Source organism: Parambassis ranga, chromosome 14 (assembly GCF_900634625.1).
Source record: "Parambassis ranga chromosome 14, fParRan2.1, whole genome shotgun sequence".
Classification (NCBI taxonomy): domain Eukaryota; kingdom Metazoa; phylum Chordata; class Actinopteri; family Ambassidae; genus Parambassis; species Parambassis ranga.
The window spans coordinates 7,542,668-7,686,846 of NC_041034.1; the positions used below are offsets into that span (position 1 = coordinate 7,542,668).

Below are 144,179 nucleotides of genomic sequence, written 5' to 3' on the forward strand. Positions count from 1 at the left end.
CAGACATAGAGCTAAGAGAGCTAACCACTCCTAAATAATCCACTTTGTCCTGCTTAAGGTGAATATTGAAGCATTTTGTCGCACCTGTGTTGTAATTCTGAGCTGACATCAGAGGTAAGTTACAGAGCTGAACTGACCCCTGGGTAAATGTCCGACCCACCATGGTGGAAACAGTTAACACACCTCTGACTGAGCCTGAGGCAGCACACAGATTCATTTGAATTATGTGATTTACCACTTCCAATCACAGACATGCACTTGAAATTAGAAGTCAGTGAGTGAGCTGCTGAGTGCGCACATACATGCTGCCTGTTCTCATTCTCTTCATCCTCTCTGTCCTATCTACCTCCACTTCACCTCCATCAGCAGGACAGTCCCTCCTTATGAACCTGTTAAAGGGGACGTGTTTCTTGCCAATGCTCACTCAGAGATCAGGCTTTAGAGGCAACTTTTTATTGTAAATTATAATACACAAATAAAACTGAATTGACTTGATTAAAAAGTGATGACACCAACCAGAGCCGTTGGCCCTCAGGAGCCCGACCCCTAAATTGTACCTTGCTTGTATACAAGTAACCCTTTTCTAACCCATAGTTTATTGTGTTATGCTAGAATAAATTATATTAGAATAATAATAAATAAAAAATAAATAATGTTGTGTTGTTTACTTACCAAAACCTTTACCTGACTACAGTAACTATCATATTCAATTTTTAAAAACTACATTTTCCTTAAGATAAGAGCTATTAAACTGATCTGACACAAGTCACACATTGAATGTAAAACTGCCTGAAACACAATTCAAGGAATTGCTCTTTACTTCAGCTCTGATCTCACATTTACAGTCTTTTTTGCAGAACTATTGCTCAGTAATTTGTCACACTCTTGGTACTTGGATAAGTGATAATCCTACTGTAATGCTTGTTGCCAACTCTGTTTAAATCCCACAATAATATGGTACTTGTTGGAGACATGAATCAGCTCCAGTCCTCCCAAACATTTTAAACCATGCTCCGGTGTTTCCTGCAGAATCTTTTTCCTGGCAGCGTCAGAAACAGCGTTTCAGGCCATGTTCTGTTTCAGCCGTTACACATTAAGTGTGGATTAGATGAAGAATGCCATCTCTTCCAAAAATGTGGCGAAATGACTTGATTGGGGTGAATGGAGGTCTTCCTGTGTGTGCTGTTACAACTTCATAGTGGCAATAATTTGAACTGGGAAGCAGCAACAAATGAGTTCCTTTATAAGGATCTCAGATTATTCCCAGATTAGGTCTTTAAGAAAGTGTTTTTAGGAATCAGAATATCCACTTAGGCGAGTTTGATCTACTTTGATCAGATTTTAACAGCAAAAACTACAAAAATAAAATATATTAATTAGAACAATAATAATGTTTTTTTTTATATAAACAATGATAATGGTCTCCAGTCAGCAGAAGTCATGTAGCGACTTCCTCTGCTTATATGAATGTATGGGGTCTTGTTAATTCTTTTTTCAGACGCGTTTATCATTCACATGGATTTACAGTTACATACTGTGTGTGCTGTGTTATAACCCACATATAGCATCTACAGCTGCATAAACACATGCTATATCCATGATTTATTTTTACTGGGATTTGGTGAGACCTGAATGTGTGCCTATAATAAACCAAAGACTTTTTAACTAAGGAGCTTTCAGCGCCCTCAGACCGAATGAAGTCACCACCAGAACTAAAACAATGCTGCCCTCTTGTGGCAGATTTTGTCATTGAAGAAAAGACGCCTGAGTGATTTACTAATGTAAACACACATGTGAACTAATTAGCAACAGATTTATGGATGAGTAATGATAAGCACAGTAAATCGAAAATACTATTTATTTATTATTATCATTATAATACAGAATTATGTCATACATTTAATACAATATGTATTACTTTAAGGTAACTTTTTACTTATTTGCTGCATATTGCACATCTTTTGAATACAATTAAATGTTATTATATTAAACATTTATTAATATTTTTACAACAATAAGAAATAACTTTTATCATTAAACTACTGGAAGCTGCAGCTGGACAGACAGGTGTATTTAGTCCTGCACTGCTTCCTTCCTTTCTCCTTTAACCAGAATTAAACAGTTCACTTCAGGGCCCGGCCCAAGGTATATGCGAAATATGCAATCGCTTAGGGCCCCGAAGAGCACCAAAAGTTCATGATAACATATATATTTTAAAAAATAACATCGATTGATACAAACGAGATGGTATGGTAATGATAGTGGATATGTTACACACACATTGCAGCTTATAGGTTGACGAAGCATCAGATGCTGAGGTGGTGGTATGAAATTTTTGCTTAGGGCCCCATAAAGGCTTGGGCCGGCCCTGGCTCACTCATTTCACATTTGGTGTTTACAAGCATTTAGTTCTCCTTTGCCTTAACTTACATAAGCTCACATAAACAATATCATAGTTATATTTAATGTGGTAACAAGACTAACAATCAAACAGCCAGTCTGCTTGTGACATTTATCATGCTGTAGATTGTTTGTTCAAGTTTGAATTCCACATCCGCTTTCTTTTTTCTTTTTTTTTATTGCTTTGTTGGTTTCCTTTGTGCCAGACGTGATCAACCATAAAACTATTCTTGTGTAAAAGCTGTCCGACAGCAGTGGTATTTCAAACCAGGGTTCAAAGTGAACACCCATTTGTCAAAGCCGACGTACGCTGAGGCCTCACTTCGCTTTCTGTCTGCAGTGAGAGGGAGTTTATCATATAAGGAGGATACGAGTTGGAATACTCTGATCTCTGTAGAACATCGTCATTGTGTGTTTGCCTCGAGCTTTAAGACATGTTGCCTGCAGACCTTGGCAGGAAAAAGATGGCCTTCTGACCCTGCTGGGTGTCTGGTCCTGCTTTGGTCTGTCCGGTCCTCTTTAAGGCAACATACCAGTTATACTTCTGTGAGCGATACGTGTTGTAGTGGTTCTCTTCATACTTCTCCAGGAAGTAGCACTCATCATTCAGTGCTTGCTGAGGCAAGAAAATGAAGGGAGGGTAAAAGTGATAAAAGTGCCTGAATGTACTTGCTTAGCTTATGTTGCTAATGTGTTGTTTTATATGGCCCAATGGCAAGTTATTAACTAAGGGTAATTATTGAGTTATGTCACAAGAAAAAAGCTCTTATGAAAGAGGAACAATGGCTGGCAACATTCTCACAAAACACTCACTGATCCGTAGAGGCGTCCATTTTTGTTCATAGCCAGGTACTGTCCTGTCGTCTCACCTTTGATGACCACAACACCTACACTCACAGCCTTCAGTCTCAGGATGTCTGCAACACACACACGGCAGCACTGCTGCATGGTATCACTTTTGTTGCCATTGTGAGCACAGGATAAAGTTACTTTAACACAGTGTGAACACAGTCTGAACCTTTGCTCAGCATTTATTTTTTTTCTGGGAAAAATGAATCACTTGAGCAGCTTTACCAGAACTGCTGCATGTAACCGTTACACAAGAGGATTTGTTATTCATCATAGTTTTAGAAAATTCCTCATTCATGAATGAATCCAGGTTCAAACCTCTTCTCCTCCTTTGTTTGAATCTTTTTAACAGCCAGTATATGTCATTTCTTTTCTCTAATACAAGAGTTTCACGTTTCTTTTTCTTACCATAGGGGTCATTTTCTTGCCTTCCACCCTTCACACTTCCATCTGGTAAGATCCTCAGGTGATACCCTCCATTCTGACTGTAGAGCCTGGTCAGTGTCCTCTGCTCCTGCTTGGACAGGTCCAGAGAGGCTGGTCCGAGCGGCAGCACTGTAACGTCTCCCTCAGACATCCCACAGAGGCTCTGAGACACGGACGAAGCAGCCTGCGTCTGTAACAACAGGAGAGATCCAGCACTGTGTTCACCGCTCATGACACCTGGACTGTGTCTGAGACACAAAAATAGGAAGGAGGAGGACAACGCCGCCTTCATTTTTATCATTGCAGGAAATTCTCTCCACCCCTGCCTCCACCTCTGTCTGTATCTCCCTTTCTCTTTTTTTCATGAAGTTATAAAACCACCCAGGGATCAGTTCTGGACAGAGGCCAGGGAGAGCAGCTACATGACTGAGCATGTTCTCTTATTGAACATCACTTTGATCCTTACTCGGTGAAAATAATACCCAGATGGCAGTGATGTAACGTTGCACATGAAATCAGTGCAAGGCTAAAGCAAACAACGTGTGGGCAACAACATGCTGCAAGAGTCTGACCCACAGGAGGTAACTGTTGAACACATAGCACAGCGATCCACCAGTCAAACAGTGGAGCCCTTCTCCTCACACCGTCAAACAAATCACCAGCAGCTATACCCTTAAGATCTTAAGAAAGCATCCTGCCAGCCCGGTCCACTGCAGACTACTTCCTCAACCGCTTATCCAAAAAAAACAAACAAAAAAAAGCCACAATGTCAGTTCAGTCTGCAACAACCTTGAAGGGTAGAGATCCCAAAGCAGCAGCTAACTTTCACGAAGTCAGACAGACAACCAGTGACAGACCCAGCCAGCAGTGGTACTGTAACAACTCTGGTCTTTGTTGTCATTTGAACCCAGAGGTGTAGCTGCAATGATAGAGCCAAGCGGGACCACATCTGGAACATCTTGAGTACAGGGGAGACAAGAATGCAAGGCTGATCCAATCACCCAGCCTGTTTTTTTTCTTTGTTTGTTTGTTTTCCTAAGAAGCAGACCTCTGGAGGAGGATTACGGGATATGGCTGGCTTTGAGGTGACCTTCGGACGGAGAGGCAGGTGGGAATGACGTCAAAAGTACAAACAAGGATGGAGTCAGAGTGCGGATGTGTGGGAGGTGACACTGGACCTGTGTGTATGTTTGGATAGACATCAAACAGACGTAAGGATTCGCTACCTTTGACCCTGATAAATTGCTGCTTTAGGCTACTCATCACTTTCCAGTGTTGTGTGTAATGTATCTGTTTAGTATTATTTGTGTTATTTTTTTAGTATTCCAAAAAGTAAGACAGGTTCCCTTTACTGCCCTTTACTGTGTGTGAATTAGGTCTAATGGGTCAGTCACCTACCTGTGAGCAGGTCATGTGACAGTGCTCCTGATGAGCCAGCATGTCCTTCTTGCCACCTCTTCTTCTTCTTCTTCTTCTTCTTCTTCTTTCTTACACCAATCTTCACCTCTCCTCTCTACCAGAGCAATGTCTGGACTTTAGGAGCCTAAGTATGTATTTGTACTCCTCCCTACCCCTCACCCACCCTCTCCCTCACCCCTCACCAGCTTCGTCACAAGACTCATTTTAACAGGCCAGTGTCAGGACTAAAATTACCACCCTAAACTACAGAGCAAGAAAGAAAAGCTGAGACAGAGTGACGCAAGTGTCCAGGCCATGGGAACCAGCTGGACATGCTGCCTGTCTGACTGAGCACTGATACATTCTTTGTTAGCGGTGTCCTCCTGGAAACACTGGTGAGCAACACAATATAAACATTTATGAAAGAAAAACAAAGAGAATGGCCGCAATTAATCTTACATAATGAAACCCGAGCCAGGTTTCTGCTTAGGTGCTTTTCCCTCAGGACGGTTAGATCACATTACCCAAGACCTGCTTTACATTCCACAGAATGCTTAGTCAGCAGAAACAAAAATATAGACAATCAATCAACAAATATAGTCTGTACAGGCAGAGTAATATGAGGCAGGAGAGCAGGGGAGCATTGATTTCTGATACAATTAATCATTTTTTAAGTGTCAGTGTCTCGCCCAGTTTCCAGCTTTGTAACAATTCCTTAAAAAAAACTTCTTAAAAAAGACTTCAACAAACCCTTGGAGTCACTATAGCTCTTAGAGGAGGATTTTTAATTCATCATGTTGCAGAGACACATTAAAAGCATTTCTCATCAGGCCTTCTGAATGCACTCCCTAAAAAATTCAGATATGTGCTGAGGGGTGTTGACATTTCTCAAAATGGTGGTAATGGCTTCTTAGAACAGTGCGGTGGATATTTTTGCACACTTTCACTGTCTGTCTCACACCAGCATGACAATAAACAGCAGCGTTGTGCCGGCTGGTGAATTATTCACAATGGTTGCCTGGTCTCTGTCTCCTTTTAATGGACGCTCTCCTCTCCTCTCCCCTCCACTCCTCTCCTCTCCTCACCTCAGGATACCAGGAGATGGCAGTATAACACAACAGGTGCTACACACAGTGTTAAATCTTTCTTGGTGTAGCAGTGTAGAGATAGGCAGTGTAAAGTAGTTTATTTAATTATTATATTATATTAGCATAACCTCATTGGTCTTGACAGGACTCTGTTAGATGGGGATGCAATAGACGTAATTATTGGCAGGGAAGGAAATCTAATTAACAGCTTCTTGATGTTCATAAAACAGCTGGTGAGATCTAACACTGGTGCTGATATTGATAACGACCACCATCTTTAAATACATTCACTGATGCTACTGTGAGTAACAATAATTATCGTAAATTAAAAGCTAATTAAAGAATGACACTTTTATTTTGAAAATACAGAGTGCATGTTAGAGTTGAACATCATTTAAAACCCGCTCATCAGGCACTACTTAGCTATGTATAATTTTTTATTTATTTCCATTCTCATTTTATTTGTCTCTCTCTGTGCTGTGTTGACTTCATTGTCTACAAACTACAGTCTGTTTTTTTTAATGAGCCTCCTGCATTTTTAGAATTTACACACAAACAACAGGCAACTTCCTGTAAATGGCTGTCTGTGTACAGCACATGGTGGCAGATGGAAAAATGAGCAAGCGAGCAGATGCTGTGCTCTGCTTTGGCAGAGGAAGTAGCACTTCTAAATGTGAACGGTTTTGACAGAAGAACCACAAACTGCAAGTGTCAGTGACATAGGCCTACATGCAATAGCCACTATAGGCCCCTCACATCCCACAGTAACAGCATTAGAACAACAATCTTTATTTATTTATTTATTTATTTCATGTACTGTAAAATCTACTATGAGAAAGGCATTATCTATAGATTATATTCTGGAGTCCATTTGTCAACATCAACACAATGTTGGCCGACAGAGGGCGCCACAGATGATGGAGGCGGTGGAGGCTTTAATCCAAGGCAGAGTCAGCTCCACAGAAATTCCCCGCTCTGTAGAAATGACATCAGCGTCTCCTTACACCAACCAGGCTCCAGAACCGCTGCATGCAAAGATCGTCTATGACTGAGAGGATGCCATGCTGAATATTTTAATACAGGCTGACCTGCAAAGCATCAGCATACATCGCTCTTGTCTTGAACTTTTGTGACCTCTTTAAATGTCTTTAGAAAATAAAATGAATATGAATAGTTACAGGGTATATTTGGACCCTTTTACTATTTAAATGCATTTTTTAATGGCACTTTTGCAGAATGGGGACTTGAACATCAACATAAATTGTGGTTATACAACCTTTAGAATGTAAATACCACTGCATCTGTATTGTGACTAAACAGATCATTTGTATAAATGGTAAACATTTGCTGTTTATAGGACGAGTTTCATTTTTCATATTTTATCGGAGACTAAACTCAATATGTTTGGTGTTATGTTCCTCTTAATATTGGCAGATACATAGCTGTTGTTTCAAGGTGGTACATGGTTAACACAAGGTCCTCCTGAGGACTATGATCAGTGAAAAGTACAAAAAACTGTCCCCAGAAAGAGATTGATAACTGGATTTAAATAACATTTATTAACAATTGCTGACAGGTTTATATGCCAAACAAGCTGCATATTGCCTCTAACCATGGGGCTCTAGGAATCTGTGTTGATCTGTCCACAACTGTAAGATAAAACTTGGTATTTGGTCAAGCTAACCATTAGCTAGAAAGCCAGTAGTTAGGGTGACTAAATGAGCGAAAATATATCATCGTTTATAGAAAACCGTCAGAGTGAGTCTTCTTTACTTTTTTCTTATCTTTTCGCTGGTGTCTCTTACTACACTCCCGCCTCCAAAGAGGCAGCTCTTCTGTCCTGCCCTCTGATTGGTCCACGCAGACGTCAATCAGAGGATTATCCCGTGTCGGGGTAGGTTGATTACGTTCTGCGGGGCTGAGCTGAGCGGGGCTGGGGCGCAAAAGCATTGCATTTTAAACCGCCCTGGGAAGACACCGCGTTTACGAGGCGAGTTTTGTTGTGTTTTTGTTCGGCGGCTGCCTCCCTCCTTCCCGCCTCGCCCCCGTTTGGACTCTGTCCGCTCCAGAATGAGTCTGTCGAGAGGAATGCAGCACCGGCTTACCTGAGCAAGTGGACACCTTTTTCTCCCTCACTCTGCTCTGACTTTTTACATCATTGCTGTCAGATTCGCTGCCCCGCTGGAAGACACAAGGAGGACTTGTGGCAACTTTAGCTTTTTAAAAAAACATACCAGAAGCGTGTGATGTGGGCAGCCATCTCTTGGATTCACCTCCGCCCCGTTGTTTACATGTTGTAAATTGGATTTTCCACCATTTCCAGCCGCAGCACAGGTCTTCTCTCTCTCTCTCTTCATTTTGTTCCTCCTTCCTCCTCCTCCTCTTCCTCCTCCTTCTTCTCCTGCTGGTCGGAGATTCTTTTATTTTTTATTTTTTGCCGAGCAGAAAGATGGGACTACCTGCCCTGGAGTTCAGTGACTGCTACCTGGACAGCCCGCAGTTCAGAGATAGGCTCAAGTCTCACGAACTGGAGCTGGATAAAACCAACAAGTTCATCAAGGAGCTTATTAAAGATGGCAAGGCGCTGATCCAGGCTTTGAAAAGTAAGTGTGTGTGTGTTAGTGTGTGTGTGTGAGAGAGAAATACCTGCCACTCAGTAAGTCCAACTTTGATTGAAGTCATGAGGACACCTCACACTCTGCTGTGTGTTACTGATAAGACATAACAGAGGCTGAATTGGGGCTGTTGTCCTCTCAAACTGTCAGCACATCTGTTCCCATCAGCTTGCATTATAAGGCATTTAGAGGGAGTGTGAACTGTGTGTTTCACCCACGCTGATGGTGAGTGCTGGCAAAGTGTTTGATAAAAGGTTGAACCACTATGTAGCTTTTTCTCTCCCTCTCCTGGTGGTTAATAAGGCGAGTCAGGGTGTGTAAAGCCATCAGTTTTACACTTTGTTGTGTCTGTCTGCATAAATACACCTGGATGAGTGGGTACATGCACTTTTTGGGGACCAATCCACAAGCAGTGTCTGCACTAAATTTTAAAAAAAGTGATGTGCACAAAGAGGTCAAGGCTTTACAGTTTAATGGAGAAATTCCCAGCAGTTCCCCTCTGACCGAGTACTTAGCCCTTGACAGCTGGGTGGGGAAACCCACTGACAGACCTAGACTCAGGGTGGACGTTAGCGCAACAAACACAGTAACCAAATCAGAAGCACACAGCTGTGCAGAGAGATGCTGAGGCCTGTAGCAGGATGACTGAAGGATGGGTCATCTAAAGCTAACCCAAAGTATTGGCTTCAATAATAAAGAAAGTGTAGCACAGATGCCCCAAAACTTGGCTAATCCAATGAATAGGACAAGCTCAGTAGATTGTACATCCTGTTTGTGGTGTATTATTCATACAGCTCATATTTGAATATGAGCTGTGTGAATAATCTTGGAAAATCCGCAGCAGATCAGCTTTCCAGTTAATTTTCCTACTGTACCTTTAAAGGCAAACCAGGTCAGCTCTCTGTCAACACAATGGTTCAGTCAGCTGATATGAAGACAATTCTGCTTTTGTCCATTACTGAGATGTAGAAATCAAACAACATGACCTGATTTACAGAGGCAGGGATGAGAGTCATTTTATTGTAGTAGCAGCCTGGCAACAGCCAGTCAGCAAATTTTTTGTTGTTGTTGATCTCTTTATACCTGTACTACACACCACTGTGTGCTTTCTGCTCTGATAAATCAACTTTCTCGGCTGTTGCTCTATAAATTTAGTGTGAAGCATCTTTCCTCACACCTCCATCTGCTAAATTTTTATAGCTTTGAGGGAGATATGTGTGACTATTCCTGGGAAGCCCCTAAAGTTACGTTTGGTGCTATTTGCCTTCTGTCATCTTTCACTTGTGCTGCAACGGTTACATGTGTGACCACGGAAAGACAAAATAGGACATCGGTTATCACACGCAGTTCTGTTTAAAAGTTGAACATCTGTTGCCATGCTTGTATGATGGCACTGGTGTCTTGTTTTTTTTTTAACAACTCTTGTTTTAAGGTGCCTTTGCAATATTGTAAATCAGAGAAATGCTCTGAGAGGGCATATACCAACATTCTTGGAATGCTGTGGTCTGTTATTTCTAAAGAGCAGACTGTTGCTATGTATAACAGCCCGTTGCTATGGACACGGTTCTAATCACAATGGTGGATCATGTCACTCTGCTACTGGTGATAATAACCATTTACTGTGCTGGTTGGGTAGCAAAGCTAGTTGCCTCTGAACTGTATGAATCTGTGATTGGTTTAATTTTTAGTTTCTCTTCTCATGCAAGCGTATTTTTTTCTTTTTTCTTTTTTGGACATCACAGTCATTTTTTAAGTTTTTGTCACACAGTTGTAGTCGCCACTCTTGCAAATTTACAGCAGCGCCATCCTGTTTGTGGGTGTCAGACTGGTTTATGTAGCAATTACACATGTAGACACATTCAAACCAAAGCCTGTACACACGCACAGACACACAACCTCTGCTGCAGTATGGAGTCTGTAAACCACAAGGTCTCTCATGAAGAAGTACTTTTGAAACATACACAAACTAAGATGGCAGATGTAGAGATGCACAAACAGAAACACACACACACATGCCTGTGTGTGTGTTTTTTGTGTTAGCCAGATGTCATTTAAGGGCAGACCTAGCTTGTTATTACAGCAGCTGAAGAAATGTTTGGTTCTTTGCTCCACCTCTAACATGACATGGCTCAATCAGCCAAACAAACCCTAATTACCAGCTCGGCATTCACCGGTGCTGTAAGGACAACAGAACGCCACATTTAGAACATTTATATAGACAACCACGCATGACGTTGCAATGTTTTCATACTGAAAGTGTGTCGCTTGGCTCGACACGGATGTTTGTTTCGGCGTCTTCACATGTTTTTTCTTGCGGTATAATCTCAAATGGAAGTGGGCTTAAATCATCATGTAACTTTTCTAAACTTGTTTTAATGGTGTAACACTTAGATTTAATTCAACATACCGTAGTTGGTGACACTATGTTTTGTTGATCTCAGTGGTCTTGAAGTCTTTGTAGATGTGACACACTGTCTACACAAGCCTGATTTATAGTTATAATTGAATATTGGAAATACTCCATAACTCATTAAATGTGTTGCTGAGAAGAACAGCAAAGAAGGAACACAATTTCACATTTTTCACATTGCCATGGTGAGGCTCTTTCCACAACAGCTGTCATTAATCCTCACTGTGTATTTATAGGGCCTCTACCACTTATTCATCACATGAACCTGTGAACCATCATTTGCCAGGGCCAAATCATTACTAAATGTAAGAAAGATGATTCATGATTTATGGTTTTTCCTTAGAAAGAAGGAAATGTTTATGTAAACCATTAAAAAAAATTACTTTTAAAATACTAGTTTTTTTACATTTGTGACAAGTGTTAATGAGGCATGTATTCACTGTACTGTATGTGCAGGTTATAGCATCATCTCAACCTCCTGATGAGATGATGCTACCAGATGGAGGATTAACATGTGAGGACACATACTGATCCCTCATACTGTCCTATAGAGACAAAGAAGCCCATGGTGGTTGACCTAAGAGCATTATATGTTTTATTTTGTAAACTAAGCTGCCATCTCAACTTGACTGACCACTTTGTACCAGAGTGGTTGTTTACCGTTATATTTTAACGTGTTGACTGTAAAAGCACCCATCTTGCTCAGGCATGTGTTGCTCTGTTGCATCCTGTCTGTTACTGGTTAAAAACTACTCTCCTCCTTTTAGCACCATCTTGATAATGGCCTTGTTTTAGGCATTTACTTTGACTTTAAATCAACATTTTAACTGCCCCTAGCAACCTCACAAACATGCTGCTAACTGTGAACTGCTGTGTTTAACGTCTGAGAAGAAGTTGAAATTGGAATTCCCTGTGATGGACCAAGCACTGTTGCAAAGCACATCTGCCCCTTTCACCTTCTGCCTTTCCTGTAGCCACCCACTATGCTGTTGGTGAGTAACAAGTAGGCTAATGGCAGTCATTCAGTGGCTGAACTGTCAACCACACTGATAGATGGGGGTCATACACACACACACAAACACACACCACACCATAACTAATTCTGATGGCTGCGGAAGACCCTCTTTTTAAAGACCCAAAGAAGAGTATGAGCCGTGGGGCAGAGAAGGAGAGAAAGAAGGGGAAGAGGGGGTTGTCATTGTATTTCAGTGTTTCAAAGATGACATGGCTCTTATTTTGTTACATTTTCTATAGAGGAGGCTGCAATGTAGGTTGAGGAAGCAGAAAGATGGAAAAGGAAGAATTGTCTGAAAAGTCATTCGCCTGCACTTAGGAACAAAGATGAGAGGGTGTGTCTGTGTGCATCTTTTTGTGTGCAGTTACACTCTAGATATGCAGACTTTACATCGTGTGTGTGTGTACATTTCTTGCTTAAGGTGTGTGTGTGTTGCCGCTGCAGTATGGCACAGTGGGGGTTGGGGGTCTTCCTCTGTCTGTGACGTAGCATGGAGGAGAAGGAAATTAGGGCATGACTGAGCCCAGCTCTTCTGCTATTGTTGCCTTGCTTTTGTCACGCAGACTGTCTGACACACACTCAAAAAACACCCAGACATGCATGCATTTACCGTCACACTGGCTCAAAATTTCACCAATTTCTTTAAGAAAAACGGAAGGAGCACCAACACCCACATGTATAATATGCAACATCTTGACACATTTGTCTTTGTTGTGTAACTGCTCATTTGTTGCAAAATGCTGGACTCAACAGCATAAAAAGCATTTTTATTTTGATATTTTATGGGCTGCATTCAACTGCGGTAAAGCCAATCATCGCAGTCATGTTATTATATGATATTTATATATAACAAGCTGCCTCTAACATTGGACTTTAAAGGTTTTTAAAAAATGTGCTTCTAAGCTAATGATTTTCTGCATAAATAGCATGTGTGTATATATAGATTTATAGCTAGCATAGCAGAAAAAAGAAGTACAAGTCCAGCCATCATGCCCCTTGATCTATTGAATCTTTGATGTGGAGTATTGGACTCCAGCTGGACTGAGGCTGGTAAATATTTTAGCTTGGGGGGGACTGATTTAGTTACACTGCATGGCAGTCACACAATGGCTCATGACGTCCTTGTATGTCTCATGATGGTATAGAATGTGTTTTTGTATACGTATAGAATCCAGTTGATGCATGCACACGTGTTTCTTTTTTTCTTTGCAGCATGCAACATCTTGAGAAGTTGCACTTATAGGTTGCTTTCATTGTGTCTTTGTTTTGAGCAGCACACTAGATACATGTTTGAGGAAATGCTGAATGATTTACTGGATTAGAAATGTGTTCCAGGAACTGAAAGAAGAACTGAAAAAGAACAGGTTTTTTTTTCATGCCATAATTTAAAACACGCAATCTTATCATTTTAAAACAGAAGAAGGAAGTAGGAGTCTACCATACACACCACTATATTTAAATAAGTATCTTTAGTCTTTAACCATAGCATCACCTCCTCACCGTCCAAACACTTACAGTTAGCAGTGTCTGTGGTGTGCCTTTGCAGAGGTTTACATATAAATATATGCATCCTGTATGTGCAGACGACTCATTTGCTCTGCTGCAATGTGAACTGTGCTGTATATGGGCCATAATGTTGATTACTTCTTGTAAAAGCTTAGGCCCATAAAACACTTACTGTAGAGATGCTTCATGAGAGGAAATGCTGCCGTATCATTAGTTTAAAAAAAACAATAAGCGACTGTGTTTATACTCAGGCCTATGAATCCAGCTGTGAGATACTGTCACTTGCTGTCCAATGTAAACCAACTTGTGTCAAGAATGTTCTTGAATTGGGCTTCAGGTTCTTGATGGTGCTGCAGCTGTCTGCCTCTCTTAAACATACAAAGCATTCTGACAAACCTGACAAAATGTGATTTGTTATATGAAAGTTGATACTTTAAAAGTAAAAGGCTACACTTTTATTTGATCACTGTACTCTGAACATTATAAAACACCAAAAAACCACAGAGCCGTAAGAGAGGAGTGGAAACTGAACTCTGAGGAATGCTCGTTTACTCTTCACACACAGCTACCTGATCGCTGCTGTTCGCTCATAAAAGAGACACACATTTCACAGCTGTCTAAAAACTGGCTTTTACTGCAGGTGGTTATGGAAGCAAATTGTTTAATTGCAACTGTTGATTAAGGGCGGTGAATTGGCATCCCTGATGCTGCAGCTCGATGCTGACTTGGTTCAAGTTTAAGGCCACGTCTTCATCTTGACAATTATTTACACTTGATCCGAAGCTACTAATAAGAAATAGAAATAAGTGTTTCCATCCATTAGTGTCTGGCTGAACTCTTTTTACTGAGGATTTGTGCAAAGCAAAACTTCAGGAAGTGGCCTTGTTTTGTTCTGAAATATATATATTTTTTCTTTTTAAACTTGATTCCACGTAGAAAGGGTAAATTACGATGTGGTACATCTGTGTCTCTGGATTTGTGTTTATGCTGTAGCTCCTTTTTTACTGTCCATAAAATGTAGCAGGACGTGCATGGAGCATTTAACAAAGCTTGGGTGACGATTTGTGTAATTACAAGAAAAACTAGGTCCTTTAAAATGACCAGTTAATTATTGAATGCCATTATAGGTGCCATTAAAGGTGCCCTTGGAATTCTGTAGAAAAACAAAATGTCTACAGTGAAATATATGTAATCAGAATCAGAAATATTTTATTAATCCCAGAGGGAAAATGTTTTCCTTTAAACCTGTGTGAGCAAATCTTCACCTAAAGGCTCTCATTTATTCCTTAGCCTGCAGTGTCGAGCAGTCTGATCTAAATTTAGGACGCATGCGATAATGAGACAGAAACTCTCAGTCTGTGGTGGAGAAAAGGTGTGACTCTAAGTCGATACTCTTTAACAATAAAACCTTGAGCCACAGCGGAGCTAGCTGCCCAGACTTGCAACAGGTGTCACGTTCAGCAGGAAAATGTTAACTCTTCTGTTAAATGCTCCCACACAAACATATACACACACGCTGACACGTGTTGTTGATAAAACAGATAATTTCCTTCCACATAAGCTCCTGAAATGAGTCGGAAGCTTCTCTTTTTAGTGAACTGTGAAACAGATTGTAATGTGGAAGTGCGCAGAAGAGATGACAATGTGGGTTTCAGTTTAAATCCTCTTTTCAGGCAGATGTGTCCAGTTTAGCGTCCAATAGCCACTTGACATTATGTTGGGGATTATGTAACCAAGCACAATACTCATGTATCGTACTTTTCAATCATCATTTTTTTTTTCTAAAAATGCCTGCAGTCTGCAGACTTTCCACATGTAGCCTCTTAGTTTTGTGAGAAATAAGTCGAGTTCTGTAATCAACAAGAGAGATCTGTAGAATTTAACTGCAACAACAAGGTTCCCACTCAAGACAGCAACTTTCTGTGACCTCGTTACACACAATCAGTGTTTTATTTACACATAAGTGAGTGATCCGTGTGAAAATACTGTTAAAGTGCACACGTTTCACAGGGTGTTACTTATCAAGAAGCTTTAGAACCTTGATGCCTTACTTACTGGCAGATATTGTGCCTTTTTCTCTTTGTCACCTTTATCAACTTGAGCTCCTGGCAGTGTGTGAATACAGACACTGTAGTGGCTTTATCACTGTTTTTTGATAAAGGAATTGAAATGTAATATTTGAAACAGTAAAAATATGAAGTTTAGTGTCAACATGCAGTCTTTGCGGCTTATGCTGGCATCAGATAAGTCATCAAGTATTTTTAGGCTCTTGTTTTCAGTCTGACTGGCATTCAGGGAGAGAGTTGACCTTCCAAAATGATGATTTTGCTTTCTGCTTTCTCATCCTCTTCCTCTTCCACTTGCATCCCCTTTGTCTTTCCTCCAAGCTACGGATGTTGCTCATTTTATTCTAAACATTTTAATCGCATCCTCCCTCACCTTTTTTTCTCCTCCTCCTGTTCCGCCTTATTTCCTTTTGTCGGGCTGATGTGGAAATGCCTGTTGCCTTCGTTCCTCCCTCCAGCATCTCTCTTTCCTCTGTCTGCAGTAACTCTGTTTTGCGTTATTAAAATGGGATAAGTGCTTGCAGAGAAACCTGACTTGGCGAATCAGCAAAGGAGTGTGCATTAAATGAGGTGCAGGAGGCTCTAACTCTCTCCATTACTCCTATTGTTTCTTTTTGGACTGCTGCAGACATGACCGCTTATAAAGCATTTCTCCAGAGGCTGCGTTATTTTTATAAGAACGAGACACAAGCGAACCCCCACTGTGGTGAAGTAATCGCACTGGGCATCAGTCCGAAGCAAACACAGTAGGCTAGTGTAATGCTGCGATTGGGTTGGTTGATATCTTTGTAACAAATATTGAAAAATTCACGTCAGGAGTTGGCTCTCATTCACATATTCTCACAAACTCTCACAGGTTGAGTGCGTGAGAGCCACCAGGCGAGGTATTTTGGTCTTTTTTGGGTTCAGGTTTCAAATCACCAATGCTGTGATTAGTGGAGTACCCACTGCACCTCCTGAGCTCCAATCCCTTGTTCTGTGTCTGCAATGAATGTAAATTGCTTTGAAAAAGAAACGGATGCACTGAATTATTGAACACAGAGCAGTGACCTGAGCCGAGGCATGGCCTTTCTGTAACTCAGCAGTTTTAGACTTGCGGGCAGAAAGATGGAGACTGTGCCATAGAAATAAAGCAAGTTGTAGACTTGGAATAAGACCTATTTAGCTGTAAAAGGGATTTACTTTTTTGTGGTGGCACAAATATATGCAATGTTACTGTAAGGAGCCCAAGGGTTCAGGTTTCATGGCAGTCAGATGAATCCAACATGGTTGTGTGACCTACTGTATGTGCATCTTTATTGTAGTCTCAGTATTGATCAGTCACGTTTGAGTGGTCTGTGCAGAGAAGTGTCCTTTCCTGTTGGCAGACAAGCTATCAAACAACGCTGTTGCAGTGCAGCATCTCAGATTGCTTGTAAGACTGACCAATAGACAGAATGGGCAGCCTTGACCTGGCTATCCAAAAAGTTACCGTCTACACCTGAAGTCCTGACAAAGTGATTAGATAAAAGACAACGGGTTTCCAGATTACACAACAACCAATTATCATGATTATGTTTCTCTGGTACCAAGTTTTTTTTTTTTTTAATTAGGTTCTTGGCTGGATTCTTGTGTTGTCACAATAGTTGGACTGCTCTCATTAGAGCCGTTTTAGAATTTCATGTTACAGCCAACATACAATGCCAAATGAAGGTATTGTTACCAAAGGAAAGACAGGGCTTTGTAAACACCAAACTGCAGCTAAAACTGTGGTAAATATCGCACCTACAGTTGTTGTTGACAACCTAAATTTGTGTCTCTGCATTTATACCTAAAAAATGCTGATATTTTGATGTCCATCTCTACATCTATTTACTTTTTAATAACAATATTTCAGGTTCACATTGGTTGCATCATCCAGGACATGCATCCTGGACTTGTTTGTAGGAGTGTCTGTTGGTGGAAGGAAGCATGCTGTTGCTTAACTTCCACCACCTATTCCCAGCTTTAAAGTTTTGTTTTTTTTAATAAGTGATTTTATGTATTGTCTTACTTTCCCACTCTAACCCTATGATGGCGTTGAGGTCTGCAGCATGCGTTCACTGAGTGGGAGTGTAGGAGAGACATGCAGGGGGTGGGCTGAGGGGAAAAGCTTGTCTCCATTGTTGCCCAGAGCCAACCCAAACAAACCGCAATCCACTGGCACGGGTAAGCGAAGAAGTGTGCGTGTCTGTGTTCAGCTCCCGTCTGTTTTGTCCCGCCTGCTCCAAAAATAACCCCCTGCTAAGAATATATAATCCCCAGGTTACCACCATGCTCTCTTCCCTGTCTTGCGCTTTATCACACCTTCACACATTTGATATACATACTCTCTGACACACACACACACACATTAATACAGGGTGAATGGGGAGGGTGCCTTCTGGTGTAAAGCCAGCCAGGCTTAGTAGGGGTAATCTGTGTCACTTTGCCTCGGCTGGTTCCTGTATCTCTAGCCTGCGCCTGAGGACTGGAACTCTAATGTTGATTGTTTCTGTTATTTGTTTAAATCCTATATTTTAGTCAGCTTTTTGGTCATGCCCATGTTCCATATTGTAACACTGTGGCACTGATGCAACACAGGGTCAGGAGGTCAAGATTAATACTTGAATGCAGGAGAGTTAGTGTGGTGTAGGTGGAAGAGGATTGAGTTTGGCAGGCAGGGATTTATGTCCATCTCTGTGGGAGACTATTGCAAACACAGCCAGTTTTTTGGGGGTAGTTTGTGGTTAATGCTTGTGGCAGAAGGATGGGACCAAAGGAGCCAAATCAGTTTTTTTTGTGTTCAGATTATTTTAATGTTTTTTTAGAGTGCAACTTGTCCAACAGGGAAAAGAAAGAATCTTTTCTTTTTTAACTTTCACATAAAGAGATGTGCAGTGTGCTTGTTTTCAGGTCATGTTTAAGCTTTTTTTTTTTCCAAAGGCCTGAACACGGAATATTTTTCCATCTCTGTGCAAGAAGAGATTTATGGAAGCCTTTTGCATGGGCCAAAAAAAAAGATCAAAGGTTTTTCATTCATTCTGCACAGTTATTTGAGGTGGTGAGCACATGAGGTGTGGATGTTTAATATAAAATGACTGTCTTTGCCCAATCTTCAGGTGGGCGATATGAAAGGAGCCATTAAGGCAATCGTATAAAAATAAATCAGAAGAACATACAAGTGTGAACTATTCACTCTTTACCATGCATGTAGCAAATCTGCACAGATGCGACTACCACAGAATTTTTTGAATTTTGAATTTGTGAATTGAAACCTTTATTACGTGACTTGTGATTATGGATCGTTCTTTAGCAATTAAAAGCTTTCTTAGGTTTCTTTGTATGTCAGCGCTTTATTGGATCATTGAGCTCATTAACTGATGTCTGTCTCCAGTCTCATTAAACATAAATATGACAGTAATATGACTTTATTTGGCATTTGTAATGTGATTTCGTCTGTGCACCTTTTTGCAATGTTAGTGTTTAAACCAAAACTTTATGATCCTGTGTGACCTTAAGAGAAGGAAATTTTGTTTTATGTTTTATTATTGGATGTTCTGTTTTGTAAAAGCGTGTAGTTTTTATGCTAACATAAACTCCTATTGCCATCCAACAGGCACTTATTTCATATTACATTGGACTTTTCACAGACAAAATTGTCCTCTGCTCTGAATTTAGCTCCTTATATAACCTGAAACAATCTTTCCAAAAGTGATTGCCTTTGTTGTGGCTTCTTTGCAAACAGGAAAACGAGGCCAAACAAGACTGACAAAAAATAAATAGGCAGAAGAAGAGAAAACATCCAAAGTATTCATACGAGAACATAATTTAAACATTCCCATTAAATGATGCTGAAGTTGCATCTGGCAAAAACAAATTGAAGCTGTCACGTTGAAAAGTGGAAATCAAAAGCCGACCACATTAACACTGTTGAGCATCATATGGCGATAAAAGCTAATTTTCTGGTGCGGAACCTAAACACAATAACCACAATAATGTAAAGCTCATTTGTTTGCTTGTGTGCTTTTTTCCCCCACAAAGTCAGTTTCCCCATCTACTGTCAACAGACCATCACATGTTGGACTTTATATGTGATCACCAGATAGTTGGGATTGTTCCAGTTTCTTTAAGTGATGATTGATTAGACAGTTCTAACCAAATGTACAACATGACAAATGTTTAACTGAGTGGAGTTCCCCTCTCAGCTCATTTGTAAACAGTCCTCTGTCTTATTGTTGAGAATCATTTCACAGTGACACTGAAGACTGACCCTCATTTAACACACTCTGAATTCTTTTTATGCACATTTGATGGAAATGTTTGTGGTTTCATAATTATAATTGTAATATAATCAGATTGCACTGCAAATAACTTATCTGTGAATACCTTGTAGATAATTAGTGTTACTGAAGTGTTAAATGCTTGAGCTGTCATGTTAGTTTGAAATATAGTACAACATCTTCACTGGGTGAAGTTCCGTTTTTTCACTGTGGTCTGTGGTCCGCAGCAACACACTCAGAAATTTAGTTCTTCAAAATTATAAATAGTGTTTATTCATCGAAGCGATAGGACTGATGCGCAATGTCCGATCACATGATCTCTGTTCACAAAATGCAGTTAATTTTGGAATGCACTCACATATCATTCAGTGGCCATTAATACTTACCAGGCAGTGTTCTTTTAACATGATAATTGTAATAGTAGACATTTGCAGAAAAATGTACTTTAAAGTTAGACTTCCTGTTTTGTTTTCTCATTCTGTTTGAGTGCATAAGCATAGTGGCGTTTCTGTTTGTTTTTGAACCTCTAACCTCATCTTGTTGTGCCTGTCTCTGTGTCACATTGACCTCAGAGGAAAAAGTTAAGCTGACAAGTCACTCAGCTGCACATCCCCCAGGCTACTGTGATCCATCCTGACAGAAAGAGAGACCCAGCATGAAGAGCGGAAGAGAGAGGGAGTAACAATAACAATAGACTGTAACACACTAAGAGGACAGAACATGTAGTCTGCCTTTATCTCTGCTATTATCTGCATGCACTGTATTAGCCATTGAAAACAAAAAGAGGCAGTGTGTGGGTGAGTGGTTGGATGGTAATAAAGTGTATGTTGGGAGCCTTTAGGGCTTCTTTCTCTCTTCTACTTGGTGAGGGAGAATAGGAAGGATGGGTAGGTTTGGATGTTTTCTATAATGTTGTATGGAAACCAGTTAATATAAGGCAAATTTAGAGACCTTTTTAAATACAAATCTCCTGCTTTATAAAACAGGAGATAATGCAGTTTAGGTTATATGTATAGTTAAAGTGGACCAAATTGTGCAGTCTTGAAATGGTTCAAGTGAGCTCAGCTCATCGGCCTTGCTTTACTGTGAGATAGCATGGCAAAGACACAAAGTGTTAACGTATGGTGAAGAATATGAAACCACAGGAGGGTATTCTTGCATGTAAACACCACTGAGACTCATATAATGAGGTAATTATATGGCAACAGTGGTATGTTAAGTGCTGTGTGTGTGCACTTTAAAGCAGAAAGCTCAACTGCATGCTGCCGTCACACTCTCTCCATCCTGAGAGATCACAGCTGCCCCCTCAGTTTTGCTTCATGTACAGTAAGTGAGACAAAGTAACACAACATCTAGCGTCACAATCGTGACTTGGCTCTCGCTCTTTCTGAACCTCACAGCAGCTTGCCCAGGGCTGCAGCAGGTGTCAAAGACAGCTTGCTCACACGCGCATGTGTACCCACAGCAGCATGAAGTCTAGCATGCTGAGACGCTCACACCAGGCTTTAGCTTGCCTTGCAGCTAAGGTCATAGAGTATACTGCAAATTTGCAAATGACAAATCAGTTCGCAAATGCACACGCAAATGCAGATCAAATGAATGCTCAAGGGGTCAAATTCAACACTTAAATCGTTGTAAATTTAAATGGATTGCTCTGATAACCTAATAACATTAAGGCAGGAAAGGAGCAAACAGGGGAATGAAGGATTAATGAGGGGAAGAAGCAGAGAAGAGAGGCGGGAGAGATTATAGCTTGGAGGTACTTGGTCTGCACAGGATTTGGCTTGCTAAAGGTTATGAGGTTTCAGTGCTGTGATGCTTGTGGGGGTCAGATGGGGGTTGGGTGCTGGTGGGAAACATTCTAGGGCTCATTCATGAGGCCAAAGGAATATTAATTTAAATGCATATTTCTCTGCCTCTAGGGAAAGAGGAAGAGGGAGAAAGAATGAGCCAGAGCGGGTGAAGGGCTTAGAGGTAGACTATAGCAGCTCGGCTCCACGTCCAGTAAAAAGATCAAAGAGTAATTTCTTTTTCATTTCTCCTCACATATTCCCTTTGAAGTTAGATTTCTCTGAATATGTCATAAAAGGCACTTAGATCCAAAGAGGAGGGCAGGTTGGTGAATGTCAGGCAGCACTGGATAGAAAATAAGATGACTTCTCTGTGCCTGCTCAGTGGGTAACTGGTCTTTGGCCAAGTTAAGAGATTGCCATGTGGTGGTCATTCAGACTGTATGTATTCATTGACCTGAAAATACAAGATGTGCAAAGAAACTAGTCTAATTGTGCAGGTATTTATGACTCAAGGTTTCATTTGGTTTTTAATTTATGTTTTTTAATAAATACAAAGTAATATTCATTTATTATACAAGACTTTTTTAAAACATTGATTGCATGTGTTAGGGAAGAAACAAGAAAATCCCAGACATATTTAATGATTTGCTCATTTTTGCTGTTTAAATGGCACTCGGATGTTTGTGTGCAGCCTTGAACAACAACCGTTTGAACCATTCAGGACGGTGAGAGCCGATGAGACTGTGGTTAAAGTTGGCTTGTAAGAGAGGATGACACGGACAGATGGTTCATCCTATGGTTTGCCAAGTATTTTTTGAAAGTGTCTGCCCTTTTCCACTAACAAGTTTTCCAAGAAGGACTGAGCAGATGGTTCTGTGTAACAAACCATCTGGCACAGCAGGTTAGGTTTTCACTTGCTGTACAAGTTGTAACTGTCAATAACTTATTTAATGTAACTGACTGCAAGAAACCCATTGGTTTACAGATGACTTATTTAACAGTGAAAAGCACCAGTTTGTTCAGTGGTAATGAGGTCATATATGATAGACTCTTTGACACAGCATCACATGAGATATTTCCTGTCCTATAATGTTACACAATGTTCCCATGTTAGTGTTTGAGTCCAAGTTTTCTGGCTGGAAAACAGTCTGGATGGAGAACCCGTTTCCTCTTCCTCTTCTTGTTTCAAACTTCCCAGAGCTATGACAAAGAAGGTGTAGTGTGTAAGCACTGTAAGCCTGGGAAAACATTTTTATCATAATACTAGTCTGGGTGTGATTTTTTTTTTCAATATTGATAAGTCTGGAAATTGTTTCTCTAAGATTGCTAAGAGTGTGATGATGACAGGAAGCAGATATGTCATGCCATGCAGTATAAATCTAGATCTGACCACATGACCTTCCCCAGTAAGTGAAACCTGGCCTTATCTCCCGGTGAAGATTTTCTACTTATTTAAAATGTACAGTTGATGTTTGGTTTAAACTGATTTTATTTTCTGCTTCCCACATTGACATGCAGGCCTGCTGTTTCAGAGCAGCAAACTTAGGTTTTATGACCTGGAGCCGCGTTGTAAATTCCTGAATTCACTGCCAATTTTCACTATTTTACAAGACTTTTATATTTTGGAATAAAAAAAAAAAATAAAAAAAAAAAAAATAAAAAAGTAGGGCGGGACATCCAGTAGCTTACCTGCAACAGATGGCAGTAACAAACATACAGACGTTTTTCATGTTTCCTCATGATTTTCACCGTTTTTGTCATAATCCTTTTCTCTATCTCATAAGAGTTAATGGAATGAGGTCAAGGAGGATTTTGGCCAAGCCTGAGACAGATTGCTGATTTATTTCCTGGTTAATGTCACACCGAGTCTTTGCTTAGAGCTGCTGTCCCCGTGTTCTCTCAGACAGAGAACACTGGCATTCATACAGACATCATCAATGCACTCAGCACTGGCACTCAGGCATCATGCTGGCAGCTGATTCACCTGTATTTTATCCAAGTATTCAGTTGTAAGTGAGTTTGGCATCCATACAAGGCAAGTTGCCAAGGTGTGGAGTTGGCATCTAAAGGAGGCTCTATTAGCCATGTAATGTGTTTAAGACTGGCAGATCAGATTTAATGGCTAAAAAGGTTTTAATTCTGCTTATTTAGAGCAAATCAATTATATGACACTAATTTCTCCTGATTACGTCCTGTGATTTTAGCAGATTTTAGACTATTATTAAAATGGAATGGTCAGATTTTGACCTTGTCCAAGCTTTGTAGTAACAGTACCTTCAGCTGAAGTGACTTAACAAGGTCAGGGAGCATTGTAGACAGTGTTTAGCGTTATGTTTGTGTTGCTGTCTGGAACAGAGGTCAGGTTTGTGTCAGGCGTAGGGGAGGAAGTGGACAAAGGCTATTTGGAGACTGGCACTAATCTGGTTAGTGTGGTTTCCACCCTCTCTTCTTTCTCCTATCATCCACTGCTGTGGTACTGGTCAGAGGTCCAATATATAATGTACGCTTCTGCATGGACATTTAGTGAAACAATGTCACATTAGAAGCCGCCACAGGCATTGTGATGAGAATGTTTTTTTGGCCAAAGCTTATGGAAAAATGTGTGAAAGATTTCCTCAGTGTTGTTGTGTTGATTTATATGATTTATTCACAAACTCTTGGCGCACTGATAAAGTCTAAGTGTTCTTTTTCCAATGTTTGTGTTGGAATGGCATTTAGTTTGTCTTGTACCAGCGATGACTTGAAGTGGGACAACAAAGTCTCTCAGGCAGCTCAGTGCAACTACAACAAACCACAACAGAAGGAATAGTACTCCATCATCCTCTGGCTTGTGTCCTTCTCTGTGTCGCTCACCTTGTCTGTATGAGGGCTGTCTTTTTTTTTCGTCCTCCGTCAGCATGTTTTTGTCACTTTGTGTCTGTATCTTTGTGTGTTTCTGTCATCCCATGCGCTCAGTGTGAGCTCTGTGTGAAGGGGAGGTCATATATTACATTTCCTGTTTTGAAGAGCATACTTTGGCTCAGAGTAAGTTATGGTTGTCATATCAGGGAATGCCATTAGATGAGATGTAGAACTCCACCATCTTTTTTAAGTAGGGTTTGCAAAGCAAAGCTTGAATAACCAACAGTCAAAAAGACTTTAGATGATGTGGAGATTAGCTGTAAATCATGTAAGAATATAATAATCTACTTTAAATCTGCCACCTCAAAAATGTGCAGATTGTCTTCTGATATGCTAAATCTGTTTCACATCAGGCCCAAAGAGATTCAAACCCACTGAGCTGACCGAGTTGTTGGACACCTGTTTGGTGACAGTGACCAGCCCATAGGCAGGTATCTCTTTGCTCAAGTGTTTTTTCCTCCTGTTGCTTGTTTCAGCCTGTTTCGACATCATGAGTGTGGCTCCAGGGGCAATGATACCGGGGACACACAGATACTTGTGGCATCTCAGTTCAAAAGAATGTTTTAAAACTGGCTGAAAACTTGGTGTTTTCCTTTAAATTACGAGGTTAGGTTTTAGCCAGAGCAGGGCATTTCTGGCCCTGTGTCCTCCACTCAGATTCCAAGTCCAGATTGTCCCACATTCCTGCTGTGGATTTTTCCAGCGGCAGCCGACAGTCTGCAGGATGATTTCACCCCACAGATGCTCTTTTTAAAAACGAGAGAGAGAGAGAGGAAAACCTCCCTGGTTGTCTCTGTTCGCTGTGTCAGCAGCAGGCGTGGCTGTGCCAAAAACAGAGTGGGAGACTGAAATAAAGAGTGTGTCAGTGAGGCAGTGAGTGGGGTAGAGTGTTATTTTAAAAAAGCGAGAGAGGCTGATGGGGAACAAACAAAAGCAACATCATAAGATGGAAAGAGAAAAATAAAGATGAAAGGTTAAAAGAGATACTGTACAGAGACCTAAAACAGGGAGACACACACAAATACTGAACTTTTTGCTCCTCGTGGTCTGGCTCCCTTTGTGCCTGTTGCTAGGATACGATAGCTATGCAGCCTGGGACAAGAGGAGGGAGAACAAGGGTGAAAGCCTCAATGATGTACAGTGTCTCCCACCCCCTTTCACTCAAAGACAGTTTCCAGCTATTAGAATGAATCATAGAGTCTGATGTGAATTTATCCACAGATACTGGAAAGTGGTTGGAAAGTTTCATTGACTATGTGAAGACACAGATTGAATGGACAGATTTTTTTTGGTAACATTTTTCCTTAAGTCTAACATCATGTATTTTTGTTGCAGTTCAAGTACGATTCCAAAGCACATGAATAATGGTGGTCATGTTACAAAGCACCCCCACAACCTTATAGGAAGGTGCTAATTTGACACACTTGAAAGTTGCCTGGATGCACCCCAAAACTGTACACTCTGTATCAGAAGATGCTCACCAGCTAGGATTGGGCACAAAAAAGTTTTTATTATAGATATAAATTCATAGTAAAACTAAATATTTTAGACTTCTTTTACTTTAACATGCCTGTATTTTTATTCCTCTTCCTCTCTGACTCCTTCATCTAGCCAGAACCAGTTCATGTTTCCTTTTCTTACAGCTGTTTCTCAGCTCAGTTCCCTCCTTCCCTCACTAAAACTATATGACTTTCTTCCTCTTGCTTCTCTCTGTTTCCCCCAACCCTTCCTGCCCCCCACACTCCACCACCAAGCTCTCAGTTCATTCTAGTCAGGACTTTGTTTGTCATTGTTAGGTTCTTTTTGTTCCCAGGCTTTATTTAGCCATTGTTGATCACTGTGTTGGCCTCTGACCACCATTCAACCAGTTTCTGACGAGTAAGGTACTATTATGGGGCAAAGAAAAGCCAGCATAAACTAGCATGGCTCTACATTGACTTTTACAATCTCTGTGAGATTTACAGGATTTCTTAAAGATGATTTCATCTTTTTTCACTCTCTCTTGCTCCTTCTTTGAATTCCTTTCATGGGATTCCTCCTCAGGAAGGGCAGTTTAACACTCATTAAACAGGAATGAAGATGCAAGTAGGGTGTGTACGATGTGTGTGTGTTGTTGGGGAAAATGAAAAGGATCTCACTGCCCTTGGCTAATTACAGTGAACTTTTTACAATACACACACAAACACTTGTCCCCTCACTGCACTGACACATTCACATGTGATGAAAGCCATCTGCTGAGATAGACAAAGGGAGTGTTTTCAGTGTGTGTGTGTCGGCTTCATCTGCTTTGTCAACCCCAGTGCTGTGTCATGTGTTGGCCCATGTTTTCTTTTATAAATGGTTCCAAATGCTGGCTGGAGAGTGCCCCTGTAGTTCCTGTGTGTGTGTGTGTGTTTACTGCCATGACTCCCCTGTATGGAACGGAGCTTCATCTAAGCTTTGTGGCGTTTATGGTTCATAGAGCTGCTGTTGGCAAACACACAAAGGATTTCACAACATTATTGTGGTAAATACTAAAATAAAGGTTCCCAATTCACACATGTAGAGATCAGTGTTTTGGATATGTGAACACAACATATCTGTCACAATGTTACTGATTATGGGATTAATAATAAAGTGACCTATCTTTACAGCAAGTTTCATTTACTGTTTTAAAATGTGGAAAAATATTATAAACCAGTGTCAAATTTAAGTACTAAATTGTAGCTTCAATATTACCTCATTTCCTGCTTCAATGCATTCTGTGGTTGTGAGCATGTTAAAAATAAAATTGACAGTGAATGGCTGGTGTTGGGGGGGCTGGTGGGGGGTATGACTGAGGTTTTGGACCTCAGGTCTGTGTGTCAGCCTGTAGTTAAACCACCAGCAGGAATATTTATACAAGTGGCGGCAATTAGTGTGTGATTGAGAGGCATGTAGGAGCTCTGTGTGTGTGTGTGTGTGTGAGAGAGAGTGAGTATTTTTTAACATTTTGCCTGCTGAAACAGCTATAGCTGATGTGGTGAAGAAAGTTTTGAGCGGCCCTGGAGGGTACACATGTTGTCACAGTGCTGCAGGCAAAAGATGGGGTGAACACATTGTAAAACCTCATCCCCCTTTCAATAGGTACTATGCAGATAGTAAATGTACTAGAATCATTTTTTATAAAGTAATTTATATAATTTTATTGGCTATAAATGTTAAGCTGGAGAAAAAGAAGGACCAAAAAACTGCAACTTGACTGGTAGTCGGAGGCATGCAGTTAAAAAAGAGGTAATTATAATTGATTATGTGTCAATCAATACAGCCATTCAGTGCTTTTGAAAGGCATTGACTGTTTTGATTCCAGACTGAAACATCCAAAAAGCTGTGGAATGGATAACCGTGACATTTTATGTAGCCAATCATAATCTCTTTAGGATGATTTCTAGGACTCAGACCTTTCCTCGCCTTGAGTTAAATGTCTTGGCGACTATTTGATGGACATTTTGGTGCAAGCATTCAAATTCGCATTAAGATGACATCTTGTGACTTAAAGCCAGATGTTCCCATGCTCCTCAGCTGTAGTGACAGGACAAGAATGCATGTGTGCAGAGGTCTTTTGTGTGAGGAACTCACCATGGCCTGGAGGTTGTTTCAAGCATCTTGGCAGCAGCTTGTCCTGATGACATATTTACTGTACAAGCAGCCAGCTTCGCCCTTGGAAGGTGATGAGATAAAATATAACTCTGAACTGTTTTTCCCTCTTTCTCTCCCCATTTCTGCGCCAATCTCTGGCTTGTTCTTTCGATCTCTGAAGTGACGTTATTGTTGTTGCATCCAACTCAAACTTACACAGTGTTGAAGGGGTCTTGGATTTGATTTCTTTTGTGCCATAACAAAACATTAAAATTGACTCTCTTGTTCATACTCGGTTAAAATAAGCACAGACCAAACGTTTATCAGGCCAACCATAAAATCAACACCATTCATGCCATAATGTCGTAATAAGTGAAGAGGCTGAATTTGGTTCCACTGTGATTAATGATCCACCTTTAACCTCTAAACATTAACCCACTTTACACAGCCTGCAGGGACAGTATGACAAGGTATTAGGTGGTGTACACTTAATATTACTGGACAGCGGTTAGATTTTTTCTACTGTTCTCCAGCTGTGTTGTTGGATCACATTACAGGCAGATGATGGAATGTAAATCCGGGTAACAGGATCTACATTCATGGCCAGATTTGACCTCAATCACCCATATACACTCAGAGAGTGATGAGCTAGTTTAGGTTGCACGTCAGTGTGCATTTATTCGGTCAGCTTTCCTGTACAGCTGACAGGGCAGAATGGATAGACGAAAGGTGACTTTTGACCTCTGCCTCCCCCCAACCTGCACTCACCATGGTAACGCCTGAAAGAAGCCATCTCCTTTTCCTCGCCCTTTTCTCCCTCTCTCTCACACACTTTCCCTGCTTCCGTGGCTTATTGTTGCCATGAAAGTTGTGTTTCCTCTCTGCCAAATGTCAACCTGACCTTGCGTTCCGTGTGCAGGAAAGACTGCCCATGTTACCAAGGTTTATGCTCAGCATTTGATGATGACTCTGGAATTTCTTTTTCTCTTAAAAGGTGTTTGTGAGCTAGTTTAAATATACCATTTTTTTTAGAACATTGATCATTCTACCCTATATTTCCTCAGCACCTTACGTGAAACTAACTCCTCCCCCTAAAATGTTATAATTCTCATCTCCAGAAAGGAAGTGATGCAGACAGTGTGACAGTATAAACAGATTTATGTCTACATAAGTACACTGAAGTAAACACATATGGTCACATGTTGTAACTAGCCATACAAAAATATCAAGCATGGGAACATGATGTAGAGCTGGTTGTGGACAGTTTTGGCAGCTGTATACGACAATGTTCACATTTACTGTAGTTACCCCTCAGTTGGAGCATTCATTGACAAGAAAAACCCAATTTCAGCAGAACTAAATATGTTTTTGAGTCTTAAAACTGGCCCAGATAACAACTTATAAGAACTGTTACATAAGGGCACTGGCTTTCTTGGACTGATTTTTACAGTCATTCGCACTAATGAGTTGAGTTCATAAATTCCTCGCCTGGCTGCTAGGTCATGTAAAGAATTAGATGAGGAGACTGAAATATGTCTTTGTTTCTGCAGATGAATATCCTTGTCCCACTTGATGAATAGGGTTTCTATTCACATGCTTATGGAACAAAGCTACTGCAGAGTTCAAGCTACTGCTGAATATCCTGTTGATATCACACAGGCCCATTCTTTTGACTGTGTCTGTGTGTGTTTGTGAGTTAACACACATAGCAGCCGTTGTAGTGCCGCTGCATGGTTGTGGTCAATTACAGATTCTTTCTGTGCAGCATACAGTGCAGAATGTATGTGTGCCTGTGTGCCATTTTGTTTTGAGTAAGATGCCTCATGCCTAAATGTCACTGTTAAACTGCAGACTGAGCATGTGACAGGTCATCATTTTTCATTGTTGTCAGTGCACGTTGACTGAGCATTGTTGTAGGCACAGCTAATATAAACAGGAATGCAGCTTAGCAAGGACCAGAGCTCTATCAATTTAAGGCACATTTTATACATTTACATTGTTTTTTGTGTGTCTCCGTTGGTTAGCGTCATGAGCTCAGAAGGAAATGAAGGGGAGGACGATGGCAGGAATTCTGTCATAAGTGTGAGAGAATGGGGGAATGGGGGCAGAGAGGCAAGTGTCAACAGGGTCACTTATTTTTAGTCGTCACTTTCCTCCGCTATCCTTCCTGCCTGGACACACACACACAGAGCAGCAGAGCATCATCTTAGAGTCCTTCATCTGGAAGCTCCCAACAATGTCGCTATTTATTTTTCAGCTGCTATTCTGGTATAGCATATTCAAAATATTCCACATGCTTTCCCTCTATTGGTTGATTTTTATCTTATTAACAACAGACCTACGCAGCAGTACCGATGATGGAGCACTGCTGTGGCGGAGGGGGCAACATGAGACAGCATTCGGTCCTGTGTGGGGATTTATTTGCTAGGGCTGTGTATTTAAATGGATAAATGCTAAGTTAAAAGTTGCCAATGTAATTTGTAGCACATGGTTACTTTTTGGTTTAGATTCACTATTTAATCTCAAATGACACGCTTGACCCTATGTGACACTTTAGACCTTTGCTTACAGTGTTATCTGTTGGACAAATAACCCTGAACCTGTTTATATATACCATAAATGGTAAGGCATCACCACTGGCTACAAGAGTGTGTAGGCCTTTCCTTACTGTATAATAATGTGCTTGTTGTTTGCGTGTGATTCCTCTTTTGTTTTGTAGTAATTTGTGTTGGCAAGATTGTACAGAATCATATCGGCCAACAATATGGTTTTGATTTTAAAAAATGTTTTGAGTGAGCCGAGAGCCCTGCTTTAGGCTTGTGTGTGAGTGCATACACACACGCACACAAATGTATGAATGTACATGTGTGCTGCCAGCATCTATCAAGAAACATGTCAGTAGGGAGTGCTATTACACACATGATGTATCTTTACATAGGAGCCAGAAAACAATTACGTTACCTCATCACGCTGTTTGCCAAAATTTACAATGAGACGTTCTTCAAGGGTAAGTAAGCTAAACACAAATGCGTGCATGAGGGTTTGAAAGACAGAAAATCACAGTCATCAGGGATACACGTACTGTAAACAGTAAATGTTTTTGTGGCATGTTAATACATTCTGGACTTATAATTTCATTAGCACCACTGAAAGACATGGCAAAATAATTTCAGTAAAAAACATACTGTGGTGAACAATCAGAACAAAAACACATCTGGTATGAAAAAGCAGTTGAGTGTCCACACTGTTAAATAGGCACCAGAAATGGATGAAATAATGTTCAGACAAAGGTGCAAATAATGATACAATAAAGTAAATGTGATAAAGGTGAGACAGGCCTGTTTAACTCTGATATGCAGAGATACTTAGATGATATGAAAGTGTGAGTCCTTTCAAAATATAACTACTTACATCATATTAATGCAAAATTGACCCTAACCCTAACCCTTAAAGCAGAAGTTATTTAAAGCTTTAAAGGCCTAAAAGTCTGCAGACAGATGTTGTCACAGTCAATACGTCTTTGTTGCTCTGTCATAACGGCTTCAGTAGATCATAAAGGAGGAACACATGTTTTATGTATGCAATGTAATATTATAAGCTGGAAAAACGTTTAACATTTTACAATATAACCTGATACTAACCTGGTATACAGTAATACTATACTGTATAAATGTGTATCTGAGGCCCTTCTGACCCTTTGCTCTGCGGTTGGTTTTGGTGTTTATAGAGCAGTAGACGTAGAGTATGGCTGGAGCCAGAGTCAAGAAATTATCTACGACGGACACGTTTCACTCTCAAGGTGCTGAGAGGAACTGTCAGAGAGAGAGACAGGAAAGACAAAATGTAGCAGTCAGAAGAAAGAAGAAGGAAGAGACTAGGAGGCCAAAAATAAGTGAACAGAGACATGAGGGTGAGGGTGCAGAAAGAGATATAGCTTTGTGAAGCTTAGTGGACACATGGTGTGACATCACCACTGCCAGCACTGGATTTGATTCCCACTGAGGCCACACATGCTGAAAATAATCCACTCCTGCTACCAGACAGAAGTAATGTAAAACTAAAGGAATAAAAGAGAAACAGGTGTCATCATATACTGTCGATATACCTGAATTATTGTGCGTCACCCAGTTTATATTGCCGCTGTTTATAAAGGCGATTGATAGTATATAAGAATTTGCTGTCTTATAGCACAACTACGACAACATGCAGGGTTTAACTAGAAGATGAGTATTTGTTTTAATACTGGATGCTGACTGGCACTGTAAAACCACAGTTTATCCTTCAAGGTTGGAGTGTGGTCTCATACTTTAGTTATTTTGATGAGACATAGCAACTGTGACTCATTGCTCACTGACATCCTACAATGCTCTTCTGAGTCAGTCCCAAGAGAGAAAGTCGTGTGTGTGTGTGTGCCACTTAGTGTGATTTTCTGGCAGCACATGCAGGAGCTGCTAGGCCTGTGTTTCATTTCTTTGACTGGCAAGCTGCACAGATCTGCATAGAAGACCTGTGGTATTTACATGAACATGGCCAATTACTCTCTGTCTGTCTTTTCTCTCTACAGTCCCTGTCCTTTTGCTGACTCCCATCTGTCTTACACTGTCTACTCTTTTTCTTCTGCGTCCTTTGTTGGACATGTTGTCTTTCTATTTCTTCCCCCTCTGTAAAAGCAAAGGAAAGGTTACCATACTTTTGATGGTCCTAGAAGGTCTCATTGTCAGTGGTAGGAATGCATACATGATCATGGTTGCTCTGATTATATATGGTTTCTAAAAAACATATCTCTTTTTGTGTCTTCCTCCTTATCCTTCCTCTCTCTCATCTCATGTTAGAGCCTGACCTAGGCCAGCCCAGCAACAGGAAATGTAGTAATGAAGGTGACCCTGCCTTGAGTTTAAATGTAAGGGAAGCCAAACTTGCTGTGAGTGTCTGTCTCCTAGGAGCTCTTAGCGCCTCATGTATTATTTGAAAGGCCTTCAGCTGTCCAAGGCTTTTCACTCGCTTCGCTTGGCTAATGTGACTTCAGTTTTTAGACTTTGCACACATGCACACACACAAACTTAAACAATTGTAAGCTTTAAAACTGTCCTAAGTAGAAAAATCACTGTAACTAATGGCTTTCTCCCCCCTCTTTTCCTTTCTTTCAGGTCTTTCAACGGCTAAGAGAAAGTTTGCTGACTCTCTCAATGAGTTTAAATTCCAGTGTATCGGAGACGCTGAGACGGATGATGAGATATGCATAGGTGAGTGTACTGATGAGAAATTCAATACAGTCAGTGTACCAGAAGAAGAGAGCCCCTAAATAGATAGGAGATAATGCTGTGTCATCTATATTGACTGAAATAGATCAATGATTCAAAGGCTGGCTTGATGCTACACAGGAAGGCAATAAGCGTTAGATTTTGTATGCCAGCCAAGTGGCCACCTCAGAGGCTGAAAAGCCAACATATCCCTCATAGGCCTACTGGAGGCTGGCCTCAAAAACAAAAATCACACAACACAGGCAGATGTACCACAGTCTGTGATACTGCAACTGAAAAGTTGTGACTGTCCCTGATTTAGTAGCCTAAAACAAGGTTTAATTTGTCTTTGTCAGGAATGTAAGGCTTGCTGTACATCAGCTGTGAAATGATCATCTGATTTGTGACACTTAGGCCAGTTTCAGTTGCCTCTACATCAAATTGTGCAAAAGCATAACCATTATGTCCCTTACTCCCTCATTTGTCTGTTCTCATTATGGACTGTGCAAACAACCAGGTATTTTCCCAGGGACATCAACAGCACAGCTGATTTCTGCTCATTTTTAGTCATAATTACAGCGTCCACTGTAAACATTACAGCTTGCACTACAATGTTTACAGTGACATGTTTCAAAGTTCTTGCCTGAGCCTGTTACACAACTTAAATGTTTGTTTTTTTCTGGTCTATTCTCATTAATTACTCCCCACCTCTTTCAAACAGCATTATAAACTAAATTCTGACACAAACATGACACACAGTAGCGTTCAAATGTTTTCAAAATGTGTTCAAATCTTTAACTCCAGCAGCCTGTCACTGTCCAAAACAGCCTGCTGGGTTTGCAGGGTGTGCAGCCACCACACCCTCTCATGCTGCCTGGCTCTGTCTGTGCAGGCTGCAGCACTTGAGTGGTCTGACCCACCCTCTACTGTTGTTTAACTATCCCTAGCTATCTTTCCTGAACAGCTTGCTTCTCAACTGGGCTGCGCCACACCGCCGTTGTTTTTAGGAAATTCATACATATGTCAAAACTGATGAACTGTTGTTTTCTCACGCCCTGATGGTTTCACATCAAACTCACCCGATGTTGAAGTGCATCAAAGTTAATCACCTCCCAGTGATCATACTGCACATGCTTATGTACCCTAGGTGCACTTTGTCTACATAAAAGTGTGTGTGTGTGTGTGTGTGAAGTGTTGGACAGGGTTGGAGGCAATTGAAGTGGAAACTCTGACCCAAACAATGTAGCCATGCCTAGCTTGCCAACGAGCGGGGAACAAGCAGTGAGCTGTGCGCTCTGTGAAAGCGCCATAGAAACAAACCCTCTAAATTGTGGTTTCGCTTCCAGTTAATTACTCTGCTGTGTCATGAGTTCAGAAAAATGTGTAAGACGTCCAGGAGCAGAAACAAAGCAACTTCGTCCTTGTTACCTCGTGCCAACTTTACTCTCTTTGCCTGAACTTGAATGTGTCTCATCATCACCATTTACAATGACAAGCTCTCCTCACCCTCTTTCCATTCAAATCATTTGTTTTCTCTTGTGTGTCTCTTTTACCATAACCGCCATTAGCGAGGTCACTTCAGGAGTTTGCAGCAGTCCTACAGAACCTGGAGGATGAGAGGACGCGGATGGTGAGTGACCCATTGTTGGTTGAAACTTTATTCATGGCTAGAACATAACAACTGTTAAATGACGAAATAATATTCACAACAGTTTGCCAGATGTTATTGAATGTGTACTTTGATTCACTGCTTGTGTGTCTGGGATGTGTGCCCCTAGATTGAGAACGCCAATGATGTGTTAATTATGCCACTGGAGCGGTTCAGAAAAGAGCAGATCAGTGCAGCCAAGGTAAGAAAGGCCACAACACACACACACACACACACTAGCACAGATCTGGTGACAGGAATACCAATACACGTGCTGTGGATCTGTATTGATGTGTACTGTATGCTGGCCGTGAAACATAGATCAATAAATCCTTTTAGGCCACCTGCAGCTGTTGGAGGGGGGAAATGTGTATAGTTGTATTTAGTTGCTTCTATCCCGTCATGATTTAACTGTATAATGATAACTTAAGTTGACCATCCCCACCCCACATGACGATAAAAAACACTGACAGACAAATTATGGAATATTTTCCATCTGACTAGCCTTTCTTGTGAAGTTCACTATCAGTTGTGTGAAATAATGTAGGTCTTTTTGACACATGGTATGCTGTAAATACACACATCATTAAGTGCTTGTCTAAGGATTGCTCTCCTTTTCCATGATGATGAACCATCAGTAAATGACCTGGATAGGAGATTACAGGGATATATATTGCTGCCATAAATCACTGATTCCCTCTGGGTGTGTTGGGTGGGGGCCGTCAGGGGTCCCCCACCGAGTGGTTGGTGTTGTTTTAGTGTGTCAGTGCGCATAAATCTCGTGTACCTCCACTGAGTGTATTAGAAGGAATATGAAATCATTGCAAGGCAGTAAGTAAAGTAAGTTCTAAAATGTTTAACACCACAAAAACACCAAAAGCCAAAAACGGGATGACCCCCCCCCCTTACTGTACATTCTGAGTAATCCTTTGCCCTGTGGAGTAAATATGCTGTATTTTAGTGTTTATAATCTCCTTAGAGCAGGTCATGTTGCCCTCTCTTCATGCAGTCATCAGCCACAGGACCTAGATGAGTAACTGCAGGGGTTCCCCTGATGCATTCAGTATTAAACATGGTATCAGTACATCTCCTTCTAATCCATCCGTCTTGTAGCAGGTCATTGTCTGATTTTGACATAGTGGTCTGATTAAGAAGTGAATACATAATCTGTGCAGTTAGGTCACCATGAGTGATGTACTAATCCTAGTTTAGCCCTAAAAGAACTGAAAATATCTTCGCCTGGCATAGATTCACCTTGTCCTAAAGCTCTCTAGGGCTGGTGGTGCCTCTTTAGCACCAGAGAAGTTTTCACAGAATTATAGTTAGATACAGAGGAACAGGAACATGATTAAAATGTTAAGGGTTACACAGTTTATTTAAAGCAAAGGTTGTAATCTTATTCACAGAGGAATTCATGCTAATCAAATTATTGCAATGAGAAGGTTTTGAAAACAGCAGTGCACAAGTAAATTTGTCATGCACGGCAAGTGTGAGGCTGGAGGTAATGACTAATGTTTATATAAAACTGACCAAATCAGGAGATGCTGGATAAACACGCATTTGCTAAATTAATTCTTTATATTATTGTGAAGTATATTATATTAAGGGTTCATTATCAAATCAGGCTTCACTCAGCTTCACTCAGCTGTGCATTAGCTAGTTCAGTTTTAGCTCCATTTCATACAGGAAATAGTTGTAGTAGCTCTGAAAAGGATTTAAATAATTTAGTACAGTAGAGAATTTGTATTGTTAGTAAACAAAAAGTACCAAATGACATAAATGTTTACACAAAGTCAGGCTGTGTGCTGTTTGCAAAAAATACAGAGACACAGAGTGATGATGTATTGTTCAGCTTCATGTTTCAGTGGGACCTCCGGGTAACAAACTGGCAGGAAGGAGAAGTGGAGTTAAACTTGATCAAAGCTGTGATGAGTCAGGCTGGTGGTGGTCAGGCATGAATCTGTATCAAAACATTTCAGTTATCATACTGTGAAGACACCGCCACCTGCTGGCTAAGAAAGGAAGTACACACATTTTAATTTCTCTAGTTTAACACAGTGCTGTGCAGTTGCAGGCAGTGATAACAGACTAATATAATCATAAGGTTTACATTGGCTGTGTCACTTTTTCAGACACATTCCTTTAGCTGAGGAAATCAAACAGTCCTATCAATATAGTTTTAGTAAAAGGCATTTCATAAAACATATGAGAGGAACACAACAAAGAAAAGCAGCTGCAGTAGTTTTAGTAGTGTCAGTCATCCACAATAGAATATAAAAAATCAAAGAGGCAGACCTTAAACAGAGGCCTTGTTGTTTAGAGAAGCATTCGTCACTTCTGATGCATTCTGCAGCTGCTGTCTATTCCTCCTCTGGCCCAGAGGACTCCACTTGGTGTTGAAACGTGGATCATCTTACAGGATATGCAGTATGATTATGTTGGCTGTTCCAGCATCAATAAAAGCAAAATAATAATCAGTAAATAGACATTTGGTTCACTAATCTGCACCTTTAGAGCCCTTTGTGTCTCACAGGAGACATCGGATGGATCAGCAAGTGTCAGTTAAGGGTTTAACGTATTGAAATAGTCACACCTCAGTTCCCTGTATTTTAATGTTTGCTGTGCTGTGATAGTGATTAAAGTTTGCATAATATGACCTGTGTATTCTCTTCAGTAGAAGTATGAAATGTTACTGTATGTCCTCTTTCAGTAGCTCCAGCCTGCCTGTGCTTTGAGTTCAGAATAAAGAAGTAATAACATTAACATGCTGGGACAGATGTACAGTAATAACCCCAGAGGGCCTTTCTGACAGGGAGAGGCACGCCCTGGTCGGCCTCTCCTATGTTTATACGTCGCCTCATCTCCCTCGCTGTCTCTCTCTCTCTATTGATAACCATATCTCCCAATTCAACTCACATGAAATAAAGTTTAATGAGCCTAACACAGAGTACATTAGACCTCTCAGAGCATGTTAGAAAGAAACAACTGCTGTGTGTTTTGGACTCTTACTAGTATTTTTATTTTTTCTGTACAGAAATCCGCGCCCTGCTCTATCTGTTCATGGGCGTGTCTCTCACCCTCATGTCAGTGATCTCACATTTGATGAAACATTCTGTTGTTTAATAAGCAGCTGTTCTCTCCAGAGGGGAATTTTCATGCTGGAGCCCCTGAAAAATGGAAACATTTAATGCGTACGCTCAAAGAAATCAACATTGCAGCTCATACTATTTTCAGATATTATTCTCAGTAATTACTTAAATTGCTCACAGTTAAATGTGTCATTTTTTGTTTGTTACAGGAAGCCAGGAAAAAGTTTGACAAAGAGACAGAGAAGTATTGTGCAGTACTGGAGAAGCACCTTAGCCTGTCAGCAAAGAAAAAAGAGTCACATCTACATGAGGTAACACATCGCTAAATAATACAATATATTATACAAATATCAGTCTAAAGGTACTTCCTTTTTCTAGGCGGACAACCAGGTAGACAATGTAAGACAGCATTTCTACGAGGTTTCTCTAGAGTACGTCTTCAAGGTGCAAGAGGTTCAAGAGAGGAAGATGTTTGACTTTGTGGAGCCGGTAAGATTTTTTTTCTCTTTTATGTAATATGCCTAAATGTTCTTTGTGCAGCAGTGGGTTACTTTCACTCTGACATACAAGAATACACCAAACAGTGAGTGTAACCACAGTTTTCTGTTGCTTTCAAACAGCACTTCTGAGGTTTTGGGACATTGCTTAAAAGCACCTTAGTGGCAGATGCTGAGAAAACAAATTAAATTAGTTATATCACATTAAATTTTCATTCTTTTACCATTCTCACATCACCATTTCCTCATCCCTGTGCCCATACTATCCTCCTCTTGCCCTCGTCCTCTTCCATTTGCCATGCATCCCCTCTTTTTCATCCTTCACCTTGTCCGCTGCCTTACTCTTTTTTTTCTCCCCATCAGCTGCTGGCGTTTCTTCAAGGTCTGTTCACCTACTATCACCATGGCTACGAGTTGGCAAAGGACTTTAACCACTTCAAGACGGATCTTACCATCAGCATACAGAATGTAATTTAACACACAAAAAGGCAACACAAATAAAGCACACATTAATAAATAATAAATGTGCACACATATACTGCGGGGTAACTAACAGATAATATTATTTAATAACAAAAACAGTCTTGAGGGCTTGAGGGCTGAATTATTGCAGTGTAATCCACAAAATATATTTTTGAAAGATTAAAGGTCACACATTTGTTAGGTTGGGTTGGCTTCATTAGCATTGGGTGGGAAAAAAAGCACAATTCAGGCAGACATCCAGGAGGAAATAATCCTCTAAAATGTCAGAGGCCTGCAGGTGAAGAAGAATTCAAAGGTCAGTTATTGGATCTGGAAATATCATTGTGATGAAAAGGACTTTAAAAAAATAAGTTTGCAGGTCACACAGATAGATTTTAGACATTATAAAACTCCACAATAGAACAATTTATTTATTTCTTATTTTTTAGGAAAATGTGTTTGTTCTGCTGTTGTTATAAGTAAACTGGGATAGTATATAAAAGATCATCTGTGCTCATGCTTACAGACAAGGAACCGTTTTGAAGGCACGCGGTCAGAGGTGGAGAGCCTGATGAGGAAGATGAAGGAGAATCCACATGAGCACAAGAGTGTCAGCCAGCACACCATGGAGGGATACCTGTTTGTGCAGGAGAAACGTATGTCTCTGTCCACTTCTGTCTGTGTAAATATGTTAGATGGTTCAATCCTGCAGCATCTTGTACAATAAATGTGTCTGTGTGCATGTCAGTGCTACGTTGTTCACATCACACACACACAGTGTGACAGCAGCAAAACAAACCATAATGAACCAGTGGTTGACAAAGTCAAGTCTGATCTGTTGGAGACGTGACAGCGGCACTGTCCACGTGCGGTTACCGTGGTTACATATCAAGCTCTAAAGGAGGCCTGACAAGGACTCATCCTGTGTCAGTGCCTGTTTTTTTTCTCTTGTCGTCACAGTTTTCTCTTTTTTTCCTCTCTCTCTCGCTCTCCGCCTCTCTCTCTCTCTCTCTCTCCTTCAGGCTCATTTGTGTCTACATGGGTGAAGTACTACTGTACATACCATCGCGAGCCCAAGAGGGTCACAATGGTTCTGTTTGACCCTAAATCAGGAGGCAAAATGGTGAGCAAGGCTGGCCACTTAAATGACAAGTGCACTTAAATGTTCCACATGCTCAGAAACTCACACACACCTTTACTGCAGTGTCACTTCAGCAATTTGTTCGGTTTCATTTGCCGTTTGTTCTCATCCAGTTCATCCCACTGGTTTGCTCTCCAGTATTTTTGAACACTGTACACTATTCTGAGCACAATAACCTTTCAAGCTAACCTCTTATATTCCCAATACATGAGGAAAAGCTCCAGTGAAGTTTAGATGCTTTGCATGCTCTCACTTCACACGAGTATACTAGACATGCCGTTCAGTGATAACAATTTCCAACAGCACCCTTAGGAGGTGGGAGTTCGTTCTTGGCACGTTGTGTTTTGAGTCTGCGGTATGACTATTTTTGCAAAGTGTAATCTCTTATCACTCTCCAGCTACAAACTGGGCAACCATAAGCTGATGACAGTTGACACTGTTGCAACGGAACGGAACAGTAAAATGAGCAAAACTGAACTTTACAGAAAGTCTCTTTAACGGCAAGTGAACGTTGTGGAAAAACCAGGGTTTCAAACCTGCCCATCTACCCTGTTGTGCATGTATTACCAATATAGTTGAAGTAGAAGAAACTGATAGTGCTACATTGCACAGTATCTCAGATGATTAGATAAAAAAGCAAGAATAAATCTAAAATATTTATATATTGAGGCTGCACAGACATCATCATGTCTATCATCATGTGTGCATCCCATTTTAAAGACCCCTTTTATAGTACTGTTATATTACAATGCTGTTTCCCTTTCTTTCTTCCTTTTGTCAGGGAGAAGAAGAAAGCTTCTTCCTCAAGTCGTGCACTAGAAGAAAGACAGACTCCATAGAGAAGCGGTTCTGTTTTGATGTGGAAGCTGTGGACAGGTTTGTGCATTTTTCACCCACCTCCAACTGGCCTCATCTTTTACCAACACCTTGTCAATACAACACATTTAACTGAAGGTTATAATTTTGTGCCTACCAGTGTTCTCAGTGATTAGCACAAGGCGTTTTCCTGGGTGTAGTTTCAGCTACCAGACACTTGAGGGTGCTGCACAGTCAGTTTGAACTTAAGGATGGGACTCCCTGTAGTGCTTTCACTTCCTTTACCTCCTCCACCTTTTCCTTCCCTCTTCACAACTGCAACATTTTTTACACTCCCTGGGGTGTGTGCATTTATTGGTTTATGCTCGTCTGTGTGTGTGTAACATGTTTGAAAAAGAGGTACAGTCAGGCAGACATTATTATCACTATCTCAATCCTGCGTAATGCGTCTGTTATTAAACTATCCTTTGAGTAATCCTAGTTTCTTTGGTGTCACACAGCTTCCTCACTTGTATCTAAGATTGTTCTCTATTGTAACTTTAGAGAATCAAATCAAAACCTGCCAATAGCCTGACCACAGGACATAAAGAATTCTGACAGGGACACAAAAGGCTTTCCAGGGTGTTTTGTTGTTGTTGTTGTTTTTTGTTTTTTTTTTATTAAATAAATTAAATTGCCTGCTGTTATAGCCTTTTTCATTAAAAAATGTGCTTCTGACATACTACAAATTGACAATATGGGCTAATTTTAATAGCACCATGACTTTTTTTCCAACAAGGGTTTCTGGCAGTGCCAAGGGTTTTTTATTGTTATCCCAGCAATGTGTTTTTTAAAGTAAGAACTAAACCATCTATTTTCTTTTGTAGGAAAAAAAATCGACACACTACACGAACTTTCCTATGATTGACATGACTGACATTTCAGTCAGATAGACCTTAGCAGGCATTAACTATGTTCTTCTTCTCTCACCTACCATCTCTGCTGTGGCAGTTGAAGCAGCTTGACATTTCATGCTTTATTCAGAATTTCTTTTTTTTATTCACATGTTTTTTCATCATCAGATAAATGGGCATAATCCTTTATTTTATATTAATATTATAATTCCTGCTTCTAATTATGTCTTAAGATATATATAATTGTTATGTATAGGCTGTATTATCCTCAGGTATTACATCTTAAGTCACAGTAATAATACAGTAAACAGAACAAGGTTTGAGATAACAGCTATCTGGGTTGACAGGTGTCAGGCTCAATAAAGTTAAACACAGGAAAGATTTTCTGATTCAGCCACCAGAGTGTGGCTGTGCACTTGCATGTGGATGGGTGTGATTGCATGCTGGGTTGTGCTTCATGACTGAACGACAGGGTGAAGGACATTTGTCTGTATAAAGCCGCTGACAGCTGAGGATGAATTCGCTTCCAGTGACAGGAGAATGGAAACCTACAGAAGAACTGGGATGGACATGTCTAATGAGTGTGTGCACATTGAATGCTGTGTGTATCAGGGTGATTTATCTTAGCTGCTCACTCTAATAAATTCTTGTTGGTGGGTGAATTCTAAAGCTGTAGTTGTCCACATTTTTTGATCCTAATATGGTCTAAATTCTGATCCAACCTGTTGATTGTCTGGAAAGCATTGCTACAGTCATACCTCTGGAACACATACAATACAAAGTACATATTACTAATCAAGCTTGTTAAATTCTGTAAAAATCGTTTTAACCAGTGAGGTGTTAAAGTCATTAGTCTGTTTTATAAACAAATCAAGTATTTGCATGCTTATCTCTTTGTCTATTTGGCCTGCACTTGTGGGGTTTGTTCATCTAACAGCATCTAATAAACAGTAGTTTGCACCTGATCCTGATATTTGATAAGCTAATTTGCCTTTTTTTTTTTGTTTGTGTACGAAGGCCGGGAGTGATCACCATGCAGGCTCTGTCAGAAGAAGACCGCAGATTGTGGATGGAGGCCATGGATGGGAGAGAACCGGTGGGTAACCATGGTTACTAGTTACTTCTTATGTGACGGAAACAAACAGTGGGTGAGAAAGAGAGACAGAGGCAATCACGGAAAAGGAAGGGACATCATGTCCGCTAACTGATTTTTGGTTCAAGCTACCTCATACATATCGCTGCAGGTCACCAGCAGGTCACCTCTGAGAAGCCCTTTTATGTGTTTATGCCCTAATGGATGAGTCACCTGACAGCCAGTCTTCCCAGCTCTGTCTTTATGCTGTCTTAATATACAGTCTCTTTTGCCCTGAGGCTGGAGTTGTGTTTACTGCTGCGTTCCACGCTCACATTCAGACATCTTCATGTCCCAACACCTCCCTCTGTGCAAAGATAATCCACATCCATAAAGTTGCAACAGGCTTGAACAAGCAGCTGTTGGTCTCACAGGAGCTGGCATAAAATAAGAACTGTTGGCGATCGTGTTTCTTTCTTACTGCTGTTATTTCCTGTTGTTGAGTTCGTTCAGAGGGTGCTACTTCACTCATCACAGCTCAGATTGGGTGGATTTTAGCATGAATGCACACACCGATTCAAACTTTCTGTATTTCCTATAGTATATTCAGCTAAACATGAAAGAGCTAATCTTGTAGGTATACATTATGTTGTCAGAATGTTATTGAATTAAGGCATGATGATTTACCCAGTGTTAATTCCCAGTAGGCTGATAAGGAAGTGTATCTTGTTTATATTTGCAGGTGTACAATCTCAACAAAGACAACCAAGCTGAAGGCAGTAAGTAGCTTTAACTTTGGATGTAATAACTGTTTTTATGTAAAGGCTAAACTGTGTTGTAGTGATACTACTACTTTTATACTATACTACTTTTGTTTTCATTCTCTTCTTTTCTCCCTCTCCATCAGTGGCTCAGCTGGATGTGATTGGGTTCAACGTGATGAAAAAATTCATCTATGCAGTGGAGACTAGAGGTTCAATGTTAACTCATTGTCTCTCATTTTCTGTTCTGCTGATTTTTTTCCCCTGCTGCTTTCCTATGATATGCAGATAAGCAGTGTTATTAGTAGCATTTTATACAGCGATCTCTACACACTTTGTTTACTGATACTTGATCAGGCTCCCTTTGCTTAGGTGTTTTTACGTAATTCTGTTTTTGCCCTTACAAAAAGTTCAGGAAAAAATGAGTTTTGATAGGACAAGACAGTTTGAGGTAGCTGTTAGAAATTCCTGTTGATACAGTCTATTAGCAGAGGTCTGATGCTAAAGTAATAATAGTATTAACATGAGAAATGCAGTGAACATTGATGTATTGATCAATTATTACACATCTATTCACTGTAATAAGCTCATTAGATTATTATGGGGAGCCATAGGGTAAAATTAGCTACTTGTAAGTATTGTGTGCTTTAGGAATATGTATACACTATGCACCAACTTTAGTGTTGTAAACCACTCAAGCTGAAGGTCATGCACAGGATTTAAACCTCTGATGTATGTGAGCATTCCTCTCTATAGACATTCTTTTAAAATGTCACAGTAAAGGTCCACATGTCCACAATATCACTGCCTCCTTTCATCTGCTGCTCTGAGAGCATCCATTACTGTATACTCTGTGTCTTTCCCCTGCTCGGCAGATGCATTTACATTTAGATGGTTTATGAAGATGGCCCTGTGTTTCAGAGATGCTAAGATAATTCTTTTCATGTGGTACGAACTAAATTAGGATAGGATATTCTCTAATCATATGGTTGGGATAAATAAGTATGTGCTATAGGCTTTGATGCTAAAATTACCGGAAATGTGCTGAAATGGATCATCAAGACATTACGGGCTAGATAGTCACTCTGCTGTTTGTGCAGGTAGAATACAGCCTGAGCAATAGTCATCATGCACTCCTTTACACACAAGTCATTTCCATTTGTATTTAATGTTTATCTTATCTTTTCTTATTGAATATGCATTTGTCTGGATGAAGATTTTCACTGATCTTCTCGTCTTCTTGTTTAGGTATCGATGAACAGGGCTTGTACAGAATTGTTGGTGTCAACTCCAGAGTGCAAAAACTACTGAGCCTGGCTATGGGTGAGCACAGAAACACCGACAAATGTATTTATTCAGAGCAGCAAATAAAAACAAATGATTTAAATTGTTCTTTTTCTCTTCATGTTTGTGTCTGTCAGATCCGAAGACATGTGCTGACGTGGAGCTGGATAACCCAGAGTGGGAGATCAAGACAATAACAAGCGCTATTAAGCACTATCTCAGGTTTGTGTGAAAACGCTTATGTAGCTACCCATGTACAGCATTTTCTGTGCTTCTAATGGTGTTTCATTTAGGTGGTTAACCTCGAAGACCCTTTGTAGATGTAGTAATTGCGCTTTTTATGGCTTTCAATCATTGCTTTTATTCTGAGATTATTGCACTTTTCATGCATACAACAGTACAGCATTTTATTATTAAGCTTTTTTATCCATAGTAGCACAAATCATAGTTGTAAGCAGTGTTGTACCCATTGACTATAAAAGACGGGCAATAACCATTGGTTTGTGGATACTGTGGTGACATGTGGCAACATCTGTAGCTATATTAGGCATCAGGTTCAGTCAGTCGGTGGTGTAAAATTACTGTATGTACTGTATTTAAAAAAGGCAGAAAACCTATAGGTGGAGGTATAGGAGGTCTGTCCATCTTTATTTGTCTAGGTTTGCTTTCTATACATCCATATTTGTAGGTTCCCAGTCCAAAAGTGTCACGTTGAACTACCGCCCGCTGCATAACAGTTGGTCAAATGACACACTTAAAAGTGATTTGCTAATTATTAATAAGGAGAAGATTGAGATTGGGCAAAGGGGAAAGGACAAATGTTCATGCTGAGCTAAATCTGTTGCATTAGAATGAATCTCTATGTGCACACAATGCAAATCTACCGCTACATATTCATGCACTTACACACTCATGCACTTCATTGCTACACAAATGGATAGATTTATGGAAACACCCGCTGTCCACTTCACACACAATCACATTTATGGCATCAAGACCTCAGATCAGGCCCCATTGAGAATCAGCATGAGCCATTACACTCCATTCATAAGGAGGCAGTGAAAAACGCATGTCCAGCTGTTAGAGTGGGCATGAGAAGAAAAAAGAAAAGAAAGATTAGGAAAGCATATTTTGATGACTCCTCATCCAGATGTATTGATTTTTGCAAAGCAGCAAACCTTAAGCTCTTAATCGTTTTCCAAGCTGATATCTCTCACCTGACATCTCTTTACAGAATGCTGCCCGCACCTCTCATGACATACCAGTACCAGAGGAGCTTCATCAAAGCTGCCAGTGAGTATTCTTCTTTTTTATGTATCTCATTTTCCTCTCAAATGTGCACAAAGACTGCTGCTTGTGGTTGTAAAAGGAAACATATGGTTTACATTTTTCAAACACATTCCTGAGCAGGTCAGCCTTCGAGTAACCTTTGATTTAACATGAAGTACTCTTGAGTCATTTCATGTTAAGATGTAGTTTATTAGCAGATTAAAGGTGGATTACAGTATTGTAACACTAAGTGAGAATGGGATTTTTGTGCCCTTTTCTTCCCTCTCTCCTGGTAAATATATGTTTAATTTGAAAAATGGGGACAAATGTATCATCATGTGCAGGGCGCGGTCATGACGTGGTTACCTGCACACCAACAGCAGGATGCCTCGTTTTGTTAAGCCCTCTGTATGTTTTTGACCTGTGCATGTGTGGAGAGTTTATACACAATTAATATGATATTTAAATTCCACATGAGAGGCAAAACACATCAACCGGGAAAGAACATGTTGTTTCGAGGCAGCAGACAACAGCTGCAAAATTTTCAGTGTTTGTGTGTAACAGCCTTGGATGGCTGAGGTTTATTCATTCATGATCGATTTTATATTCAAAAAACACTCAGCTGTCTGGAAGACAGATTGCCTAAACAGTTGCAATCATTTCAGTGTATTAGATTCTCTTTGTGTGGCTGCTAGGCTACAAAATAAACTCCTGTAAGCACTTACTGATTTACATTAGGAAGTGGTGTCTCTGCAGATATGGTTAGAACTTTCTGGCCCTACTTCATGTGGTTTACTTTGGTTAGACCTGACTTTATATTTGTCTTTATGCTCCATTTCCGGGATGCTACTAAAAAGAAATTAGGTTTATTCTCCCAAATACTGGTGCAGTGTGTCTAATCCTGCACAGCCTCATCTGTAAGAATGTGTCAGCAGCCGTTTTCCTTTATTTGTTGGTAGCTTATCCTCCCTAAAGCTGAGCTAACGTGAGAAGAGACTCCAGGAAATGGCCGCGTGTCTCTGGCAATGCTACCAGGAAATGGCTTCATAGACGGGCCAACCGGGAAGAAAATAAAAGGAGTGTTTTGATGTGTGTGTCAGTCGAAAGGAGTAGTGTGCCAAAGTCGCTGGTTTGATACCAACCTGGACCACCCGTGCTACAGTATAATGTGTGCGATGATGGTTTTGTAATAATCATAAAGTAAAATTTGCGTGCTTGCTAACTATTTGTGTAGGTTTACAGATTTATATCTGGTCTTAACTTGTGGTAACCGCTCCTCTCTCTTCTTGCCCTGGCATTAATCAGTTTCAGTTTATGTGGGTGTCTGCGTTTGCATGTCATTAATTTGTGTGCAAATGCATGTGCACAAGAATGCATGTCTGCGAGTGAGAGGGAGCTTTTGTATTTTCTCCAAGGCAGAATTTTTCAGAAGCAGAGGTGTTGTTTGAGGACAGCGTCCTCATTTGAACTCTCTCTTTTAGCTCCACCCCTTTTTCCCTCTCTTCTCTTTCACTTGTTTTCTACAACTCCTCCCATCACCACTGAGCTCATGAACTTCATCTTCATCCTCCCCCTCCTTAAGTTTCGTCTCTACTTATTCTGACCTAGCCTTTAATGTCTGCCTCAAGCTATAGTCAGAGGCGACGGTAGGAGTAATGGAGAAAACAGGGTGAAAAAAAGTTTCAGTGAGATACAGTAAGATAGCGGAGGGGGAGGAGATGAGGGAGAGAGTGATATGTGATATCTGCCTTTAGCATGTGACAACAAGAAAGTACAAATACAGTTATAATTCTGGCTTGCATTAGGCTTATGCTTGCATAAATTTATCAGTTGTATCCTTAAAGTTCACCCGTGGCTATCTCTTACCTAACAGAATTCACCAACTTCCTTTTCACTGGACTTTTTTTGTGGCTGCAGGGTAAAGGTTTTTCTTTATTCACTCTCTTTTGTGAATAATAATTTGGTTTATGTAAGAATGAAAGGCAAGAGATGGAGAGGGTGATGTGCTGACCAGAGTTGAGAATATAAGCCAAAGTATACAGTTTGGAATTTAGAGTGCGACAACGGTATTGACTTCCCCATTGAAAAATGATATATTGATTTGTATTTATCTTTTAAATGTCTTTGTTACCCCTTTAATATCTGGTGGAGGGATGTTTTTGCTGCCAGCTCTTCCAAACTGCTCCGATAAAGACCTCAGGTTGACATTTTTGTCCTTTTTCCATCATCTTCCATCTTTCCCTGTCTCAGCAAAAACAACAAACCTTGAAAACCTTGGTGGATCATGCTGTTTACCTATTCACCCCTCTCCTGGAATATGGTGTTATTTGGTGTTACTTCTCTAACCTTGCTTAAATGAACGTGTATAAACTCACTTCTGCATATTATTTTTTAGCACTGTGTAATTTTTTTCTTCCTGAACACTTATGTGTATGCATACCTGTTGATCTGGAGTGTGAAAGAAACGTGATGTGAAGTGGAGAGAAAATAGGAAATGGTCATGTGTAACAGTGTCTGAGTGGCTGGTCACATGTTTTATTTCCAAGTGTGTGTGTGTGTGAATATTGATGCACAGTAAGTCTGTGTGTGTGAGATGCACTGCTGGTTTCAGGTGTATGGCATTGTGCTGACAGCCAGGGCCTGAGGGTTGATCTACTGTGTATCTGCTGTCATCTTTCTATTGATTGGCCCTGCAGCCATGATTTATTCTAGTCGTTTATCAACTACAGGTCTGTCTGCCCTTTCTGAATATCAGGACAAGGAGCTTTTGCAGTTTGCAGCTGTATGACAAAAAACTACCGTACTGACCTGTCAGCTGTGGGAATGTTTGTCCTGCTGTAGTAAATGTTGTTTCAGTGGATTGTATGATCAAAAAATGCAATTCTGCACCAAGGTCTTCTAAATGTCTGTGTGCACAATAGTCGTTTGTCACCATAACTGCATTCAATTAGGGGACACTTAATACATTTTGACAGATGTTGGTTTCTGCTCCTTCCCTCTGTCTTTTTATTTGTCTGTGCCCAGAAATGGATAACCCGGAGGCCAGAGTGACGGAGATACATGGTCTAGTGCACCGACTGCCTGAGAAAAACAGACAGATGCTGGAGCTGCTGATGAAACACCTGGCCAAGTAAGATGAGATAACACACCAACAGAGATGAGGGGTCAATGACTGGCTGCTGCTGATGATCAGGAAATGCTCCAGTCCACAAGGCCACAGTAGTAATACAGTATCTGCCACCTAGAAATGATTATTTGATATGAACTTTTCCAACACCTGCCCTATTCTTTGATTTGTCCTGTTGGACAACTACCACTACTTGTAGTGACCACTACAAAGAAGGGATTTACTGTATAGGCTTCATGTCCACTAATCTAACCCCTTTAAGGCCATGAAACATATCAACTAACCTTTGCACAGTCACTAGGTTAAACATGTATTATTGTTAATAGCAACTCTGAATACTTCATTGCTTTATAGCTGTTGTCACCCATCCTCCAAAAAGGATTAGTGCCCCGTGTAATCTCTTGACCACATGCATTAATGCAGTGTGCACTGAAAATAGATATCCAGCTGTCACCAGGCTAAATCTATGCCATAACTTATCCCTTGAAGGCAGAGAGGAGTGGTCAGATTCAGCAGTTTCTATAGATGCCAAGAAGTGTAGGAACTACCATGGAGCAGCTGAGCTTGGAGCGATTACAGGTTAAAAAAAGATTTAGTTAAGAAGTGGGAATGCAGATTCTGACTTCAAAATTAAATCAAGAAATTGAGTTTAGACAATGTTTATATGTATTTTTGCTCTATTTACATTAATAAGTAAACGTACCTATATAGGTAGAACTTAATCTGCAGTGTACTAGAGTGTAAGAAGCCGCAGCACCAATATGCATGAATTTTACTTAAGTACAGTATTTGGGTAAATATACTCTGTTACTAACCACCACCGGCCTGCAGGTTGCATAACCATTAAGCTGCAGCAGCCCATAAACAAAAAAGCGGGGCATGACACCGCTGGCTTATGTGTAATTATTTCTCTAAAGCAGCCGACCAGCATTGTGTTTTCAGTCTAAACCCCCATCTAAGCCCTGTGGCTTTATCAGGCTTTTCTTCAACAGCAGCAGCAGCATGATACAATCTGACAAATGGGACATCAGCCATATTTATACGGCATGAATGCAATGCGCATATGCAGGTGTTTTGGGGGCATGCACGTATTTACCTGAGCTTAGTGGATTAAGCCTGCCAATGTTCATGAATATCACTGGCTTAAAGGTAGGAGGGCTGAATCACATTGACTCTGTCTTTCAAAGCTGAAGATTTGTTGCATCTGTACAAAAGTGTTTCTTTAAAAGCAAAAACATTATAAGATATATATATATATATATATATATCTTATAATATATATAATATATAATGTATAATTAAAGAAACACTTTATTGCTATATAAAAATACAGAGGGATACATATGTGCACTAATTAAACATCAGGGATTATAATGACTCTGCTCTTTCAACCTTTTCCCCAATTTGATGCAGCATTGTTGACACAGAGTACAATACGCTTTTTGCTCCTTGAAAATAATAAAAAGATGGATGTTTGAAAGTGTATTTGGAAAAAATTATGAGCAGTAGCTTTACTTTGACCCCTCCAATGTTTATTATTCTTTGCATTTTTTTACCTCCTGTTTGTCTGAAACCAAAACACACACATACACACACTTCAGTTCAGTTCAGTCCTTAATGTACTGTGTATTTTTACACATTACATTTTTACGCAACTGCAGAAAAGGAGTTGATGATTTTCAGACTTTAAAACTGATCTGTGGTTATCATTACTATTGTGAGAGGTACAACATGTATTTGGACTAAATGTGGTACCAACATCTCTCTATCTGCTCTTTTCAATAGTGTGGCCAGTCACCACCAGCAGAACCTGATGACCATTGCCAATCTGGGTGTTGTTTTTGGGCCGACTCTGCTTCGCCCTCAGGAGGAGACGGTGGCAGCAATCATGGACATCAAGTTCCAGAACATTGTAGTGGAGATTCTCATAGAGCACCATGATAGGGTGAGTCTGCAGGTTTTCGTGTTTTAGGAGTAAATAAATCCTTTTAGCTTATGCACCTAATCTTTTATCTCTTTTATCTGAATCCCCTATGCCATATGCCCACAATAACTGTATAGCCATTTTCCCCTTTAAATACAAGCAGCTTATTGACAAGCCAAGCAGCTTACAGATATCACCATGGCAACAGCCTGACCCTAACATTGTGCACATACAGTGTGTTTAGTCACTGAATGAAGCAAACAGACAAAGACGACATATGCCACACCTGTGTGCACATGCAGAGGCTTCTCAGACATGTGTAGTGTGTAAAACAGAGCAGAATAATTCTGGAGGAGAGCACTGCGTAACTCTTAATATCAATATTATATGTCAATGATGTTGACATATATATGACATATATATAATATATTTATATGTAAATATGTCAACGATGTGAAAAAGATGTTTACTTTCTAGTGACATGGATATGCATTGTATTGGTAACAACACAAGTTATATTTTCTGTCAATAAACTGTGTGTGTTTCTTCTTGAATGGAATAATATGTGCAGAGCAGAATTAGTTGTGGAAAAACGTTTGAGAAGAGCAATGTAATTGGTACGAGGGGAAAGAAACATGTATATTTTTATCACAGCATGAGATTTTCTGTGTCTTGCCCAACTGTATTTCCAACTGCAACAGAAATAAATTTCAGTAGTCACGATCAGCGCCACAAATCCAGGCTGAAGCCCACAATGTCATCTGTTGTTAAGTTTCTGTATATGTAATTATCCCCATTTAGAAGACATAGCTCTAAGCTATGTTTGTTTACTGCAGTGGTTGCAGTTGAGTTGTATAAAAACAGGACTTAATAAATATAAGGCAGGACAATCTGCCTATATATAGTATACTGTGTACTGTTGTACTCAAACCTGACTGTTTTGTTTATGCAGATATTCAGGGATGTGCCAAATTCTGCAGGCGGTCCAACCAACATGCAGCTCAACCTGTCCAGGAGGAAAAGCACAGAGGGCAAAGCTCCATCCTGCAGCGAGAGGCCCCTCACACTCTTCCACACACCAACACATTCCCAGAAAGGTGGGCTGTTAGACACAAACTGCTGTATGTTACAACCGAGGTTCCAGATACTACACTTGTCTTGTTTTGACTTGTTTGAAAAATACACCAGAGCATTTGTAAATCTTTTCTTACACTTGTAGGTGAAAAGAGAAACAGTGTTGTCAACACTGCTGTCGCTGAGCTGCAACAGTCCTCCTTGGCCAACTGTAACAGCAGTAGCAGCAGCAGTAGCAGTGGGAGCCAAGGTCGAACCCCGAGACACAGCCTGACCAGCAACGATGGAGAGCAGGACAGCCGGCAGATCCGACCCAGCTCACTGTGAGTACAACACTGTGGCTGGCTGAAGTTAATCTTCCTTATAGAGAGGCCAACAACAACAACAACATTAACATTAAAAAGACTTTAGAAAGTAAAATCCTTTCAAAGAATCTGTATTGTATACTATAATTGAGCTCAAGAGGATTTATACATGCATCAAAAGAGAGTCAAATGAATCAAAATGAACACAGACATGATAAAGAGAATAAACAAAGGAGCTGATTTACAGTTAAGCAGTATGAATAGAGATTGTTTATACTCTTGCACATATGTGCAAACAATCACGATTCCAAAGCAGAGTACACGAGCACATGCTGGACACACACGTGCATTTGTGGCATCAAGGAGCTTAAAAAATAGTCTTGTGACTAGTTTAAATCCCAAAAGCCTGAGACTACTGTTTGCCTAAGAAACGAAAATAAGTGAGTGAATATTCAGATTCATAAACACTGAAGGGTATGGTCAAGTTTTACATTTCAGACTTAAAATAATGAGCATGTCCAGAGCTGTTCAAAGGGCATTGTAAGATGTGTGTGCAGTTTCATCGGGTCTTAGTAGGAAAAGTGGACTAGGACTGAACCCCACCCATGTTGATATGGTTTGTGTTGTCTAGGCTGTCCCTGTGTCTGATTGGCAGTTTAAAACCTGTAACTGAAGCAGGTTTTTTTCTTAATCAGGGCAAGCCCCTCTCCTGGTATAAAAAAGCACCATTTATATATAAACACTGTTTATATGAGGATGGTACCCTCCTGTGGAGTTTCACACACACAGTGGCAGTGATTAGGTAGGGGGTTGTCTGCTGTATGAAATTATTTCCAGCAGGGTTAGGTCTGCAGTTAGTCCAGCTGTCAGCCATTCCATGTTGTTTTCATGGTCAAAACATATTATTGTCTCTGTTCAGTTCTTTCACCAACCAATGTTTTGATCAGCTGCAACCCTATGAGTGTGTTTTGTGTCATGTTTGTTGTCCACATATTTATCTCATTTTTGAATTAGCCTCCAGCCTATCCTCTGACACCCAAGGCCTCAAAATAATATAACAATCTAATTTAACTAAAACATCATGGCCTGTGGACTGATTATCTTCATAATAGATCTCCTTGATACAAGCATAATTTATTATATATTAACCTTGGGATCTTTCATGATCATCATCTGAAAAAAAATAGGCTTGACTGGATACTCTTTATAGAGGATGAAGTGACTCTGCTTCTAAATGAACAGGTGGTCAGAACATTTGCTTTTAAATGATTAGGGTGCACAGTACAAATTTTAGAACACTCCTTACAATGTTCAAAGACTTTTCAGCATCAAATGATATTATTATTATATACATAATATAAAGGGTTTCTAACTCTAACTGCCGGTTTCTATTAGTGCACACTTCAGTTCTGCACTTTACAGATTGATTACATGCTCCTCAAAGAAGCAAACAATAGCAAGTGGACAATAGTGATTTTAAAAAAAACAACCTGTGATCATCGATAGTTGATACATTTGTCCAGTTGCCAAACCCTAGTTTCTGGAAGGTAGGTAAACATCCTGTCAAGCAGCTTCATCCTCCAAATGTTTCATCTAAAAATATCACGTTGTCAAGTCATGACCTTTTTAAACTGAGCGGTGTGAAGGGTGCAGCAAGAAGAGGTTGGGGGAAAGTGAGAATTTGTTTGAATGTCAGTTGTGCTGACAATTAGTTCCTCTTTCATACAAGTATTTATTACTAATTTGTTACCAAGGCCTGGGTTTATGTAATAAAAGGAGAGATGGGAGAAATAAATGCAAACGTGACCTAAGAGAGCACATAGAGCAAAATGGAGACAGAAAAGTCATTCTTTGCATGATGAGTCTCGTCAAAGTCATTTAATGACTGAAGTGAACAACCTGTCAGCCACGATAAGGCATCTAATGGGCCATGAAATTATATGTTCAAAGATCTCTATCTGTGTGTTCCCAGCTTTTCTCTTCCACCTATCCTTGTGTAGAAAGGTGTGCCGTCAATCACACGTGGCCTTTTATGGTTTTACTGTATGTATGCATGAGTGTTCCAGGAAGGAACAGCACCTTCTGCATTAACTTAGGTACAAGTGCAACTTGCAGTTGCAGTTAAGATGTGAAGATTTTGCTCAGTGGCATTTTCTCCACAGGGATCAAAAAAGATGTGTTGTGTGGCCAAACCTCAAGCACTAGCTTTAAATATTTTAGATTTAAAGATAGCTATTGAGAGATTTTTTTTTTCTGCCGCTTAAAAAAGATTACACTTACACCTTTTTAGGGGAAAGAGTAAGTCTTATTTCCTAAAGCTGTCTGTCGGGAGTAGTCAGTGAAGTGTAAATCTCAAAGAGCAGCTAAAGCCAAGAGTGATGCAAGAGATTCTCAAGATCTTGCCAGGTTGTCTTTCTAGTTTGTGGATGGTTATGGAGTATGTGTGTGTATGTGTGTCAATTAAATATCTGTGTGTTCTCTGTAAATGAAGAAAAGTTTAGTTTTTATTAGCTGAACGACTCCAAGAGATGAAACCACCTCACAATTAATCAGTGCAGCTTAAAATACACAGTTTATAACTAGATTATTATTTGTCCCAACAAGAAGGAGGCTGATTGTTCCAGCAATGATTCAGACATACAGAATCACAGAGCTGACATATTTACAGTGAAAAGATGATGGATGGAACATATCATGTGTTCCAGTCACAACATAATTAGTGGATGATGAAATCCATACAACTGTAGCAGCCTTGCTTATGTTAAACTGTGATGGTGGCGCTGTATGACAGGCAAAGGTCACACAATAAGGTTTTTTTCCTCTTTAATGCATTTAGTCGTTAAAATGAGTCATGCTATTAATTTCTGAAAGTATCCTGCTACAGAGACTCTTTAAATCTGGCCAATAGAAGATGTTTGAGGCTGCTGATGTTTGAGCTGGATCTGATTTGAATTTACTAACAGGTCAGGAGGTGATCTAGGCCTGCTGGTCATAGATTATAGGAAACAGACTTCATGAGGACATGTTCACACACACACACACAGACAAGCAAAACACTGCTCATAAATCAGATGATATCAGGACTCAGGAAGTGCAAAGAGTTTGAGTCCTGATACAAATGCTTCATTTTTAAAGGGTTTTCTTCACAATTACTTGAACTGCGCTCCTCATTAAGGCCCATCTAGAGTTGAGAACATTAGCTAATAAATTATGTAGATCACACTCTCATCAGCTAATGCAGCACTACTTTTTTTTAAATTCTAGATTTTTTTTGTTATAATTAGCTGGAGTGATCCCTAACTCCAATTCAAGTTTACAAAGGACACTCAAGCTCATTAATGAGACACTATTTCATTGCATCATTGGCAGTGCAGCATCCAATGTGACTTCCTGCTTGGAAGACTTCACATCTCAACATCTGCTGTTTGGATTTTCTCTCATGTATCTCTTTATTTTGTATGTTCTCCAGTGTCCTGTAATGAAAGGTCAAATAAGTTCACAGCCAGCCAGGTGGTCAAAGGTTTCATTTTCTTCCTAAATATGTAAACTCAAAATTTAACCTGACATCTGTGGCGTCTTTGGAGGCCTATTCAAATTAAAATTAAAACATTTTAGACAACCTAATGTGGCCAAAGCCATAATTCTGAAATAACGCTTAGGTTCTGCTATAATAGCACCCTTTATATACATTCTTTCGACGAAACGTCTGTCAGATTCCGTCTCAGATTTAAATACAATAATAAGCAAAATATTGTTCGTTTGCTGCTTGGCCTCTACATGTAGCATTAGTGATTAATATGGCTGATGACCTTATCACTGAACTGGGCCCTAAGGTGAAAATATAAATGCCACAGCCTCTCTTGCCATCTTACCTTTTGTCCTTTAGTAAAAACAAAACAGCTTGATCAACAATTAATTTTGCTATCAGCACAGCAAACACAGTAGTATTTCTGTCTTTCTTTCTTGAAGCGTAAGCTTAGGGGACGTATAGACATCATCTCTAGTAATGAAATTTGCATTTACTGAGAAGCAAGGAAATGTAAGAACTTGAAAACTAATAAAGATCTTTTCTGTCTGTCACTGAAGTGAATTATTTTAAGAATTTATTGCGAGAGAGTTCGGCTGTACAGTGAAGAGATGAAATAGTGCCTGTGCTTCATAACTGCTTCACAGCAATATAATAATGCTGTCATGATTCAGCAGATATATTAAGAGGAGAAGCAGCACATTCTACACACAAACCTGTGGTTCTTACGCTCTCGCCTGCTCTCTGTAGTACTCTAATCTCTTTAGTGCTCTCACTGTGAAAACATATTGATAACTTAGGACACAGTTGTATGGCAGCACAAGTAGCAACTTAAATTTATGATGCTCATTATTTAAATAGTTGTTAGAGCTTCTCACACCCTTTTGTTTTTTCTAGAGTCCAAACTTGTTTGAAGGTCAGTCATGCAGGTCAAGCTGATGTATTTTGTAAACTGCCTTTAGGCAGTAGATGATCTTTCCCAGGTTGTAAATTGTATTTTTAACATACCGGCAATGGCTGCAAAGGCTTTTAATAATTCAGCCATTCAGGCCCTGGTTTGATTAGGTGTGTGTGTGTGTATACGTGTATGTTGTGTGTTTAATGCTTCAGAGCAGTGGATTGATGACCTATGGGAGGGAGACAGAGACACATCAGTGTAATTGAATCAGGTGTCAAATTTGCTGTGCGTGCGGTTTGAAGAGACATTTCACCTGAAACCAGTTAATTTACTTCATAGTGAGTATATGTTGTTTTTGTGCAGTATGACAAAAAAATGTAAAGGATCAAAATATCTTGATTTGAAGCTGGACAGTCTCTTCCATCGTTTCTTTGATGGAAGGAGTGATCGTTGGATGGGTTGAAGGGGGCTAGAAAGACAGGAAGCAGATGAGAGCAAGCACATTGATGGTTTGATTAAGGAGAGAGGGTGGATCAATCACTCAGACACTTTAATATGTGCTCATTTAAAAATGGACATGGAATACAGTTATAAAGCTGCTCTGATAAAATTCTTGAACGCGCTCAAGCCTGAGCTTTTTTTTTGCTTTGTGGTCCGTTTAGTTGTATAGCAGTTATCAAACACCTCATGTTCTGTGGCAGCCAAGCTCTAACAGGAAGGTGTATACCGAGATTGTTTTAGAGTCTGGTGATTGACATTGAAAGAATTTTTGTTGAATTGTGTATTTTAAACCCATCTCTCCATACCAATTGCAGTCATTTAAATGACTTATCGTGTTCCTAAAAAAAAGAAAGAGACAAATTATATTATCCCAAACACCTTTCAAATTTAGCAGTATCACCATGGCAACCATATCAAAAAAATGAATGGACCATGTCATGTATGAGACAGGTCTTGCTATGAATGAGTGGATGTTAAGAGGAAGAATAATAATGCTCTGATTCACCAGCGAATCTAACACACATTCACACACAGTATCTCAGATGGTTTATTGAAATAAAAAAAACAACCTCAGAGCTGATCTGATTAGTAGATTAAATGATTATGTAAAGGTTGTTGCCTGTGGTTCACTGCTCCTGTATATATCGCCACTCTTTGGTGAGTGCAGTGGAACATTTAGCCACTGGAAAAGCAGATATTTCCTCAGGAGTTGGTGGAGAATAAAACAAAGCAATAAACGAGAGAGCAGAGGATCGCTTTGTACACATATCAGCTTCAGAAGGATGATGTTCCGATATCATGTTCACAGCCAGCCAGGTGGCCGAAGGTTTCATTCTCTTCCTAAATATGTAACTCAAATTTTAGCCTGACATCTGTGGTGTCTTTTAAAATAAAAAAAAACACACACATGTGGCTCTAACTTGGTTTAAACAGCTGTGTATTGCATTCAGAATAATCTACTCTGTGAATAACACTTCACAGTCCTGCTGCAATAGCACCTTTCATATGCATTCATTTAACAAGGTGTCGGCGATTACGATGCCGTTCGGGCCCATTGTTAAGTGAACAGACTGACCAGGGGAATTCACTTACTAATAGGATACCTGTTGATCTCACAACCTAAATACCTGTGGTGAATGAATCAGGACAAAAAAGCTCAAGAAGTAGTGTTGAAAATAGACAATGGAGACAAATGGTCTTGGCCGCTCAGTACTTGAACAGGAAGTCAGGAAGTCCTGCAAGTGAGAGTCTTTGCAAAAGGTTTGTTTAATTGTGCCCATTAGAATTATTATTGTCAGAAAAACATTCTTCTATAGATGTACGTTAATGTGATGTCACACACACCCATCCACCCACCCACCCATATATTATATATATATATATATATATATACACTATATATGTGATGTGATGTGTGTGTGTGAACATGAAAGAACCATTCACTTGTACAATCTGGCTTTCAAGGTTTTTTCTGTGTTATTCATATGAATAATTAAATTACAGACTAGCAGAAGCTTAAAAGGCCCTTTGAGCTCAGGAGTCAGGCACTATACACTGCAGCCTGGCTGAGCTGTGTCAGTGCTGCAGCATTAATAGGCAAAGTTGAGGCTTGTTCTGTTTCCTCTGCTGACTCTGTTCAGATGTTTGATGATTTTCTATGTATATCTGCAACAAGGGCCATCATCTCAAAGCACATTATGACTTGTGTGTGTGTGTGTGTGTGTTTGACTGCAGTGTGTGAGTTCAGCAGCATCTTGTAGTACCAGATTAGATGCACTGAATGATACATGGATTGAAGAAGGGGGCACAGCTTGCTTAGACAGAAGGACGCATTATATTACCGTACACTGCAGCATGTCAATCAAACATTTAGAAATTAGGTCACTGTATGTGTTTAATGTCCCCGCTGTCCACAGATCACTAAATGCAGCTTTCGTGCAAGGACAGAGCGTATCCATGGTGAAGTCAACATCGTGGTTATTAGCCTTCATTTAACATTGTTGTTTTAGTCGCAGCTGCAGCATATTCACATCACCCAGCGAGACCTATTACAGAGTTGTGTTTTGCCAAGCTAGCTGGGAGGTTTACTCTGCTAATTGTCATCTGTTCCCTGTGTGCTGGAAAGCTAAAAGAAGAAGCTCTCGAGGGAGAATAAAGGTGTGAAGAGGAAAAAATCTAAATGTATTACAATGTCCAATGTTTTTCTTTGGTTCCTTGGTTTTTACATATTTTACTAAACATTTGTGATTAGGAGCAAATACTTCATTCTTTTTTCTTATCAGTGTCATTTTGTGTTTCCAGGCTAAACCCAAAGAGTCGTGGCAGCATACCAGCCAGGTAAGACGTAATGTCCAAACCTGTGCAGGACATATGTGATTAGTACTGCCCTTGTATGATGCTATTGTGTCTGTCTGTATGTGTCTGCGCCTCAGTGCAACGTCTCCCAGTCCCACCTCACCACGTTCCCCCTCCTGGCCGATGTTCTCAGCCCCTTCAAGTCCACAGCCGACATCGTCTGCCTCCAGTGACTCCTCTCCTGTCAGGTTGGTCTGCATTGTTTGGAGTGAACAAAGAGGAAAGAACAGTGTACAGTATGTTGATGAAGATTCTCAGTCATCCAGGTCATCATACGTAGAGAAGATTGAAGCAAGGCGTCTGGACTTGTAGAGTTTTCTTAAAGACGTTTCGCTGCTCATCCAAGCATCTTCATCAGTTCTGTTTGGTGGGGAAAGTGGTTTATATGTGGTTGCAGACCTCAGTGGGTGGGTCTGGGTAAAACTTACAAACAATAGCACTAAATGTTTCCATACTTATTTGTGATGATCTGGCTGACTGTGCCAGGTGTGTCTAACGACTGGCTAACGACTATGAGCCAGTGAGCATGTGACTTGGAGTGAAACTTCCTGGGGGTGGATGGAAGCTGCATTGATTGTGGTAGAAAAATGATGTCTGAGACCACCACCTCTGTTAAGGGAAGGTTTTTCCAGCTTAACATAGATGGCTTCCTTGACTCCTCTTTCATACCATCGTCCCTCTCTGTCTAGAATGTGGAAACGTCTTTAGGAAAACTCTACAAGTCCAGACGCCTTGCTTCAGTCTTCTCTAAACAGTGCATAATAAGTTCCACTTTGGGAAATGTGATTCAAGCATTTATCGAGTGCTGTTCAGTCAATTATATAAAAGTTTTTAGTAATATACTCTTATTTAATTAAGTAGAGATCTTTAAATTTAGGCCGGATGTCTCGACAATTGGCAGTTCAATTCATGAAGAAAAAGCAGTTTGACGGCTTACAGGGTCCTCCCAGCTGTATAGTGCCCTTGAACTTCCTGTTATGTAGCGGTTGTGACCTCTGATCTTCCCCATGAGTATGGGGGTATGGGTATTTAAAAGCCCCTTGAATCAAGGATGTACTCCCAACTATTTTAAACAGGTCAAGCAGCAGCCATTCTTATGTAAGCTTCTCTATTTAAATTGTAATAAAAATGCACCTTAGTCTGATGCAGTCACCCCTGTGAACTTTGGCAGATGTTCAGTGTCAGTGCTTCACATTTCAAGCCCCATGTTTCCTGGCGCTGTTGTAGACGCTGCTCATAGCCGCTGCTCATAGCCGCTCTTCTGGGGCACTGCCCTGCAGCCTCGCATCTTTTAAGCACACCTTCATCGTCCGTTATCATGTATGAATATGACCACCTTATACGTTATACAACAGCTCATATAAAGACATGGGCTGTCTGTGATTTCTGTAACTTGAGGTGTTTGCTTTGAATGAAGTAAATGAAGTATTGTTTGAAAAATAAAAGCTTGGAGTCTGCTGTCTTACTCACTCTGTCTCTCATTGCGTCCAGTATTGCAGGCAGAAAGGCTCGAGCGCTGTACGCCTGCAAGGCAGAGCATGACTCTGAGCTATCCTTCATCGCTGGAACCATCTTTGAGAATGGTGAGTCAGTTCTTCGGATGTGCCAGCAGAGAGGGAGAAGGAAAGAATGTGGGCTTGTGTATAGAAACAATTTACTGTCAAAACAAAAAAAGCCAGCCTTGGGAATTTGCTCAACTGCCTGCGTGTTGGATTTTGTTTCTATGGTTTAGGATGGGTTTATGTTTCCTCCAAGTAATCCACCATGTTTGAAAGGCTTATTAACACCAAAGATGTTTTGTTTTGTTTTTGTATTTGAGGTGAGTATGATGGAGCAGAGGAACATAATTAACACCTTCCAGCTAATTACAAGGAGACAGAATCCATGTGTGTGATGTAGTTTCTCATTTGTGTACTGTATTTTTACCCGTCAGCTGGTATTAAAGGGTGCTTGAATTTACACAGAGGCTGCCAAGCAGACTGTTACAGATGCAGCCAGAGCATTGCATTGCTTCTGCATGCAGCCAAGCTCTTAATATCTTTCATACCAGAGAAGTTGTTCGCTTTGTTTTAGTTACAGACAAATATCAAAGTAATTCAAGCACACAAAGATGGGAAGTATTGTGAATATACTGTACAACAGTACAGTCCCCAGGCTTAAGTTCCCAGATCACTTTAATCTCCCCAGTTTTCTTTGGCTTGACTCTTCTAAGACCAGATTTGCTAGAGCTGTACTTTACTCACTAGTTGCTTTACTCATTATCATGCAGTTTATCTAAATAGCCACAAACCCAGTGTTGGTTCTTTATTGATTCGTGGTCTTGCCAAGTAAGGTGACACATGGTGAACCTAAATGCAGATCGCTGCATAAAGACTATTGGGAGTTATGCAATGCAGAGCAGTGTCATCTGAGCTCTTTGAGTCAAATGTGACCTAGGGGACATGTAATCCTTAAAGTGGCATCTCAATAACGCAGTCTGCTCACCGCAAGCTAAGGACATCACTTTCCATCTGTCCCTGGGGAGCTCATGATACAATCTCATAATGCTTTTTTAACATTCATATACTATAGGTGCAGCACAGTGAATAACTGTGTTCATTCAGAGGTTTGATTACACAAAAAAGTCTTATACTGAGCACACATTTGGTTTGACTCTTTGATGTAACTGTGTGGTCGGCTGCGTTTATAATTTAGATTCCTGGTGAGGACAAATGTGGTGAACACACACACAGCTGGCTTCTACAGTGCGTCCCCTGATCCTGGACAGGGACGTCTTCTTTAACCAGAACGTTACAATAATTATTACAATCATGTTGCCCCCCTAAAAATAGCACTGTTCAGATTGCTCATATTTAGCAAACAGGTTGAAACTGCCATCACTTTTTTTTATTTTATGCTTCAATTAAGTTAAAAAAAAAAGTCCTGTAGTGGGAGCAGAGCAGCACCTACGCTAACCCACCTAACATGCACCTGATGCTGAGTGGTCTAGACCACTATGGGTCAGTCGCAAGAACATACTGTAGCATGAAGTCTTGCAAGATGGATTCTTGCCAAATCATTAAAGTCTATAATTGCAGCTTATTCTTGTTACAAATGGCTAACTTTAAAGATGGTAAAAATAACACAAGGTTAAAAAACAGTTAAACATTAGCTCACACGTGACACTGCAGGAAACCAGCCATGTCTGGAGTATATTTCAGGCTCACCTTCTAACAGCTCTCTGCCATGGTCCGAGATGTCTCCTATAGAGACTTGAACATGCAACATGTGGAATTATTAACTCCCCTCTTCACATATTTGCTGCCTCTTAATCTCTCCTCTCCGATCTTTCTGTCTCCTGCGCTTCATATTCATAAATATTTCGCCTTCTGTCTTGAAATATACAAATCAATGTTTCATTCTTTCTCCCTCTAGTTCATGCCTCGAGGGAGCCTGGATGGTTGGAAGGAACTCTGGACGGCCGAACAGGACTGATACCAGAAAACTATGTGGAGTTTTTATAGCCCAGGGCCTGCAGAGAGAATCGGACTGGATAGAACTAGATTTGACTGCACAAAACTGGACAGACTCTGTTAGATTTATATCATACAGGACTGGACTATTGTGGATGAGATGACTCTTGTCCTTGACTGGGAAATGAAACTGGACCAAGCAGAACCACATTAAATGGATAGTGGACTGGGGAGAGGAGGAGGCCCCGAATTGCACTGGGAAAAAAACAAGATAAGTCTGTTATTGGATTAGTATGGACTGCTTCCAAAGTACTGGTTTAGATGATATGGCAATGAACCTGGAATGTGTGTGTGTGTGCAAGTGTGTGAGACAGTGGGAGGAGGTTGGAGAACATGAGTTGATATTTTTGAGCTGTGATTTTTTTTGTAGCCCTTGCTTTCTTATTGTGAACTGCACTTCAGCGTCTCCTCTCTCTGCTAGGTTAGAAAAAGTTAGGTCTTCCTGCACAGATGACGACAGGGAACATAACCTCCTCATTGTTTGACTGATTGCTAATCCCATAGAGGAAACTGGAGCTTTTTAAGCTGATTGAAATGATTGGGTTCATAGCTGTAAATGTGTTTGTGAGCGCTTGTCCAGTAATTCCCTTGGACAAGAATCAACCTGGCTAATGTTTCAGGCAGCAGGAGCCCCGGGGCAAATCAGCACAGGATGAGGTTGCTTCAAAAGCTGGTCACCCAAAGGTCAGTGTCTGGTATCCTCATGTATTTATAAGGATTCTCCCTGCAGAGCCCTCACAAAAAACAACAACAAAAAAAAAAACAAGCAGATCAGCAGTTTACAACACTGTGTAGGAGTGGCAACTGATCCTGGTAGTTAAAATGAGCACAGCTGTGAGGACTCCCTCTGTCTGATCCAATCCATTCTCACATATACAGTCTGTACCAGGAAGTTGTATTTTTCACACGCAGGACTTTTTCTCACGAGCTGTAACCTCCTTCTTGACTCGTTTTATTTACCAGACTGTAGATAAACGGAGAGAGTGACAGCTTCATATCAGTTTTATTTTGTTATGTACAATTACCAAGATCGTGTTTATTTAATTAGGTTGGACATTCATGTTTGTATTTAGAGCTTATTATTCATAATAAATCAAATTATCAGCTCAGGCATAAGAAGAAAAAAGAAAACAGTATCAATGAAAGCTGATCTGCTTTGGGGCTCCGATGAATGTCCTCATTTTCTGATTTCTTTTTTTTTTTGAACCACTTCATATTAACTTTTTAAGTGAACTTTTGACAGATTATTCAAAATATTTAACAGCATTTAACAAAAATCAAATGGGAGAGTAACAGAAAAAAAAAATGTGAAATGAGACTACTTTGTTCATATCTAAGCTTCTTATTTATGAGACTTCCTAAAGGCAAAATCCTGAACTGTGTTCTTTTTTGGGATGTTTTATTGAAATTGTAAATAAATACACAGCATTTGATAAGGTATAATTTTTTAAGTATGAAATTTTATATTTTGTATTTTTAGCATACTAACTTAATTCCTTTTAATTCCAACTTTGTTGCCCAGATTTTTTGTATCATTTAAGTCTATCTACAGCCTTAAATATTCTTTCAAGTGTTTTGGTGAAAATATTGTGCAGAATTAAAGATAAAAGTTAAAGAGCTGCAGCGTTGATGATGTTTCATTAATAATATGTCAGTGTGTTACACGTGTTGCTTTCTTTGTATTGTACTGTATATACAGTCGATACATTGGACTCACATCATTTCATGAAAACAGCAGAACACCATCTGTTCTATGTTCTCACCATGAAACACCACAATATCATTACATTTGCCCTCTTGTTCCTGCTGGGGTTTGGGGTATTTTCCAATTTATCCAATAATTTTCAAAGAATGTCTCCCACACACCGGTGCCTGGATGGAATCCATCCATGGAAGCAAAATGAACATTTTGAGCAAAGTGTTTCTGTTTGCTCCCAGTATGGTGTATTTGACTTTATTGTGGGTGCAGATGAATAATATGCATGTGAATTATATATTGAGGAGAAAATGCTAATGCTAAGAGAAAATATTTTTGAGCACACAATTTGCTCAATTACATTGTTGTCTGCACACTAAATATCATATTTCCCTCAGTTTCAGGTTTTGCTCGCCCCCCCCCCCCCCCCTTCTCTCTCTCTCCACATATTCTTTTCTGCACGCTTCAGTCTTCCTGCTCTTACAAGTTGGCACAGTGTTACAGATGTGCCAGAATTTTGCTTTCCGGAAGTAAGCATCGTAAAAACTTCTTAGGATGCAGCCTCTTCCGTTATTTGATAGGACTACCCAGAATGCTTTGCAACATTAACAACAATGGCAGTGGCAGGAGGGATGCCCAGTGACTCAAACTTTTGTCTGTGAGGCAGCAGCTTTGGTGGTTAGCAATGCTAGCAAATTAGTGCTCTACATTTTGAATGACTCTACTTTTTAAATACTGGACATTTTGTAATAATAAAAGTATAAAGCAAATGCTTTGGGTTTTCTGTTTGACACACTATTTAAAATCTCCTAGTGTAACAGCTCATTTTCCTGATTGGCTGATTAGAGTTTTGTCTACGTCAACCAGGACATGCTGAGACAGATGGAGATATTTCTCACCAAACCAGAGTCTGCTCTAAATCAGCAACCTGTCTGTTAGAAGTTCTTACAGCATGTGTGATGCCAAATGTAGCTCTCAGCACAAGTTCAATCATGAAGACTCTATTTCACATCATCCACCACTTATCTCTATCTGCTTTCCTCTCCCTCTTCACCTTCACCATCCTCGCACTCTTGCTTTCACTGCACTGCACTCTCTCTAGTGACCTCCCAAATAGTCAGGTGTTTAATAGATGGCACCTCCCTCACCAATCAGCTGTCGATCTGTCCCTCTCCTGCCCAATCATAGCGTAGCATGAAATTTAAAAGCCTCTGTGTCTTCTAAATAAATCTTTCTCATTCAGTTCGCTGAGTCTCTCATGATTGAAACGCTGGTTATTGCATGGTTCAAGGACATTTGGTTTCAATGGGTCTATGCTTTCAGTGGTGGAGAATAATTGAGTTGATGCTGCGGGCATCTCCACACGGATCACAGAACTAGGGTTATGTTGTAAAAAGACGTCATTCTGTGCGAGGTTGACACTAATCACAAACTAATAAGGAAACATGGCTTTAAACAACATTTTAAAACTAGTTGGATACAATGCCATATCAGCTTAACTAAGTATTAGAAAACAAATCAATAAATAAATTGATTGCAGGATGGTCTAATCTAGCAATTAGACAAATCCTACATGTTGGTTTGTTGATTTCTGTCTAAATCAGGTAAAATCCTGTGGCTGGCAGTTCATCATAATGAAATCAGCATCTGGCCATAAAGGAGAGAATGCATATTCAGGCATAGCTATAGACTAAAGGGATTGTCAATAACACAACTTAAATATTTACATAGTGTGTTATGGAATGATGTGGCAAGCTTCAGAGTGTACAGCCATCTGGTTCACCAGACCAGAGCTCCATGCCCTTTCTAAGTTTCTGCAGTATGAGAGGCAGCCTTGTTGTCGAATGTAAGACAATAGCACTATGAGGAACAGCAAACAAAAATTAAACATTAATCACATCAAAAATGTGTACACTACTGTTTTTGTTTGTCTTACCAAATAATATCAAGTGTCAAAACTATCCCTTAAATATATCTAACACTGCCAGGCAGGATGTTCACCCTGGGAATGAGCAGGGATGATTCAAGATCAGCTACATCCTCCTGAAACTGAAGTCCACCTCTCCTGGGCAGATGATGTTGTAGCACCACTGTGGAAAAACAGCAGGTGGTCCACCTTGGGCCAGACTGACTGCAATTATTTCACCAATAGTAAGGGCCATTAGCATTACGTAAAAATATACTTTATGCAATATATGCAAAGTAGGGTACAGTAGTAATATGCACAACACTAGCATATAACCAACCAAAAGTTACACACAAGAATTTGGTCTGAATACCTGAAATCATATCTTGAATACAAAACCAATTAAGTTTTAAATTGCCTGCTATTACTGTTGATGAAGATTCTCAGTCATCCAGGTCATCATACGTAGAGAAGATTGAAGCAAGGCGTCTGGACTTGTAGAGTTTTCTAGAAGACGTTTCGCTGCTCATCCAAGCAGCTTCATCAGTTCTAACTGTTTGGTGGGGAAACATGGTTTATATGTGGTGGAGGACCTCAGTGGGTGGGTCTGGGTAAAACTTTAAAAAACTTACAAACAATAGCACTAAATGTTTCCATACTTACCTGTGATGTTCTGGCTGACTGGGCCAGGTGTGTCTAACGACTGGCTAATGACTATGAAACTGCCGGAGGGGGACTGATCGACAGCCCTTTGTTCTTGCTGTGAGTATGTGCAAACTTCCTGGGAATGGATGGAATCACTGCATTGTATGTGGTAGAAAGATGATGTCTGAGGCCACCACCTCTGTTAAGGGAAGGCTTTTCCAGCTTAACATAGATGGCTTCCTTGACTCCTCTTTCATACCACCTTTCCTCCCTGTCTAAAATGTGAACATTGTTGTCCTCAAAGGAGTGTCCTTTGTCTTTGAGGTGGAGGTGAACAGCTGAGTCTTGTCCTGAGGAGGTGGCTCTCCTGTGCTGAGCCATTCTTCTGTGGAGTGGTTGTTTAGTTTCTCCAATGTACAGATCAGAGGGAATCTTATCCTTCGGGTGAACCAGTCTCTGTCTCAGTGTTGTCATAGGTTTGAAATGGACTGGGATCTCATGGTTGTTGAAGATCCTGCGGAGTTTCTCTGATACTCCTGACACATATGGAATGGAGATGTTCTTTCTCCGCCTGGTGTTGTCCTTCTTCTTGTTGTTGGGGGGTCTTGTTTTTGTGGCTTTGATGAGTGCCCACTTCGGGTGTTTGCATGTTTTTTTTTAAGTTTTACCCAGACCCACCCACATAGGTCTGTAACCACATATAAACCATGTTTCCCCACCAAACAGTTAGAACTGATGAAGCTGCTTGGATGAGCAGCGAAACGTCTTCTAGAAAACTCTACAAGTCCAGACGCCTTGCTTCAATCTTCTCTACCTGCTATTACAGGTTTTTACAAGGACATGTAATTTTAACTCACCAGTCAAAAACTCTCTCTATTAACACCTGCCTCACTTATGTACAAAACATTCAGAGCACTGGTAGGTATCTACCACTGGACCATGCCCCTATTTGGAAGGTCTTCTCTGTTCACAAACAACTTAAACTCTTGGGGTTCCAAACTTGCCTGAGGAAGTCCAATATACACCTATTTAAATTTTCAAATTCAAACATTTTGGACATTCCTGGTTGTCAGAAAATTCTATCAAATTATATGCAATTAGAAATAAATGCAGCATGCCCAGCAGTTTTAAAAGCTTTTAAAAATAACAAGATCTTGTGGTAGCTGATTGGTTATGGAGAACATGACAAACCATGTTCATTGTTTAAGTGATCCCCTTCTTTTTTACAAGAGTTTCAGTATTTGAGAATTCATGCAAAGCAAATTCAAAAACACACCTCTATGTCTAACGACGGTCAAGATGCTAACCCTAGCTCTGCATTAGGGTTAGGGTGACCGCTAGGGTTAGGGTTAGAGTTACAGCTAGGGTTAGGATCTTGGCCATTGTAAGACATAGAGCCTCAAGTGAGACATTCATTAATGATGCATTAACCTTTGAACCACAGCTCTGTGACCTTCCTAACTGGGTAACCCTAACCCTAACCCTAGAATTGACCCTAACCCTAAGTGCAGAGCTAGGGTTAGGATATCGGCCGTTGTGAGACATATCCGTAATGGTCTCGGTGAGCCGAATGCATTAAACTTTGAACCACAACCCTGTGACCTTCCTAACTGGAAAACCCTAACCCTAACCCTAGCTCTGCAATAGGGTTAGGGTTACAGCTAGGGTTAGGAAGGTCACAGAGTTGTGGTTCAATGTTTATTGCATTCGGCTCACTGAGACCATTACGGAAATATCTCACTTGAGCCTCTACCATAGAGAGATTAAAAAGAGTTGTTAAAAATGTAGAGCACTAAAATGAAAAATGCTATTTCTAGAACACAGTTATTACAAAAATACTCACCAAAATGTCCAGTATCAAAAAAGAAGAGTCATTAAAGCACTAATTTGCTAGCATTGCTGCAACCTCACAGACAATGGCCAGTTTGGTACAGTGGGCATCTTTGCCACCACCACCAATGGCTTCAACAAAGCCTTGAACACCCATCACTAACCGCCACTGTTGTTACTGTTGCAAAGTATTCTCCTATCAAATACTATACTAAGGGAACTTTAATTAATTTTTACATTACAACATTTCTATTTGCAACCTGACATGGAAAAAAAAACAATAAAACAACTGCGGCTGTGTGTTGAAAAACAGGAAACTTTATTGTGTAAGATGTTTGAACTAAAGAGAAATCAGTTCTTTCCACTTTCAACCAGCGATGACAAAAACATCATCCAACACGGTGCCAAACCCAACGTCAAAGAACAACACAGATAACTTAATTCAACATTTAATCAAATAAGTGAAAATATCGACACCGACTACAGAAGAGGTGTAATACAGAATACAAACTATAGTTTTTTTAAAACAAACGTTTTGTATTTTTTGTATTTTTTCTTTATTTTATCATTATTTTTTTTACATGGGATTACATTTACATGAACTGAAATACGAACAAAACAGACTTCAGTGAAAGCCACAGCCATATATACCAGTGAAACATAATCTGCCCTTAATCTTTAAAGATAATATTTGCATGTATTTTATACAAAATAGACTATATCAACCAATATGAGGGTAGTGCAATTCCATCAGGCTCTGGTAAATTTGCTTTCACACTGAGATTTATTTTTTTTTTCTTCTCTCTTTTAAAGTGACCAGTAAATCCTCACAGCAATATTACATTGGATCCAAAGCCTAGACCTTTACAAAAAAAGACATCTTTGAAATAAAACAAGTACTAGAAGTTGGATATTAAGTTCTACTCAAAATGTAACTGCTTGAATACTTCTTTTATTTTGTTTTCCCTCCTCTGCTTTGGTCACTGTTATATTACGCAATATAACCCCCCCCCCCCCCCCCCACCCAAAAAAACCCAAAACAAAACAATCAAAAACAAATCTCACCGTCCGTCTATCCGTCCCTCACTCCCTCGTTTCCTCATATCTTAAAAAACACAATGAGCATTCATATAGACTTTTCCATTGACTCTTAAAATTTACATTTACTTCACAAGACAAACATGTTTTAACACTTCCTAATGTATTCAACACGCCTATCCTTATCAAACACAAACCAACAAACATAAAAATATTTACTTTCTCGACTCATTCAATGTACAAAAAAATGATTGAGTAAAATTAGTCATATCAAAGAGGATCAAGCTGATGTATTCAAAATCACAGAAAATAGTTTTTTTGTTTGTTTCTTTTTTTTTTTTTACACAATAGATCAATCTCCAAAAAGCATTGATATATTTGTTAAGGGTTTATCTATTTCCTGATTTGAAATTGTATTTCTATGGCTCTCCCTTTCACAAGGCCTTTAGTCAAACATGTAGTTGAAAGGTAAAAAGAGAAAGAAATGTATAGAGATTATGTCAATGTAAAAAATATTGTGTAGTAATAGACACTGTTTACATTACACTGGATATGTCAGCATTGCTATATACACCTGTAGCTATATAGAAATGAGAAGGTGGGGTGGGGTGGGGTGGTCACATCTACACATTTGAAGCTGGTTTTACTGAAGCTCTACCACCCGGAAACAACTGCAATACCGTATGCAGGTAACCCGAACAAATCTTCCTTTAGAATGGTCCACACACACACACACACAGTGATGCCAACAGAATTCATGAAAGCCCATGCTCTGTAGAGCACAAGGCCACATAAGTGTGTGTGGGTCCAGAAAGCCTTCACTATACGTGTCAACAACCCAGCTGCTGCTGCTGTTAGAGTGACCACTCTACAGCAGAATGGCTGACTAACAAAAAAAAATCAACAACAAAACAAAAAGGTGGATTCTACTGAATGGCCTGCTGTGCTGTTAGATGATAGTAACATACAAATGGCCAGTCTCTATGGCAACATGCTACCTGGTTTGTTAACTGGTGTTTAGAGTTCTATGCCTTGGTGGGCATGAGTACTATTGAGAGTGAACAGTGAGGCAGAAGATGGAGCTGTGTGTGTGTGCTATGGGAGGTGGTGCAGGAGGGGTTACACTTCCAGCAGAAGCCAATAGTACAACTGCACTGTAGATGGTAGTAAGCTTTGGCCATCACATAAGCTGGTATGGACAATGATTTCCACATTACAAATGTACCGAAAGCTGACCGCAAATCAGCCAAAAAGAAAAAAAAATGTACAATTTTAATTTTCAAAAATACAATATTTTGTGGCTCTCCGTGAAAAAAAGTATCATACACTGTCTTGGATGTTAACAATCAGTACTTATATAAGCTGGTGTAGGTGTGACACTAAAGATTTTTTTTCTCATAAATGAGCACCCTGAAGCAAAGTTTACAACCACAAAATGTCAAATGACAAGTGAATAAGTACTCTTTCACATCTCCAGGAAAAAAAAGAAAAGAAAGAAAATAGCATTTTTCTTTAAAATGTTAAATGCTTTTACATTTGGCACAAGTGGAACACATCCAAGTGACATAATCACTCATAGCCTGAGCTTTAAATTCACAAATCATTTTGGACTGGACTGCATCTTCTTCTTCTTCCAACAATATATTATTTTAGGCTGAAAACAGAAGTTCAAACAATGTACAAAACAAATACAGTAGCTGTATACTGTATGTAGTTTTATATTTATTGATTCAGCCACAATGAGCCAAACAACACCGGTTTCAGTTCTGTTGTGCAAGTATGTTAAGATGGAGCTAAGGGAAACAATACTTAAGAACAAAATTGATATTATGCTTTTAGTTCTTTAACAAGAGTACTATGAGTCACTTCTACCTCCTTATCTAATCCTACCTTTGTACCCCTGTTAGGCCCAAGAGCACAAAATCACTTTATCTCTGTTAAGGTATGACTTGGCTGTAACTGCTGAGCTTTGTATAATTAATTCTCTCTAAGTAGTGAAAATATAGTTGTGTGAAAGAGCTGGCAATGAACAGACAGTCCTGTACTGGGTAAATATATATCTATATGTATATAGATATATATATATATATATCTATATGTATATATATATATATATATATATATATATCTATCTATATAGATATATATATATATATATATATATATATATATATATATATATATATATATATATATATATGTATATATATATATCTATCTATCTATATATATATATATATATATATAAAAAGATTAAAAAGAAAAGCAGATAGACATCTGGCAGGTGAGAACAAAAATTATTTTAAAAGGTTTTGAGTGTTTTAACATTCAAATACTATTGATATAAGGCCCAGTACAAAACAGGAAAACCTTTCACAACCCTACATTTTTCTTCATCATCAGTTTAAATTTTTTGTTTTTTTTAAAGAATTATGAACATTTTCATAGTGCAGTCTTCATTTTTTTGACACTTGCAGTACTCAACTATACCAGTGGTGACTGGGACCAGTGCAGGACTCTGGAGCTTACAGGAACTGCTCTTTATGATTTATAATTCACAATAATTTGTACATTTATAAATTATTGTTGTTATCTAAATCCAAACATTTAAGTCACTACTGCAAATATTACAAAACAGTAGATATGTCTTTAAATTCCAATGGTGTCCATTCAGCACAAAGCTGGTCGTTACCTCCACAGGCTGATAGATTGTTGGGTGCTTTCAACACAATTTAATACTGATTGTGAGATGCAGTAAATTTATCAAATATATATCTTACATGGGAAAGAACTAGAGAAACATACAAAATATGTTTTTTTCCTATATTCTTTTTCCCCTCCCCTCAATGTAAAATGATCAGGTTATTAATATTTTTCAATCCACTCTCAACCTTCCTGCTATAGGCTGTCTTATCTTTTACATTAGGTAATCTAAACATAGTTTCCTACATTAAAAACACCAAAATGGCAGGTTAGAAAGAAAAGAGAAATTTCCAGCGTGAAGGATGTCAACATTAAATTTTTATGCAAAAAGAAAAAAAAAGAAAAAAAAAGTTTAGAGAAGATGGCTACAGACAGCTTAAAAACTAAAAGGCACTGGTTTTCCCTCAGATACATCCTGTGTAAACATTTGGCTGAGTGAACATGTGTCTGCTTAGACTTTGTATGTGTGTGTGTGTGTGCGCAAGTGTGTGGTGTCTGCATAAAGTAAGTGAAGAATATTCCTCTAGTTGTTTTTTTCTGTTTTTTTTTTTCCTCTTCCATTGGTCAGGTGTAGAAATCTGATTCCAATCAATTCACAGCTGAAAACAGTTTGTCCTATCAGTCCGTGGGGTCCAGAGAAAAATAAGGTTCTTTCATGTAAAGAGCAAATTTCCAATTTTTCTGTGTTTATCCCTGTCGTCACTGACAGTCCTCTGCAAACCACAAAAAGAAGTGAACACTCTACATTCTTGGCGCAGTGAAGCTGGGGAAGGGAAAAACGGAGGCAGGCTGGACAGGTGAGCAGAGGAGCTCTAGGCTTTTACTCCTGATCCAGGCAAGAATGTTAGGTGTGGTGAGGTTGGAGGAGGAGAGGTGTCTGTAAATGGCTTTTCAGTGAAAAACTGCAGTAAAACTCTGGAGGCAGAAGAGAGAGAGAGAGAGAGAGAGAGAGTAAGAGGCAGACAGCCATTGTACGAAAGCAACAGAAGTCTGAGGGGTGGTAGGATGTGGAGGAGGAGGAGGAGGAGGAGAGGATTGCCTAAAATGCATCCTGCCCAAAACACATTCAGAAGCCAAATTCTTCTTGGCAAGCCAAGAGAAAAAGGGCTGCAGGTCGGCTGGAGGATGTTGTACTGTAGTTTTGCGAACCCAGGACTGCAATAGGACGATTGAGGCCACAGGTATTGTGCTCAGAGATTAGGCTGACTTGCTGAGGCCTGGAGGGGGGCGTGGCTGAATTCATAAAAGGGGCCCAGGAAAAGCAGAGGAGTCAAATCAGAGCTATGATGGTGACAGGATAAGCAAAATGCTCTGGGGTCCCATAGAGCTATACGGGCAGGGCAGGATTTAAGGCATTGATTCACAGGTTAAGGCAGTCATTTCTGATGAAACAGCAGAGGTTTAACACTCCCATCTTTGAATTTTGGTATCTGGTTGGTGATGATCTCCGCCAGCATCTCTGGGAATTCCACACTGAGGGTTTTATTCACAAAGGTGTAGAAACAGATCTGAAGAAGACCCTCCACCATCTGGAAGACATACAGGGAGATTAGTCTGTGAAGCTGTTTAAAAAATCAATTTTCAGGAATATCCTAATAGCCTCGACTGCATAAGACACTTAAAATCTCAGCGTATTCCAGGGCTTCACACTAATCGGCGGGATGAAACTCAAAAAGAAGCAACTCTTATCGTATCTGCTTCCAAATCCACAGATCAATGTATATTGTGTGTGTGTGTGTGTGTGTGAACGTCTAACCTCCTGCATGGAGTCCAGTAGCTTAGTTAGCTGGTAGAAACGCTGCCAGTTTTGACTAGCATTCTCTTCTCTCTTGACGATGGCTTTTCCCAGTTCCTTGATGTACGTCATCCTGATCTCATCAAAAACCGCCTGGCTCTTCAGGCCTTCTTTCGGCACTACACATACAAACAGAGACATTGAGTGTCATCAGGGTGGAAGTCGGCAAGCAAGGTTGATACAATAGATTAAAAATGACATGAGGCCTCATTCAAGCCTTTCATTTTTTGTTACAATGTCAGAACACCAAATAAACCAACGTTAAAACTGTGATAAGCGTTTATCCTGCAGACAGTCAGTCTAAGAACAGCACCATATCTGCAAATCAACCACATCTTTCAGTTGTTTGACTGATAACGGTTGGGAGGAAAGCGAAAGCAATCCACTGCTCCCCCTTCACACAAACACCAAGGCAGCAATCCCACTAAGACCGCCTTTGGTTTGTTTAATTATGCCAATGTGTCCAGCATGTCCCACAGCACTGGCTCTCCCTTTTATACATCTTAGAAGCACAACAGCATTTCTGTCACACTAAACAATAAGCCACATAAAGGAGCAAGTAGTCCAGCTTTGAACAGGCCGTATAAAGCAAGGGGCTCAAATGAGTCATTCGTCTTCAACAGAACTGGAAAAAAACAGTTAAATATGACACATGTACCACTGTCTTCGTTGCCATCTAGACAGCTGGTTATATGCTTTGAAACATCTGTCACACTCTCAATAAATCATTTAGTAAATGTTGCCATTTCTCCCCTCCAAGTAAGAGCAATAAAACTTTATTAAAATTTCTGTGCAGGGAAGCCAACTATGACCTTTAGGGGCCATGCATAAACACACACACACAGTGGAAAATTACTACATTAATCGCTACTGTGCAGCACGTGTAAGAGTGTGAAAGCAGCAGTAAATATTTGAACATCATAAATTATACATTGTTAAGTACACACACCAAAGATTCCTTTGACAATACAGCCACTGCTGAAAAATAATCAATACTGCTGCAATCAGCATATCAACACCTCACAGGCTCCTTGTCAGCCTGGTGCCTGGCACTGAGCCCAGGCTGAGCCACAGTCCCTGGCAGAGATTATGCAAGGCCACAGAGGGCATGAAATCAGGATGAGATTTACATAATCAGATAAATGGGAGATGCTACTGGACTCTGCATTATGCAGTTTCAGGTTTGGCTGGCTCCTCTGGATTATTTCTGTATAATAATTACATTTAATGCTTTTCAGGTTGCATATTGTGGAGCAGATGTTAATGACGCTCCTCTAAACATAACAATACAAATCAAACTTGACTCCAATGGGAGAAACTGTGAGAAATGAGTAAACCAGCACCTAAGCAAAGTTACCCTGACCTGATAGCTGTTCCATCCCTGAGGGGACCAGATGGGAAGAACTCTCAGGTACAAAAAATGCAGCCAGTGCTCAGTATGGAAAAGTAATTTCCTCTACATAATAAGCCAATCCTCTCTGAAGTGTGTCGTCTTCTCTGCCATTCATTCATTGAGAACGAGCTGGAGGGAAGAATGCTTCTTCTAACTCAGCAAATTGTTGGAAAAAGTTGGATTTACCGTGCTCTGTTCAGGTTGTGTAATGTTGTGTGTGGAGATTTTAGTGCCAGTAATTACACAGAGAAACTGGCATCCCACAGCGTCTATTATTTCACCTCACAGAAGGCAATGAAAAAGAAGAAGGCTGCTGAACAGTTATCATTTTTTTCTGTCTCTCATCCATTGACCTTCATTACATTTTGGATAAGTACCAGTAAAACACAACAACATTTGCACAAATGGAATATATTTTTTGTTCCACTATGTGCTCTTATTTAGGCAATGTGTGACTGATTACACAGCACGACAAACATTAACCTGTATTTAATCATCTGAGGGATATGAAACAAAATTGGATTAAATTAACTCTTCGCTGACCCATTTGTGTTCATGGTGAGGAAGAGAAACGTGAGAGATTCTGTACCTGTAGGATATTTAAACGCTAAAGTGAGCCATCATTAAAAAAAGAACATGAGGATTGCAGATGCACCTCTATACAAGGTGTTACGGTATGGGTGCTCAGGATAGCCAAAAAGGTCCAGCTTGAATAAAAAGCAGTAAAAACCAGGAACTTTCATAACAATGACAATAGTTGAGAGTCAATTTTTGTATTATTCAGTATGTTGTCACAGGAAGTCCACTTTTTGGATCTCTGTATTTGTATATTCCTGGCTATGGGCATGCTGTGATGTAACCCATGTGTTGTTCTCCACATTTTCACAAAAATGTCTTTAGACAACTGCCAGCACTAAAAACAAACAAAACAAAAACAAAAAACTATTTGGTTCTGTTACATAATTTGGCCTAGAAACTTGTTATTTCATGACAACAAGTTTGTCCTAGTTCTAGTGTAGTGAACTAAGGGACTCCTGAACAGCATTAAGGTGTTTCAGGTGCACTTCAGCAGCTTAAACATGTGGATAAAACAAGCACCTTCAAGCCAAAAGTTAGACAAGTGCTCACAATGTTTTAAGGTAGCTTCTATTATCCAAATGTAAACTGAGATAAAACTTCACTGAGGTCGGCAGTGACTCACCGTCAGTGCTGCCTCGACTTCACAAAATGTCTTTCTTTTTTAAATATCCCATCCTAAATTACAACTAAACTAAACTACAGTCCAAGACAATAATAACTAGATGAAAGAGAGTGATGGATGAAGACCGGCAGTCAAAGCAATTCCTATTTGTTTGTGTATTAAAACACATTTTCCCACAGTGACTGCAGGGGTTGCCAAATCAAATCAGTCCTGTGATTATATGTGCAGAGGAAACAAGCTGTTTGCTTTTTGCTACAATACCAGGTTCGCCACAGGATAAAAGACTTTATAGCCAATTATGGCTGTCTACTGAAGTCTTACCTGATTTCCAGATGCAAACACAGCCTTAATGAATTCAGAGACACTTCCATCCATTCATTCTTATCTGTCTGCAGCAGAGATTAGTATGTTGCACTAATTTGCATTTATGATGCATTCCATCTGCTGCTTTACTGTGACAAATTACAGTGCAATGAAAAGGCTTCAGCAGCATGTCATAGTGCACATAGCAACATCCTGCAAAAAAAACCCACTGTTACAGTGTTCATACTTTCAAAGTGAAACATGTTCCATTACCTGTGCTGAGTAGTAAGAGCACCTTCATGCACAGGTACTCATCGTAGGACACCTGCAGCCTGACGAACTCATTACAGATCTTCAGCATCTGCTCACATTGGTCGGTCATGAAGGGCAATTTCATGCGCTCTCTTGGAGAGAAGAGGTGTAGAGCAGGAAAAAAAAAACAAAGGCGAGAGAGACATTACACATTAGACTTGAAGCTCTTTCATCTGGTTATTCAATTCTCAATAAATAGCCCCAGCGGGGAAGCACTACAAGAAATCCAGACTGTGAAATGAGTTGTGATGGATTTTCGCACCTCACTTCCACTAACTCACACAGCCCACATTACTTTTATATCTCTAAAATCAATAAGAGTGCATTCTCCAGACACACAGCCCAGGGCTCAGAGCTGTCAATTCACCCTGACCAACTGCAGTGCTACTGGCAATGACTCCTTCACCTTTCATATCTATTTTTACCCTTTTCTGAGTCCACATGTCCATTGGGAGCGAATCTTTTCGGGCTGAGGTCTTTCTGTCTGCATTTTTACAAGGAAGAGCTGTTTGCAGCCAGACAGCAGTGTGTCAGTGCATTTGTTGACCTCATGCCAGTTGGTTCAAATTGAGAATCTTTATCCTCTGAGCAAAGAATGCACGCTGTGCAAGGTCAAATGAGCATTTAGACAACATAATTTAACTGAAAAATTTGCATTTAAACATTTAAATATCTGAAAAAACAGTCAGTCTAATCCAGCACAGCACTGGAATATGTGCAGATTAAGAGGAATGGGACAATGTTCTTAATTATTTAAAACCTGAGCTTTAGTGGAGACCACAGTGACAGACAAGCTAACAGCACATTAGCCTCTATTGTGGCTCCTCTAGGGAGTACAAAGACTGTGGTAAGTACAATCAATTCAAGTAATGAGGCCTTGTAATTAACATACTGCAGGCGTACCTGAGCCGAATCTATGTCTTCAAAGCAGCAGCATGAAAGCTTGTTTATTTATTGTAAAGATTATTGGTGCAAACTTGAGGAGCCTATTCTTATACAGGCACTACCTATATCATTAAATTGTGTTTCACTTTACAACAACACAAATTCTGTGTATCTTTTCATCCTCAGCTGCTTCTGATCACATCTCTGCTTCATGACCCAGGCTGAGTCAGGAACAGAATCATGGCTGAGTGTGTGTAATTAAGTGAGACCTGACACCCTGAAATGAGCAAATGCAAAACAACTGACTAACAAAATGATGTGACAAAGAAGGCACAGCACAAACACCACAACAGCTGGCCTCTGTACGTACTTGTTGATGACAAGATCGGGGGCGAAGCAGAGCATGCTACCGTTGCACTGCTCGTACGACCTCCAACCGAGGCTGAAGGACATGAGGAAGAGCCAGGAGCACTGCAGCAATGTCATCTGGTCGTCAAGGTGCAGGTTGCGGAAGCCTAGGAAGAAGATGAAGAAGAGGTGGTTAGAAGACAACATTTACGTGATGACAACAAAAAAAGAAGTGATTGCTCAGTTCATCATTGAAACATTATTATAAAGGCCCAGTGTAGAAAAAAAAAACAATCTATTCAAGTTAATGTTCAAATTGAGTTGAAATTACAGTAATTTCCACTCTGCACATGAAAAGTCCTTTCACATTACATTTGTTTTAAAGCAGAGCTCGGTTACGTAACAACGGCCAACCACCTTAACCCACCCCCTTCTAAGAGCTTTTTCCTCACTATCACCTCCCCAGCTGTGGACACTACACTCACAACAAGACGTCAGGCCAGATTTGTCCCTCATGCAGCTGTCACATAAAGAAAAATGACAGTGTTGTTGTTTTACTGGGAGGTTTTCTGTGAGAAATATGATCTTAATTCTACAAGCAAATACTTGGAGTGATTATCAAGTCATGTGGCTTTTTTTTCCATGAGTAGATGAGCACCCACACCTACTACAGTAGGTGTGGGTGCTTAAAGTTCCACAACTCTTTGTGTTTCCAGTTTTGGCTTTTATGCAATGGAAACTGATAAAACCCAGCAATTCTATACTTCTATACCCAATCAGGCTGATACCACAAACTAAATCTGACATAAAAATGAAGGAATTTCATAATGGACTAATAACTAACTACAACTAAGAAATGTACTGTTATCTAGCAGTGATGCAACTCCCTTGGCCAGCTGAATGTATTAAATGACTAAAACTGGATTTCTTTCATTAGAGGCTTGACCCACTTCACCACCCATTAGTCCCATTTCCAAGCTGGATTTACCACTAGTGACACACTCAGCTGCTTGGGAAAGCAGTGTGCACATAAAACCAGACCAGAGGGAACACACATGTTAAAGAGGTTATACTGTAGTTACCTGGCAGTGACTTGGCCCACTTGACTGCAGAGATGACCTGCTGTCCCCCCAGCCTGTTGAGAGTGGTCATGAGCCGTGTGGAAGTGTCTGGCAGCGTGCTGTCGTAGCCTGAGTAGATGATCTCAGGTTCGATGGCCTTGAGCACGGACAGCATGGTGGGCACGAGCTGGGGCACACACCTGGGTATGACTGGAACAGGCATGTTGGCGATGGGCTCCGATGACGTGCTGGGCCGGGGCCCTTTCATCTTGATTAGCTTCTTGTTTTTCCTCGCTTTGGAGGCGGGACAAGGATACAGAGAAAAAGGTGTTTTTATTATTACTAATGAAACAAATATGGATGTGCAGGCAGCAAATTGAAGATAAACAAGGTTGTCGGCTACCAAAAGTCAAGAGAAAGCTACATAATGAAAAAAAATATTCCATTAACTTTTTATTTTATTCTCTGCGTCACTTGCACTATACACAGGATATCTGGGCGTCGTTTTTTGATATTTTCTCCCATTAAATGTGCAGAATCTGTCAGATGTTGAGGGGTTAAGGGGTTAAAAACATGTTTTTCCTCCTCTACCTTTTTTAATTTCCTCTCCTGGCGTTTCTATGGCAACTAAGAGCCTTTCTGGTGAGAGTCTGTCTGCTGATGCATTGACGTCCATCAAGTCCCTCTCTGTCTTTTCTGTCGTTCCTTCTCAGCATGTGAAACTATCTTTACCTCTATCCAATGCGCACGCTGCACCTTCAGCTCCGGGTTGTAGCTGTTGTGCTTCACCTGCTGTATCCTGTGTCCATCTTTCTTAACCTTGGTGCAGCTTAATTGTTGCTTAACCTCTACCACTTAAAGCAAAAACCTGTTGAAAGATTACGAGGTAGCTCAGGGACTTGGCAGTGAAGTATGCGTTGATTAATGTGTGTGTAGGCAGCCTGTTCATTATACTGCATACAGGCAGCACGTGCCTTTTTGTTCTCTTTTTAACAGTAAAATTCATGTTGACAGGGCTTTTTAAAATTGTTGTTGCTGTCATTTGTGCTCACATTTAAGACTTCCACATTCTCCACAATGATGTGGAATATTTTTTAATGCTGTCCTCGACTAAAGTCTATCTCTTCACTTTCAATATTGTTCTTTTTTCTATTCTAATTCTAATTTTAAAAACCACTACAAGGCCTGCAGGCAGTCTCTTTGAACCAAATTGGCAAATTCTCCTAATAAAGTCTTTAATGTTTGCAGAATAATCAGGGGGAGAAAAAAAAACAGACGGGAATGTTTTCAATTGACATAAAACAAGACAGTATGTGTCAGTGATGTTCATAGTATTGCAAGGAGATTACCTGCGGGAGCAGTGTAAGCTGAGGCTGTATGTTCACAACACTACTGGATTAGTCTGCATTCGGTGCCTGTGTCTAACACATGCAGTACAGTTGACAGTGTATATGGACAAGGGTGAAGTGAGGGCTCTGAATGTGAAATGTTTTTATTATTGTGGGTGATGTGGAGTTAAGAACCAATCAGATACACTGGAGGTCATAAGACAGCTTTCTAATGGCCTCCTATACTAAAGTCCTGCTCCATATGTAGCACATGGCCGGTAGCATGTCAGCACTGCTGCCACTTTGATTTTCACATGATTGTTTAGCGCTGCAGACTGAAAAATCTATGCAATCACACTGTATACAAATGTCATTGTAGCTGTATCAAAGCCTTGTACTTGCAGTTATCTGCATATGTCCGTTGTTAAACTGTATTTGTTTCTCCTTTATCCTCTTTGTGCATGAGGGGTGTGTTACCAGGTATGGTGTGACGCCCACATGTGAGTGATCCAATTATAATCCCTGTTTCTCTCTGATGTAATAAGTAAATACTTGGAGATTGATTTAAAAAAAAGGGGGTCAGACTGGTTACCTTCCAAGTTCATTCCGGCTTGAAGACATTTTCTGAAGCGGCAGGCTGGGCAGTTCTTCCTGCGGATCTTATCAATGATGCAGTCATTCCTCCCTGCACACAGGTAGTTGTGCTGACCTGTAAAGAGAAAGGGCAGATGAAAGAGAAGGTGGATAAGGGAGACATGTTAGCTACCTAATAAGTTTGAGAAAGGATTAGCCTGAGCAGTATGCATGACCGCACTGACCACCTGTTGATTCTGCAGTAAGCCTGACAAGCCTGTGGCAACTCTGTGACAGCTTCACTTTCTCACTTGGCACATTTCAACAGCACACAAACAATACTGTCCACATTCCAACAGCGCTTCAAATAGCCCACATCTGATGACAAATGTGTCTATAACTTTTTATTTTTACTAAAGACTGATGATGATTAGAGGGAACAGAGACCCGGCTCAAAGGTACCTCCTCAGCCCCCCATAGATTATGTATAAACTTAAAATATTTACACTACTGTTCAAAAGTTTGGGGTCACTTGGAAATGTTAAAAAAAAAAATTTCCCCAATGAAGATAACATTAAAGTAATCAGACATACAGTCTAGACATTGTTAATGTGGTAAATGACTATTCTAGCTGGAAAAGGCTGATTTTTAATGGAATATATGGTATACAGAGGCCCTTTTCCAGCAACCATCACTCCTGTGTTCTAATGGTACATTTTGTTAGCTAATCATGTTAAAAAGGCTAATTGATGATTAGAAAACTCCTGTGAAATTATGTTAACTGCCTGGTTGACCCCAAACTTTTCAACGGTAGCGTATGTCACCGCGTTCACCCTCTATTGTGCTGCAATTTAGACAGGTTTGGCTGGATTAGGCCACATTGCAACAGTGTCTTCCTTGTAGCACATGTGGCGCCTGCAGAGCATCACATGATTCTTATCTTTTTTAGCATCAACACATTCCTATGAGTTCAGATCGTCAATCTGAGACATAAAAGAATAATTGGATGTCTCATACTGTAAAGTACAAAGCAGCATGGTCAGAAGTTGAGGTTTTACTATGACAGATGTTCTGTTCATTCCAGTTATGATTACCTGGAAATAACTGCTGATGAGTCAGAATAACACAGAACGTTACATCTGCTCGTCAGATCATGTAACAATGTGGCAAAAAGATCACATGTATTGCTTTAGAAAGGCTTTTCACTCATTGTTATCTGCCACCCACATCCTTCATTTACCGGTCACTGGGAACAGGAAGTCAGCACAATCAAGTTGTGAGAGATTTCCATCTTTATACTTCCACAGGTCTTACTAGAGTAGGTTATGACCTGTATTGCAAATTATTGCCAACTCCAATACTGGATCACTGAAAAGTGAGAAACACAGGATGCCCGTGTCACAAAAGGGGGAGGGAAACTGCAAAAACAGACGCATAACGGTGGGGATGTACTTTGCTTGTTTTTTCTCTAGACTCATCTTGGAGTTGCAATCTTACCCTGAAAAAGTTCAAAAGCAGGTATAATGAAAGAGCACAGGCCACTACTTTGTGACTGTATGTCAAAATTATAGCCTGCTCCACCATCACTAATTAGGGTAGGTATGAGGATATAAGGTGAAAGGCCTGCCCACTTGTCATTTCTCTTGTAATAGCACTGCTTATTATATGTTTATTTATAATACACTGGAATCAGTAAAGGATATTATGAGTTTCTTCAAACTTGTCATGCTGCATGATTCAACATATGCAGACCATGAAGCTAATAAAGTATGTGTGTTTAATTTTAATATATCTGCATCCTAGATGCACATGGAAATCATTGCAATATATTACACTATGCATCAATGATAAATAAGTCCACAATCATCCCTGTAAAGATTTCTGAACTGTTCAGCTATGGTGGAGGAGAAATCAGGCAATTACTTACACTGAAGCTAGATTAAAATAAGTTGAACATATAACTTATAGCTTTAAAGCAGAAGCTCTGTTCCAAACACATACATCCTGCTTTTCAGAATTACATACTTTTTATTTTTAGTATGTTAGTGCATGTAGCCATGACTTATCGGCTGATCATGTTGGAGCTATAAACAGGAAACCCCAAAATACAACAGGAGGTAAAACATCCCAGCCCTGTCAGCTGGTTGGCCATCTGATTGGTCGACCATCTGCAGAGGCAGGTCTGGACTTCCAGCATCACCTTTTATTTCTGTTCTGAACTTTGAACACACATATGAAGAGTGGAAGGAGTGATTTATTTTATAACAGCTTCTGCATTACATTCTGCACACCTCTGCACCTGGATACTAATGGTGATAAGATAATAATACAATATAATAATAAGTCTGTATATTTAAGAGTTTTGACTTGCTTCACACAGCTGACAAGCTGTCAAAACAGCTGTCAGCTGTAAAACAGGCCTGAGTAGTCACCTGTGTAACAGTGAGTGACTCACTTTCACTTCCTTTGTAATGCAGTGTGTTAGTCCAGTAGAGCAGCTTAAACGCATAAAAAATAACAGTGAAATACTCAGCTTAATGATGCTTCAAACAGTACAGTGCTTAATTAAAGCTACAAAGCAGAGCTGTTAAGAAACCTTGTGTTGGTGTATGTTTTGGGGGCAATGATCTAGACAGCAGTGTGACCATAGAAAGACTGTTTTAAGTTCAAGAGTGATCAAAACACATACGTAGGAAATGTATCTGCAGGTTTGTGGTGACAGGATAGAAGCGCTAGAGATGCCAGTCTCAGCCATCACTGATTCCACAGGAAGTCATTACCAACAACAGCGTAAATTGCCATCTGTGGTGTGAAAAGTGCCAGCTGAATTCCACTGGTATGCTCTCTCCCTTAATCCTGCCCTGATCTACTAACAAGGGTCTGGCATGACCCACCGGTCGGTGAAGCAGCCTTTATCTGGGTTTGTAGCTAATGCTATCAATGTCAGGCTAGCCGTTAGCTCGGAGGCGGCTCTTGGTATAGAGGTAAAAGGCGGTCACTGAGGGCGCCACCTACAGGAGGGGGGCGTGCTGCAGGTAGATAGTCCACAGAATTTGCGTCAGGACCCCCAAATCTCACCGACTCTCTACTCCCCGAAAAATCAGTCCCCACAGGATTAATTTTGCCTCGAGCAGAAGAGTGTGGTCAAGGGAAAAAAATACCAGATCCAGCGGTTAAGCTTGAGTCAAAGCGACAGAGCAGAGCGTGGAGAGTGGTAAGAAGAACAAAATAAGGTTTAAGATAACTTATAAATATTAACAATTTACCGCATGGAAGGAAGGAAGTCAGTCAGTCAGTCAGTCAGTCAGTCAGTGTCTGTCTATCTATCTATCTATCCTCTAGATATAAACAAATAACTCGGGCCTTTGGTTGAACTGATGCCACAGTCTCGCCCAGGGCACCACAATGGCTCTGCATTAGCTTCATCAACCCACAGAAAGTCCTCAGTTTACACCTGATCCTTACAAATCATCAGTACTTACTAATTACCATTTTTTAATTGATTCAAACAGTTAACAACAAATCAGTACGTAGAAAGTCCTGAGCAGTTGATTACCTGACCTGTTTGAGGACACAAGGGTCAAACACCACGTCGTGGACGGGTGACAGGCACGTACAACAGCAAACAGTAAATATGTAAAAAAAAATTAAAAAAACAACTTTTGAAGATGTTTTTAAGCTGACTGGCAATCCCAGCAGTCATCTGAATATTGAGTATAGACATTACTCAGACAGGCATCATTTATAGAAACAAGTAAACAAAACACATGAGCAGCATGAGGGAGAGTCCAAGTGCAGAGGTAATTTTGGACATCACATCTCAGGCCTTAATGTGGACTGAACCCAAGTGAAAAGGCCGAATAGGAGACATTGTGTGATTACAATTTTTGGATCTACCACCTGTCAGGATGATTGAGGGAGGCCATTCCATGCAAAAGATTGAAGAGCACAAATCATTTACAGGCAATTTATGCTGATTTGAATTACCAAATCAGAACATGTGCATGCATTAACAGATATCTGGCAGGAGTAGCCTCTGTGCTTGTGTTGGGGAAGTCAGAGGTGATAATATTTCCATCATCATCATCATCATCAACAACATCATCATCATCATCATCATCATCATTGCAATTACTATTAATGTGATCATGATTATTATTGTTATTAAAGGTGTATTTATTTACCATCTGTGTTTTGTCGTGCTCTCCATCCTTCACCATAGAGACAACGACCGGACAATGGAGACGGTGGGGGAGAAAAACAAAAAAAAAATGACAAGATAACTTTCTCAGTGCTTCTTGCAGGAGACGCTTTTCAAAATAAAAATGTCAAACTTCACTTTGAGTGCTTGGCAGTTACACCAGCAACACATAATGACAGCTGATATACACACAAACACACCACAAATATTCCTCAACTCATACCCAGTGTGTAATAGTAGGAAAAGCCTCACAGACCAATGTTTGAATCCTAACACAATCTGTACACTTCTTGCCTTTTCAGTCAGAGTACATATTTCATACAAGTTTTGCATCATTGATATTTTATTAGCAATGTGAGAAGCAGAAACAAAGGAAACAGACTTAAAATCACTTAAAAACTGGGAATAAAAGACGATTGGTCCTGTAACAAGAGACAGTGTGCATTAAGTACAAGTGTTGGGTCAATAGTAAATAAAGAGTGGTTCACCAACACTACACTGTACCAGCCCATTGTTAAGGAGTGCATGCAATGATCAATTTAAGATGTAAAGCCTTTACGAATCTGCTGAGACGTCTCAATAGAAAAGGCAGGAAATGGGGAAAAAAGAGAAGCTAAGAGAAGCAGAGGGAGAAATGCATGGCAGACAGCCTTTAACACAAAATACTTTCTGCCGGTGAGATGCATTCCTGTCCCTCCCATCTCAAGATTGTGTCAGGGCAATTAGATCCGAGGCAAGCATCCATGACGACCAGGGTACTCGCCTTTGACAAGGACTGAATACGCCATCAGAAAATAGGAAATGCTTGCAAAGCAAATCAAGTTTTTGTTTAAATCAAAATCCCTTGTAAGTAATCTCTGTTTAAACACAAGACCAACATGAAGGAGGAGAATAATCTAGAAGAAAAGGTAGTGACATGAATCCCATAAAAAGACCATGAGCTCCACAAGCAGCCTGTCAGTCTACACTCACCTCAGATTTAGAGGAATAACTGAATCACTGATGTGAAGCAAAAGCATCAACACATGCACCTTCACTGAATCGTTGAGACAGTTTATGCTTAAGCTCACAAGCAAATGTACAGTTGTACATGTGTGATGTGGTGTTTGAAAGCAGCGTGCATATCTGAGTGAATTACTGATGGGGTGGGTGCAGGCTGGCATGTTTGTCAGACCAACCTTCGACGGCCCTCTTGAAGAACACCTTGCAGCTGCCGCAGGTAACAACCCCGTAGTGGCATCCCGAGGCCTCGTCCGAACACACCAAACAGATCTTATGGGTCTGCCCGCTGGGTTTGGACTGGCTTGACACTGCAGAGCTGCTGGTCTCTCCTGTCCTGGGTGACGTGCTGGAATGAAAGAAAGAAAATGTGGACAAATAAGTAAAGAATTATGATCTGAATTTTAATATTTAGATGACAAAATCAGCCTGCCTTGATGGAATGGTATTTAGGACCATTGCTAGGAAACATAAGAAACCTTTTGAAACATCTGGCCTGCTGCAAAACAAAGATCTAAAACTGAAACCAGAACAGTAATTAAGCTGTTTCATATTATACAGAAGGCAATCCCCTTGTTCCAAAACCATTCTATCATAAAGCAAAGGCAACATTTCTACATATTTTCTCTATATTCTCTAAGGTCTCATCCACAACAAGCCAAAACCTCCACAGCTGAAAGAGTCCTTAAGTGGCCATTTAATGCTGCTCCAAAAGCAGAGTCAGTCCCCATAGACCTTCATGATACATTTACCAACTTTACAGCAAAAAAATAAACATCTTCTCATCATGTTTCATTGGACAATCCAACATCTGAGCCAGCATGCTGTTCTTGTCTTGCTTCTGATTACTTTAGGGCAGAGGTCACATGTACTCTTGATTTTTATTTTATTTCACTTTTTAATAAACTGGCCCATACTCATCCATCTTTCAGGTAAAACAAGCGAGTGCAAACTTCAAGGATGCTGTCTTCAGATAAAACTCTTGAGATAAATTTGGCACGGCTGATTGTTTGTTTTTTTAATGGGGTCACTGATCACCGTCTTTTCATTAATGTCCAGTGTGAATGCAAACCCAATGGAGCATGTTATCGCTGGCTCCTCTGCACAGTAACTAAGCTCTAAATCTCAATCCGATGGTCCAATTGTGTTACCATGCAAATGAAAGCCTTGTTTAAACCTCTTGAGACAGTTGCGTGCACACACACAGAGATGTCATTATCTCCTACTGTCTATAATTAAAGATACTGAGAACACCTGAGCTGCAGTGTGAAGCTTAACCAGCGCCCATTTGTCATCTGTATTGCAGGTGAAGTGGCAGCATGCAAGCCAAGAGTATGTCAGCAGTGTTGGACTGACACTGCGGGGTAATCCATGACAGGAATTTGACCGCATTAAACCCGCTTAAGTCTCTTTTGTTTGTTTTGGTTGCGCACTGGCTGGAATGTATATGGAGATTATGTAACGGGGTTAGCTTGCTAAGCTTGATAATGACTTTACATTCATGTTTATAGATAACTTAACCCTGTTACTGATGCTACATCATTATTCATCTAAAGCTCCATGAGTTGTTTCCACCTACTTTCTCTCAACACGGCTTTAAAACACAAAGCAGGGCTGGAAACTGGTGAGAGTACATAAATGAAACTTGTTAGCATTCATCTCACAGATCCGGAGTCACCCCTCCCTCCCTCCTTCTTCTCTCCACAACAAGCACAACCTAACTTCAGAGTAGCCATTGCCTCACGGTCATTGGAAAGATGACACCTGCTTGTAAATTGGACTGCAACCAAGGGGAGTTGCAGTGGCGAATCGTGGAAGATGTCCAGTTGAGACACAGTCAGTAAGTCAAGATCACTCAAAACACATGCAGACAGGTTCAAACGGTAGCGGGATTCAGAATGCAACTGGCATTCATCTGAACAAACACACAATCACACTGTTTTGCAGATGGCACAAACAGTCGGGGAGGAAAGCAGGGAGGAGGGAGCGTGACCACTGCAGGGATGATCTAATATGCAAAAAAATGGAGCTGCTAAACACAGAACTGAAAGTAGAAACCTAAGTGAGGTCTAAATCACGTCTTATCGCTTTTCTGTCAGAAAAGGGGACTGATGGAGACAAATGAAAAATGTTGTGAGAAATCCACTACAGCAGAGTGTTTACGCAAACTAAACCTACGCACCTCAGTGTTGGACCAAGACAGTTATATGAGCAGCAGTTAGGATGACTAAGCTTGGCTCAATCTGAAACTTATCAGATTTGCAGCTTCTAACCGCTCTTCCTCTCTGCTGGAGGTACAGTCATCATAGACTTTTTTTTTTTACAATCTGAACTAATGTCAACACCAATAAAGTCTATTATATCATTGGGCAATTCACCACAGACATAGTGTAAACCATTATATATTTAAAGGAACATGGGGTCGTCATAATCGAACATACATGACAGCAAAATGATCTGACATCTGCACAAACCACGGTTAGACTTACTATCTGCAACAGTGGTGCTCCACTAATGCTGTCCAATATGTGCTGGTCTTATCTTTGAGTCTGGCAGTAGTAGGGTATTAATAGAAAGGCTCCTCCAGTATGAGGAGTACGGTAACTTGCTATGTGATCATCTTTCCGTCTCTCTCATTACTTGTCCACTTAAAGCTGCTATGGTCAGATTCAAGTGACGATGCTGTGAACAGTTATTATCATCAGGCAGCACTTTGACCATGAGACACTTAAAAACTAAGTGTTCCACTGTTTTACAACACCATCATCAACCAAAGAGGGCAAGTTTTATATTTAGGATTCTGATATTTTTAAATATATATATATTTATATATATAAATTTCTCTTTACATGCTTCCAATGTTAACTACTTTAGAGTACATTAGTGAGGAGGGGAAAACAAGCATGACTCGAATGCTGGTAATGTAAAAACAACCACAGGGTGGTGTTTGAATTAAACATTCATAAGCCCCACTATTTCTGCTCCACCTCACATGCTCCTCCCATCGCTGAGACATCAAGCGTGGCTTTGAGCCATGTAGCGCAGAGTCCAGCCTCAACAGTCTCCATACTGGACCAGATTGCAACAGGAATATGCACACACACACACACACACACACAGTCACCCATTGACACACACACAGTGACAAACAAAAGCACATCACACATGCACAAGCAGTCACATGCACAGATGCAAAAAACGTAAGCTCGATACTCCATCAAACACACAACCAATAAAAATAAACACAGAAAAGCTGATGTCTGTTTATTCCCCATTTGCAAGTGTGTGTGTGTGTGTTTGTTTCACTGTGCTGACATGACAGCCCTAAAAAGGCAAATATGACAACACTTTGGAGTGGACGGTGTTCACACTCTGCAGCCAGTGAATTCCCAACAAAAATCTCTTCCTGTGTGTGAGCACATGCTGACAATATGTGTTAATACTTAGAGGCCGTGAAGAAATGTCAGAGGGGCCTGGAATCATTTTGCACTCAAAAGAAAAATAAATTAAATTGAATCCTTCTGCAACACAGTGAAAGTGTGATTTTGTTAGGAATGTACAAACTTCTCTCTCTGGAGTCTTGATTTCTGAGTAATCATGTTGATTTAATTTAACATAAAAATCAAACCTAATGGAATTACAATGAATGTCATGCATATCTTAAATAACATAATGTGATATGATGGGAAAATAAAGATCAGCTTGTGTACAACAAAGTAAGTGCCTGTAGGCTCTGGCCTGCTCTGGCCCATTCTGTCACTGGGGAATCATATAGCAGTGACTACACTGGGAACCAATGCGAGCCCAGTTTTTCCATTTAGATCAAAGCTTTTTTAGGCTAATGTGTGGGAGCAGAAAGTATGAGGTGGCCGTGGGAGACTGGAGTGGTTTCTTTCAGCAGAGAGAGGTAAAATATGAGAGTATGTAGAGTGCTGAGAAGCGACACCAGTGTGGACATTTTTAACACGTCGTGTGTAGTGGCCAGTTTATTGAATGATAATAATTTGTGATTTTTATTTTTGCCAACAACAACATGCTCTGTCTATACCCTTTAAGAGAGACTAGGTTCTTTAAGGTCATCCATTATAAGGAGAGTCATCTGGATTTAACAATATCTTTACATAACACTTGCTGCAATATGAGAAACAGAAAATGCCAAACTGAACAGGGCAACACAAATAAAGAGTACACCATTTAATATAGCCTGAACTCTTGTGGTAGTTACAATAACAGACAATGGCAGGCAGTGACATGAGACTATGGCTGGGTATTTTGAAGGATGCCACAATACGATACGTACCTCGTTACAATACGTACCTCGATACGATACGTACCTCAATACGATACGTACCTACGAGTGCAGTATGCTACAATTTGATGTGATACCAATACAGATACTAATATTTAATGCCCTAAATGCAAAGCTCAAAAATTTTTATTTTAAAATATGACTTGTTATGTACCAGTTATACTGTTGGAAGCAACAACGTCACAATTCCTGAATACTTTGGCCAACCTTGGCACCGGTTCAGGTGGGTGGTAAAGAGAAGACACTAGTTGTTACAAACTACAACAATATAACTCCACTAGTCCACAAACTGTTGAAAAAACTACTTGTTCTATAAATACAAAATTAAATCTCTGAATTAATGTTGAATTAATTCAACATTTGAATGTAGCCAAAATAATTATTACAAACAGTCCGAATGCATTCATTCATCTATGTGAACTAAATATAAACAAAAGCACATGGCTACTTAATGTGCGTGATGATTGTCATCATCAAAAGAGATGTGTTTATATATTCAGGCACACCTGGTTTAGCTGCTGGTTGGAGCTGACAAGTAAATAGCTTTGGGTTATTTATCTAATTTACACGAAGCCATGTCATGCCTGTCTCTTCATGGTTCGCCTTGATGTGCGCACGCACAAGCCTGCACACACACATTGACGGAGCTAAGCTAGCAGTGGTGGTGGTTGGCGAGAGTATCAATATAAGGGGCTGAATTACTTATATTATATCGTTTTAAAAAATATTGATATATATATCTACATATCGATTTGAAAGTATGCAACCTTATTAGCCAGTGGAAATTCTTTACAAGTTTGTACAGCAGAGACACCTGCACACTTTGCACACACCTCTTGGTGAATACGCACATAGTATGTTGAACTGTCCGAAATGTAATTTCAGCTCAAACCCATGTTTGAAACAAAGACAGTATTTAACTACGGAAGAAGCTTCCATGACGCCACCTACAGGTTACAGATGAGCCATTTTGAGTCACTGCAGAAGAGTCACAGTCCACCTAAACTCCAAATACAGGCAAAGAGCTTAACTTATATTTGTGCTAAACTTTGTTGTCGTATCATTTAAACAAGTGAGTGAAAAAAATGCACAGCCAGCCCCAAGAGGCTGCAAGGTGAACTGCAGTTTTTAACACTCCTCAGTGGGCTTCATTTTGGTTGCGGCTTGATTTAAAAGTAATTTGAGCAAATCATTGGAAAGAAGGAACCACACACATAATGCTGCATTAAAAGTGCACTGCACTACAGCAGTTCACCTCCAAACATGGTCAGGTCACTGCAGTAGAATCTCCAACTCTTCAGTCATTGTGTAATTTCAGTTTTACTGTACTTTTCTCTTCCTGCGTTTCCCAACTCTCACTTCCTCTCCCTTTATCACATCTGTCTCTCTCACCAACTCTTTCTCATTGCTCATTCTCCCGCTTCTTCCTTCCTCTCCCCCTCACCCCGCCTCATCTGCTAAGGTTATATAATATTCCTATTACTGCTGCTAGGGCAGACACCTCCCAACCCCCTCTCCCACTCATCTTCTCCGCCAATCGAGTGCCACTACTGGCAGGGAGTATGGAAGAGGTCAGGCGAGTCATGGGATTATCCAACTCACCTACCCAGAGATGAGCTTACACACAGCATATCTGTGTGTGTGTTTTCTCTGTGTGTGTGTCACTAACAGGAGGCTTGCGAGCATGTGTGCGCATGTTTGTGGATGTGGTCTTTGAAATACTGAGTGGAGCCTTTGGTTGCTAGAGAGGAGCACAGTTATAAAGCTACCCTTGTTTCACACATCATCATGTGATTGTGTGATGGCTCCCTCTTTTCTTCTCTCTCTTTTTTTTTCTCTCTTGCTGAACGCTCACTCACCCACCCGTCCTCACATCTGAAAGTCTACATCTCCTACGCACTGCTGTCACATCAATCATCCCGTCAAAGCATCAGTCGATTCTTTCTTTTTTCAACAGTTTCAGTTGGTCACAAGTTTCCACACAAATGCAAAGTTGTGACCAACTGAAACTGATCATGTTGTGTGAGATTGTGATTTTCCAGAAAAGCAGATGGCTGTTTAACCACTGTTACCTGAACAGGACACTGTGTTCTGAAATTTATGACAGTTGCCAGTTTGCAACTCAAAAAAAACCTTCCTAGTCTAGATGAAGGGATAATTTAACCACCTTTCACATCCTTTCTGACCTTAAACCATAACGTTGTATGCCTTTACCAACCACTTAACTTGCACTTTATATCTGAGACATTTGCCTTATTCAAAGATTCAAGATATTATTATATTATAATTCACACTGTACGCAGTAGGTTGTGTGCAGGACCTCTCTGAGCCTGTATCATAAATAGAAGGACGAGTGAGTCAGAGCAGAGAAGTGAAAGCTCAAATAAGGAAAAACAAGTAATTCAGCCAAGCACTTTGACTTCCTCTTAAACGCGTAGTGACAGTTGAATGTTTGCATCATCTTTTTTTTTTTAAGTGCACCACCTCTTTAGCAAAGCACAGATCACACCTCATTAGCACTGATTTCCACTGCTGCTTTGATGCAGATTCTTCAGTCAGCTTTTTCTTCTTCTTCTTCTTCTTACTTGGCCTGAACACTGCTTTCTTTGCCTCTCTGAATGTGCTCATTGTGTGGCTAAAAATATGCTACAACACCGTGCCCTGCACAGCAAAGTGACGTAACGCAAACATACAACTTGTAGGTTTCACATTACATTTCAATCAAGCCTAAACTGTGCAGCTGAGTAGTGGCGATTTTCCCAGATTCATTTGCATTTATATTTGCTCATAAGAGGAGCAGAGTAAACCTGCTGCTGAGAATATCGGAGGGAATTGTGTATTTTCAAAAACAGCTGATAACGTGTATGAATAATGGATAAAAACAAAGTTATGAACCATGATGAGGAATGTCTGATGTTAGTTTGTCACCATATCTGATGATACCTTGCCGTTTAAGTTGAACGCTGCTATGATGTGAATAAATACGTTTTTACTCAGAGCCTAAATTAAGCGTTCAAAGACTCTACACAGCCACAGAGAGCAAACACAATGTGTATGTGTAGACAGAGACTAAAGAGTCGACAGCAAAGTGTGTTAAGAGGACAGACAGTCAGGTCTTTTTCTATAACACTGATGCTGGAGATAATGTGCAGAACAAACGGAGAGAACGTCAAAGCAGCTAAAACTGGGAGACAAAACTTTGCAATGTTGCTCACGGTTTAGGCTAGATGAGGTCACATGTTAAATCCCTGGAGTGAAGTTATGCTGTATTGGAATGTGGAGCTCTGCAGGAAATTGGGCCAGCCACAGGGAGCACAGGATGAAGGCCAACAGCACAGCTCAATATAAAGTTTTAGGAAATATAGATTATTCATTCTGTATTACACAAAACAACACACCACACAGGGGCCTAATTAGTTGTTTCCTGTGTAAACACAACATTACAGTCAGGTTTTCTGTGAGCAACGATGTGTGCTGTTACTAAATGTTACCTTTCAGGAACTGCAGCAGAACTATCTGCACTGTTCCTGTCCAATCAGATGAACTGTCTGTTTATCAGGGCTCCTAAATGTGCTTAATCTCAGATTAAATCTATGCTGAATGAAATAAATGTTCAGGATCAGATCAGGTGTAAATCTCAAGGACAACAATATGTGTTTGCATCTGTTACAAAGGTGCTGACAGAAGCTGTTTTCTATTATTAATACAACAATGAATGTTTTTTTTTTGCTTCAGGCACGTTAAAGAAATCATAACATCTATACACACGTTGAATTTTCCACACACACTAACATTGTGACTAAGGCTATAAAAGCTGAACTCTCTGCTCTAAATATTGAACAACAACAAACACTAAGACTTGTTTGGACCTTTGAACAATAGCTGATAAATAAAATGAGAACCCTGATTACAACAACACTGTAATAAAACCTATGTGTTGCACAGCCTAATCACAACATGAGGAAATGTATGTGTGTGTGTGTGTGTGTGCAGGGAACCTTCAATTGCTCCCTGCAGATTCGATTTGCTGCTGACACATTGTGTGTCTTAAATCAGATAGATGGCCAGGGCCCGCGGGTGCACAGCCCCCATTTCCCCTGGTCCTCTTATGTAATTAGCTTTCATTTAGGACTTTAATGCTTTAGCCCCACAAATTACCCAGAAGAAAGTCCTCTCTTCCGTCCCTTTCACCCATTTTCACTCTCTCTCTTTCTCACAACAGCTATTCGACCAAAAATAAAGACAATTTTGCTCTCACCAATTTGTGATTGATTACCATAAACGTCTATCTATCATCATTATGCTTGCAATAGAACAGTGCTGTCATAATAGAATTTAAAAAAGGGCAACGTTGGCTTTGTTTTGTCACTTTCCTCTGCAGTGAACAAGCAACATCGACAAGCAGGGATAAGCAAACAGCTGTTACATAACAGAAAGCTTACCACAGCAGCATAAATATTTATCACAGCCATAAACATGTAAATCACGAGGATGTAAACATCCTACTGTTGGATGAAATGATGTTCAAAGTCTCCCTTTAAATGATGAAATAAACGATAACCTTTAATCAGAGGCCAAAACCAACACACCCTCATGAAAAACACCACATTTGGTCGATAATACATCCCTCAGTTATGACACGTGGGTTAAGTTTATGCTGGATGAAACATACGGGCCATCATCATCTGATTATGGGACCAGCATCAGCATCCCCATGACACCAGGGGGTGTTTGGGTTTCACTCGCTGCGACGTTTGAGTTTTACTGATGGTTTGGGTTAAGTGTTAAAAACTACTGGTTGAAAAACAGGGTTATGTAAATGTAAGCGTTGGATCTGCGTTGTGTTTGACGAGGGGTGTGTGACACATGGAGACTGTTTATTCTGATAGCAACAAGTAGTAAATATGACACACAGTGGCCCGATTCAGCTCCTAAACACACACAAAAGGCGGAGACGAAGACGGAGATTAGCTTAATTTGGCTAGTAAGGCAACGCCTTTTAAAACGTCACATTTAAGCACCGGTATGTAACAACTGTTGTATGTTTTGTATAGGTAGGAAGAACATATTTAACAATTAATAAGGAAATATAAGCACATTTACACAGAGGCAATCATAACCAATGTGAATATATGTGAGAGAAAATGAGGCACCCACCTCACCCACCATGGGGAGAGGCGGAGGGATCGCCATCACTTTCTAGGGGGCCACCACAGAAGAAGAAAAGCAGGAAGGAGTCCCCAAACTTTAAGCTAAAAATCTTAGAGGCATTGTAAGGTAACAAAAGATTACCTTAGATTTTGTGCCAACAGTTGTGGCAGCTAACAATGATTATTTAGGAGCCGTTTGAATCAAGTCAACGGTTTGTCTTAAAAGATGTGCTCCAACAGGTTCCTGGAGCCACACCTAAGGAGGAGTGGGGAGGGAAATTGGAGGAGTACTACCCCTATACAAACAGAGATGCAAATGCTGGAAAAGTAAAAAAATGTTTTTCCAGTAACTATGGGCTGTCTAAAGCACATGTTTTCTAACAAATGTGCAACAAGTAATGTCTTCCTTCACATGAAATATGAAAGAGAATACATCAGAGCTAAATCAAACAGAGTGAAGGGGTGTGGCGCGGTGTGGTGAGAGGAATTCATTCCACTGTTTGGCCCACATTCGCTGGACAAAAAACACATAAAGGACTGAAACATGAAACACAGCAGAGACAAATGGTTGTGGTTGACCACGTGTTGTGTATCAGTTCTCTAAATATAAATACAGTAGAGGCTGAAACTCAATAGTATCACCTTCAGGCCTGCCTTTGCACAGCATATGAAAATACCTTTGAAAAGAAAAAAAGACATGACAACAACAGTACAGATGCCTCCGACTCCTGCCAATGTTATAGCATTATATTACAGCCCACTAGCAACCACAGAGACAACCAACCAGAACAAGGTAGCAGCTCTGAGATCGATCTTCTTTCCCCTGTACTGTATCTCTGCTGAGATAATGCTGTTACATTTCCATTGGGGTCAGTGTGTGGACAGGCCTTTAGCCTACAGCCTTTGTGTAATTACAATCATTTTCATTAAAACACTGCTGCCAACAGGCTGAGGGATGGTGGAAAAAAGGCACATGCAGGCCAGGCCAGGCAGGCAGACGGTAGGCAAAAAAAAGTCTACAGCTGCAGCAGAGGAGAGTGGTGACGGCTTTGGCTGCATAATGGAGGAATACATTTACATACGCCCACCATGTCTGTCTGCAAAAAGATTAATGAAGTTGAAGATGCAAACTGAATTCTGCTGACATACAGCAAGAAAACAACATGAGTGTAGGAGAGCAGTTTGGCTGCATGAGCTGCTGTGAATGGAGCCAGTTTTCAATAAGAGTAAGTAAAAGAAGCAGAGATTCATTCAAGGAACAAGTTCTTCATTTTTGTTTATTTTTTTTTTATTGTTTGTGACACATGGCAGACCAGGGTTAGCGCTTTAACTCCATGCTACTGTGAAATGTAATCACTCTGCTAAACTGGTTTCATGTCACAGAGAAGTCTGAGTGTTTATTGCAGCATGGAATGAAAACAAGGTGTCATTTTCCAGCAGCCAAGACGAAATGTCAGGGCCGACAACAAATCCTGGGTTTTCTGCTGTTGAGACGTCTAATAACCAACTATAATTTCCCACATAATACAGAAAAATGTAGAATATTTTAAATTCCCATGAATCAGCTGGCAGAGTGCTATTTGTTTTGTGTATGCATGGTTTTCCAGTAAAAACAGGGCCCTGTAGGGAGGTCACCTCGCATCCTAAAAATCCCAGTCTGCTCTAATTAGGTTGTTCCAAAGGCCCGAGCAGGCCACTGTAACCATGCTAGTGACACGCCTGACAGTCTCTGAAGGCTGTTCTACACATCGACTCATCCTGTCCCACAGGCTGAGTCATCGACATTTTTTCCAAGTCCCTGATTATCACAATGTTTAAAGTTTTGTTGTTTGTTGTTGTTTGGTCACATACTGCGTCATGGGAGAAAGACAAATCTGATTTCATATAAACTTCAGTAAAAAAAAATTCTTTTAAGAAATATACAAATATCAAAATATTTTTGTTAAAAACCTCAGTTTCTGTCAAAAGCATATTTTCAGTTTGAGAAAAACCTAAAACTGACAAACACCACGTCAAGTTCACCTTCCTTCAGCCAACTTTGTGTCTTTTAACAAATCATGTGTTTTTTTTAAGCTGTGATAGACTTTATAGCCGACAGTAATGTAGGTCAGAGTGGCTGCGAACTTTAACCAAGCCCAAAAAAAAAAGAAAAAACTTGTTCTCTAAAATATAAATAAAACCACAAATGAAACCGAGACACATGGTTAAAAAACCTTTGCGGTCAGGTATAAAAATAACACAACAACCTGTGGTTTGTCATTTCTTCAAATGATAAAACTTCTTAACCAAAAGAACAGGCAAATAAATGCATGTGTGTGCAGCACGGTGCAACCAACAACTGAGATCTGTTAAATATTTACCAGTTATTAGAAAACTGAAGCAATGTTTGTTTAGCTGTCAAAAGAAGATCAGACTGTATTATACACTCTCTGAAACCCAGCGGTCAAAGAGTTCATGTAATTAACTAAATATATATAAATCCAGCACACTAAAGATGTATTAGTGTCATCATGTTTTTGAAAATAATTATTTTTGTTGCGGTTGATCCAACAATACTCTCTTGCACTGTTTCCGTGGATGACTTTAAAGAAGTAAAGCAGACTTTTACCCTGAGTCCATAAGGACACAACACAACTTTTATTTGATTATCCTGATTTTAGAACACATATGGTTGCCTGCTGTCCCTCCCTCCCTCTCTCCCTCTCTCTCTCACACACACCCTTGCATGTACAAAGACACCTATTTGATGAAAGAGGCCAATAATTAATGAAGTATGCTAAATATGTATGCACAAAGTCTCATTCATTCCTCCTTCAAGGAGTAAAAAAAGTATAAAGCAAGCTTCTTAGGTAAGATAAGATAAAATTGGGAGAAAAGCACAAGATTGCACGCATTTATTCTGAGATTTCACAACTCAAGATTTCAAAAACTGATGTTTATAGCTATATATAGACGAGCCAAGTGAGTGATGATGAAGAGAAGCAGAAGTGCAAGATGAGGTGATGAAGACAAGCCGATCAAAAGTTTAAACCTAACGGAGGCCTCTGTAACAGTCTGTGGAAGGAGATTAGTTACCTGCAGGAACCAGTTCAAACATTTTTTATTTAGGCCTGTAGAATATGAGCCTCAGTGCTGTATGAGGAAGGACTCCTCCAGATGTTACCTTTCACTCATGAACCCATTGACTGATAGAGAAAAAAGAGAGAAGGCACAGATAAAGAGCTTGATAAGAGCTTTGGAGAGGGGTGACTCAGGTGGCCCTGTTCCTATTATTGTAATCCAAACAAGCACCGATATCGCACCGACAACACGCTCGCAGCAACTAAGCGGGGAAATTACCTCCTGCCTGTGAACGGTGCTGAGAATACAGCATGTTTACAGAAACAGAAAAAAACTGTGATGGTTTGATCAGTCAATAATCTAATGACAAGAGCTTTTTAGAGCTGCTGTAAAGCAGAGATGGGTTGAAATGCTTGTAAAATAAAAGTTTTAGCTGCATGTCATCACTGAATCTTCACACATTTCCTTCTTCTGGCCAGAAAAAAAAACAAAAAACACAACAGCATCTGCAGCATTGATTTAATGGAGGTAAACAAAACCATTAGTGGTGAAAGTAGCATTTTTCACCATGGGTCATCGTTAATGGAGCAACCACAATAAAGGACTGACTCCACAAACCACCGCCATCAGAGGTAGGTAAGCTCAGGAGAGGTTGTGCATTCTAACAGACACACACACACACAAACAACAGATGTGCACACCTATTTATTCCTCTTTCTCCACAGGTGCTCTCGCCTGCTGAAATCAGTGTTCATCTAAGCTTACCAGTCCTGTGGTCTTTCCATTTCACTGAACAGTCAACACATGTCAACAGGCAAGCTTATAAACGCAGACCTCCCACTCCCCATTCTACCACCACATCCTATTTGTTAGAAGACCTGACAAGCCCTCAGTTATTGCCTTCTAATTTATTTTTTTTTCCATTTCACTATATTCTAATAGATCCCAGGAGGGTTGGAGGTTTAAATCCATTTTCCTTGTTTTACAAAAAAATACAATAAAAAAATAAAAAGTGCAATTTATTCTGCAGGTTATTTTCTGATGTCTGCTGACCTGCGTGAGTGCCTGTGGGCACTGTGTCAGACTGCTTTTGCATCGTTTCCTGGGATGACTCTTGCAAATAAAAATACATCACAAAGCACAGCAGTTTAAAGGACAATGTGAACCATATGCTGAAGCTCTAAAAACCTGCATCAAATCTAAAACAGCATGTATCTAAATTCTCTGCCAGACTGGCTTTAGTTTTATTTGCAAATATTACCTGACTGCAAGAGCAGAGGTGCTGTGACTGCATGGCCACTACAGTTATCTTTGATGATATGATAAAGCTACTGATAGAATTCAAAGAATATGATGCACTTTGTTTTAGCTCATATGCCATTAACTCTGTTCAACACGGCAATCCTGACCATTTCTGTCACAAAGATCTGTTACGCTGCATGCTGATTGCTTTACCTGTCAAAGTTATCAGACATTATCAGTTTCAAATCAAGGGCAAATCAAGCTGCTCATGCTATTCAGGTGTGTTTCCCGAAATACAGCTGCCACCCTGCTCGCTCTGAAACCTGGAGAGACACACGAGACCTGTCTTCTTACATTACGTGGTAGACTCATCTGCCAAAATATCTCACTCAAAAAGGAAATTAAATGTGTCAGCTATGGAGGTTTGAAGATGTTTGCCGACACATCACCAACAATTCTGTACAGTCACACAAACACACACTGCAGTTTAATAGAGCCTACAAGCAGAGGCTCATGGATGATTAGGATTATTACATTTTATTCAGAGCATGATCCACTATTCAAATCCAAGATTGAGATGCTTAAATAAGAACTTGAAACGTCCTTCCTACAAATAGAGAACATCAGTATGCATAACTATAATAGAATGGTGGTAAGCAGTGCCAGACACCAAAGAATTTCACACTATTTAAGGTAAAATGTTGAAAGAAAGCTTTACAAAGGGAAAAAATGACTCAACGGACAGCTGGAGTTTGTTCACAACAGGTAAAATGTCTATGGCGCTCTTATACTAAAATGCAAGTAAGGTGTGCAAAGCAAAGGGGGACATTTGAGGCCAGTCAGAGGACATCCAGAATCCAGACAGATGATTGAACTCATTATTTGAGTATCTAATTATCTACTTATGGATGGTTCTCTTTAGAATAAAAAGTATTTCAAAATAATACTAATAGTTAGAAAAAAAAACTTGAACAAGAAGTTCGGCTCCATAGCAACAGCAGAACAGCATGACTAAGTGCAGTGAAGCTGTTTCAGTCACTGCTTTGCACCAGCCAGCAGACATCCAGTGAGCTGTAAGCAAGGCGATCTTTCCCAAAGATTCCGGACTCCTGCCAGCCATCGTGTGATTGTATTAGTCAGATTAGGTTTTATAGATTTCATGCACTTGGAAAGACATCCAAGGACAGCATGAATATGATGATAGAAATGTATACTTCTGACTGTTCTCTATAAACACTGACTGATATAGGAAATCACTATTTAATATCTTTAAAGCATAAATGAAAAATGATCTTATCCACCACAAGCAATGGTTTTGACCGTCTACTTGTTTTTGATTTTCACAAAATGAAACCAACACTTTTCACTAAGGCTAATGCATTCTAACAAACACCATTTACCATTTTGGTGCAAGAGGGGGGCGGACAGGAAAGAGTGATGAATCAGTGGTGAGAGAGCGCAGATACAGAGAAAAGAGAGGAGAGCTCGCGTACAGCGAAAAGCAGATTGAGGGAAATGGAGAGAGCGTCAGCTGTAATTAATGGCTGAAAGGCTGACATACCATGCAGTGAGGAGGGAAATGTGGAAGAAAGGGTATAGCAGACATTAGCAATGAGGCCTTAGGAAAAATCACAGCAGGAGTTAAACTTATGTAATGGGCAGAAGCCGAGGTGCATGCAGCAGCTGAACAGGAGGAACATTAATCACGTAAGACGCGAACTGCAGAGACCAAACAGATCAAAGTGGAACTCTACAGCTCTGATTAATTTTCCAGCGAAGCACGTGTGTCAAGTCTCAGACTCTCTGTATGAGGGCATAAATATCATTAAATCTCTCTTTTTATGAACACCGAAAAGTAAGCATTTATATGTTATGGCACTCTAAACAGATAGGACAAGACAATCAATGGCTGGTAACACAAGCACAGGTTTGAAGCAAGGGGTGGGGCTTATCCCCCTATGACATCATAAGGGGCTGTACACTTTTTGATTTTATTTGTGGGTCTTGTGACAAATAAAATCCCCTAAAAAGTCCCCTTCAGTGCCCACATAAAAAATGTAATGTCACTGAATTCAATGACCTTTGACACTTGTGGTGAGCAATGTGGTGTCTGGTCTTCAGGCTCTTTATGCGGGACCTCTTCTCCTTCCCGTAGACCTGTCATCTGTTTCTTGTGAAGGTCTAATATATCCTCAGACCTTTACATGTGCTGTTGTTACAAGACACCTAGTGGATTAGCGGCTGTAGTTCATCATCAATACTTGTATTGTTCCGCCTTGACAAATAGTGCTCCCTCCTGACTTTGTTGCAACTAAAATTGATCGGCTGAGAATTTGCACTATAATCCCTATGTGTTAGCATGAACAAGAGAGGAAAAAGAGGTGACCTACATGTAGCAAATAGAAGCTCGTCAGGAATTCCAGCCAGAGCTGACCTGGTCTGCAGCTTCAGAACAATAACAAAGTTAGAGTGCACTGAAAAACAACAAGAAAGCACAGCACACAAACAAGAGGAAAGAAGTTCCGGCTGGTTAAAAGCAGATAAACATGACGTCAAGAATGCTGCTAAATAAAGGTTGATAAAGGTTGACATGAGAAGAAGAAGTAAGAAGAAAGAGCAGAAAGTGAGGGAAAGCTGCAGCCACAAACAGATATAAACACGAGACTCTGGCCCAGCTGGATTATGGCCCATTTACAGTAGAGCTCCTCCTCCTCCTCCTCCTCCTCCTCCTCCTCCAGCTCCCAGATTGATGACAGTCACAGGAGGAACAAGGAAGAGCTGTGTTTGTAGCCAGAGAAAAAAGCAAGCAGAAAAGAAATACACGAAATGCTTCCCTTACTACGTTGCTGCAGTGCAGCGGTGGATCTGACGACTTGTAGCTCTAACCCCGACATAATTAATTTAGACCAGCCATCCCTGTTACATCTCTTAATAGCTTGTCCTTGTTTTTTTTTTTTTACAGAGGCTGAACAGACAGGGGTTAGTGGCAGAGGTGCCAGCTCTATTCGCAGCCCTCATTATAATCGTTGTCTGAAGCAGCTTCCTTCCTCTCTCTGCTGCACTTTAAAAGGCCGCTGGTCTAAATGACCCTATCACACAGCTTGCAGCAGTCTTACAGTGCGTTCACACTCAGGCTGGTTTGCATAGGGACGAGCCCCATGATGAGTTGCATTGCTTTGGTTTCTTTTCACACAGTAATTTTATTTAAAAAGTGAACCAAAGCACGTCACATCAAACTGCCGAATACATCATTCTCTCTGTTTATTGGTCAGATGCGTCTGCTGCGGATACATACAGGAAGAAAATCCTGTGTTGTGGACTACTGCATGTTTCTGTGACATTTTTAAAAAGAGACATTTTTATTATGGAGGTTCACCCACGTGATTGTCTTTGTGTGTGTAGCTTTATTTGCTTGGTTTGAAAGGGATTATTACATGTGTAAACAAAACATGACAAGTCGTAAGTGTTTCCTGTCTGATATCCAGAGAGGAACATGTTCTCTCTCGCTCCCTTTCTACTTTCTCTCTACAAAATTCCCAAAATCTCACCGTGAACAAACCGGAGAAACATGACAGGTCCACGGCAACTAATAAAATGTATTAATTTTCTCAGGGAAGACTTAAGTCAGTAAGTTAACTTAAATTCAGACACATTCTCTCTATTCTATCTTTAGCTTTGGCTCTACAGGCATAGCTCACATACAGGTAAGTATTCAGTTATTCAGGCGCTCTATCCTTAGAGACCCTCTGTAAATTAAACTACTAAACAAGAGTCCTCTATAGCAAACTGCCAGTCATTGACACACACACTGAACTCACTATGCACTTTAGTCCTGTAGTCTGAATAAAAAAAACATTATTAGCGCACATGATGAGAACTTAAAAGAATAACCCCCTTGTTTGCTTATTTGGACCCTTTGGTGCTAAATCTTTGTCTGACGTGTTCAAGGTATGTAAAGCTGGCTGACACCAGACCGTTCTCCCGCCGAGAAAGCGGTTACATAAAGCTACTGGCTGGCTGCCAGGTCTCAGCATACGGACATGAAAAACCAGATATGGAGAAGGGGGGGGCTGTAAATCGCCCATGACCAAATTCTTTGCAAACATATCTGACCAATCAGTGAGCTCTTTCCAGATTCAAGCCTACAAGAGCTTTTTGGTATGCATTAAAGTCCAGTCAGATAAAAAAAAAATAATAAATGCATATTTCAGATCCAAATATATTTGCACCAGTTGTTGCTTTCTGTTGCAAGTATAGAAAAGCGATGACAGCAAGATGAGATCAGACCTAAGTCTATAAGTTCAGGAAACTGCTCAAATTGTCAGATAAGACTGGACGCATACATGTTACTTGTTCAGAATTAGAATCGCACCGGTGCGATGCTGCTTTGTAGCACATACAAAAGGTGCTTTTTGTTTATTCAGAACAAACTGCTGCTCAGTTGCTGGGTAAATATGAAAAAGAAGCCATTGTACCAAGGTCTGGAAAATAACAGCAAAGGCAACAGAACATGTACGTGTGAATAAGAAATGGAATTCTAAGGGTTTCCACCTGCAGCCTGTAGCTCAATAAGTGTCAGCAGCTATCAGCAGTCCAGGCAACAAGTATCAGTCTACCTACTGAATACCAGAAATGTGCCAGTATTTTACAGCACCGGGCCATTCTGGGCTGCAGTCCAACCCAGAATACCTTTATCTAAATACAGAAAACAGATGACAAATCTAATAGTTGATACACTACTGCCTTGTTGTGATGGAATAATTTGAATCACTGTGCCTGAGAAACCAAGGCCACTATTCTAAATTTAGAGCTGATGACTGATCTAGTGAGAAGAGTGATGACCACAATGATGCATGATTCTTCTTACTGCAGTGGCCTTGCACCACTTCAAAGCAGCTTGGGATGTCTTTACTTTCATTCATTTACACTGCAGCCTCTACTGTCTTTGTTGGGATCCAGTTATAGAGAATTGTAGGAAAAATTCATGGTAACACATTGGCAAGGAAATTAGGCTATTGTTGCCGCCCAATCCCGTAAGTATCTGACCCAAATATCACATTTTTAGTTGTGTCCTATTTAGTTTGCTGTAGTTCAACTTTCTCTTACACAAGCCTGTGTCTTCTCCTTATCACATGAAAGCAGGCAGGGACTGTAAATGATCCATACATAAATGTTGCAGTAAATGTCAAGAGGCTGATTTATTTCCAGCAATCAGTGAACCTGTTCAGCGTGTTTGACAGAAATATAGTTTGAGTTGTAGCTACCTCTTCCAGGCAATCACACACTTGTTTTCTGGGCTGTTGTGACATGCAGCCATCATGTAGCTCTAGCACCAGGACCCCTTCTCCAGTAATGATTAGTATTTTCCAGCTTGAGAGAGAGGCAGAATGATTTCTACAGTCCATGAAGTTATTATATAAAATAATTAAAATATTACATATTTTACTGAAAGCTGTTATAGAGACAGTATTTGTTTTTTGTTTTTTTCCAGTTGCCATTCTGTCCAAAATGCACACCATGTCCATGCACCATGCATGATCCTTTTGTCCAACATACAGGTCTATGCACTCCTGCATTCACTGCATACAATACATTCCTCCTCATATATATTATATCTGGTTGTTTTGTCCTCAGAGTATACAAGCTTCTGTGATTTGTTGGGTAAATGTGCCATAGCCAATCTGTCCAACATAAGGAAACATGTGGATTCATAGCACGGTTTTCTCAAGACGACAGTGCACTCTCACAGCCCCATCAGAACATTAGAACAGATGAAGCCACTCAGGTGCATCATTTTACTGCTTCAAGTATGAGTTAATAGGTCATATCATCAGCTACAGCCATAGTCTTGTGTTGCCAAACAGGACCTTAAAAGAAGTACCAGCTTTTAAAGTCAGCGGCGTTATCCCCAAATTTGAATTCTGTCCAACTCCTATCAATAAATACACACTAGCAGACATGGCTGACATGTTTCTTTCACCCCACACGGGTCAATTTCAAACATCGCTCTGGTGAGACAAACTGACACACTGTAACTCACAGCAACACATTATCATCACAAACTAAAGCTGACTTAAAAATAGTAGACTGACCTTAGCATTAGCTGTGCTGAAAATAGATGAGCTTCAGAAAGAGAGAGGCTGTTATTTTTAAGAATGACACAATGGTGGCTGAGAGATGGCTTAATATTCCCAGGCAAATAAACAGACACTGGTCATTAGAAGGACACGGCTTGACTAACTTACTACTTTTAATCAATGGTGAGTGGGGGAAAGGGTTAAACAGTGAGGAGTCGAACAGGCACCAGTCACCAACCAGCTGTTCAATCGGGACAGAAGACATGACACTGTATGTGCTGAAAATGTCACATGGACAAGTGGCATTTAGATGTGACGGTACTAAAGAGAGCAGAAGGTTCATGCACAACACCTTTTTAACTAATTATGTGTTATAAGTTTGACTTTTATTCACACATATTACTTAAAAAACTAACTGCTACTTGTCCTCTTTTAAAACTCTTCAGTGGCTTGTTGTGCCTGCTACAGTGACCATCACCTTGCCAGGTATTCTATTTAAAGCACCTGTCCTTTCCAGTCTGGTTCTGTACAATAAATCATCTGGAGCTGGAACAGATGAGGAAATCTCAAGATCTGCCAAGACACAAAATTGTGTTAAAGACCTGGAAAGGAATATGTCCTAATTTTTAAATCCTAATGGTGGCTCTAAAAGTTTAATTTGTAGCTCACAAAAGTGTCACCAGGTATATAACCCCGATGTAATGACCTTGAGCTGCTGGTGTGGGATATGAGCACAATATGAGAATATAAAGCAGGAGTCTACAGCATTAGTTCACTCTCCTTAATCCACGAAATTGACCAGATTATGCCATCGGTTTGTAACAGCAGTCTTGGTAAAGCTTAATTTATGAGTGAGGCAGTCTAACAGCAGAAACACACAACAAGAAGTGGGTCACCAGGGACTATTAAGTGTAGACCTGCACTGAATCTCATTAACGGTCTGAAGCAGAATGAGGCCATTATCAAGTTTCCCTTAAACCAGCTGGCATGGATCATAAGATTACACAAGGTGTAAGTCTGAAACAAGAGCCTTTACGGGGCGAACGTTTGCCTCCACATGTACAGTAACCTTGATCAGGTAAATCATTGACTGGACTGTGGCACAAGGACCTCTGCGTTGTCTGGTGACAGCCTATAACTAAAGCCAGCTGTACGCAAGCAGCAGTCACAGCTGAAAAACTCATTCTTCAAGGTGTGTGTTGCTGCATATCTATACATACTTAACCCCATCAATACCCCCATCATGATATGTGGTCTCCAGATTACAAAATCTGTCACGGCAACTTTAATTAAAGGAATGGAGAGATTTCATCGCTTTATCAACAGGTCTGACACTTGTCACCAGTGCGGTGTAAAATCTGCAGACCCCTGCTGATGATGTCCGTGGTAACTTTGCAACCCTGCCGACACTGATCAGGTAGCTGGAAAATCTTTCTTTCTTATAAAGGAGCCCAGGAGAGGAGCAAAACAAAGAAAAATGCCTATAATTGTATGATTTAATTCAAATTATTCAAGACTGGTGTCCATAATCAGATATCCTATTCAAACAGGCAATCAGACAAATAATGTTCACGTGGTTAAAATGTGTTGTTTGACTTTATTAGTCCAATCTAAAAAGAGGTAAACATTAAACTCCCTTTAAAATCTGTCCTACTTGTTCTGCAAAGATAAACATACTTCTGAACTTTTTCCTCTTGAACACACATACGGCTGGCAGCACGTGGACAGAAAAGACATTTGTATTCCTCCTACAGATTAACGTCCTCCTTGCTGAGTCAAGAAGGATGGATTAAAGACGATCACAGAAGTGTCGATGACCCACATTCAGGCAGACACACTGTGCAAAACAAACATTGCAACACGTCTAACTGTTCAGCCAACACACACACACACACACACAGGAAAACGGGTAAAAGTGAAGAGTAGACAGAACGACAAGGTGCCAAGCTGCTCTGAGGATTTTTTTTTAGTGACAGTGCCATGAAGCAGGAAATTCCTCCAACTTGACTCCTCCATCAGAAAAAAGTCATGATGTACCAGAGAATCTACAGGAGTGAGGAAGATGGCAAGTGGGAGGACCAATTGTATAACATGAAGAAGCAAAAATTTGATAAGAAACATATAGAAACATTGCAATTCAGTTAAAGAAAACTTACAGATAACACTGACATTTGTTGGAAAATACTCTGTGTATTTAATGATTACTGCTGTTTCAGAGAACTGCATCACAATCTGTCCGATTCATCCTCTGAACCTCAGATTTGATATGATACTGTAGCTCATAGGCTGAGCTTGATTCTACAGTGTCCAAACAGCTTACCTGCTTGTATACAAAATAAATAAATAAAGAGGGAAGCTAATGGAAGGAGAAGCATGATAAATGCTAAGTGATGTGAACCATGCGTGCAGACTTTAGAGCACCAGGTTATCCTACCTGTCGTGCTAACCAGCTTCCTGGGGAAACCCCTGAGCTGTTTCTACTTTAAACTAACCTATGATCACCTATAGCTTTGTGGTTTGATGCCCTTAAACATTTTTAGACGTCACCGCATTTCACACATGATAGGATGTTTTCAAATGTCATGTTTATTTCTACAAAGGAGCGTATGCTGTGTTAATAATAAACATCACTTAAGTCAATCTAAATGGCACAGAGGGCAACGAGGGCAGCGGCCAGAGCCACTATAGCCAAAGACTCTGCACACTTCCTGTTTCCTGAGTGGGCTGTTGCCAAACATAACAAGCTCAATCCTCTGTATATGAAGTACAGTGAGTGAAGATCAGTCTGGGCTATATTTATGCTCACTCCATATCCCTTATTTATTCACCAAATTTGATATGTATGTATATATATATAAAGTTGATCCACATACAGAGCATTATCGCCATCATCCAGTTGTTACAAGTTCCAAGGTTGGAGCAGGGAGCGGCATGGCACATACATACATTACTCAGAGCAGATTACCATCATATAACTCACAAGAATACTACAGATTCTCATAACAAAATATGAGAATCTGTAGCCGAGAGCAAGAAATGCCTCCCTACTAGCTTCACTGACAGTGTGCAATGTGGCATTCCTAAATATATGTGTTAACGTGTAGAAGGAACATAGAATATGTACAAATCTGTCCTCAGTTTTTACACTATATGACAACTATGTTATTTCTACAACTGGGCAAAGAGTATGATGTGGGTCTATTATCATCTTTATGTGAGTTACAGAGTATAACAGTCAATGTTTAATTTTTTTTATACCGTAAAATAGGTCAGATCCATCATGTGGCCTATTACATAGGCCTTAATATGTTCACAACACCCAACACCAGTGTAAACAAGCCACCAAAACAGCCTTAAAAAGGAAACAGCTTGGCTGCTAAGAGGTCTATAACTCCATTTGGCTCTCTGCACTACCAGTGACCCCATCCGAAGACTACTTCAAAGAGGCAAAAAGGGGGAGGACCCCAGACAGACAGACACAGAGAGGACTCGACAAAGTGAATGAAAGGGGATCTTGTTACTAAACACCTCTTGGATCATAATGAGGATGTGCTCATGTAAGTTCAGTCTGCAGGTATAAAGAAACAACCTTAGGCTAAATCAGCAGATTTAGAGACTATTCAACCCAGTGTAATGCTGTGTAGTGCAGTACTGATGAATGATTAGGGAAATAGAGAATAAAACACTAATTCAAGAGTGAGATAAAATGTCATTTATCCCCACATACATTCAACGGCTATCAGGAAACATATTACGCAACAGGAACTCAAACAATGTGGATGGAGGCTGGCATAATCTTACAGATTACAAATCCAGGAAGCCGAGTCAACAGACTTGAGTCTGACCTAGTTTTAGCTTCTGGTTTGACAGAAGTACCTGCTGTGAAATGACTAGACGAGCTTACAGTACAAAGCTGGAATTCCCAGTATGCAGTTTCTATAATGCATATGAAATGACAATATTTTATCTTATCATTTAATGGAATTTGAAATATGATTTCAACATTAATGCCACAGAACAGGAGAACTGCTTAAGATTAACCTTTTTTTCCCCCCAGACTATAAATACAGGGCTCCTTCCCTTTTTCCATTTCAACATACTGAACTCAAATTTCCAATTCTAAGAATTATGTTTAACGAATATTATACTTTTTATTTAAAAACAATCATAATTTCCACACTGTGTGTGCAGCCTTGTTTATTCTCCATGGAAACACAAATAAGTGTTACCATGGTTTCCTTACAGTCCTTTTCTGATTACAAAAACACTGTAAAAACCCATAATTGGCCATGCAAAATTAACTATAGTTGCACTTTCGTTCAAATTAATTTGGTGCAATAACTAACGTCTGAATTTGGTGCAGCCATAAAGCACTGGAGGCAGAGCCGTTCTGCAGTGATGCAGAGGTGGGTTCGGTCTCATGATTTATTATTGTTCACCTCGTATTGGACAGTGTAGGTTCACTCTGGCTGCACTCTCTCACACTGTGGAAAACACTTTTTTGATTCTCTTTTCTCCATATTTATCTTAAACACTACAATGAAATTCCATACATTTCCATATTAGGGGCACAATTAAAGTCACATGTAAATAATTGATGCTCAGTGTTCAACCATAATAACTTAAAATGGTGTGACTGAACTGAAAGCCTTTGCATGTTGTCTGTCTGCATTTCCTAAATGCTATTACATTTTTTTCTTTAGTAAATTTGGACCCACAACTAAAGACAAAACACTACAACACAGGCTCAAACCACACTAAAGATGATATCTCTGTTTGTACAAGCAACAGCATGTGAAAATATGTAGCTGTAATGTATCATGGCAGGCAGACATCTAGAGCTGCACTCGGGTTTGAAGGAGCTCCTACATTATTAATCTTCATTTTATGTGTAAACTCTGTAATCATAGAACACTCCCCATCAGCGCTGGGTTCAACCACAACTCATGTTTACATTTTTGTTGTGTAATGGCTCCTCGGTCAGTTTTCCAAGCTGTGAATGGACTCTACGTCCCTCCGCAGCGTTTGGGCCAAGCACAGCGTTGTGCCTGTACAAGCTTTTAGCTACAGATAAAAATTTAAATCAGCATGTTTCTCGTTTTCCTCTAAATATGACTCTAATAATAACGCAACTTTGCCACACCACAAGTTTATCAGATCTACATTCCGGGCAAGCACTTGAACTTTGCATGCAGCCGCATTGTTGCAGAAACTGTTGTGGCCTAATTTCTGGCATTATAATTATAGTAGCTCATGTATGATTAAGATGATTAAGCTCTTAGTAACAAGTTGTCTACTGGAAATGAAGGGCGCCAAACAACTGAAAGGTTCTCAAGGAAATGTAAATAACTGCTGGGTGACATTTGCTGAAAGTTGAACTTTGCAAAAGAGCCAAAACGTGGAGCAAAGCACCTGCACCCACCAGGATTATACAACACTAATTTAAACACATCTCATGCTTTGATTTCCAGAATCAGCACTTCTTGCATAGTTGTGTGAGTCTGTGTGTGTGTGTCTGCATGGCATCTCTGTACAGCTTTTGCATGCCTCTGTGAAATATGGAGAGCTCTGAGGGGCCCCTCAGGGCTGAGTAGGTGAGAAGGGAAAAAAAAAGTGACTTAGTGACAGTCTAAAGAGAGACAGCAGAACAGCTCTGTACACGTGGCTTCCCAGCCTCACACGCACACACACAAACACACACATATGGTCTGTCTGTCTTGCTGTCCAAGGCCCTGCTCTGGCAAAGATGACGCAGTCAGCACAGCAACAGAGTTTACATCAGCTTTTTACCAGCATGACCAACCAATTACCAACCAATGAAATTATTCCATTCAAAATTTTGCATCAAAAACATAAAATTAACATAAGTAACAAACAAAGCTGCAAAACCACATAATCTAAAGAAGACACTGTGCACAAAAAAAAGACACGACCGCAAGATAATGACTGAATATCTGCTTAAAGAAACCACTGTCGTAGTGCTCCAAAAAATTTTATGAATCTTTGGAGGGCCTCATTTAACTCTGGGCATGAAGCAACAAACATTTTGCCTATTTGATTATGTAACAAGAAGATTAAGCCAAGTGACATTATCAAGCCAAACTGTGCTGTGTGTTGAAAATTCCCCTAGTTGAACAGTTATGGGGGCTCGATGATACGTGGTGCAGCCACATGCAGACGGTTGCTATGCTACAGAATGTTATGTAGTAACCTGGGAGTCCTTGAGATATTATATTAATCTTAAATTGTTATATTGAGAGACAAGGCAACATTTTTCTCTGTTTTCTGTGTTATGAATTGCATTGTAATATTTGCAGCTTCGGCAGTGTAATAATGGCTAAAAGCACTGTAACACTACATTACACCACGCTGTGGTAAGGATTAAACAGCTGCACCAAAACAGGGATTTTTTTTCCCTCTTATTTGGTTCAATCCAAGAAATGCTGACACCATCCAATATGTCAGCAAAATCTAAAAACAGGAGTTTAAAAAGTGAAAACAGATTTGTGCATCAGAGCTTTTTTCTTCTTACATTTATTATCAGGCTTAGATTTATCTGCTGTACTGGATATAAAGTGCTTAAAACTAGCTCCACCCACAGCGGCAACAATAGCAACACGTTGTTTATACACACATGCTTCACTGTTAACAACCTGATGGTGTCATATATAGCAATATAACAATGCGAGGAACCAAAACAGGAGCTATAATTTAACACATCAGAATTTAGCTGCTTACTATTTTTTATGTAGGAGAATTTTTTCATTAGATCTAAGTTAAGAATACTTCTTCTCCATTAGAAGGTTGCACTGCACAGTGCTGTGCATCAGAGGAACACAATGAAGTGAGATGTCAGGTAGTGAGGTACAAAACTAGGTTTTGTAATGTAGCTCACTAAAGTCTATAGAAAAGACTTCAAGCGATTAATGTTTGCACATCAACCATGACAAAGGGACGTGATTAACACAAACACTCTATGAGCACATCAGACACAGAGCATGGAGACAGCAGCAGCAGAAACCCCTGTTCATATCACTTGTTTATAAACCAGCCTGAGCCAAACACCTCGCTGGCTCTTTACATAGACGAATGCTGATTCACATTATTACCCCCTGCACTACTCAAACACCAGCTTGTGCTCTGCCCTTTCAACCCATGTTCAAGTAGAAGCTCATAAAACTGTAAAAATAAATCTCACAGCTAGCTAGTTCAGTTATCAGATAAATGCCTTCCAAGCCGAAGTAGGGCACGTCCGCCACCAAACGCTTCTCAGTCTCACTCTGCTGCACGTACGCAGCTTTTTCACAGGACCCATTTCCCTCACATTAAACATGACCATGCAGCATCATTAGAAAGGCACACATGATTTGCCGGTGAGTCACTTCCTGTAGGATGACACGTCTCCCGATATCTTTTTTACGACAAGCACAGTTTACAGCACAGTTATGGAAAAATACCAGATGGATGGGGATAATTTTCCTTCCATAAGGAGAGATTATCAACATCCACACACTGCTCAAGGCTCAAGAAAAACATAAGGTCTCCTCAGGGTGACTATTGTCTGCTTAATATTACACCTTATTCAACACATTTTCCCTCCTGCCATCATGTAATCTGGAAACTCAACACATTTGAGATCCCTTTTACAACAATCCTGTAAATAAATTTCTCTCTGGTGTCCTAAAAATGTAGTGCAACCTGGATAAATGAGTATGATTGTGCACCCTGCTGTGTCTGCCTATTGGAGGTGGTAAGCACCTGATGCCCTCCATCCTGGCAGTGTCAACACTTCCCCTTGAAAACAAATGTCACAGACAAACACACAACAACACCTGAGCACCTTTTTTGAGTTATAAAGCGGTGTTTTCAACAAGCTACAACCCCACTGTAAGGTTCAGAAATGTGTGAAACAGATTGCTCTGTCAAGGTGCGAGAAACTAAACAACCCTGTCATACCAGTCCAAATATGACCGCTTTGGGAGCAGCAAGGCAAAAGGAAAACTATACTTTATCTGACTGAACACATCACAGTCAATAATCAATGAGAGCAAACAAGGCGTAAACACAGTGGGGTGAAGTAATTCAATGACACCTACCCGGGGAAGCCGTCAGAGAAAGGTGCCAAGGCCGTTGCAGAGGTGATTCCATCATCGCCACTCTGTATCCCAGACGTCTCTCCATACCTTTTCCCCCTGATCCAGCTCTCCCTTGCCAGAGACATGTTTGAGTACATGCCAAAAGGCTTCTGGTCTTGCAGACCCACCGTGGAGGCTGGACTTGCTCTGTATTGGTAGCCAGGTCCAGCCCTGCCACACATAGAAGCCGACATGTGGCCTCCTCCATGGAGAGAGCTCATGCTGCTGTGGACAGACTGCGACTGGCAGAAAGAAGGGCTGTCCTGCTTCTCCTGTTTTACCACACCCGGAGTGCAGATGTGGATGTAGGAATTGTCAGGATCCTTCTCCTCCTTGATGACGACACTGGAGAGAAGCGTTGGATTCTGCTGATGTTGATGGTGAAGCTGATGTTGCTGGTGCTGCACTAGATGAGGCTGCTGCTGGTGTGGGTTGTGGTGCATGTGATGTTGCTGCTGCTCTGTGCCGTTGACACTTGTACAGTTTTCACCATTACCAATGAGAGACTTTGTTTCCTTTAGCAAGCCGCCAACGGGGCCACTGCCACTGCTGGTGTTCTCCTGCAGGATGTTATCCAAATGTGCCACTTCTGAATCCAACTCGAAAGGATTGATTTCTGGCAGCGAGCTGGGAAGGTCCAAGTCTTGCCAAATCTCAGTATCCTCTATTAGGTGGCCACTGTTTCCATCCAAATCACATGGACCGGAGCCTGTGTGTCCGCTGTACGGTCCAGAGTCCTTGTCCATTGAAAAAATCCCCTCCTGCTTGATGGGCTGAGAGAAAAGGTCGGGCAGAGGGAGGTTGCCCAGGACGGAGCTTTCTGAGGTGTTGATGACAGTAGTGGACGTCTGCTCAAGATCAGAAATACTCTGGTTCAGCAACGGCAAGCTGTCCCCCATGCTGAATACACCGACGTCCTGTTGTTTCTGCAACCGGATCATTTTACCCTCCTTCATGTCTGAGCCCTGAGAGAGGACATGTTGCTGAAGAGCCTCGAAGAGGTCTCCAAACTCCCCTTGGTCTTTGGTTGTGCCCCGTCCGTTTGGGGCCACTGCGGGCTGGGTGCCAGGCAGATGCATTGCAGACTGGAGCAGAGAACCAGGTGTATCTCTGCCTACCTCGGCTCCTATATCCCCAAATGTCAGGCTGTCGTCTGGATTACCATTCCGCTTCAGTCCACCCTGATCCATTTCTTTATTCTGAGGGTGACAGTGAGGTGAGGATTGTCAGGGAGAATCAAAAAAAGGCACAGAACACACACACACAGGCCTGCCATGATTATTTTGTTATTGACTTCATATCATACAGTATATATGGACATGACCTGAATATTACATAAGAATGTCACTGGCACCATTACAGGTCTGCTGCACGGTGCTTTTAAGCATTTTTTTCTCATCTCCTCAGCCAAACAAAAAAAAAATATGTTGATGCATGCTTTTCTGTCATATCTGGTTGCACTGCTTCTGTCCTCTCACCTGCTTTCAGTGTCAAGAGTTTCTGTGTGGGCGGAGCTTGAGCAGCTCCTACACAAACACACACAGCAACAGAGAGTCAGGTGAAGTGTAGATAAGCTTAGGCGTACTCCTAAATGGTGCCCAAGTGCAAGCAAAAAGTTTTGGTCTCAATGCTTCACTCAATGCACATCTTAATGTAGCCACTGAGATGTTTTCCCTCATTTAAATCCAATATAATAAATAAAATAGTCTAATATATTCTGAATAAACAAAACTTCCCTGCTCTCTGATAGTGTTTACTTGAAGTTTTATATTATATACCATCACTATTGTTTATCACAGTGTTTTCTAGGATCATTTGTAGTCCTTCTTAAGAAGTTATCATGACAGGCCTGCACACACAAACAACAGAAGAGACACAATTTGAAGTTGATGACACGGGATTAATATAAAAAAAACGTATTAAAACAGCAAGTTTTAATCATTTAAACAAAAAAAGGTGTTGTCTTAAAAGCACCTATACCGCCGTACCCACACTCCTATTTATGCTGCTTTCTAAGGAAATGACAGCAGCAGAATGAAAGAGGCCATCTCATCTCCTCCTCTCACACCCACACTGTAACAATGTGGCCCCAAAATGGCACAACATCACAAAATCAACCAAATCAACACACACACACACAAAGACTAACACTATTGTGTTATTTCTTTGACCTGGTCTTATTTGAAAGAGCGTAATAAGACATGCCCAGGCACAACTTGCTTGCAGTTAGTGCCACTGACAGCCCCACGTTACAGTAAGCAGCAGCATGTGTGCAGCAACATGCAGCTGTCGAAAGAGATTAACCCACTGTGGGCCTCTCAGGGCATTACATATCTCCATTTGTAAGCAAATGATCAATCAGGTCTAGACTCTGTGCACAAAATTAAACCTTTAAATAAAAAACTGTAAGTTACAAAAAAATATGAAGGTGCACACATTGACCTATGAGATGGTATTTACAAGCCTTGTTTTTATTTTGAAGTCAATGCATCTGAAAATAAATACACACACTAATAATCCTGCATCTCTAAGCGTGTTCCAAACTTAGGCGTTCATTTGATATGCTTGTAAATGTCAAATAAAAACCTCAACATCAAAATTCCAAAGCAGGTTGTGACGACTGGAACACTTCCGGTGATGTTTTGATTAATAAAAGACGATATTATCATTTTTAAGCTTTTTTTTGCTCTATATAGTCCACATACAGTGCAGTCTGTATAGAGCTATAAGGGCAGCTGTATTTATTCTGCCACATCCGCTGCACTGTGCTGCTTCAGGTTCAAGGATGTGTGGGATTCTCCAGTGTTTCTTTACACAAATGACTGAAATTTCTATATTCGCAACCTGGTGATGCGTTTACTGGACTTTTGTTTACAACACTTTTTTGTCCGGATATAATGCATTATTGTCCGCAATCTAGCTGCAAGCAGACTGCGCAATTTTGCAAAATTCAGATTGTTGTGATATCACCTTTACAATGCTATAACAGAGGTCATTGGAAGGTTAAGAAGAAAAAAACTTTTGGGGTTTCCGGACTTGCCTTACTGTACTTTTTCCCACCGAACAACACAACACACGGAATTAGTGCAACCTGTTGGCAACAGTGGGAAACTGCACTAATCACACGCCTACAAGCCCGCGGAGGCTAATATGGAGCCAGTGTCACATGAAGTTTTTTCCCCTCCGTTTCTTACACAGAACCTCCAGAAATAAGACGGTTCCTGTGACCCTGCTGCTTGATTCTGTCAGGGTGCCAAACGGTGCAGCGCGGCTGTCACTGGCGCAGCACCGGGGACGCACGCCGTCGGCCTACTCGACGGTATTAGGCTACAACCAGTTTGTTTTTTATTTGTTTTTTATTTATGTATGTATTTTCACCTCTATTGACATTTCGACAGTAGACGCATGTAAAAGTAGTCCGTACCTGTGTTGAAAGAGGATGCACTCCCACCGTTTAGGTCATCTCCCGTCAGTCCAACTTGGCCAAAAAAAAAATGTGAGAAATAACGCAACGTCCAACAAGCTCTCAGATAAATCCCCCTCCGTGCAGCGACGTTATGCGGCTAAATAATATCAGCTGGATCTGCCTCTCTCTCTCTGTGTGGCAGGAAAACATTCTCCGCAGCTTCTAACTAAAAGAACAAACAAACAAACAAACAAACAAGCAACGACGGCGCTGACTGAGCTGGAGCTGACGAGATCTCCAATGTGTGTGTGCGCCGTTCGCGGATCTGTCGATAACTTTTAATGCGCGCCGCCGACAGGAGGAGGGGGTAAAAGAAAATAAAAAACAATCGGTCACTTGCGATCTCAGGATAAATCCGCAATAAATCGACACATCTGCGGCGCAATATTCTGCTCTTGCGCCATTAAACCCGTGAGTACATTAAAGTTATATAATACAAGCCGTGCTGCCCTGGCGCACTCAACTGCAAACTCAGGCAGGGCAGGGCGATCGGTTAGTGAAGCGCAGTCAAGTTATATGGGAAAAACGCTGCACTTCCGCTTTGACCTTTCAAAATAAAAGCTTTCTTGTTGCAACTGCTATTATTAATGAAACATAACAGTCATTCATAGTGCAAAATATCTTTACTACTATACTTTGTGCAGATTACAATCTAACGCTGTTTGTTATTTTCAATATATTTGACATTGCTTTTATTAAAAATTAACTTTTGGCTTTTATTTGGAAGGCGACTGTTAATTGTCCTTTCTCTGCGTGTGTGCCTGTGGTAACTTGACGCAGCTGTTAGTTTGACACTTGGCGGTGAACGCCCCTTTACCCACTGAAACTCTGCTGGGGGAATCTGTCAAAACGTGTCTGCATGTATGACTTCCAAGTGCAGGACCCTAACCTACGTTCCGCTAAAACCAAGAAGCGTGGTTAATACAAATTCCTTCAGAGCTTTGACTTCCCAATGCTCCATCTTGAGGGGGGTCTACTTAGGGTCAGGTCAGGTCAAGTTGTAAAACCCCCAGAAGAGGAAATCATTTTTCTACTCAGATCCAGAGCTTGTTGGGGTTTGGTGTGTCAGAAATGGATTCCAGATAATTGTTTGTGGTTAAGTCATGTCTTGATCTTAAGAATCCAAATATGTAAGTTTAAGTGAGGAATGTGAAACCTGTTATTACACCATGTAATTTTGAAGTCATTCATTGAGATTTCTTGCCAGACACGAAAACGTGCCTGCAGCCACTCAGAATCCTACTTTGACTGACAGAAAATGGGCCATAGATCAAAAAAAGTAACCACACCCTTTTTATGCAAAGGTAAAGAGAAAATTTCCCAATAAAACTGACCTCAGGACTTTTGGATCTGGGACATTAATCACTCCCCCCACCCAGGGCTTTTCTCTACTCACGGTGCTTTCAGGAGAGAAGTGGGTGAAAGGACGGAAGCCCTTTGAAAACTTTAGGCTTAAACTCTATTAGTAATCTTTTACATGTGACTTCCCTACACAGATAAACTTGACTTTGTAGTCAAAGATAAAAGATAAAACATTTTAACATAATCCCTGCCTACCTACACACTCATACCAATGATCCTGCTGCTGCTAGCTCGACCTGTCAAGATCAAATCATGGATATTTTCAAACGTCCTCAGCTGTCTTCTGGAATGGGGGTCATCTTCCAGGCTGTCTCTGCCACGTCAAAAACGTATCAATCATACCGTGCAGGTATAACTTCTGCCTAAAGGCCCCTTCTCTGAGAAGCTTCAGTCAAGACTAGCTTCTAAAGCACACACACAGACCTCCTGACTGGCTTTTAGAAACAGATTTTATGAAAATAGTTATTTTTAATGCATTTTAAAGGGCCTTCATGAGGCCATACTTGTGTGCCAGACAAGGCCTATGAGAGGACCGGAGGAGAGAACTGTGCAGACACCCACACAAGAACATAAGATGGGCCCACCAAAACCAGAAAGCCAGAAGAAGAAAGACAAAAAAAAGGTAAAAGTACAGAATGGGAAGACAGGAAGGGGTGGCAGGTGTGGCCCTCCATGTGAGTCATCTGATTAGACAAAGCAGAGTGTGTCCTGTGCATGCGGATGTCTCATTAACAGCCAGTTTTGCTGGAGAAAGGCAGGAGGTCTCTGGGGCCAGAGAAAACCACACTGTTCTCAAAACATCACAGGGAACACTGTGAGTTTTTAATGCTGGCTAACAATGGGCGATCCTATTTACCAATAAATTATAAAAACACTGGACGTGTCGTGCTACATGTGCACGTATGTGCAACTGGGAATTCGTGGAGAAGTATGTTACTGTGGTGGTGTAATACGTCTTGCTCTGTATGACTAATAGATTAGAGACCTGTTAATATTCATTAAGGACACTCACACGTGCCGGCAGCCAGTGCACGCTAAAGTTTGGTTTCAGATGTTCTTTGAAAATAATTCACAGCCCTGGAACCAAATTTTTTTTGCCTCTAGAACTACTGGACCCAAGCAGAGGTACAAGTTGTACACACACACCCACAGAGAGAGTCGGTCAGACTTCCTGTTTGATCGTTTGTATATATAGATGGGACAACCTGGCTCTGCCTTCAGCTATTGTAAAAAGTTATAGGTGCAAAAGTCTCACTTACAGGCACTGCCATGTTGGAAAAGTACGCATGGTAGAGCCAGAGTCTGCACAGTAGAGGTCAAGGCTACATTGAAGTAGTAGCTTGGCTTGTCCCTTGGCTGTTGACCGTAACATTACTTCATTGTTTTTTAAACTAAACTAGATAAAATACAAATAAAAATTCACATTAGAACAGAGATGAGCTTGTGATAAAAACTAAGCAAGCCAAAAAAATATTTGTGCGCTAACGGTGGAGGAAACAAAGTTTAAGAGCTATGCTGCAGCCAGCCACTAGGGGAGCAATCGAGATGTTTTGGCTGCACTTTTGGGAAGGCTGTCATGCCGCCATCTTTATGCACTCTATAGTTTGAACACTATAGAAACATTTGGAAGTGGAAGATTTATCTCTACATCTCAAATCTGAAAAAAAAACCCCAGAAAAAGTATTTGAATGAAATGAAAGCATGAACTCTGGGAAGACCACTGAGGCACCTTGTTCTTAGATAACCCAAGAGGGAGTTTGTTTCCAAACTCTGATCTACTGGTGTTAATGCAGGTCAAGGTAAAATGAGTAACAGAGACATCCAGTCAGAGAGTGGGATCAGATTTGTTTTCATGCCTCCTTCTGCCAGAGTCTTTAACCTCACACACTGATGGCATGCCAAACACTGTCCAGTGAACAAGCTTCTGATGAGTCCACAGTCATGTTGTTTAAAGCTCTGACTTGTAAGTAGGCCGCAGGCAAAAGCAGTGCACCTGTTGCCCCCTTTCCCCCACACACTGCCACTCTAAAACAAATAATACACATAATGCTACATACTAGTATTTCTGTTGCAAATGTGTTCAATCTACATAATGTAATCACCTCAAAAAGGTTAAAATTAATGCTCTGATCTACAACTGAAACTGCACTGAATGAGTAATAAAGTGCATTCTTTCTCAACCCTTCAACACTTCCCCTTCAAAAGCACTGCTGACATTCACACAGCAGGTCTCTTACCTAATACAGTTATGTCAGAAATCGAGCAGAATTCACTGTGGGGAAGAAAGAATTTCTTTTAAGATGGAAGTACAGAAAGGAAAGAGTCATTTCTTTTTTTAAAAGGTGAACAGGTAGTTCACACCCTTTGGTATTTCTTCTGGGAGACTAGAGGAAACTCTGAGTTACACAATGAGAAGGAAATGGCTACAAGTGGGGAAGGATGGAAATGACACAGCAAGGAAGGATTTCTAGACAGACTACAAATAAATCACAGTGACCCAAATATGATGTGTGCCATACGTGCACAGAACAATGTGTCCGTTATTACAATAAACTGCAACAGACAATAAATACCAAAACACAGGTGTACTGTATTAGATGCAGTTTCTTTCATTGTCACTTATATATATAATATCTAATGTGTCTATGTGTGTGTGTGTGTATATATAGACTAACACAGCTGCACCACCTCTTTCAGGGTGATAACTTGCCATTCCTGAAGGGACTTTTGGCACATATCCATAGAAAGGACTTATGTAAGTGATGAAGTGCTCACACACACACACCCATGCATACCTCAAGCTATACAGGAGGCACGGCCCTGTCTTAACTAGATTAAAATGTGTGCATTGTGATATTATGTGAGGGCAAAATACAGGAGGAGTGAGGGCGTGTCATCTGTCACAAAGTTTAGACAATTACAGGAAAGCTCTTTCAAGTAAAGTCAAGTTTCTCAAAGCAGTGGAAGAGCGTTGCTCAAGAGCCCCCTATTGATTGATTGATTTTTCTATCTTACACTACAGTTGCCATTTTAACTCTATTTTTGTCTTAATGTCTGCTTACTTTAAATCCTTACGTTACAACATATGCCCTGTGATCTGCAGTAAGATTTTGACTTCAGGACTATGTTATTAGTTTGCTGGGTTCAAACATTCCTCCAGCATGGCAAAAATGAGCTGCACACAACATAACACGAGACAAATTTGCCATTTTTCTTCAGTCAGATTGCACCATGAGACACAGCTACAGGATCAAATGAAGAATAAAAACTAGTCTAGCTGCATAGTATACAGGCAAACACATGTTGTAAAACAATCATTTAACTTCACATAAACTCAGATATATTCTTAGTAATATGTGGTACATTAGTGAAGAGGAGTTTAAATTAATGCATAATGCACACACTTTAAATACATGTCAGCGATTCAAATAATATAATCAGACCAAAATCAGTGACCTACTTAAAGGCAAGAATAATTCCTTAATTAACGAAGACTACAATATGGAAAACATTGTTTCTAAATAGGATCTAGGTGAAGATTTGTTAAAAATTTCAAGCTAAAAGCTTTTTCTAAGCCATCCATCAGACACACAGTCATATGGGCAGCAGTATAAAAAACTCTATTCTTGGTTGCAATTATGTTTCCTCCATCTTCAGCTCTGGAACTGCGGAAATAGGCGACAATTGTTCCAATAAATGACACACTGCTGTGAATGGAACACAGCTATATAACTGTATAACTCTAGCATGCTCTCTTGTTGCACATTAAGTGGTAATCATATTGTGCTATTATAGACTTTACTGCAAATATAAATAGCATATAAGCTGCTTATTAAATCCACTTCACACATATGTTCCTTTCTTTTCTGTCACACTACACTTCTCTGCACCATGTCTGACATATGCATCTTTCAGTGTGTAAAATCACGACTCCATATCTGCTTTGCATAGAGAGCAAGACAAGAGGCCAACCTTCAAGTCAACTGACCACAGTGACCTTTGGATTCAATAGGTGATGCAGCAATATGATCTATTAGCTGCAAACAAAGGTTTTAGAAGAGATCAGCCAAACAAACACCAATTAGCCGACAACAAAGTAGCTCCAGAGCAGAATGGGTTTAACATCCACGGCCTGATTTGCTTTATGCAGCTTCTAAACTCATTCCTAATGCTAAGCTTACCAGGAGGGGATTCATTTAAAAGATGCTTACAAGTTATTTTGTGCTTACGTGACTGATTTTAGGCCCAAGTTATGGCAGTGACCAAGTGGAACACTGATCCACAGCGAGATTAAACGTCTGTAAATCAACTAGACAGATGTGAAAATTGATTTCTGTGTGTAGTAATATTTGTATTCTGTTGCTGGGTTTTCAGGCCGCTGAGCTGCACAACAATGACAAACAAAAGCAGCTTCCTCCCACAAGCCCAGTTCCCTCAAGAACAATTAAACTGCTTTACAAGGCCTTTCTTATTGGATTATCCCTGCTGTGTATATAATATGATATCCTATGTAAATTCCAACCTATGTTATATACTGTATGTATATTGTTACCTCTTCAGCACACAGTGCATTGCTCTACATTTGTAAATATGTAAAGTCCATTATATTTGAAAAATTATCATTTGTATTGATTTTAACTGTCATATTGAGAAATTAAATCATGACACCATGTTGAGGGCAGAGATGACAATGTTTCTTTAGCATGGTTTGTTATATTAGGTCACAGTAAGATATCCTTAGACCTTTAAAGTCCCTTAAATCCCCTTTAAAGGAACAATTTGAAAGAATCCTCAGGACAAGGGACAAAGAAAAGATCCTATAATATGTGTACAGATGACACCAATAGAGGATTGTAAAAACTATTGACATATATATAAAAACAGCTGTATATTATTTTAGCACTTTTACTCAAAGCTCTGGTACCTAAAGCAACATAGACTAAAGCATCTTGCCCAGGGACAACCTCATGGCAAGTTGACAGCCACCTCCTGAAATTTAGACATCTTACCACTGTGGAGACCTGTCTTGTCCTGGGGGACATAAAACCAGACTCACATCACTTGGATTGAGGCACCAACAGTCAGAAGAGTCAGATCCCTGACTGAGAATAAAAAAGGTGATGAGATTGAGCTGATTACATGTGTAGGACCTCTTTAATTGATCTGTTTGTCCAGAAAACAACTGAACTTTGAAGGTTCCATCACTTACAGCTCACTGCAGCCTGAGTGTGAGGTCAGTTAAGGTGATGTTTATTTTCTCCTTGCAGTTACAGATGCAAGCACAGAAAGAAGGACAGGAAGAAAATAAGTTTCATTCTTCGTGTACCTTTGCGTGTTGCGTGTCGCATCTGCACAACACCAGTAACAGTTATAGTGACATGAAAGGGAAGCCTGCTGTTGTTGGATAAGAATTCACCATAGCATAGTAGACCAAGATCAGAACAGTCTGTTCTTTTTTTATTCTGTGCCTAAACCAGAAAACTCAATTAGGATTTCTCCATATCCGATATTTCAATGTGGGCTGTATGAGTGTGTGCTCTCACCACTTGTGTTTGCAGTTAGCACAAGTTCTCACCTGCATCCAGGCCCAGTCATTTCAATCAAATCAATCACACACACACACACACACACACACACACACACACATATATGTGACTCAAGGCTTAGGCACAAAAACACCCACAAGGGAAGAAGAGCCAGAACAGTAAACACACCAGGTAAATTCATAAAAGGTAAAAAATGATTCTGGCATGAAAACTGTGTCAACTCACTGTACAATCAGAAGAGCTGACACAGTGGAATCAGTACAGTGAGGGACTGGCAATGTAGTTTCCCCAGAGGTGCCAGCCTGTGATGCAACATTTGGATTCATGTGGGAAGAGAATCCACAAAAGAAAAACAAACAGACAAGACAAAATATGTACTGATGTGCAAACATGAACACTTTAATGTTGACTAGTAAACTGCGTGTCTGTTCCTGCTCCATCACATCCAACCAAGCCTTCATAATGGGGTCACTTCACATATCCAGGAGCTGCATTTATTACATGTTGTTTACATCCTTAATTGTGTTCTTTTTCAAAGTAACACTTAAGAATTGTTTTTGTAATTAGCATATGTAGGGAAAAACAGTTCGAAGGGTAATGTTATGTCGGCTGCCTCGCCACAATATTAGCATTTTCATAATCCGTTTTTGGGTTAAGTCTGAATGTCCATGCCTCTAGTAGAGTACAGTGGTTATCTGATCTTCTAAACTGTTGCTCACAGCTCCATGTGACCAGCTGTGAATGAAACAATGAAACCTGATGGCTCTGAAGCCCTGACTGATTTCTGTTGTACTGGAAGGTTCGGTTACTTTACACTCACTGTAGGTGCTTTCCTAACCTGGCAGCCTATTTAGCAAACCATGACTGAACATGTTTTACGTTGACGCTGGAGTTTTTTTTGCCAGCACAAATCTATCCCTTGAGTCATATCGACATACTGTATGAGAATTTATAGACTGTAAGTCACACAGTAAACTGGATGACCTGTATGTTTTTCCCTCTCCATGTACAGACAGTTAATGTCGTGTATAGTGTGGATCTTGTCTGAACAAAGTACCTTTGATACTGGTGACAGTTAAAAGCTGTACACCACCTGAATTTCCATAACACAGCATGAAAGGGAAACTAACCATCGGGTTTGGGGCATTGTGGAAACTGGCACAGCACCCAGCATAGCCCCAAGCAAAGTAGGTGTTTGATGTGTCAATAGTCAGTTATGAGTGCTGTCACTTCCTGGAAGCTATCCACCCAAATCTCTTGAGTGCCCTCTTTGATCCATTAGAATCTTAAAAAGGTCTCATTTAGGGGGATTATATTTTGGTTATACAGTTTTCATGTTGTACTCTAGCATATGAAAACATACACACTGTTGATGTTCTGACATGAATAACTGAAAAAAAATGAAAAACTGATATAAACAGAGGTAACACATGTTCAATTGTCTATTTAATCAGTGATATATCTGCACGTCTTTCTTTGCTTATTTTGTTGTTTAGGATTAAGGCAGCTGTTGTTTTCACAGCTGATATGTGGCAAACACATGTTCTATTTAACAGGGTGACTCACTCACTCACCTGGCAATCACAGAGGCAGAGAGTCAGACACACACAGAGAGAGAGAGAGAGAGAGAGACAGATCCCTCTCTCCTGTTCTTTTATGGATGAGAGAAAGAGAGTGAAACAGGATCAGGTAACAAATCCTCAGTTCTATGTAAATGGATTATAGAGGTTTCACTGCCACCACTGCAGCTAAAATAAGACACTCCTCACACAAAACCTCCTGCAAAACCACAAATATGATTATATTAATTTGGTAAATAAGAACATCTTAGATGCTGTGCTGTGCTTTAGATTAAAAACATATTATCGTATGTTATATGTTCCTTTATTCAAACAGATCTGCACCTTTTTTCTGTGCATCTATGGATTAAGGGTTAAGACATTATAAGCCAGAAAGTTAATTGTTACTATGACAACATGATGTGTGCAGATTGCAAAGCAAGCTTGAAAAAATGAGTCTCTACTTTCTCTCTTTGTCCCAGCAGCGTTTTATTCAGTCTGAGTAGAGTCAAAACAAAGAACGGTAAAATGGTTGTGGTGCATTGTGAGGAAAAGCTGACACGTCTTTTCAATTACCATCGCCTTAAAAAAAACAAAAAAACAATGTGTACATGAAGCCAGAGCGACTTTGGTCCCTGTGTGCTCTGCAGCTCCATGATGAAAAAAGTGAAAAATAAATGGAAGATCTCAGCAGGATCTTTCATGAAATTACCATTACATTATCCTGTCCTCCATCTTAACCCCTTCATTTCCTGCATATTTTCCTTTTCCTGTGTGTGTGTGTGCATGCATTTGTGCATTTTTTTCAGTTACATTCATATTTTTTGTTTAAATATAATTTAGTTTGTAGCTCTGATCTCAGCTCATTTTGTTCTACTGGAAAAGCTGTCACCATGGATACGTGCTGTGTTGTGACCTTTAGGGGTCAACCTATGATGTGCTAAGTGGTTGGTATACACTAAACCCTGAGCATACGGCTTAGTGCAGGGTTGTATTCACACAAAGCACACACTAATTTGTTCACACACACACACACACCTGCACGCTGCTACACACAGATGCAGAGACAGGCCAGGTTTGAACCTTTGCAATGTGTTAGCGATGTTTACAAATTCAAATTGTTGTTAAAACCTTGAACAACAACAATGCCCGTCCAGGCCGTCCAGCTGCAGGAAAACAATTTTCTGATCAAAAAAGTTGACAGATGTTGTTCGAAGTATTGATTTAGGAAACCAAAAGAAATCAGAAAAACACAGAGCGAGAGGAAGATGCATGTTTGCAATGAAACTGAAACACAGAAGGAGAGACAGATTCAATATTTTGAGGAATTTCGAGTAGATTGCTCAGCCTCTGCTGAATTAGTGCACAGACATGGAGGCACTTGAGAGCAACTGTGCTGCACCCAGCTTAAAAACAGAGATGACATTTACAGCTGGAATATTAACAGAAGCCCACATGTTGCTTCAGGATATTGCAAGCACTACTGAAAGCATCAGAATAACAAACCTTTCTGATGCAATCTGTAGTAAATGGTGCCTTACATTATTAAAACTAATTACACTTTAAAAGTTAGAGCACTAGTTAGTCTGACGTATGGCCACAGATTTAAAACTGTTATTGAAGGAATGGTGAGCCTCTAAAAACAGGAACTAAGAGCACTGTGGTCACTTCAGCTCTGTTGAGTCCATTCTGGGCTGCTGGGGGGAGCTCTGTGGATTGTTGTAGCTTTTCAAAACACAATGTTTCAGTAATGGTTGGTAATGAAAATGGGTCAGCCTAGTGGCCATAAACAAAGACAAATGAATGCTTGTTTTGTTCCATGTGTACAATTATACATCTAATACTGGCTGTATCAACTTGTTGTTGTGTTGTCCTTCACCTAGTTATGCTTAAAAATGAAACTTTAATACCGGTCAAACAGTGAACATCAGCTAAAATCAGATATTATCATTTGTTGCCATTAGGTGCAGTTTACTTCACTACACCGCTGCTACATCTCATGTTCGGAGGCTGTGAGGCCACAGAAAGAGTTCAGCACAGCTGATGAATCCATTAACAGAACGGAGGTGGGTGTGGGTTTTTATGCAGTTTATTGCTTCGAAAAAGCGACAATGAACTCTGAATCATGCATAACTGAGTCAGCCTTCATCTCAGTAGTGTACAGGTTGGAGAATACAACCTTGAGCAATAGAGGGATTGTTTTTTATGCAAATATACACCTTCCATCATGTTCATTCTGTGAGTATATATATTTTTCTTTTTAAAGCTTTAAGGAACACAAAGGTGACGCACAGTCAGCCTGTTTTAAGGAGCCTCTTGTATGTACACAGTTTTTTTTTCTTTCCTCACTGTCTTGCTATCGGTTGCATTATGAATCTCAAGTAAGAGTCATCAAAAGCGTGGATGAGATTCAAGTTAAAGGGAGGGGCTGCGGTTGGTGCCAGCGGTCGGGGTCACACAAATAAGCAGAGAAACACATGCACACGCCCATATTGGAAAAACGTTGTGGGATGACGGTGATGTGATGCGATGAGTAACACAAAACCAAAACTTTACGCCAGGGTTTCCATCACAGATCAAAACTTCTGAATGCAGCCAGTTCCAGACACATTCACACATTGCTTTTGTCTGATGCTGTGGATAAACGGTAGTAACCACATTTTGATTCTTCAGACAGAGTTTGTCATGCACTCTTTACAAATATGTCCTAGTCTTTTTGTGATTTTGTTTAAGGCTACAATATGTGTGTAATATGTCACATGTTTCTATGTCAGGTAATCAGTGCAGACTAGCAAAAGTACCAGAGGGATTAGAAGGTGGGTTGTCAAAAACCAGGACTCAGAGAAGCAAAAGTACCAAAAGGAGCAGGTGATCGCAAAATCCTGGAGAAGGTCATACACTAGAAACTGGAATACAGCTGGAACACTCGGCAAAACACACAAGACGATCTGGCGGGAGTGATGGGAAGCACACATGATATACACGAGGGAGGGAAAGACAATGAGACACAGGTGGGACACATTAGGGTGGGTAGGTAATCAGCAGGAGGAGGGAGCACCCAAGGAAGGGTAAGGCAAGACACGTAAAATGAGAGGGGGGTTAGAACTTTCAAAATAAAACAGGAAATGAACAGAATACAAAGTAAAATGCTCTGGCTCAGAGATAGAAACCTGACACTAATCATTTCAAACAGGACAACTGGATCAATAAGAAAGGAGCTTCATAGTAACAAAGATTCCTATTGCAGACAATATGGCCCGGCACATTCAGATCATTGAGTCAGTCTGAACTTACATCAAAAATAAAACAAAAACAGAAGCGTAAATCGGCGTAAATCCTCCGAAAAGCTGTGGAAAATCCTTCAAAATGCATGGAACACCCTGCCTGCCAAATAACAAGAAAAACTGCGCGCACGTGTGCTGAGGGGAAATCTAGTGCCTCTTAGACAGTGAGAAACAATTTCCTAAATTACAACTCAATGAAGAGTAACTGCAGGGACAACGTGAGTGCAAGGACAAGGAAGACAGTGAAGACTGCAGTGATACAGAGGACTCAGTCCATCTGAAATCAATGTCTGCAAAGTGGAATATGAAGAGCCACCTAGGCAGGAACAGACTGAGATCAATCGCTGCTAACAACACAGACGATCAGACACATTTATACAAACAGCTTCCAAACTGGTACTAAAATGTAGCCTTGCATCAGCCACAGTTTTAAATGTCTATATGTCTATTTGCTGACATGACTGTTGACAGATTATTTTACCTCACATCAGAATTTTAAGCAATAATGATTTGAGCTAAACTGAATATACTTCAATGTGATTTTTTTTGTTTTATTCCTTAGCTAAATTTTCGCCTCATGTGCCCTTTGTTCAGAAATACCAATTTCCCCTAACCATTTAATCTTCATCTGTGTCTTCTTCCGTCTTTATTTATGACATTGAGAAGTCATCCAAAAACAAGGGTTTCATTATCTGGCTAATTGTTGCACTAATGAGAAGCTTGTTTATCTTGGAGGAGTAATTAGATGTGTCATTTAGCATCAATTAGACCCATGGCGTTTTAATGTGGCATTAGGATGCAGCCAAAGAGAATGTTCCCATGCCTACTCCAGGTTGGACACAGCTATTATGAAGGATGCGTTACACAATTTGACCCAACATAGAGGGTTAGGGTGAGTGCTTCTAATCTGAGTGCTCAGAAAAAAATACATTGTGCTGCTTAGTCCAAATATTAACAGTGTCTTGAGAGTGTTATGTGAATGCAGAATACAACATGTACCGATCGTGTAGAGCTCAGTTAGATCTATGTCAAAGAATTAACCATTTAAAGCAAGTGGTTATCGATGTGATGCGAAGGCTGCAGGAAGTTCTGATGCATGTTCTATAATAAATACAAGCATTATATATTATATATATTATATATGCAATTTCCCCATTGTGGGACTAATAAAGATTTCTTAATATTAATCTTAATTCATTATTAATGCAATGTTATGCATGAAATATGGAAATGATGGAAGCGCTGCTGCCATAGGAATATGATAGAGGCTCACTAAAGCTTAAAATAAAATCAGTACACAAAACATGAAAACATGTCATGTTATTACCATGTTACAGAATATTTTATGATCTGGCTGCACCTGTTACCATTTTGACTTACCACTTGACTATATTGACAACCTAAAGTCCTTAAAACAACATTAAAAAATGCCACATTTAGTTGATAATGCATCCACCAGATACAACACTTGTTTATCTTAATGCTAATTGAACATATGTACGTATTACATTATGTTATGTTGTTGTATTGCCTGACATCGTCTTCTGTTGGGACAGATACAGTCGCAGACGATGGAATAAGAAGGTGTGCTGGTAGAGGATGGAGGCACACACAACAAGGCAAGGCAAAGTCCCCCTGTTTGTTTTTATCCATGTTATGATATGTTTTTAATCGCAGCTGGATCTAGCATAAAAAGATTAGGCATTATAAACAGGGTAAAGGGTTTGGTAACGATCTTCTTGAAACATGCCATTTCTGGATACCATCAGTCCCCATGAACATGGAGATGCGACCATTGAAAAATATGATTGCATGTTCCGTTTTCAAGGACTAAAATCCGGACCTGATGCTCTGTTTTCCCGGTGAGGACGGAGCTGCCTAAAAAGATGTAAACGTCTATCCGGTGAACACTACAGCCAGTATCATAGTAATTTTATCCTGCCATGACATCTAAAGTGGCATAACTGCAAAAGGAGAGCAGCGTTTGTATCCATGATCACCATCAGCCCACATATTTATGATTATATGTATTTAGCATACATAATTGGCTGATTAGAAACCAACCCCACCTGGCACTGGGCGAGCTCCAGTGTTACCTGCCCATCATAGGGTTAACACAGAGACAAACAACCATAAATCGTTGTCATGGTTTCAAACTTCCCACAGCAGAGCTCACTTGAAGGGGCGTAGAGGCCAAAAACTAATTTGACAAAGATTTGCGAACACGTTGTAATTATTTTCTTCACAAAGGCTTTCTGATATAACGTTATCAGACTGTTGGCAGCAAGTCATGCTTATCAGATGAATTTTGGCTGCACTGTTACAGCAGAGGCATCACAACGCTGCCATCTGACAGAACCATCCACGTCATGGTGCCTGTAGGACACACGTTACAGCCAGTACAGCATACGTCCCTCCATGTTAAAAGTGGTCCAAATCAACAGTGATATTGCAGCCTACTTTTCAATCCATGACACCATAACACATGCAGTAGCCTGCACTGGTCTTATAGAAGCTCATTAGAGCCCCAACAATTAGAGCACAATGATCTAATTTGTTCTTAAGCTGTGCATTATGCATGCATGGCTGAAGACAAAGAGGCCCTACAGTACAGTACAGTGGAGAGATGGCACAGAGGGAGGCAACGATGATGGATGGGTGACACAATCAAACGAATGGTATTATGCATTGATTGGGATCAATGCACAGTCTATACTGCTTAGTCAATGACAATGTCAGTCAGTCCATATGAGTCCAGCCTCATAGAAAAACACGTAGCTACATTGGTCAGCAGCACCATGTTTTGTTGCCCTGCCAGCTTAACATTGTTAAAAGCTATATTTTAACCAATACAATGATCCATTTGTATGTTTTCTTATTGTAAAAAATAACCACACTATTAGCACAAATGCTAAGATTCTGATGAGCACGTACCTGCTTCGCAAAGAGTATAATTAGTTTGTACTTCAGTACATTATATTACCCACTAAATATCAGGGACTTATTCAGCACTGTCTCTCCACATTAATTAGTGACCTTGCACAGTCTCTCACATGTTGAGTGGAATGCAGGCAGAAGACTAACTCACTGTGGGGTGAATGCAGTGTAATCAGCTCCATGAAAAAAGAAGGTTGTCTTTGTCATTCATGTCATTAAGCTAACCACTAATTAAAACACACAATGCAAAGTATATTTGGGTGCGTGTACAGCACATTATGTAAATATTGTGCTACACGTATACATTGCTAGTCAAGTGGTGAAATCTGAAACAAGGTTCCCATTAAGTCCCATGAATGCTATCTGCTTGGCACGGTGAGCTATTTTCACTACACTCTGAATTCCTCTATTCATTGTGCAGTTTGTTATGAACCACAGAACACTACTTTGATTAGCTGTTGCGACTGTAAATTAGATTTCTGTTTTAACCCTAACCAGCCTTGACCATGCAGTAATGGTTTATTATTTTCCTCTTATCACATAGTTTTACTGTAGCCCCATCCCAAGCCTGTTTAAATTAAACTATGTTGAAAAATAAAATTATTTTCCTCTTTTTTTTTTTTTTACCTCAGGTCACAATTCACCACTCAACATCTCTAAAATATCTTTCTGTAGCTGTGTACCTCCCTTGAGCTTGTCCTGCTGCGGCATATCAAACCCGGCATCACTGTCATTGGCTCATTTTTATAAATAATTTAGTCCACAGGTTATACAAGGCCGTGTCAAGACTTTTTCTTTTCCACTCGAGCTCTTCCATTTGAGGTCTATAGATCCCTCTGCAGCTCTCCAACATGCGGCCAATTACTTCCAGGTTCCTGGAGGGAGCAGAGAGTTTGTGTTTTTCAATGATGGCTGCTGCAGCGATGACCATGATGTTATCCCCAGCGAGTCATGGGGACTAAATTGAACCGCTACAATACTTGATGGCAATATAAAAAAAGATGGCAATAAAAAAAAAAAAAAAACAGATGAAGTGTACACCACGAGCTCCGCAGTTCTAAGCCATTGTAGGCCTCATTCATTGCACTGCATTATATAACATTAAGTCACTATACACAATGTATACAGTGTAAATTTGCAATGTGTTATGATGCAATACATATTAAAAATACATTGCCAGTGCATCTGGTGATCATGACTATGAGCCCCGCAGCTCCTTTATTCTCCTCTTCCACATCTGAGGTTTTGATCGCTGTAATGGCATGAGGTTGTTGCATAACCAGCCGAGAAAAACAAACCAAGTCTATATATACGTATACAGCAGATAGGTTTCATCAATAAATAAATAGGTGGGATGATTATGTGCATTTATATTTTATTACCTTGGCAAGATAAAAAAAAAGGAGAGACTTAAATAATGTCAGCATTATTATTAGAAGCCGGCTTTCCTGTAGCTTAGAAACTTGGAGTATGGATGCCAGGTTTCTTTATGTGCTACTTTCATACAAATTACGAGAAGGAAATTGGGTTTAATTACATTTAACCTTTGCATGTCACGGTGACTGATTCAGGCAATTTAGTTAAATTCACTACTGTCTGTCTCTCATGCAGGCGTCATAATCATTTGAATAAAAGTTCCCAGGAAGTAAAAAAAAAAACAAAAACAAAAAAAGCCTGAAACCAAACAAAACATGGGGATGGAATAAAATGGTGACTCACAGCTCAGCTAATAAAAGCACAAATATAGGATGACATCAGCTTAGTTACTGCTCTCTGTGCTAAGCTGATGTTCCCAGTTACTATGCTTATGTCATGCATATTGAATGAGAGCACCTCCAGGCCTGGACTTCCAGCCTTTGCTCTCTCTAATCTGAAGCTGTACACTGTTCCACTGTAAGGAAGATTTTTTTTTACAAGGGTAAACAAGACTGTAAGACAAGTACTGCTGAAAGGTCCATAATGTCATGTTATAAAACAATAAATCTGTTCATGAACCCTTCATTTTCTTTGCCATGCTGCAAAGGGCTCGTGTACAGTTACAAGTGCATATTCTGTGAACAGAAAGCAGTGGAGATGGGAGGACAGGAAAACTGACTCTAGGACAGAAATAGACAAGGGTTGCTTTCTTTCCTAAACTGGGATGGTGCAGATTGATGCAGATTTAGAATAATAAAAAACAGAAGAGCTGCACAACTTCAGCAGTTTCTCATATATCCCAACTTTACCCACATCAAAAGCAGAAACTATTACATGTTTAAATGAGGTTGTGGGAACGTAATACAAATAATTCTATTTTCTCATAATTTTCTATATACTGTAAGTCATATTGGCTGGCCAAGCATTATATAGGATGGATTTATTATAGATGACTTGTAATCAATAGCCATGAATCAATGAGCATAGTTCTAGTGCTCATTATAGCTTCATCCTGTGTTGGTTCCTTCACATGCTTGTATACATATCTTATTATGTGCACGTGCATGTGGGAAAGCAGTGGAGCTTCATACATGTGTCTGTGCATATTCAGGTCTTTTCATGCATGTGTTTAGCTTTGTAATAAGATCAATATCTGTAAAATGATCTGTTATGCACATGCCTTACCATCACATCCATGAATACACACACACACACACACACTTCTTTCCCCTCAGCCAGACTCTGCTGTCCCTCTGCATCCCTTGCAGTGTTTGCATTAGTTCATTGAGTTCTGAATCAACTGTTAGAAGAGTCCACGGCGCAATGAGGGGGGGGAGACAATTAGCCTAATGAAGTGCAGGAGCAAATCACACTCAGTGCTGTGCTAACAGTTGCCCTGTGAATATTCATGTGCTGTTGGCTCTGCAGATGCATTAAAAGGCAGCTCCGCGTTGCTGAATACCAATCGTTACATTTCCACCTGTCGCTCGTCTGCTCCCTCACTGAAGACAACATCCTAATCAGCCTTGTTTTGTGTGTGTGCGTGTGTGTGTGTAGCTTTTTGTAGTGTATCGCCCACACAAGACACATCTGTTATTCAATCCAGCTACATCTGTCCGGCCTTTTAAAAACAGAAACAAAGCAAATATTACGAAAATAATAAGTAAAAGATGTCAAGAATTCATTAAATTATATATTATGAGATTATATATATTTGTTCATGTACTATGTATGCATAATCTAAAGGGTGTAACTCTTTAGGAAGAAAAATCTCTGTGTCTTTCTTCAGGTTTGAATTCACAGTGGGCCTGTGTGGAGGCCGCAGCATCTAGAAGCTGAGACCACACTCCAGCACTGAAGCTTTAAGATAATATTTTTAAATAGATTTTATGCAGATTCAGGTGATTCTTATCAATCTCCTGATAGTTTGTTAGCTGCCATTCTGTGTGTGTGCGTGTGTGCCTGAAGCTGGTTATATGAAATGCATCCCTCAGGCTGTAACCAATCATTGTAGGAATGTATTTGTAATTGATTAATTCTTGTATTGCTCTTCACGATAAATAACCAGTTGTTCTTCTGGTTATTCTGCTGGAAAGCCGCTGCTGTACACAGTAAATGCAAAACAGCTCATGTCCCGGGACAATGAAAAAAACTATACGTCCAGAATTACAGTCATTATGTTACATTTTACAGATGCAGTAACTGACTTTTAGTTGAAATGGGCACCTCATAGTAAACTGTGATAATTCTGGATTCACAGCTTCTTTTTTTTTCATTCCTTCCAACCACTTTCATCATTAGCTGCTTCTTGTCAGTCTGCCAGGCCTGCTTGCTGGGCAGGACAGACTGCAGCCCAGGCCAGCCAGATGGAGGTGAGATTATCCTCCATTAGATGACATAATGGTACCGAGGCTCTTATTCCCCACAGACAAGCAGAATGGTCAAACAAAATGTTTTTTATGATTAGTTGAAGTTCTAATAGGGATCAGGCATACAAAGATCTTTATTAATATGATACTCTGAAAAACGTGTGCAGGATCAGTTTGTCTCATCCCTCTTATTTAGACCTTACACCTACTTGAGTCACAATAAGGCTCTTGTCTTATTGTCTCTTGTTGCACCTTGTGCAACAGGTGTTTGTGAGGATAAATTTAGCATTCCACCACAAACCTACAGTCTATATACTCCTTTAATTGATATAAATGCAGCCAGCAAATGACACGCTACACTACTTTTTGTATGATAGGCTGATTAAGCAACCAAAGAGACATTTAAACAAATATGTAAACAAGCAATTGAATGTGCTGAGTTCTGAATGTTTAGTGCTCCTCACACATGGTGGGATAGATTTCTTTATAATGACACAATATAAAAAACAAGATGAGAGGATGCAGTCATTGCACCACAGGAAACATAATAAATACACAAAAAAACAATCAGCCCCTCTGGCAGCACAGTGACTCAACACTGCCATCTGGAGGCAGCTGAGTGCAATTGATTCAGAAGGTGGAAATGCAGTCCCATGTAAACAATGTTTAATTTTGAATTTTGGTCATGTTTTAGTGATTTGATTTGGCTGTGTTTTCTAAAAAATATGTTTAAAAAAACATCAGATCATATCTAAATTAATTCAATTTCCTCTCACAAATAGGAAATATAACTATTTTTCTTACTTCCATAAACATTACCACAGGAATGCACAGTGTTAAATGTTAGTGTGTTATTGGAGTACTGACTAACAACGCAGTGATGACGACTGACTGCTTCTACAAAGGAAATGCATGGAATTGAATGAATTCCTTCTGTAGGAAAAATGTGAGAATGTGACATGCCTCTGAGTGGATCCAGATGCACGGTGCTGAAACACAACAAGCTCTGCAAACTGCCTGAAACCAAACACTGTACATACACCAAGGATGTTTGAATGTCAACATCCTGCTCACTGCCAGAGTGCCTCTTCTTCTGAGATCCCCAGAGCCGTAAGGACACATAACCGTGGAATAATCTGAAGTGCTCTGGACTTTATCCAGAGAGTGCACACATGAGGTGGGAAAAATCATTCCCTGACGGGTTTAATTTTTTTTATCCTATACTAAATACAACACTGGACACTTACAGCCATTAATAGAACCCAAATACAGTTTCTCATATTGACGCTACACATAGATTATAAATACTCAAAATGCATATTGGCCGTATGAGAGAACAGCATGTAAGAGCCGACTGCTCCTTGTAGGTTTGCTTGAAATGCAAAGCATCTCCTTGATTTAGAGTTTGTTGAAATAGAAAAACTACATTTTCATTTTTGAATTATTCATTCCTCCTAAGTGGGTTATCATCTATTTAAGGAGGACCCGTGTATGTAGTTTGTGTATGTTAGTGGAGAGGAAAAAGCAGAAGGTACAAGAAAAAAGGAGGCTTGTATTTTTGTATTTCCCTCAGTGTGATTCTACTACATGTGTCCAAACACTAGTGAGACTTGTGTTTTTGTTTGTATGACCTCAAGCATGTAGTTGTAAAGTGGGCACTGTTACGACTTTTTCACACGAGAAGCAACTAAAAATGACGTGTGGATCAAAGTATAGAGACGATTTCTTTTCATCTACTAACCAGCTGTTATAAAACATCTGCAGGCTGTTGTGAACCGTCATTAAGTATCATACAATCACTTCTTCCAGTGCCCCAACCCTCTCTTCTGCTACACAACAAACAGCTACAGGCACAAATACTATTGCCGTTTCAGTCTTAATAGCGGCTTCTTCATTTAATAACAAGGCAGATAACCTTCAAAAAAAACTTTAATGTGCATGAGAAGACAACAGATGACACATCGAAGCATACAAAGTGAGCTGTCTGTAAAATAAAGATTTATAGGGATACAAAAAAAATCCTATAAAGACATCTGTCTGTAGCTAGAAACATAAAGTATCCCTCTTTCAATTACCTGTCAATAACTAATCAAACATGTTTGCTTTGGACAATTAAAACAATGCTTCTGTGCAAACTGTAGTTGTCTTTTCCTGAAAGGCATCAAATGAATCTCAAAAGAATATAATAAAATACAGATATAACCGAGCAGCTGTGTCAAAGATGATGGGGTTCATGGCTCCTCGATCCCACAGAAAAGTAGACACCAAGGAGACCCGTTCTCTTCCCTTCTGGGAGAAAGAAGGACGAGTGAATGTAGACTGTTCAGAATCGCAGTGGGTGTTTCCCTTAGTCCTTTACTAGAAAAGTCTTCGCAAAAAAAAAAAGATACGTGACATTTTAATCAGCTCCAAAACAGCCTGCAAGGTTGATTATCTTCTTGAAAATTTGAGAACCTTTTCTCCATTCATGTCCAAATTAAATAGTCTTCTAGGGTTTCCACTGTGAACTAACCGATGGCGTCCTTCCCCTTCATGTCCTTAAAATCATAGGACTACACCAGGTCATTTAAAGCTGAAAACAGTCCAAAGGGGAGTTTCTTTTTTCTTATCAGGCTAAACTCGACAGTCCTCTCCTTTAAGATGCATGAAGGGTGCAAGGTGAAGAAAGGTCATAGTGACATGATTCACTCCAGCTTGCAGAAGGTCAAGCTGACATGTAGTGAGAAAAAGAAAAAAAAAATCCTTTCCATTTTAGATAAGAGCTCCCATTCTGAAGTAACAGTGTAATTAGCTAATAATTACGCTAATTGCGCTGATGCTAATTAGACTGAAAATACAGAAACTGGGGAGCTTTTATTTTAAACTGTTGCTCAATTATACTTTTTTAGAAGACCGAGATGAGGGCAAAGACTCCATATAACAAAGCACAGGGGTAAGCAACCAACAGCTGCTGCCCGTCCATGGCCAACGCCGAGATGAAGATCTTTGAGGCGGAGAAACTGCACCAACCAATAATTGCTGTTGTTAGTACGACCCCCATCATGCCCCTGAAGAAAGAGCAGAAAATTATCCTTTGATACAGTTTAATAAAATGTATATATTTATATGTGAATGGCTATAGATAATCAAGGCTTTGCTTGCTTTATCATACTTCAGCTTTGTTTTGCTGTGTACTCACTGTAAGGAGAAGAGGACTCCAAAGCTGGAGAGAAGGATCATGGGAAGGAGGCAGTATCCCAGCACACTCGCCACACAGCCGAATGACACACCCGTCATACTCATAAGGTTCAGCAGGCAGTACATGCCGAGGCAGCCGATCGCACTGATACCGTATACATAACCAAACTGGATCTTACCAGACTGTGAAGAGGACAAAAAGAAGCACACACACTCAGAAACTCACTCACCATTAATTAAGGTTGTTCTTACTATTTTTCCCCAGCATGAATCAAACGACTTACCAGGAGAAGAGTAGCTCCAAAAGCCAAACAGAAGACCATGGGGCCAGCGAGGTCTGTCTCATTCATGATGCTGCCGTCTGCTACTTTCAATGGATGGAGCACAGTCAGAGTCTTCTGCCAGATATGGTCAAAATTGATTCCTAATTCTAAAAGAAGATAACAGAACAGAAAAACACACATATGACATACTGAATCCTAGAAATGTGATACTTGGGTGAAAAGAGCACAGAGGTATGTACAGTATCTAGTATGATGTGCTCTTGCAGTTATACTCAGACGTGTCAGCACTTTGTTCATGGAAAAAAAGACAACTGTCCGTGTGATGGAGACATATCCTCTTAGTAGCCTCAAGGTGTTTCATCATTTTTATAGGTCACACTAATCTTAGTCCGTGATATATTATTTACTGAGACAGTTACAATAGTGTCAGTTGACATTGCAGATTCCTTCCTAACAAAAGGGATGGTGTTTGTTTTCCACTTGCCAAACGGAAAAAAAAAATTAAACTAAGAACACAGACTACATTTCTATGAAAACTGTCAGTCCGACATTTAAATAGATATATGAATGCCAATAAAAAAACAAAATACACCACAAAATCAGAGAAATGACTCCCTCCCAGTTAAGCAGTCACTTTTTGTACCCTTTGAGCCATCAGTGCTTTTTTATTCTATCAATTCTTTCTTGCAGTTATGAGGTTCTCTGACTCTGCATACACATGCAACAGGCAAATTTAACGTCCTAGGAAATCATTCTAAGATTAATGGCCTAAAAGTAATACAGGAGACAAGATTAAGTGCTAAAGTCCATCAAATGTATTCAACGTAGTGAATAAACAAGAGTCATCAAGTAATGTTTAGAATCACCTGACCAAATGTTAATACTAGCACTTGGCTGTTTTTTTTTGTATTGCACTACAACTAGACTTACACACACACACACACAAAACAAGTATTATGTCAGTCAAAACGGGTCTGGAGAGGTCAAAGTGCTTCACAAACCTTCTAGCAGTGGTGGCTCATCATCGAAGCTGTTACTGTACATAGACGGTGACGGGGATGGAGTGTAGGTCTGTGTGGGCTGAAAGATCTGTCCTGTATATGGCTGCTGGGGCTGCATCATTCCCGGGGTAGAGTAGCCCATAGGCTGGGAGTAATCATACTGACCATAACCCCTGGGAACAGAATCAAGATGATCACACTGACTTCTCAACAAATAATACAATAATACACAAACTAAGCATACAATGATAACAGGAATAAGTTTATTTTTTAAATAGAAAAATGCAAATACTACTTGAGTTTTAGCACTATTTTGACTGTAAAAACACACAAATAAGCTGATAGTGAACTTGCCAGTTCACCAAGCCAACAATTTGCAAAACTGGGAATAGAGAAGCACAACTAAGACAATATTTGCGTGCGTAAGAGCAATGAGAACTTACTTGTTGTAAGGGTTTTCAGCGTTGCTGTAGCCATAGGCAGCCTGGCCTTGGTCGTCTACACTGTAGCTGGACTGATAAAAGTCTGTGTTGAAGTTGTCAAACCCCGACATCTCTTACTCTGTTAGTAGCAATGAAGACATAAACAGCAGCATATTAGCCATTGGAAACTTTTTCGGTTTAGAGCCTCAGCCAGGTTTTTTTTATTATCTCAGACTTTGTTTGTTTGTTTGAGGTGTTACCATGTTAGAAAATGCATTTCAATAAAGAGGTGACAGCTGGATATGTTGTCAATAGAAATGAGATAAGTTAAAATAAAAATACTGATCCTCCCTAATATATCTTTTAAGCTACATTTCTATCGAGCATCAAAGCTGCGTTATACATTAGGAAAAGTTATGTTGCAGCTGTTTAACTCATAAGCAGCTGTCAACAACTAGTTTTAACTACGCTTAGTTAAATAATTCTTAAACTAACCAGTGGCCTTTCACAAAATTACCTTAGTCTCCACCTATACGTTTACTGATTTTACCTTAATTAAGTTACCGGCATCCATTAGCCGTCAAAGATGCTAGCTACTTCTATATAATCATGATGTAGCAGTGCTAAAGAAGCTAACAGATTTGCAAACAAACCCAAGACAAGTGTGTGTTGCGTTAATCTCCTCGCACTTTATTAATAACTGTGCTGACTATCGAATAACAAGTCCGGCTTCTCCAAATAAAGCAACAGCTACTAATCTTTAGGAGGCTAACGTACCGTTAACTCTGTGGTTAGCTGGTTAGCTGATGCTAGCGACGAGCTAAGTTGCATATCTTGCTCATAGTGTCAATGGTGGATTCATTATTCTCTGTGAATTTTCTCACAACATCACTATTTTGACTCTATGAAAGCAAAACAACATGGAACTCTTACCTGTGATGTTTAACAAATCTACCAGAGCCCTGCCAACTTGATTGAGGTTGCTACGTGTCAGGAGAAAAGTAAATCTTCCGGGATGATACGCAGCCAACGGGAAGCTGGAAGGGCCATACAAATAAAACTCATCGACGAAAATTTAGCGCGCTCTGCAGGTAAACAGCGGTATTACAATATATAAGTTATATACAATATTACTAATTATACAAAGTCAGGAGCTGGTTTAGTATATAAATATAGCATAATTTTTATGCAATGTTGTTTATTTTCCTGTTGAAAATGCCATTGTCAGAGTGTTGGATATTATAGATATATAAAGATCATTTTGTAAAACAGAAACATTTTAGTTCTAAAGGTCAGCACATAAAGTGCTGCAAACTTCATGTGTTATGGATTGCCCTAATAAAAAAAACAGCATTAACCTACAGCTAATTTTAACAAATGGAGCAAATAGCACTGCAACAGGCCAATAAGTGATTTTTAATGGTGTTA

At 40.1% G+C, this 144,179-nt stretch overlaps 4 protein-coding genes and 1 long non-coding RNA gene across 10 annotated transcripts; 1 reads left to right on the forward strand and 4 right to left on the reverse strand.

The window, feature by feature from the left end:
- Window positions 1-2,633: 2,633 nt before the first annotated feature.
- LOC114445992 (putative fibroblast growth factor 1) lies at window positions 2,634-5,227 on the reverse strand. Of its 3 annotated transcripts, none has more exons than XM_028421370.1 (4): window positions 5,074-5,227; window positions 3,658-3,865; window positions 3,214-3,317; window positions 2,634-3,016 (listed from the first exon to the last, which is right to left on the reverse strand). In XM_028421370.1, exons 1-4 carry the CDS (start codon window positions 5,113-5,115, stop codon window positions 2,828-2,830), a joined length of 543 nt encoding a protein of 180 aa, XP_028277171.1. In that variant the 5' UTR covers window positions 5,116-5,227; the 3' UTR covers window positions 2,634-2,827. The 3 variants fall into 3 exon arrangements, with proteins under 3 accessions (XP_028277171.1, XP_028277172.1, XP_028277169.1); XM_028421371.1 differs by lacking the exon at window positions 5,074-5,227 and adding an exon at window positions 4,465-4,734; XM_028421368.1 differs by lacking the exon at window positions 5,074-5,227 and having other exon boundaries at window positions 3,658-4,405.
- A 2,838-nt stretch (window positions 5,228-8,065) lies between these two features.
- LOC114445972 (rho GTPase-activating protein 26-like) lies at window positions 8,066-65,253 on the forward strand. 2 transcript variants are annotated; one of them, XM_028421338.1, is made up of 24 exons: window positions 8,066-8,764; window positions 33,492-33,587; window positions 35,153-35,214; window positions 35,363-35,434; window positions 38,531-38,632; window positions 38,700-38,810; window positions 39,182-39,286; window positions 39,807-39,936; window positions 40,303-40,403; window positions 41,203-41,297; window positions 43,148-43,226; window positions 43,945-43,981; window positions 44,110-44,175; window positions 45,212-45,286; window positions 45,385-45,469; window positions 46,482-46,540; window positions 49,541-49,646; window positions 51,429-51,588; window positions 52,520-52,664; window positions 52,787-52,964; window positions 60,173-60,208; window positions 60,304-60,414; window positions 61,718-61,809; window positions 63,641-65,253. In XM_028421338.1, exons 1-24 carry the CDS (start codon window positions 8,611-8,613, stop codon window positions 63,727-63,729), a joined length of 2,346 nt encoding a protein of 781 aa, XP_028277139.1. In that variant the 5' UTR covers window positions 8,066-8,610; the 3' UTR covers window positions 63,730-65,253. The 2 variants fall into 2 exon arrangements, with proteins under 2 accessions (XP_028277139.1, XP_028277140.1); XM_028421339.1 differs by lacking the exon at window positions 8,066-8,764 and adding an exon at window positions 33,204-33,244.
- On the reverse strand, window positions 59,586-63,681 carry LOC114445973 (uncharacterized). The gene is made up of 3 exons (XR_003671719.1): window positions 63,433-63,681; window positions 61,697-61,820; window positions 59,586-60,420 (listed from the first exon to the last, which is right to left on the reverse strand). It is a non-coding gene; the product is annotated as an uncharacterized LOC114445973 (long non-coding RNA).
- Window positions 65,254-74,012: 8,759 nt separating the features above from the next.
- LOC114445640 (glucocorticoid receptor-like) lies at window positions 74,013-119,866 on the reverse strand. 3 transcript variants are annotated; one of them, XM_028420711.1, is made up of 11 exons: window positions 119,353-119,866; window positions 117,407-117,454; window positions 115,890-117,127; window positions 88,135-88,304; window positions 86,940-86,966; window positions 82,775-82,891; window positions 80,876-81,148; window positions 79,816-79,960; window positions 78,522-78,652; window positions 75,313-75,470; window positions 74,933-75,085 (listed from the first exon to the last, which is right to left on the reverse strand). In XM_028420711.1, the coding sequence occupies exons 3-11, from the start codon at window positions 117,116-117,118 to the stop codon at window positions 74,933-74,935; spliced, it is 2,403 nt and encodes an 800-aa protein (XP_028276512.1). In that variant the 5' UTR covers window positions 117,119-117,127; window positions 117,407-117,454; window positions 119,353-119,866. The 3 variants fall into 3 exon arrangements, with proteins under 3 accessions (XP_028276511.1, XP_028276512.1, XP_028276513.1); XM_028420710.1 differs by lacking the exon at window positions 117,407-117,454 and having other exon boundaries at window positions 74,013-75,085; XM_028420712.1 differs by lacking the exons at window positions 86,940-86,966; window positions 117,407-117,454.
- Window positions 119,867-139,778: 19,912 nt separating this feature from the next.
- Window positions 139,779-143,819, reverse strand: yipf5 (Yip1 domain family, member 5). The gene is made up of 6 exons (XM_028421351.1): window positions 143,685-143,819; window positions 142,773-142,890; window positions 142,330-142,502; window positions 141,329-141,474; window positions 141,046-141,227; window positions 139,779-140,914 (listed from the first exon to the last, which is right to left on the reverse strand). The coding sequence occupies exons 2-6, from the start codon at window positions 142,880-142,882 to the stop codon at window positions 140,752-140,754; spliced, it is 774 nt and encodes a 257-aa protein (XP_028277152.1). The 5' UTR covers window positions 142,883-142,890; window positions 143,685-143,819; the 3' UTR covers window positions 139,779-140,751.
- Between the last annotated feature and the right edge of the window lie 360 nt (window positions 143,820-144,179).

Coding starts and splice junctions, on each gene's coding strand:
- LOC114445992 (XM_028421368.1), bottom strand. CDS start 3,976: ATGATAAAAATGAAGGCGGCGTTGTCCTCCTCCTTCCTATTTTTGTGT. Junction 3,318..3,657: donor GCAAGAAAATGACCCCTATG/GTAAGAAAAAGA, acceptor TGTGTGTTGCAG/ACATCCTGAGACTGAAGGCT. Junction 3,017..3,213: donor ATGGACGCCTCTACGGATCA/GTGAGTGTTTTG, acceptor TTCTTGCCTCAG/CAAGCACTGAATGATGAGTG.
- LOC114445972 (XM_028421338.1), top strand. CDS start 8,611: ATGGGACTACCTGCCCTGGAGTTCAGTGACTGCTACCTGGACAGCCCG. Junction 8,765..33,491: donor GCTGATCCAGGCTTTGAAAA/GTAAGTGTGTGT, acceptor CCTTTCTTTCAG/GTCTTTCAACGGCTAAGAGA. Junction 39,937..40,302: donor CCTGTTTGTGCAGGAGAAAC/GTATGTCTCTGT, acceptor TCTCTCCTTCAG/GCTCATTTGTGTCTACATGG.
- LOC114445640 (XM_028420710.1), bottom strand. CDS start 117,118: ATGGATCAGGGTGGACTGAAGCGGAATGGTAATCCAGACGACAGCCTG. Junction 86,967..88,134: donor CTTCAAGAGGGCCGTCGAAG/GTTGGTCTGACA, acceptor TCTATGGTGAAG/GATGGAGAGCACGACAAAAC. Junction 78,653..79,815: donor CCCGATCTTGTCATCAACAA/GTACGTACAGAG, acceptor CTTCTCTCCAAG/AGAGCGCATGAAATTGCCCT.
- yipf5 (XM_028421351.1), bottom strand. CDS start 142,882: ATGTCGGGGTTTGACAACTTCAACACAGACTTTTATCAGTCCAGCTAC. Junction 142,503..142,772: donor GCTGAAAACCCTTACAACAA/GTAAGTTCTCAT, acceptor TTCTGTTCCCAG/GGGTTATGGTCAGTATGATT. Junction 141,475..142,329: donor TGAGCCACCACTGCTAGAAG/GTTTGTGAAGCA, acceptor ATCTTCTTTTAG/AATTAGGAATCAATTTTGAC.